The following is a 118018-nucleotide window of genomic DNA, read 5'->3' on the forward strand; positions in this document are numbered from 1 at the left end:
CACATTGCATACAAACAGCAACATCAGGTCTAAAAACATGAAGCCTGCACCAACGTGTATTAAAACTGCAGTTCTCCAAGATCCCACTTGAGGCTGGCTGCAGAAACACCAGGAACACACAAAGCCAACACAAATCTGATTTTTACAGCAAAAATAAACACGTTTAGAGTCTGGTTCAAAACAAAAATAAGTGGTTGTTTTTCTCTGAAGAGGTAATGGTTATCTGTTACTGATTTTTTTTAACTATGCTATTAGCTTTTATGGTTTAGTTTCTTCACAGGTCTGTGGCTCAGCCTATAGCTGTGCCCATACGTTAAGCTGTGTTATGTAGCTTTAAAATCAAAGTGATTATGCAACATTTCAGTTCCGTACTCGCCATACAGAAGTGAAGTGGTGTCGTCATTTCATCGTGGTGTCAGGAGGAAGCAAAAAAGTGCTGTTGTGGCTTAACCACAGTCTGTTAATTGCAGCGTTAATTCCAGACTTTGATTGCACCAAGAAAGTCCTGTTAACGCTGACAGCCCTACTTTCTGTATCATTTGATCCTAAATAAATGGTTTTAGAGTATTTAGAAACTGCAGAGAGATGGTACATGAAGTTATTGTTCGAATTATGTTATTCATATAACTCAATATTATAACACAGTGTAGTATTACAAATGATTTTTGTTGAATTAGAACCATTTATGATGTAAACAAGAAGTTTTTGTGGCTCATTTTGCTAAAGAAACATGCTGATATGCAGAAGTTAGCGTAACAAAGTGAGCCAAAGGTTTTATTCAGTTATTTATACTCCATTACCCGATCTGAGCTGTTCCAGTTTTATAATCAGAAGTTTTCAGCGTCGACTAAGTCTGAAGGTGTCTGAGTTTCTGTCTTTTAGTCACATCCTGTCTGAGTCTGAGGTCTGTTACACTCAGCAGAGTAGAGGAAGTTGTCAGAGTACAGAGGGACAGACCCCTTTTCACAAGGCTTAAACGTGACCTCCCATTAGTGACGTCATATCCGCATATAAGGCATCTGTGAAGAAATCTGCATGTGACTTCATCTAATCTGATGAGTCAGTTCACTTTTCTTTTTATCTCAGGTTACCTCAGGACACCTCAGGACAAAGAACAGGTCGAAACTAATTATACTCCTTACAGAGATCAAAAAGTAAGCAACTGGAACAAACTTACTTTGACAGGTAGAAACCTTGAGTAGACCCAGACTTAAAGTGGACAGCCGTCTGTCCTGACTGGATGGGCAGAAGAAGCAGAATAGAAGGAGACACTCTCAGAAAGAATGGAAGAAGACAAACAGAACAACACCACCAGATAAGTCAGATAATACTGAATTACAGTTACAATACAGCGTTGTAGTCCAAGCACCAAACCTCCAATTTTGAGTCCCCAGTGCTCAAGTCAAAGTCTAAGTCCCCAAAAGAAACAGCTGAATAAAACAGCATGAGGATGAAGATACAGACAGTAAAGTCAGCCATGACACCCAGTTAGGCCACATGATGCCAAACTTGTAAATAAATATCTTAAAAAAACAAATCAGTTTTAAAATAATTCATCCCCCTATTTAGATTGATCCGTATTTAGCACCAGGCTGTTAACATGTTTGTTTTCAGCTGTTAAGACAGGCATTTCAACATGAACATCAGTGGGAGCCAGCCTCAAGTGGACATTTGAAGATCTGCAGAGTTTTGCATCTCTGTCGTCTTCCTTTTTAGAATGAGGTATGATAATGATAATGTAAGTGTGGCAGACAAAATCCTCTGAGACAGTTGGAGCCAGTCAGCCCAAACATCAAAAACTGGTAACACGAATCTGACTGATATCTATGGTTTCAGTGCATGATGTAACTTTGCCACACACAAAAAGGAAACCCTCTCTCCGACCAAATTTGCATGCTCCACTGCTCAAAGGTGAAGGTCAGGGTTATGCTTTATTTGATGTCCTGTTTCTTTAAGATTGCACAAGACTCAGGAGAAGTCAAGAGTGGGTGGACGGTCCTGTGGTTGTGTCTGTGTCTTTGACAGGAAATTTAATCAAGATAGGGTAACATGAGCTGGCAACAGCGCACACAGCGAGTTTTGTTCATGAAAACTGATAAATGTGTAAGAAGGCACTGCAACCCTTCTCCCCATTCTTGGTTTGTGGCTGAATGTGTGTGTGTGTTTAGTACATGCGCTGTATTCCTGACCCCTGATCACACAAAGTATTTTAATCCAATCAGCTTCGTTTTCACATGACTGTCACACACTCACTGCTGCTATGGAAACCTGTAGAGAAGGGAGTGAGAGAGAGGGGAGGAAGGGGGGGCAGGAGTGAGACAGGGGCATGTCGTCCTATCTTTAATCACTGTGACATTTACAGACACATTATCACACACCAGGATTTTTGTTTTTGACTGTGTTACTCAAGTTTCTCTTCCTTGTTTTTGATTTCACAAAAAACCCTGTTCTTTCTGTGAAGTTACTGTAAGAGTCTTTAGATGGAACAGTTTCACAAGTGAGCTCAGGAAAAAGACAGTAAGCCTGCAAAGGAAAGAGCTACAAAACAGCAAACTCGACACAACATTTTTCACTTTTCAGTTTCTGGGTATGACTTGAACTGAGAGATGACGCTGATACAGCTGAAGGGTCAAAAATAACAGCACAATCACAAAGAGGGAAAAAAAAAAGCACAGCAGCATAAAGAGGATCATGAACTATTAAGTGTATCTTCCATGTTAGGATGATGGCAAATGGAACATCTGATCATTTTTCAACACAACTGAGGCCAAACTCAACAAGTACCCACTTCCTCCTGAGAGGTGAAAAGGTTAGCCTGTGCCCTGTGGTTTGTCTTCTGGCACGCTACCCTTTGCTGCTTCTCATTATTTCGCTGACGTTTCCTGTTTTACCTCAAGTTGAAGAATCACACTGCTGCTGTATTCATTTGTTGCATGAAATATGCATCAGAAAAACCTTTCCCCTTTCTTTCTTTCTTTTTCACATCTTCCTCAACCTGCAGGCTGCAGCCTATGTTTTCATGTCTTTTAAAGCAAACCTATGATTTAGAGTTCAGCTTGAAGGAGGGCATGCTCTGCAGCACAGATTACAAGCCGGAGGGGGTTTTGGTGCTTCAACTTTGTATCCTCTTTTTCTGGGTAACAAGTTAAGCACTCCATCTGGTGGTCAGAAGTTGGAAAATTCCCCCCCCAAAAAAGATGTGTCTGCACCAGTGGGATATGAATAATACTGTGTCAGTAAACCTTGCTATTGTTTACAGGTCTTCAAAGCATTAAATCTGAATAAGGTAAGATTCAGTCTCAACATTTTACAAAGCAACTTTCAATTGCATCTAAAATTTTTAAACATTTGGCTAGGGATGGGTACCTTTCACATTTGAAACGATATGGTACTAATACCTGGTACCTGACAATCAATACCAGTACTCTATGGTACTAATTTTTGGTACTTTTTTGTGTTTATGTGGTAAAAAATGTCAATTTGTCCAATAATAAAGAATCTTTTTTTTTTCAATTCAACATATGTATTCTTCAATATATAAACTTGCAATGCTGTGTTGATGTCCAGCATGGAAAATCACCTACTCTTCTACTCCCTCACAGTCACAAGGATGCAGTTAGGTACCTCAACATGGTACCTTTTGATTTTACGAGAATCGGTATTCGATACTTTTGACAGAATTCGGTCAGTACCTATACAAGTACCTTATTCGGTACCCATCCTTACTGGCAATCGGTATTAGTGCTCAACGGTACCAATTTCTGGTACTTTTTTGCGTTCATATGGTAAAAAATATCAATTTAACCAAAATTAGTAAAAATGAAATCTCAAATTTCATTAATTTTACATTTTAATTCTTCAATATATAACCTTGCAATTCTGTGTTCATGGCCAGCATGGAAAAAATCGCCTACTCTTCCAGTCCCTCACAGTTACAAGGATGTGTTTAGGTACCTAAACATGGTACCTTTTGATTTTATGAGAATCGGTACCCAGTACTTTTGACAAAATTCAGTCGGTACCAATAAAAGTACCTGATTAGGTACCCATCTCTACATTTGACAGAGAACTAAGAGAACTTCGAAAATAATGTGAGGTTTGAAATAAAAAAGTGTGAGATAAGAACTCAGATAATTTCTTAAATACGAACAACAGTTGACTGAAAACATAAAGTTAGGAATTCATTGTAATTCAAACAGCATGGAATAATATCTCTCCTTAACATATGAGTCTTGTTCCCCACAGTATTGGCTTGAAAAAGTCAGTACAATTATATGGAAACAAACCAATGATGAAAAACTCCACACGCTTAATTATAGTACTTTCACAAGATAATGTACTTTCCCCATGGTTATGATCAGTTCAACAGAAGGTCCTCTTACAGAAAGGAAGTGAATTTTGTGCAAATGATTTTATTCATAGATAGCATACAGGACAGAAATAAAGGCGTTCATTTCAACTGTACGAAGACATTTCTGCCTTCATCACACCTGTAACCCTCAGCCTGGATTAGATTACAAACGGATGTAAACTTTTTACAAACCAAAAGAACCCAAATGGAAATTTTATCTTAATAATCCCTGTTTCCAGAGAGGAGCAGATCCACACGGTCACGGTGAGTAAGGGTGAAACAGAGAGGTGGGTACACTTGGTCACTTGGTTAGGCCTGTTATTGCGGGTGAGAGTAATTGGTATGGGAGGTCTTACCTGTTATGCCTGCCCCCAGAAAATGAAAGCACCAATTTATCAGTATTTTTTTTAAACCTTCCCTCAGAAAAGGCCCAAATTTGGAGTTTAAACTGAGATCTGATATCTTTTACATAACATATATTGTCTCTCATATTGTTTCTTCCTTTGCTTTAATGTCCTCTAAAGTGCAAATGAAACTTGTGTTGAGACTTGACTCCTTGAAATTGTATGGGTCAAGTTTATGTATAAATCATGGGAGAGTAAATTACGATTGCCAATCCAAGGTATCCTGAAAAGTCAGTAAACCCTCCCCTTAGCAAACAAAATAAAAGTAAACTCCCCTTCCTGCCTGCCTTAAATCTCTATTTAAGGAAAACAACAAAAATAAAAATCAGCCTATTATTTGGCTGGACTTCTTTATCGCCTACAGGTTAATGTCAGAGTATGTTGTACCTGGAGACTGTATGATGTCCAGGCTCATTGAACCCTCCCTGCAGAATTCTTCAGATAGATTACAATGTTTATGAAAGCTTCATACTCATGTGAGGATAAATTAAATGTTGTCTTTGTCTCTTTTGTGTGTTGACAGTTGAAATCAGTCTGGTTACAGTACATTACAACTTTGAAATCTCAAAAACAGGACCTTCCTTTTTCTCTTATTTTTTCTGCACACTTCAAACCAATCATTTGCAATCAGCTTCAAAAACATCAGGCCCCCCCTCCACTCACACACAGACACACAGACACACAGACACACACAGACACACACAGACACACAGACACACACAGACACACAGACACACACAGACACACAGACACACACAGACACACAGACACAGACACACACACACACACACACACACACACACACACACACACACACACACACACACACACACACACACACACACACACACACACACACACACACACACCACACACACAATTAGAATTCTCATTCTCATTCACTCAGTCCCTCTTAATCTTCCCCCTGGGCAACCACATTTTTGTATAATTGTTGATAGTAACACTATGCATTATGACATCGTTTATATTCAGATCACACATCCATGGACAGATAAGGACAGAAAGGGCGGTCTGCAAAGTCTTATTCAGAGCAGGGATCCTGTTTTTAGTCAAAGGTGGGAGCTTTTCTTTAAGTCTGCAGACTTGTTTTTCCACTTCAACACATCCTCCTCATTTTTCTCCTCTTCTCTTCTCTCTGCTCTCAGAGCCACCAGAAACGGACGTAGACAATGAGCATGATGAAAAAGACACCCCCAGCTGCCAGCTTGGCATAGGTGGAGCGGGTATTGAGATACCTGGCGTCACTCTGGTACTTCCTGGAAAGGCTGGACAGGTTGCTGGCCTTGGAGTCAAGCGCTTGAGGGAGGAGAAACCAAAGGACAAAGAGCAGTATTGCATGAGAGAAAGGAAAAAGAGGAGAGGTAAAGAAAGGGACAAAACGAGTAAATCTGAGGAGCAGACTTCCTGACATCCATAATTCAGACACGAGGTGCATGACCTACCAGAGAGTGCCTCTCCTCTCTGCAGCACCTCCTCTATGTTGGCCACCATGATCCTCTGTACATCCTGGAGCTCTGTGTTGATGCTGCCCAGATTCCTCCGTGCTCGGCTGTCGATGTATGACTTCTTGGTTTTTTGGATAAAGGTGTCTGTGAAAGGAGTGAAACAAATTTAAGTGTCAGCTTTTAGACAGGATACAAAATGTCAGATTATTATTCCACAGCCCTTTTAGACTGTTGAATGTGCATTAATTTCATGGACACTTTCTCTTCTGTACAAGAATCAACCATTGCCATAATAAATAAAAATTGAAGCTCTAGGGAACTGCAAGTGTTACAGAATACATAAATTGATTGAGTAAAAAAATTCAAAATGTAAGCTCGTAGGAACTGAGCCAAGATGCTGGAAACAGTAATTCAGCTGTGTATCGATGAGTTTTTACCGACAGTGAGTGGGCTAAAGACAGAAGGAAATTTACAAGAGATCTGGGCCTTGTACTTGAGAAGCGCTTAATTATTTTTCGTAAAAACCTCTTATCAGACTCACTTTGAGCCACATTTAGATGACAAGTCCAGAAAAATGTCTTTGTAAAAGGTAAAAAGGCTTTAACTGTTTGAAGTGAGTTAAAAAAAACTGACAATGGAGTAAGAAAAATTTGCTGGGGAAGTTTCTTGATATAAAATCATGTCTTAATTCAAGAAGCCTAACCAGTTATGTCTTTACTCACTTTAATTAATTAAAGCCTCATTTTGTCTTTTAATATCTAGAACTATCAAAGCTTTTAGACTTGTCAGTTGAATTTGGCCCATATAAAGTCTAATAGTATGTTATTACAAGAAACAAGACAAACACTTGACTGGATATTAACTTTCGAGACTATGCTGGTTCAGGACACTCACATTTCCAAACTTAAAAAATTTAGATATTTTTATGGAAATTCATATTTTAAGAACACTGACTCAATTCATTTAATGTTTGATGTGTGAAAAAATGTGCAATAAAAGTGTTTAACCTCATTTAACCTCCAGGAGTGAAAATGTAACTGAAAGTAAAAAAGATAAGTAGATCCAAGACATCTGTCTTTGTACTGTTCTGTATTATTAAAACAAAGCAACTAATGGTCACTTGTGCACCTACAACTGAACAAAAACCTATGCATTACCTATTGAAATACATTAAGACTGCACTACAACTGACCAATACAGACTTCACTTCAGTGGTCTGACCAGGAAAGCAACATGCCTAAACCAGAAGCGGTTTCTGTTGTTCCTGTCAGTTTTCTTTTCTCACCAAATTCAATGAAGGAGTAAGGCCGGGACACTGTGGGGACCTTCTTCCCGTGCTGCTCATGAAACTCTGTCTGCAGGTCCTCCAGGTAAGCAAAGGCAAGCTTCTTTGGAAAGCTGGCTTCACACAGCACGAGGTAGCACACTCCTTTCTCTATAATGTAGCTGCAATGAGAACATCCAAATATGAGATATTAAGCTAAAGCTTGGTGGTTTAAGAGTTACAGTTAGGTAAACATCCTTGGCCTATTCATAAAAAACTATCAACATAAACTAAGTAATGTTTTCTGCAGTTATTAATTTGCATTATTTTAGCAACATAACTCCTGTGTCATACTCACTGAAATGACATTGAACCAGCCTCTAAGGTGCAGCGTGATGGACTCTGATCATTGAGCTTCCTGAAGAGCTGCTTTGCTTGACTCTGGTACTGTTGAAGATCCCGACCCAACTAAATGTACAAAACAGAAACAAAATCAAATGTGTTAAATTCAGGGAAAGAAAATTCACTCTTAGTAAAAAGGTTTTGACAGTAAATTTCAAGGTTTTTCCAACCATGAGGAACAAAAATGAGAAATGACAACCCACAAAACAAACACATGGTTACTGGACAGGATGAAAAAAGAGAAACCACCCACAGTCCAGATCACAGTCTCTTTTCTTGATGGTAATAATTTCTTGAACAGTAATATGTGCTAGTAATAAAAAGCTTTCATAAACAGACGCACACAGACTCAGCGGTGTGATGCTACTTCTAAGACTGCAGGTGATGTGTTTAAAAAGAACAACCAGACACTTGATGATTAATGACAGTGGTCATTTGGCTGACGGATGGGATGGGATCACTGATTAGATGCTGTTGATGGTTCTTCACAGCAACACTGGAGCATCACAGACACACATGTATGATGCTGAAGCGCAAAAAAAAGACACAACAAACCTTTTCACTTCCCTTTTAATGTAAGCAAATGAGAGAGTGAGGGAAAAATGTTAGACTCAGAACAACTTCACATGCTAAAATGCCATCGTTTGGAACATTTTTCACATGTTGAGGTTATGTTTGTGTCAAAGGCTATGGTAAACTACTTTAATCGGACTCGCTCAACAACAACACTGGAGCCCTAAATGGATATCTGAGACTGGAGATATATGTTTTTTAATGATTTCTAGTCATAGTTATCATTTTAGATCTCCACAATGCCATTTTTCGTGTGCTCTACCATTGCCTGTGAACTTTTGTAACATGCTGAACAATGCAAAGGGCTTTGTTCATGCTAGATTAAGATAAAATCTTATCTTGTCTTGATGTTAAGTCATAAGACATGATATTACAAAGAGTCCAGTCTAGACCTGCTTGTTTCCTCCTGAGATAACATCTGTTATGAATTGGTGCATCATAAATAAAGATTAGATGATTTTTACAGGATTCTCCCAAGGAAAAAACTTCTATTTGGAATATCCTCGATAAAGCTGTAAGTCACAAGTTTAACATTTGAATATCCAAAATAAAATAAAACATTCCACCTGTCCGGTTGATAATTTTGAGTAACCTTAACTTAAACTATCACAGGTTGATTTGTGATATCTGAAATGGTGTTAGATATTTTTAGCTGATAACCATGATGTTCATTATGGTTGGGAAGAATGACAGTGTTAATAGATCACAGTTTTGACAAGGAGAAATGCTATTCTGCTGTTATCTAAAATATAATCAGCAGCAGTGAGGCCTGTGATTTCAAGGTTTGGACTGCATGTCACAGAAGCCTAATAATTGTCGGGCTGTCGGGCCAAAAAATTGGGGGATGTCCTCACATAACAAAACATTTTTTTTAAATCTGCTAAAAGAAATGTGGCTAAAATTCATGTGGTGCAATACAGTACAGTCTGCCCTAAATTACTTCATTCCATTTTAAAATAAATAATTTAAAATGGTACTTGAGTCCTTTTTAGACCAAAACAAATGCAACCAGCTGACAGGATAGTATGACATCCATGTCTCCATCTGCCTTACAATGACTGTTTGCACCTAACTCACTTAGCCAGATGGAAAAATTGGTATTCAATTAAACACAAGAAAAAATGTCGTGTCAGCTTCTATCTTTTTTTAACATAGCAACAGTAAAATGAGATTTTTATTCCCAGAATCCTCAGTTTTGGGTTGTTTAGACATGTCAACCTAGCTCATTCTTCTAAAAACATGACAGTGCCTTCTGGTGGACAGACCAGATAGCAATGACACTCTGATTTATGTCCACCATATCTTTTGTTGCCTGATTTCAATTCTGGTTCTTGTTTATATTTATGACAATACCAAACATGACAGGTATGTGTCTATCCACTTTGGAGAGCTGCACTAGCCGATAGTTAGGCTTGTTTTAGGGGACGAAATGGTACCACGGCGATAAAACATAGAGGCGAAGCTATACAAGGCTCACATTAACTAAAACAACATCTGAGCCTAGTCATTGGTGAAACACATGAAGCCTGTTCTGCAACTTACAGGAATGATTCAGCGAAGTAAATAAATACGTTGTCTGATGTTTAGTTACTAGACAGGTCCATAGCAGCTAGTAAACTTATGCTAACGTGTCAGTCTCTTATATTTAACTTAGGGGCAGTGGCTGTAGAAGCCTGTGATGATAACAGAATGAGACAGCCAGAGACCACAGAGATAAAACACATCAAATCGTAACCTGTTCGTCCTCCTGCATCGAGGCGGCTAACGGCAGGCCGTCAGCCAGCCGAGCGATCATCGTCAGCAGCACCATCTCTCCGCAGTGTCCGGGTGTTTCTCTACAGGTAACCGGGACCAGTGTGTGTTTGTCAGGCTGGAAACTGACAACCACAGCCTGTATAGCAAAACTGACAACACCACAGGTCTGATACGCTGAGCTGGCCGGAAACGCTAGAGCTTTGGGTGTAACACCTAAAGGATTCCGTCATCCGCCTGTGCTGAAAGCAAAGTGTTCCGATTCTATTAGCGCTGACAATTTATTCTTTAACTCCCAATGCACATGTATTCATTGTGTAATTAAGCGTAAAGAATAAAAGTAACACGCATCTCTTATTTAAGACACTGAATAAATAAACCTTATGTGACGTATTTAATGTCCAGTGTCCTCTAATTATTTTTATGAAACAGTAAATAAAGCAAAATGACTTACAAATAAAAACCACATAGGATGTGTGTATTTCATTTGTATGTGCTCCTTAATAAACATGTTTTGTTTCATAACCTGATAAGGTATTTAAATGTGCACAGCAAAGAATTGTACCAAATTGTATTGCATCACATTATGTGACATAACCCTAAATCATACTGTGTAGTGTCTTATCACTAGTATCATGTTATCTGTTGCACTGTATCTTATATTTTTTATGGCATGGCATGGTCTCGCAATGAGTGGCACCATCACATCATACCATACTGTGTAGTATTGTAGAGTAAACATTGTTTCACATAGTATTAAGCATTAGATTGTTTGGTATTGGAAGAGCAACTCAAGATCAAGATAACTCAGACTATCTAGTCATTGTAGATGCAAAATGTATGCAGCAGGGGTCATCCTTGTTCCCTGATAGCAACTGCATCTCCGTCAATTTAGTTAATACAAAAACAGAGAAGTGATTTACTCCATTTTGATACAGTCTTATCATATTTCATTACAATAACTTTAACACCCCCCCCCCCCCCCCCCCCCAAAAAAAAAAAAAAAGAATAAAATAAAATAAAATAAAATAAAATAAAATAAAATAAAATAAAATAAAATAAAATAAATAAATAAATAAATAAATAATAAAATGAAAAAAAATATTCCATTAATGATTTGAGTTGGGAACCTATACCCGATAATCTAATAACCCCTTTTTAGTATGCTGGAAATGACCTGAGTCCAAAGAAAGACCAACATTAAAACGATTGACTAACAAAGCAACTTTTTTGACATCCTTCAAAAAGAAAATCTCAGCCAAGACATTGCTAAGAATTGATAAGTGTCCCCATAATGCAATGGGACAGAGCAAGGTGATCCAGATAGAGAATCTGCTCCATGGGAATTAGTGTGACTTGTGGGATACAGCATAAAGACTCTAATCCATGCCAAATAAAAATTAAAAATTAAATATGTAACTCAAACACACCCATAACTACAATGTGAGACTACACCCATTTGGGGTTGATCATACCATAGAAAGAGGTCTGGTGTGAAATAGTGCCAGTTTGATGCCAAATAAAAGCAGGAAGAAAGAATTTACACATAATGGAATGGTTCTCAAATCCCCACAGTCTATAAGCTTATGACGTCCCAGTGAGTCAGGTGGTGAGTCCACAGGGAGTCACTGTCGCGGGCTGCCAGACTGACACGGCCGACCCCTACTGAGTGACCCCTGATGTCTGCCACACAGCATGTCTGCTGCCTGCGTGACATTTATTGGAGACAAGATGTGGCATGAGCTGAGAAGAGTAAAATAAAAAAAATGTGTGTGTCTCTCATTGGACATAAAATGAAACAGGCCATCATTTCATAATCCTCTTTTTTAATACTTTCAGGACAGGGGGCATAGAGGAAATGTGTCCTGGGGGAATTAAATGAGGAAAATTACAGATCGGGATAGAGATGGTAAGAAAGAAAAACAGACCACTGAAAAGAAGAACTGAGCTGAAAAGAGGGGCTCCGTCACTATCAAGAATAGCCTGGATATAAAATATGTGTGTAAACTATGATAGGTTGCATACAAGTTGTCAGTTACACATCCTGTATGTTATCTAATAAAGATTACATGTAGTCCAGTACCCTCACGGAGACCATTAAATAACCAGCCTGTAATATGTTTTCCTTCTGTTTACCCCCAAGTCTCCATCTGCTGACATGGCACCAGTCCTGTCCTCATGCAGCCGCAGGTTCACATTAGCACGCCACAGGGTCAGGTTCAGTCAAAGTGACGCAGCTGAAACACTGCTGAATACGACTGAGTGACTTTGTTTGTATATATCTTAAATATTTACACACAGGAAATTCATTTTCCACTAGGACACAAGAGTTGTTTTTGTTTTGCAGCTGTAATCATGTAAGCCCCAGGGTTTAAACACATTTAATTTGAATGAATGCTTTCGTTCACACGCTTGCCTCAGTAGCTTTCCTCTTTTTTTCCCCCCGCATTTTCTTTCTTTGTGTTTCTGTGTCTGATGATGCTAACAGGAAGCGACACCCTCAAATGGCAAAGATTTACTTCTTGGCAAAACTCTTTTATTTCTTGGCTAAACAACAATAAGTATCACGTAAGAGGCCTTTACTTGAACCCATGGGCACGACCCAGATTCATCCAACACACACTCAAGCCCACACACTCATAGCCCTGGCAGAGTCTCTTTACAAGAACACACCACTGAAGGCGAAGGCTGCTGCACAACACGCACAGACTAAGGCTCATTTGTTTTGGCCCTAGATGCTCTGATAAAACACTCCTACATGTTATAATACATGACTTGGACAAGGTTAGGATGAATGAAATAGTGTGGAGTAACGTGGGCGAGTCAACTACAAATCCATGAAAAGATTCATCTATCTCAGTGGGTGGCAGGGCTTTGCACAAAGGCATTTTCTTTCATACACCTGTTTAAAATTTGTGTCTGCTTATTTCCCAGCCATCAATAGTACATATAAAGGTATTTTATGAAACTCTGTTGATAAAACCTGCATTGCCACGTATCTTAAAAATATCATTTTGGTTCAGGAATGACATCAACAAAATTAACAGAATTTATTTAAATTGATCAAATATCAAACTGTTTTAAGGTGGGATGAAGTAACAAGAAACTTTTTCTTGGTTTGGAGTAGATTACTGGTTGGTGGCATCACTTTTAATGACTAATGCAGTCTTAATATTATTCCACCTCTTCCTGACAAGCACCCTTTGGCTTTTATGGCACAACCAGATACCAGCTTCTAGCATCCTTCCTTGGGAATTTTAGCCTATTCCTTGTGGGTTAAGGTCTTCAGTTCACCAATATTCCTGAATTGCATGCAACTGATGCCTTTTTCAAACTTCACTGGAGATTAATTTTACCTCCAGAAATGCAGCTGATCCATGGAACTTAAAAGTTCTGATTTTGTTTCAGTGCTTCACAGAACAGAATCCCCAGATGTATGTGACCTATTATTTTTGTAGTTGTTTTTGAGCACACTGGAGTTGACTTTTCTTGTGCTTGTGGTCAGTAATAATGTACATCTTGGAGTGTGATCATGGAGACCTGCAGCATTTAGTGAAAACCTTACCGTGCAAACGAAAACCTTGGTACCTGCTGCCACTAAGTCCTGCTACAGGTCTTAAGAGGCCACTTGATGGTTTTTTACCAAATGCCTTCTCAGGTATTTCAAACTGTTGAAAGTCTGTCAATTTTACTTAGAAACTTGATTTGCAATGGTAGTTAAAATTTTTAAGTGCATTGCATTAGTTCCCCTTTTGACACTTGGGCCAAATTTGAACAGTTTGACATTTGACAGCAGTAAAAACATCCTTAAATGTTTAAATTTTAGCCTGAAATTTGTAGACTACAAAGTGACCCCGAAAACAACACAAGACCATTTTTTTTCAAATACAAAGCTACAAACTGTTACACAGGAGCATTTTTAGGAGTATCTATTTAATGGTAGTTTGGATGTACTTGTGAGTTTCAGGGAAACCTTTAACCTTCAACTGCACACGCTGAGTCTCTTTGTGTTTTTATTGGTCAGATGCAGGACTGACATAACTGAAGTGTAACTTTGACAATGTCACCAGAACTCCCTGTGTTTCCATGGTGACAACAGAGGGTGGAGTCCTTCACGCCCATGGCATGGAGTAGGATGAGCTGTTTCAGGTAAACTCAGACTCAGACATGGTTAGTGTACTTTTCTTGTCTTAGAGCACACCACCACTGACTGCAACACATCTGTCTACACTAGTCATGGTAAGTATGGGCTGCTGCTGTTCCCATACATGATGAGGAAGCAGATAGTGAGTTAGGAGGAACACCTAAGCAAATATATGTGAGATCAACTGTCACTGCCTTGAATGCACATACAGGCTAGCTGTGAACAGGTGTGGTGATGTCCTGTGTGTTAAGGTTGAATTGGTGGTATTCATGTGGATTTCTTGATTACTGTAAGGACAGTTTTAATATTTTTTAGATATGTAATAGATATGTACAGTTAAATAATAAAACTTCAGTGTCACAAAGGCCATCTTTTACTGCAATAAATTAAGTGTCATTTATCATGGCTGCTAATTTTTCACATCTTAGTTATTTTTAACTATTTATATTATTCATTTACTTAGCTGTTCATGACTTAGTTAATTATTAGTGGAGTGTAATCTGGAATATACAAGTATATGCCCTCTGGAACACCAAGAACAGATTCATATCCATGGTGTGAAGGCACAGAATGTGTAACAGTTCAGGAAGTTAGCATACACTTATGAAGAAATTTGTGAATATATGGATTTGAAAAATCAAACATTTTTTTAACTGATTATATTATACTCTCAAATTCTGTTCTCCCATTTGGCACTCTCTCTCTCTCTCTCTCTCTCTCTCTCTCTCTCTCTCTCTCTCTCTCTCACACACACACACAGGTACACATCACAGCCTGTTTCTGCAGGTCCTTGGGATAATCTGATTTAGTGATTTCCAAATGGCCTAGTGTTAGAAAAAAAGACAAACACTAATTAGTGTGAACCACTAAATGGATAAGCACATTTTATTGCTTAGAAATAATGAATAATGTCTCACAGACACATTTTTTGAACAAAATTTCCCTTTCAGTGGCATTTAAAAAGTGCATGCTGAACTAATTGCACTTAAAACAAGAATGCCTTGTTTGCAAATAATCCTATGTAACAGATCAGAGGTTTAATTACCCTCTTGTTTTTGAACTGTCAGACTTTTCTTAATGAAAAAGGGTTAGTATCACTGCCTTCTCTGTCTGTTTTTCTCCCTATAAAGAGGTTAGCTAGTGGTCAGTTTTTTATTAATAAGATTTTCAAAGAAAAGCATTTTTCATTCCTTAGTTGGCATCAGTAACATTTAACAAACTTGAAATACAAAACTAACGAGAAATTAACTATATGATCATTTTTTGAGTGTGATCACACAACAGCAGTGTATACATGGACCCAAATATTCTGCTTGCATTCAGAACGAATTTAACCTTTGTATACACCTCATTCTGAAAGAAAAGTGCCATTTAATCGGTTTCACAGGGGTGGAATATTCCTTTCCCCAAACAGATTGAGGTATCATGTATCCACTCAAATGGAAAGTTGTCAGGGTGTGTTCTTTCAGGGCATGCTCAGATATGACGCAACTAGAGACGTTCCTCAATTTGTTTACGTTTGTTTGGGCATGCCACATTGACTATTCTGTTTGATTATAGCGGCGCATGTAGACTAGAGATTGGAATATCCCTTTCCATGTATACTATTGTTTTTGGAAAAGTCATTCAGAAAAGTTCCATTCGGAAAGATGAAAGACTTCTCATGTAACCGTGACTATGACACGTGTCACAATGAGATTATGAAATTCAGCAGAATTTAATACTGCTAATTTGTATACCATTCATAATACTGGTTTTAGTTTCTTAAATTAGTATATCACATGTATCACATGTTAGCTAGGTTAGACATTACCCTTCAGAATAAAAGCTGTAACAAAATGATTAACACTGAAAAATTGGACTTTCTTTCAACACAGGGTCAAACTGTGAGTCATAAAAAATATGTCAAGTGAAAATTTTTCATAAAAATATCTCAGAGTGTCAAATCAAGAAACACTCTTGAGAGATAATTTCCCAGTAATATAAAAGTTAAACATATAAAATGACCTAACAATCTAGAGATTCTTTTTTAGAGATGCTTAGATTTAGAGATGATTTCACTCTATGTTGGATTAAGATTAAATCTATGAAGACTCAGGGAAAAGGCTGTGGAACTTCTGCGCAATTAACTGAGCATTTTCAGGAGGACACGGCATCACAGGGAGACGAGGAGGACCCAAAGCCAAGCCGGACAGCTCGGCCATCAGCTGCTTGTTCACTCCAAGATCAAAACCTGTCAACGACAATTCAACATGTTTACACAGAAATCTATCCCTGACATTGTTTCAGGTGGGCTTCAAAAATCCTGGTGCAACACCTCACTGCTATGTTCTGGTTATTGTACATGTTCATGTTTGGGCAGAAAATGATAAGAACACTGTATCACTCACCAAATTCCTTGGCATATCTGATGAGATCCTGCATCTTGTACTAGTTGGGAAAACCAGAGAAATATGTTTGTCACTAGACCTGACTAAAATATTAAAGATGGAAAAGTCTAAAAAACAATGATAATAAGAAACTGCACCTGTATCCCTCTGGCCTCTGCTAGGTTGCCATTTTCAAGTGCAGCTAAAAGCTTGTTCATATTGCTTCCAGCGTAGTTATATGTGCTGTGATAGAAAAGCAGATGTAATCAACTGTTAAGCACAGAGTTTAAAGAGAGACAGAAGATCCAAACTGACCTGCCAACTGCTCCCTGAGCTCCCATAGCCAGACCTGCAAGCAGTTGCTGCAGCAAAATGAAAGCAAAGTTCAAGGTTTTTTAAGGTGGAGGTTGGACTCTCAAAACATCTTTTTGCAAGTAGTCTGCTGACCAAAGAAGATGGAGAGAGAAAATGCTGACCTCGTCCACGCCGTATAAGAATGTCCATTGAGCCGGACTGTAGCTGACACAAAGGCCAAAGTCCATCAGGTTTGTGTCGGTGAACTTTACACCTCTGAAGGAAGGAATGAGACCCTCAATACCCTCCAGCACATCTCTTATTGGCACTGATGAAAACAAACAGACCAACTTGTATTACTCAATATGATTTGTTACAAGATATGCCTAAGAACTCTCTTACTGTCAATCATTTCTAAACACTAACCCTGTACACCGGTAGTTGATGGAGTGTGATAGTAATACAGGGGCAGAGATGGAGCAGCTGAAGCCACCTCTTGGAGAAACTTCCTTAATGCGTCTAAGAATGAAAAGAAAAGAAATTTACATTAATCAAGTGCACTAGTTCATAGCAACTGTACAACTAGGCTTGAAAAGCATGTTGCAATGGAGCATGTGAAAGTGTTATTTATTTTAAATGTGTGTGTAAACTATGATGTTATGACTAAGGTTGACAATGAATGCATTTCAAAGTCAAACCATCACATGCCTGCATGTTTGGGCTTCAAGAAGAAAGGAGCCATGACTGCGATTGCATCAGCCTCAATCTCTACAGCATGGCGAGCCTTAAGAGATAATAAAGAAAGAGAGAAAGGAAATGAAAACAGCTAAACGTGTCACATTGTATGATTTGTGTTTTAGCAAGTTCTGTTTGAATAGTCAATTTGACAAGTACTTGTGTGAAAAAAAAATTAACCATTTAGGTGTTATTCTTACTGCGACTTCTTGAAAATTAGCATTGAATTTCCAGAAAGAAGTGTTTATGATTTAATGACAGCAGCCTTTTGAAAGGGCCAAAATGCAACTTCAGTTGCCCCTAGTCCTCAATGGGATAGAATACATTTTTCAAAAACAGGTTTAACGGGTTTATTATTTATCATTTTGATGAAATAGAGGTCTCTGAAACTTGTGTATCAAATATGATGGGTTTGGAGTTACAGGGTTAAAATAAAAAACAAAGCCTGCCCCATTTCCCTCATTTTAAAAAGTCACAAGTCAGACTGTTGAAAGAAAGTGGGAGGACATTTTATTGGTAAACACTATTTGAGAAGCTATTTTGTCTACAGAGGGACTAAAAATGACATAAACACATGGTTTCACGTGGGAGCTTTAAAGCCATTCGTAAAAAGTAAAAAGACAGATTACAATGGGAAACATACACTTACTATCGACGAAATGAAGGCAGTGACTCACCAGTTCTTGGGAATCTCTAAGACTCATGCAGCCGACGTGCACGATCACATGGTTCATTCTGCAGGGACACGTGCACAAATTCATTTCACAACCGGAATGTATTTATGTCTCTTGCACCTACCTAAACATATTGACACATCTCTAGGTTAAAAAAATTCAGTGACATGACTCACTTGCCCTTTGCTTTCTTACACCACTCCTCTGCAAGTGTCTTCCTCTCTGCAACAGTGAGGGATAAGCTCTCTCCAGTGGTACCATTGACTGGAAGTGAGTGAAACTTTGTCTTATTGAAAGGTATGGATTCACATCACAAGCAAGACAAAAATACTTGACCTGAGAACATTTCATGCATCATGCAAAATAAGTTTAGGGATTAAAGCAAGGTGAAAGCTATGATAAAGCAGGGTATAAAAACACAGGTATATATAAAATAGACCTTCCAAAAACAATATGAGGCTAGTTAAAAGAGACCACAGTCCACCATCATGAAGGCTGATGAACCAATACAAACCAGTTTATGTAGGCTGTAAGGGCTGACTGGTGCATTGAGGGTGAGATGAAAATTAACTTGACACCATCACTACATTCAAAAGCACACATGTCCTCTGTTGCTTAAGAGCACAGACATTGTCAGCAGAAAAAAGCAGAATGAAACTTATAGTGGCACAAAATGGAGTGAGTCATCCAGTGTTAGAGAAATGAAGCTAAAAAATCATCACTTTTTTAAACCCAGGAAACACTGACAAGCCTTGATCAATAGGGAGAAAAGGGAAAACTTTAAATATTCTCCTAATCTGTTTTCAATCAAAGGACAGTTGAGCAAGAGTGACGAAGCAAAACAGGGCATGCGTCAGCTTTCATTGTAAATTAAGGCTACTGTAAGAAGTGTTTAACTGGTTATGAAACAGGCTGTTGTCAACCCTGATGCCCATTTATGACCTAAAATAACAAACAAGACCATCAGAAAAAACTATCACAATTTCTTCCTTTAACATTTTGTGCCTGTTAAAGTGCAGTTAGGGGGTAGATGTCAGATCTGACAGTATGCTGAAGAATATTAAAGTTTTTTACTTTTCCATAGGAAATAGTAATTGATATACTGTATGTTAGTGTGAGGATAAAACTCATTAGATGAGTTTTCATTTTTTTATTGTTATTAAAATACAGGAGCTCTTTGAGTTACAAACGAGTGCTGGTCCTACGACCCATCGTAACCTAAAAGTCAGATTTTTACCCTTAAAAACCCCCAAAATCTCTAAATAGCTATCCAAATACATGCATTATACTTCATATTCATGGGAAAAAAAGTACAGACAATCAAAATAGACATTTAAAATAAATTAAAATAAATATAAAACATAATAAAATACAGTATAATAAATCTAAATAAAAAATAACCTTGTCTATTTTCTTACATACATATATTTTTTGTTGTCGTAAAGTCGAAACAATGTAAGTTGAGAATCATGTACGTCAGGGACCTCCTGTACTTAGAATTAAACAGAAAATATCCATACAGAAGCTTTGATAAAGATTTCTATAAAAGCCTTTTGAAGACTTTCTGAGTGCAATTTTAAAAGTCTCACTTATACATGCCCAATTATAATACCCAATTTAAAATGAGATGATCAGCAGATGAAATATTATTTCTAAATGCTATTTCTCAGTTTCCCTTGCCTGGGTCAACCTGGACCACCTTAATTTACAGCACAGAAGTCCCTGTGATTACACCACAATGGCCATGTGTGTGGGTGTGAAGGGTTTTGCATTTGCCTTAGATATCAGGGTACAGGGATACCCTTTATTTCAAATAATCATTTTGTATGTTTATAAACAAAGGGAAATTTACACTCATCGACATCAGGTCTATTTTTATCATTTTTGAGAAATTTATGTTTACATATTAGAGCAGGGAAATCACACAACGTTAAAACCACTAAAAAATGACTGCATAAATTTCTATTTTCAAAGGGTTCTTTTTGAAAGACAGACAGGTTTGTTTACCTGCTTAACTACTCACCATCACGTGATGCTTCTGACGAAGACCCCAGAAGAGGGTTGAAACTAGTTAAGCAGGTAAACAAACCTCTCTTTCTTTCAAAAAGAACCCTTTGAAAATAGGATATAAACTAAGAAGACAGTATGAACCTTTTCAAGCTGCAAAAATTTCTGTTGCAAAACTGGGGAGGTGGGGGTGGATGAGGTGAAAGATGTGAGGAAGGATTCCACAGGAAAACTTACCAAATATACTGTTTACTCCTTGCTTCTGTGTCAGGTAGTCAATGTAGGGTCCGATCAGTGACAGGTTTATTTCACTGTTTTGAGAAAAAATTTGAGTATTATAGGCTTGGTCCTATGTGCCTAAAAATAGACTACCAATAATCCCAGGGAGTCACGGATTTCAGCTGTATCCTACCAAAACTAATGCTTTCTTCTCTAGTTTTTAATCCCCTTCCATTGGAACATAATGTGCCCCCAAATCAGGGCGTAAAAAAGAACAGGAAGTGTCTCCAAAGAATACTTACCCCTGTGTAGTGAACGGGGTGAATGTGGCTGCAACAAGTCCTGATGGCTTCTTATCATTTACAACAGCCATTTTTGACATAGGTAGGATACCTGACATTTGAAAAGAGGTATGTTAGGCAAAAATGAACAGGAATGAGACCGGGAGGCGACATGAAGAATGGGAAGTTAAATGGGAAGTCAGCAGACACATCACTGTCATTTGCCAGAAAAACAAGTTTACAACCTGATTCAACTGAGCCAACGTCAGAACAAGACGTAAAGTACATTAATACATTAAGCCATCTGACTGAGGACATGAATACTTACCCCTTAATAAATTTTGTTGAAATTTATTTACGAAGTTCTACCTCTCCTGTCAAAGCGAAGATCCTTCTGTGTGTGGGCATCAATAATCTTTAAGAACATTGCTTACACAGACATTGGTTGAGGGCTTGTTCGTGTATTGTCATGTGAAACCACGAAGCATCAACTGACACCGCAAAGCTTCATGGGATATGTAGTTACTTATTGAATAAACAGTGATTTAATCACACTAGCGTTGTATATTGATAACGTAAAAACCTACATACATGCCAGTGAGTCAACAACAGTTGTCATGATTCGAAGTTAAGATTGAGAGGTCATAATGTGATTAATACTCAACTTTGGACACGATGAGTTCAGAGCTGTAACTATTATGACACGCATACTTGGGGTTGACGTGAAAAGGACCTCATGTACCATGACTTATTGGTGTATTGCTAATGACAAGCTGTGTTGTAATATTATTATTATTATTATTATTATTATTATTATTATTATTATTATTATTATTATTATTTTTATTATTATTATGCGCATTTAATGAAAAAACTGGAGCCTGCAACTCTTAGTCCCACTTCTTTTCTGAAAGGTCACACTTGTTCTGTAGTCATTGTTATTTGAACAAAAAAAAAAAAAAAAAAAAAAAATGAGGGTAAATCATGATTTTTGGAAAACTAAACTAAACTCAAACGGGGACAGTTAGGATATGTTTTTCCCCTTTGAAAGGACTTTCAGGTGACAGCGTCGCCTGCTTTATAGAGCCTTTAGGTAATTTTACGACTAGTTATTCAGAAGCGCAGGCTGAATATGCTCGACAAGGGAGTTTGCTTTCACAAGATAATTTCACAAGTACTAAGAAAGAGGACTTTTTTTCAAGCAGCATAAAAAGAAAAAAAAATGTGTCGCCTGAAATAAAATATCAGGGCGAAAAAAAACAATGTTCCAGGAAGCGGATATGTTGACGTTTTCGACGCAACAGTATCCGGTTGTGAAGGCAGGCTAGTAGGACGATTCTTTAGCTTACGGCAAACTGTAGAAGTTACATCTCAAGGAAAAAAAAGATAATCCGGTTAAAGCTGGTGCCCAGCAATGGAGGTAGTTTTCGATTATTTGTCTTGTATTTTTGGTCTATCTGTCGTCTCCAGTCGGGCTAGTTAGCAGAGGTGGCTAACTGGCTAATTAAAGCTTGACAAGTGGTCGGCTGCTTCTTGGACTAGCTGACGAAACATAGCTGTCATGATGGGAAAATGATTAACCTATCAAAGGTTTGTAGTTAGTGAGGTAACGGGGGCTGGTGTAAACTTGGTTGGTGTTTTTCTTTCTGTTTCATGGGCTGTAACGTTTGATTGTGTGGACTAAGTAAACGATTTGAGGGTTTCAGGAGTGTAATTGTAAACACGATCAAGACAGGGGTTGTGCTCTCAGCCCAGTTTGCTGTACAGAAGGTCTCCGATATGACGTGTCTGTTTAACTCTGAAGCTAGAAGCACCCCGCACTGCCGTTTCTTGTTACTTACACGTCGTAAATTATAGCGATGTAAGTTACATATTAAGAAAGTATGATCCATAAATATAAGCAGAAAACCATGTAGTGTTGTTCCTCGAAACGCCACAGTGTCACACGTGTGTTTAGGTCCGGGTTACAGTTTGGAAAAGTAAACAGGTGTGACAGTCCAACCTGTTAACAGAGCTTGTAACCATACTGCACTACAGCTACTGCCGGGTACATCTCTGTAAGTTCCATATCAATATGTCGTTACTTGAATTAGCAACATTCCTTTGAGCTGTTTTATAGCCATTTTGGTGACTTGACATTTTGAAGCGCACAACGTAACTGCTCCCTGATTCATAGTCCTGAATGTGATGCTTTTTTTGAGACGCATGGATGAAAAGTAATTTGCGTGGAAACATCATCACTTCGGTCAGCAATTTTCTATAAAGAATTGTCAAAAGGTGCTTTAACATGAACTTTGAGAGTACAGCTTTTCTGAGGAGGTAAAGGATCTGGTTTCCTAGATATCTGTAATTTTGCGCTGTTTTTGTTGAGGGTAGTGGTGATGACTGAGTTTGCAAAGAGCCACACTGTAGTTGTATGCATATTTTTGAGATCCGGCCCAGCTCCCACAATGCCAGTTCTGCTGTCCTTATTGGTGCTGCTTGGATCATTGTGCAGCCCTGGTTGGGCCATGACACAAGAGGAAAAGAGCAAGCTGAGGTGAGTCAAGAAAACACATTTAAAAAGTTCCCTCCTGAAAAAACGTTCTGAAAGCTGACTTGTTTGTGTGTCTGTATAAAGGAACCAAGTGGTTGAGATGTTTGACCATGCATATCAGAACTATATGGTAAGTTATATATTCTCTTTGTACTTCACATGAATTTCAAGAGCAACATTAGCCTTAAAAACATATTAAATTCGGGAACGTTCAGCTGCTTGTTATTTGACTTGGATGATTTTGTTTGTAATTGCCTATTTTGTTATTTGGTGCATGTTTTTTACACCGTTCATGAAATTTTTTGCATGATTTTTATTCAAAAACCCTTTCCAAATTTCTAATAAGAGCTAAGGAAGAAAAAAACACTTAATGAAACATGGCATTGAAGTGTGATTTTATGTCCTACAGGACCATGCTTACCCAGCAGATGAGCTGATGCCTCTAACATGCAGAGGAAGAGTACGTGGACTGGAACCCAGTCGAGGGGATGTAGATGATGCTCTGGGAAAGTAAGAAGCACAATGTGTTTGTTCCTTAATACATGATGTAATAACAGGTCAGTGATGGCGGATGCTCACTGGTGTCACATACCTGGTTGAGCTTTTGGCAGAATTGTTGGGTGCATACTCTATAATAACTATAATTATGCTGGGTAACATTTAAACAATTATCCTTATCCCCATTCTGAAATAATGCTGTCTCCCTGAAAGGTTCTCTCTAACTCTCATCGACACCCTGGATACTCTGGTGGTGAGAATTTTTTCTCTTTGTTCACAATAATTTTTAAAGTTACGTTTAGTGTTTTACAAGCACTCTACAAGATAAGAAAAACTATTGTCTGACTATTATTGCACAAGTTTTCAATAGAGCTTAAGAAAAAATAAAAGGGTTATATTATATACCCTTGCATTATATAGATATTATTAAATAATAAAATAATATCTTAAACTGTATGCACTTCTGGTTTCGATTGCATGTTTTTTCCCAATTTGCCAGCTTCTGAACAAGACAACAGAGTTTGAGGCTGCAGTGAGGAGGGTGCTGACCGATGTGAGGCTTGACAATGACATTGTGGTGTCTGTGTTTGAGACCAACATTCGAGTTCTTGGGTGAGACTGGACTACACTATAATAAACCTAAATTTAGTAAACAATGCTTTACATTAAATTTTCTCTCTGGCAAACAGTTAACACAGCACTTGTTTGAATATATTTATTAAAGAAACCCATGAATTCTGCTGGACTCAGTTCTTAAAACATGCTTTTTTGTTGTCATGTCTGTTCAGAGGTCTGTTAGGAGGGCACTCCATGGCTTTGATGCTGAAGGAGGGAGGACAGAACATGCAGTGGTACCAAGATGAGCTCCTGCACATGGCCAAAGATCTGGGTCTCCGACTGCTGCCAGCCTTCAACACCAGCAGTGGCTTGCCTTATCCCAGGGTGAGATGTACAACAAGTTTATTAATTTTGCATCTACTCCACATCAGAGCATATGTTCATTTTGAAAAATTCTACAAAATAAAAACAACTCTTAAATGATCTCAGTATCAAACTCTTTAAATCTTATGTGATTTGTATATAATCACACACAAGCTCAGCAACTGTATGACAAATCTGCATCCTCTCAGATCATGACCACATAGTTTCATTATCCGCTTGACTGCTCGCAGCTGTCACATCTTTTGAACCCAGATATTTTCATGTCTGACTAGTTTTCATGCACTGTCTTTCGTGTTTTTATATATTTTATTTCGCTTGGCAGGTGAACTTGAAATACGGTGTCAGGGGCCCAGAGACGAGAACAGGCACGGAAACAGACACCTGCACTGCCTGTGCAGGAACCATCATCCTGGAGTTTGCTGCCTTAAGTCGCTTCACTGGAGACCCTGTGTTTGAGGTAACAGCATTTTCATCAGATATTGATTGATACTAACAGATATTTTTGAATCCAATACTCAAACAATGTCATCACATATAAAGATGAGAAAGCAATGCATTTATGAAAACCAGCGTATCTACTGCAAAATAGCTCTAAACAAGGATTTGAAACTTTTTTTTTCAGTGTCAGAACAAACTGTAATGCTCTTCAGCCTAGAGTACAAAACAAAGTTTAAGTTTTTTTTGTGCTTGCACAGCAAACATTCCATCACCACTGATAATAGCTTGTAAACACTGCGTACCTATTTGAACTGCCACGTAATCAGCATTTACTAGCCGCACCCTGCAGGAGTCATAATTTGTTCTCATTGTGTGATTTGTAGACCAAGCTACTAATTTGTTCTACTTGTTCTACTAGTTCCTCTAAACCATTCTGTTTTTTGAAAGCATATTCATGATAATGTTGGTGTCAAGGTCCAACCCTGCCTGTTTTTTGGAAACAGCTGAATCGTCAGGTTTCCTGCCTGACATCTGCACTTCTGCATTTCCAGGCTGAATAGGTGATCCACATGTATCAGGGATAACCTGAAGACATTTTAAAAGTGTGTGTGTGTGTGTGTGTGTGTGTGTGTGTGTGTGTGTGTGTGTGTGTGTGTGTGTGTGTGTGTGTGTGTGTGTGTGTGTGTGTGTGTGTGTGTGCGAGTGTGTGTGTGAGAGAGAGAGAGAGAGAGAAAGAGAGAGAGAGAGAAAGAGAGAGAGAGGGAAAGGTCTCATGGTGAGGTCTGCACTGCGATGAATATGTTTTATCTCAATTTTTTTTTGTTTGTTTTTGTAACCTTTTAGGTAGGGCTGAACAATTAATAGAATTTGAACCGACATCACAATGTAACAGTGTGCAATTTTCAAATTGCCGAGTCTGCAATTTAAAAAGATAAAGTTAAAAAAAAAAATCATGTACTCAGACTTGGAGGGGACATTGTAACTTGTGCTCCTTCTTCCTTAAAACCAGCAAAAGTCCAAATGCTGTTTTTCTGGAAAATTTTTTACACGTCTACAAGGCTTGAAGTTAAATCAATCAGTCAATATTCTTCTGTGATTGTGATAGTTAAATGAAGATATATTATTCGTATCAATTCATGCTTCAATCTATTTCATTTCATCTTAACATGCAGGCCTGGCCTTCATAGTATAGAATGGTAGAAAATGATTTATTAATTGTTTTTAGTAAATAATGCAAAAGACCCCCCCCCCCCCTGCAAAAAAAAAGCATGCTAAATCGCAATTGCAATATTGGTCCAGATAAATTGCAATTATATTATTTTCCAAAATCGTTCAGCCCTACTTTTAGATAGTAAATAAGACATGTCATTCTAGTCGAGTTATATAAAACTGCTATCTCTGCTTAGGGGAGCCTACAGCTGTAGTAGTTCTGTAGTGTTGAAATAACTATTGAAAATGAATTAAATGATGCTAATGGGTGCTTTATGCAAATTTAAAGTGTTAAAATTTTCAGGTATTGCAGCATGAGTCAGTTTTTCTTAAATCTTTATTAAAGAGGGGATACTCCTATACTTTAAACATAGATGTGATGATTATGTGATGAGGCCATCATGCAAGGATCTCTTGACTGGTTTATATCTTGTTGGTCTGCCCATACCACTGCCCCAGACAGACCTCCAGAGAGCTGGCCAATCAGAGGGAAGGAGGTTTGTGGAGCAGGGAGAGACGGCAGAGTAAACAAAGCATTTCAGAGAGAGACTGAAACAAGGCATTTCTAAAACACCTGTGTGGAAACAAAATGCAAATGGGAATGCTTGTGGAAGTTCAAGTATCTCACTGTAAAGGAAACAAAAATTTGCAAATTGTGATAAGGAGTTAATGCTGACCCTGCTTCTAATAAATGCAGTGGACACATCTTTGTCTTATAGTTTTGCACATGGGTTAAGCAATCATGCCTATAGGATATTGGTATTGTTTTAAAGAACAGCACATATTTTCAACCGTGTTTTAGTAAAGCAGCTCAGTTGATATTGACAGCAACAAAAAGTGGAATAAGGGTGTAAGCATTTATGAAAATCTTTTCATTTTTTTGTTCTGTGCTATAGTGTAGAGGCCTGGCATCGTTTCATATCCTGGCACTTCGTCTGCTGATAGAGCACAGTCACTCTCTATAATCTTTCTCATGCCCAACAGTTACTGCGTATCGATTTTTCACTGTCTCAATCAATAATGCACCCTTCCTCACACTCGCACACAGGCCCATGCCCGGAGAGCCCTGGACTTTCTGTGGGAGAAGCGACAAAGAAACAGCAATCTGGTGGGAACCACCATCAACATCCACTCTGGAGAGTGGGTACGCAGGGGTAAGACAGAAGGAAGGAGGAGAGGAAGATGATAGGTGGAAAGGACTGAAATGTCACCAAAAAAATGTGGATGTGATATGGGGGGGACGGACACCTGACTACTTACAGGATTTGATATGACAGAGAGAGTATGTGAAGAAATTAGAACATTGCCCTTTAAGTCACGTTTCTGTCCTAAATTGTGATGTATAATTGGGTTTTTCTCCAGACAGCGGAGTCGGAGCAGGAATTGACTCCTACTATGAATACCTGCTGAAGGCCTATGTCCTCTTGGGAGATGATCAGTTTCTGCAGCGGTTCAATATTGTGAGGACAATTACACTCAGTCACACAAACACACTCACCCACACACACATGACTGAGATGAGAGTAAACGGGGACCTCTCTATCTCAGTGGTGTAACACTTAGTTTCATTTTTATTCTCAGGGTTTTGTGTCATCTTGGTTCTGAGGTTAACATTCAAATGATCTCTGAATTAAGTTCCTACATGTAGCTACCTTTCTTTCTAACATGTTTGAAGCCTAAAGTTTTATGCTGCTATATTTTTACATTTTGTTTAGCACCATAAAATATGACTTTATCTTGAATTCTGCCACTTTGTTTGTGCATTTAGCACTATGCATCTATAATGAAATACATCAGTCAGCCTCCGTTGCTGCTGGACGTTCACATCCACAAACCTCTCCTCCCTGCTCGCACATGGATGGACTCTCTGCTTGCTTTCTTTCCTGGACTACAGGTCAGATGGAAACACATTTTTCCTTCTATGTTGGCTGATGGCTTTTCATACTTTTTTTACAAACTGTTCTCACATTTCATGTCTCAGGTGTTGAAGGGAGATATTCGGCCAGCCATTGAGACTCATGAGATGTTGTATCAAGTGACGAAGAAACACAACTTCCTTCCAGAGGTAATCTCATTCTCTCTAAGTATCCATCCTTCAAACCCATTTTAAACCCTGGAAATGACAGTTTTGTTGAACTGTGGAGTCAAATATTCTGTACTGCTTGTGTTGCCAGCCCAAAATGTTAAGAAGTGAACAATCTTGTGTTTCATGGGACACAGCTGCATTTCATCTTTGTATGCTGTTCTAATTACAATGCTTGGATGGTGTGCTGACCTGTTCGTCCTTCTCCATTTATCCTCAGGCCTTCACTACTGATTTCAGGGTACACTGGGCCCAACATCCCCTGAGGCCTGAGTTTGCAGAGAGCACCTATTTCCTTTACAAGGTAATTTCTCAAAGAAGCTTGACATAATGCAGACGCTCTCTTTCACTTCCACAGAAGAGTAAATGTCTGTACCATACAGCTGGCCTGCACCAATATTTGTAAAATGTTTAAAAGTTGAAGTTTGATATCTAATTCCCTCTATTTTGCCTAATTCTCAATGCACACCAGAAGTCCCCTGCAAATTTTAGAGACACTATCTCCATTTCTGCAGTAATGAAGCAGCCTCAAGCCAAACTGAGCACTAATGACAGTTCATCATTATCATAGCATAATACCATGCCTTCTGGTGTCTGGTAGAGATGGAAGAAGGAACATAGTGTGATTAAATGTTGTGATCACTTGCCTTTGAACTGAAACTTGGAGCTTTGTGACAGTATTTCATGAAAGCAGTCTCCTCAGGCCATGTACTGTTCTCTGTAATGACCACGTTTTGTCACCGTGCTCTTGTCCTTTCAGGCCACAGGAGACCCTTATTACCTTGAAGCAGGACGCACCATCATGGACAACCTCAACCGCTTTGCTCGTGTACCCTGTGGCTTTGCTGCTATGAAGGATGTACGCACAGGGAGCCATGAGGACAGGTTGGGATAAAAACATTTGGTTCTTGTATTGAATGTATTTTTATGCACCAGTTTGTTATTTAAAAGAGACAACACCGAAAACATTTTGCTCTTCTTTCTTCGGGGTAGATTCAGGAGTCTCTTTTGTAAAACAGCACTGCTACTACATCGATGTTATGCAGTGATTGCAGCTAAATATTACTTAGAAATGACTCCTTCAGATTAAAGAGCCCACTCGTTATATAAAGGCAGCAGAAGAATGCCACACAGACTTGACTAAAATCTTAATGGGTGCATATTAGTCTAAAAAAATGACTACAAACATCTATTTATATTGACAGGCACATAATGGGAATTTCCACACTTCAATATAAACAAGAAATAGGCTGAACATTTGTTACACTGGATACTTAGAGCTCTGGTCATTGGAAGGAATCTGGAAGGAAAAAAACAGTCTGACTTTTCATCACTCCAACAATAAGACCGCTAAATGGTCAGAAGAAGTGGTCAGTGCTGAATGAAGTGCAGAAACTATCATGCAGATAATTTCCACCTTTTTTGGGACAGCCCAATTATTGGGCCCCATTGCTTGTGTATAGTGTAAAACATTAATCCAATCATGGGTTTTGAGATTGAACATGATTTCTGGGGAAAGAAACAGTGTAAAGTGGGTATGGAATTGCCCATTTTAGTGTGCACAGAGAATATCAAAGAACTAGGGATGGGAATTGATAAGATTTTGTCAATACAGATGCCCTTACAGATTCTGCTTATCGATCTGGTTTTTTATCAATTCCCTCATCAATTCCTGTTAGGAATTTTCTTGGTACAAAAAGTAGCTTTACAGGTTTTCTGTGTCAACAACATTTAATTGAGTTTATACTGTAAGTGAGTAAAATGTAATTGGTCCCTGAGTCTGGATATTTCTGGGCATAATTATACAGAAACAGGTAAAAATTTCACACATTGTGACGTTGATATACTGTGTTGTAATATATTAATAATTCAAGTAGGCCATCTAGTGTCTCAAAGTGGTTATAGCAATGGTTTAAGTTGTTTGGAAGCTTTCCGTAGTTATGAAGTCAGCCATGAGCCTTTCAATTGCCTGTTAGCTTTTGGCATTTGAAATTCTCAGTATTTTTTACAAAGAGTTGATGTGATATGTTTCTGTGATGAAAGTTGAAATTCTATTCTGAAGCTTAAGTTATTCTGATGTATGCTAACTGCTAGCATATCAATGCAGTTTCCCATATACGTTAGCATGAGGCTTGCGCTATTTTGTTATTTTGGTAAATAAGGTGATTTATACCATTTCAAATGTACTGAATATGAATCTCCTGAGAGAGAGTAATGTACATTTCTTTATGAAGTCAGTTCTTTAGTAAAACTTCAGGCTGAAAATCCTGAATCAGAGTTTTCTTGGGAAACGTTATCGAACTGCTAAGCTAAGATAGCTGCAGCAAACTAGTCGATGTACAGCCCGGCGGCTCCGGCACAATGTAAAGAATTGATAAGGGAATCGTTATGCACAAAGGCTAACGATATCGATGGATTGAAACATTTCTAATCAATTCTCAACAGGAACTGGTTTGTGATTCCCATCCCTACAATGAACAATCTTTGGAAGTCTGTGCTGGACATGCCTGCTCAGAGCTCACTGTATGGTGTTTTGAGTCAACATATTTCCTAGATATATTGGCGCAAACTGAAAAGAAAATACACAAAAAAAACAGAAACAAACTGGATTGTAAGATAGCCCATATTTAGTCCTTCCTTTGATATTACAAACACTAACTCATAATCCCTGTCTGTTTTTTTCTTCTTCTTCTTTCTTCCTTTTATGTTTTCTGTAATATGCAAACACTAAATGGTCTTATGGATCCATTAACTCTGATGTGAGCTAGAGGCAGCACCAAAATGTGGTATAGGTTGCCACCCTTCTATCCACAAGAAACACCCTTTTCATAAGTTAATGAAGTCAAATCTGAGCAACATCACTGTGATGCTTTTAAATTGAAAAAAAAAAAAACTAGCTTGGCATTAAAATGTGACACATGCTTGAATTACGAGCCTTAATGATTTAAAATTCTCTTTCAAGCATAATTTACATCTTTTATTTACCACAAAAAGTAAACATCCTGTTTGACTTAAGTCAGGGGAACGTAGGATCATAAACACGCCACTGATAATTCATGAAAAAATCAACCAGCACTGATAGGATACAGTTGTTTGTCTTGTCATCTCTGTGTGCAGTCACTTACCTTACCTCTCTTCTGCTCTGTCAGGATGGATTCGTTCTTCCTTGCTGAGATGTTCAAATACCTCTTCCTGTTGTTTGCTGATGCTGAGGACCTACCTTTTGATGTGGAGGATTATGTCTTCACAACAGAGGCTCACCTGCTGCCCCTGTCCCTCTCCACAGCCCCTCACTCATCATCTGTTCCCTCGAATAGAACGGTAACACCTTGATATTATAACTGTACAAAAATCAAACAAACTGAAGACTATTTCCCTAATTATTCAGAAATAGGATCATTTTGTAATCTCTCTGTGATTCTTTAGTCAGAAGAAGAGCTCGATGATTCTAACTTTGATTGGACGTGCCCAAACACCCGCCTCCTGTTTCCTGACCCTGCCTTCCCTCGTAACCTGAGAGAGCCCATCCGTAGTGCTGTGGATAAGAGCTGCCCTAGACCTGCTCCTTACAGGTAACATCTTCTCCAGGTGTAATATATTTTTCTCAAACTATTCTACCATAATCTTAAATTTTATAATTTTACCCCTCTCAGGGAGCTTGGTATGGGTCGCCCTCCTCTTAGGGCTCAGGACTTCATGGCCAATAACCCTGAGCATCTGGAGCTACTGAGAAGGATGGGAGTCAGTCTTATCCACCTGAAAGATGGCAGGGTGCAGCTGGTACAGCATGCTACTCAGGTAAACAGCCAAGACAAAGATCAGCATAAAAACCACACACAAGGTCAAAACAATGACTCATCTAAATTGGAGGACAGTTCCAAAGTCCTGCTGTTCTTACTGTCCCAACTGTTTTCGATCCACTGTGTCTTATTCTTCCACTGTAACTCTTTCACACCCACACCTAGGCGGTGAGTGCAGTAGCAGCAGAAGACGGCGTACGTTTCATGCAGGAGATGATGGAGCTGTCCAGCCAGCAGCAGAAAGAGCAGTTGCCTCCCAGAGCCATTCAGATCATCTCATATCCGTTCTTTGGCAGGGTTGTGCTGACTGCTGGCCCAGCACAGTTTGGCACAGACCTGTCCAAAAGTTCCACAGGGGTGAGTGGGTTTAAAGCTGCCAGGTTTCACATCAGCACTTAACTGTCTTGTGATTGATTTCTTTTCCAAAGCCACTTATGTTTCTGTGATATTATAAGGAGGACATTTCCTCAGTCATTTTACTAATTCAAACAGAGGATGAGATGAGGAAAGGGGGCACACACTGAGCCTCAATACACCCTAGATCATTTCTGAAAAACTTATCCTCTAGGGATTGCTTTGCTACATTTGAACATACGGTGATGACTGCACATTAAACATGGGATTCCATAAGCAGTATTATTGCAGAAGGTCTGAGCAGGTTTAGTAGATGAATTCAGATGATTTCTCTAAATGAAGTACAAAGGAAATCTTATAAATCTGACTATTTAGCAAAACAATAATGAAAAAATGTTACTTTCACTTACATCAACTAGAAAAGCACTCAGAAAGCGCAGACCTCCACCAAGCATATTGTGATTGTCACCAACACTTTAGTCCTACTTTAATGTTATACTCCCTTTCAGCAGACTGTCTGCTACAATTTGGTGTTAGTTGCAGGTTGTACGATAATTTATTACCTGACAGAGTTGAAAATTATGATGACCCAGTACATTTTTCAAATTCCAGATCTTAGTATCCAGAATATTGCCAGGGTCTGGATCATACTTTTACATCTTTCTGAAATTATGGTGACCTTGTCTTGTATTATTTTGCAAAGCAATCTGACCATTTATTGTGGAGTTCTATACACATATGGTGAAAACGTCCCTATCTCACAATGATAAAGAATCTTTTAAAACCATGCTGGATCCAGACAGTGATCCAGATCCCCTCCAAAATTTAATCACTTCTTTTTTTATCACATTTTGAACATTTCCTAAAAATTTCATGAAGATCTGTTTGTTACTTTTTGAGTTATGTTGTTCACAGACAAACAAAAATAGTGACAGACAAACTCTCCCAAAAACACAACCTCCTTGGCCAAGGCAATAATGCATTGATCAATCCAGTACAGAGAAAAAAACTAGAGTCAATCAGTATCTACTAAAAGTAACAAACATTACATCAGAGTTAAAATATCTAAATGGTTCAGTTCATGTTGGTTTTATGGTCACATTAAGTTTAATATTGTCCAGATTTGCACACATCTGCTTCCTTTGTCTGCCAAAGGAAGGTCTGGGTGGAGTTATGGTCCAGGCAGGATTGACAGGGAGCTATTATGGATGCAGGGGGTGAAAACTTGGGATTTAACAATTTAATTTATCATCAATTTTTATTATTAAATCAGTGTTTCCTTTTTCCAACCTCCATTAAGGTACGAGGCTTTGTTACTGTGGCTGAACCGTACAGTGGCTGCTCTGAGATCACCAATGCTGAGTACATCCAGGGCCACATCGCTCTCCTTCAGAGGGGTCAGTGTATGTTTGCAGAGAAAGCCCGAAACATCCAGAAGGCTGGCGCCATCGGAGGCATAGTCATTGGTAAGTGAGAGCTGTTGACAACAAGAGATGGAAGATGACTTCCTGATAGCAAATAAATTAGATCATCATTAAAATATTAAGGAATAGGGTCCAATGCAATAGCAGAACTCAACTTGATTGTTTATATAAATTTGTTGTGCCTCTGATATTTTTAGATGAGATAAAGATTACTCACGATCTCTTTTTTCTTTTGCCTCCTCTCAGATGACAACGAAGGCAGCAGCAGCGACACAGCTCCCTTGTTTCAGATGGCTGGCGATGGCCGCAATACAGAAGATATAACCTTACCCATCCTCTTCCTCTTCCATAAAGAGGGAAACATCCTGTTGGAGGCACTTAAGGAGTACAGGGTAGTGGAGGTGCTGCTGAGCGACAAAGCCAGAGACAGAGGTGTGTGACATCCTTCCATCACACTCCTCTTAAATTGTTCAAACTCATCTTTTTTTCTACTCATGGCCTTCATTAGGACAGTCTTATCTGTTTCCCCTGCCTGAGCCTCATTATGTGCTCTGCTTCATAAAATAAGGATGAGCTGTAGGGATTCAGGCATTTTTTGCAGATCGTGACTCATTCCACAGCCACCCACCAGCTGTTTTTGTGATGGTGTATGGTGGAGGTTTACACCCATATCAATATTTTATCCTCACTGTTTTCCTCTTTATCCTCATTTACCAAATCCCTCTGTTCCCTGTGGTGGACTGTAACAGTGGCTTTCCTCTTCTGTCTCTTCTTGGTTTATCTTCTTTCTCCATCTCCCTCTCCCCTTTTGGATGAGCAGGAACCATATTCAAAGGTAAACCTTTACCTGGCAGCCTGATAGAGGACAGTAAGTATTCTATTTCTTCTTTCTCTGCATGTCATCCATATTTTTCAGCTTTTCTCTTGCTCATATTTCCGTTTTTCCTTACAATTGTGCTTTCATGTCTGCCTCCTCTTCCTTCTGCTTTTCCCTTTGGCACCTTCTCTTGCAGGATTGTATTTAATTTTGACAGGATGGCTTGGTGCAACCACAGTGCTGCTATTTGTCATTTTTTCATCAGTGCTTTAGAGCTGACAGCTCTTTGTGTGTGCTTTTGTCACTGGAACAAACCTAGAGCTACACTTATAAAGGTTGGATGGTAGGATGGCCAGTGTGAGGATATCCACCAAATATTATTTTTACTTTGTCTACTTTTATATGTTCCGCTTTCTTTCCACGTCTGCAGGCCTAATGCAAAGAAGCCTGAAATGAAACTATATGAAATCTGGGTCCAGTTAAAGACAGTTTACTAATTTCTTTAACTCATGGCTTGTAACTGGTGCCAAAATGACACAGTAATGACCAGAGAACCTGTGCTTGCCTCAACTTGAATTAAAAATCTGCACTGGTGCATTCACTAACACTTGGTTGTTCTTTCTTGCAGCCAATCACAGTGAATTCCTGTTGATTTTATAATGACACAGAATTTTCTTACACCTTCACACTGCAGTGAAGGAAGCGTCTACATTTTCAGAAACTAACATGTCTTTTTTAATCACATCCGTTCAACATTCACACTATTACTTTTTGCCAGAATTCTTTTCTCAGTTGACTCTCAGTTTGGTTGTGCAGTTATGTGAGAACTTTTTTTTTTCTGTGGGAAACATGACTCACCATCAGCATCATGCTGCTGTGGTTGACAGCCTCTGAAAGTGGGTCTATTTTTGACCAAGAAAGGCTTTCCAGAGGGCATGTTGTATAGATCACTGACTGAGGAGAAGGAAGAGGTGTGCGTGTGTGTATTGTGTGAGTCCTGCATATCTATTTCTATTTAGCCGTGCATCACACCCCCCTGCTTTCCTTTCAGGTATGGTTGTGCCGGAAGCGGGGGAAGAGCAATTCACTGAGAAAACGACTCCCACCTCATTTGAACCTATAAGCCAATCGCAAATGAGCACATTGGAGCTGGATGAACTGGCTCCAGAGGAGGTTTCTCCATTGCAGGAGGAAGTCAGTGCAGTAATTGAAGACACTAGTCCTGCAGAGGAAGGGACATCACCTGAAGAGGAAGTAAGTCAAACACAGGAGGAAGAGAAGGAGGTTGATGTGGTACAACCCAAGGAGGAGAGAGACTCTGAGGAGGGAGTGAAGCCTGAGGGCCACACAGACTCAAGCAGTCAGTCGGTGGATGAACTGCTGGCTGATTGGCGGGAAGACTTGGAGGCGTTCCAGCAGATGGAGAAAGATGAGCTCTGACAGTCGTCTGGCGCTTCCTGACCTGTGACTGCAGGTTTGATCCCACTGTGGGCGGGAAACCTAGAGGGGACACATCTTTACACCAGCCCGATGTGATGACAGCTAAGGAGGCTGTGGAGATGTCTTTCACGTGCCAAGAAAGCCCACATACTGTATCTCTGGACCATAAGGGAGTCCTTTTTAGCCTGGTAGACAACGGCTGAGACACCAGGGTTCTTACCTCACTTGCGCATACAGTTTCTGTTTATGTCATTACAGTGAAATGAATGAAGAGGACCAGATTGTGTGAAACAGCCTGTCAGTTTCTACTCTTATCTCACACTATTGTTCTCTCTATGCATCTGTGTCTCCTTTTACTCAAATCAATGCTGGTCCAACAAGTCATTCTAACTAATTAATTCATCGACCAATTAATTTTTCTCAAAAATGTGATGATTATTTGTGATGAGACATTAACTGTTGTCATGTTCTTGGTCCTAATCATATTGATGTATGTTACGGAGTGATTCATGTGGGGAATAAGCTGCAGGAGATTTTTATGGCTTTATGGAGGACAAACTCAACACCAAACTCTATCTCTGGAGGATTTTTGAAGTCATATGTAATATACATATGTATATGTTGAGATATAATGACTGACTATTACTATGAAGTGCTGCTGTGCTCAGGTTCTGGTTCACCCCCTGAAACTACAACCTCTGGACCACAACAGGGTGGAGAAGACACACCCTCAGCGACACTTTGAGATGGATCATACATCTGCAGGCAGCCACAGGAGGGCGCTGTGTGATTTGTCCATCATGCTGTTGCTGCAGACTGATTGAAAGGGGGAGAGATTAGCCTATAAGTTAAAGAGATAAATAAAAGTTGAGAGGGAACTCGGGAAGATTATTGTCATCCTTTGATTTTGTGTCATGCTGTTCAAACACTGTTCAGTGTTTGGTTAGATGTTTACAGCGTTATGTGAAAGATTGAGATGAATTTGGGGGTTAAACTTTCCCAGCATGATTGGTTCTAATAAGAGTTTTAGTTCAGAAAATCAAATGTCAAAACACATTTAAATAATTTTTTTTAAAAATACCCTCATCCAAAGTGTGTTGACTTTGAGGGGAGATATTAATGCATTTTATTTAATTCGGAGCAGAAAATCTTAGCAATAAGTCAAGATTTTTTTATAAGCATTTTTCCCAATAAACTTATTTGTCTGCAGATGCCCACATGGAACCACAGGAAATAAATTTAAAAAATTCTTAGTGCGCTACAAAGCATCACTGAAAAGCCAATTAAAGTAGGGATGGAAGAAGCCCACACATTTTTTTCAACTGAGTGGATATAGAAACACCGAGTCACAGTTAATTGTTGGACCTAATAGTTATTTTCAGAAAATAATACTGTTACACATTGGATTATGGTTTACATACTGACATGTTAGTCATATTTGAAAGCCAGCTGGTAAAGTACATTTTTATGTGCTAGTAGACTAGAATTCTAGCATTCTGATGTGGAAAACAACCTTTTAATATAGTGCATTTTTAACATAAAACAATCTTCGGAGTGGCATTATAAAGACACTTTGCTAATTTCAGTGTGTCATGGAGAATGTGAGGACTGAAGCTTGTTTTTTTGTGAAGACTCTTGTGTATTTCAAAACCCTATTTCAAACTGATGTCATTTCCCCATGTGCTTGTGTATTTGTGGAAATGTGTAGCTGGCATCTTTGTCAGATCTCATTATTCTTGGGGAAATTCTTGATGGAACAATGGTGAAATAAAAAAAAAAAAAAGTAAATAACACTAATAATCTATATAATATAGTGTACATTTAAACACTCCAGAAAATACTGGTAAAGCTCAAAATTTTGCATTTAAGGCTACTTGGGAGATTGTTGGGAATGAGGGTAATTCGTTATGTTAATTTTTTTGTAAAAAAGGTGAACGCTACAAGCTGTCCTTTCTGGATTTGCTTGTGGTCGCTCACTTTCCCCTTTGGAATCAAAATAAAGAGCAGCTCAGGTTCAGCAGAGATTGCTGAGTTGGTGGGGCACTCCTCGGCAAGATGGCTGCATTGCTGCGCGCTACAGTGGCATCCTGGTGAAATGACGCAAGCCACAGTTTACGCTGAGTCCTCGAGGCTCTGAGCTGCTCTACAGTCTCCTCGCGCAGATCCCGCCCGGAAGACCGACCGGCTATCCTCTAGTGGACCGAGCGGAACCGGTTCATCTGAGTAAGTAACAGCGTGAAATACTTGTTAATCGTCTCCCAGAGGTGTCATTTACTCGTCAGTGTGAACTATGCTCCCGTGTGTGGTTTCTTTCTCTCTTTTCTCCAATCTTTTGTTGTTGTTTCCTGAGAGTACTGTGATTAACCGGCGCTTTCCTTCCTCCTGCACACGGGGTTTCGCATCTGTCGATGTTTTGTTGTTGTTGCTTCTGGTTGTGGTGCTCGCTAAAACGCGAACACAGCCTTGGTTTCAGCATTTTTATTGTGGTTTCAAACGAGACGTGTACGTTTCCCTCGTTTGGAGCGTGTCAGTGTGCTCGCTGGGCTCGGACAGCGTTGGCTCACAGCGCGTTTCAAATTTTCCACACATCCTGGTTGGCTCGTGCCACCCTGTCCCGCTGCTCCCTCACTGCCTGTCCGCCCGCCGCTGGGGAGGCCGTTTGCTGTGGTTGGTGAGGGGGGGGCACTCAACCTAGGGAAGACTGGACCTGGGCTGAAGGAGGCTACAGGCCGTTAACCTCTGTGGAAATGAAACTATGTCCACACACGGAGCGTGTTTGCACGCCCTCTGCCTACTCGTCAGCCTGTAGCGAACAAAGCGCCAAGTGTCTCCTGGTAGCGCAGCTGGACACAGCTGTTAAACCGAACTGCAGCTCAATCCCCGGGACTGGATGGAGCTCTGTGGGCCGGCCTGGAGCTTTTCCTATGCCGTATATCCTCAGTGTGATAGGGGGAACCGTTGCCTTCTGCTGACCATCAGGGTTTTTGGCTCTCATTTGAAAACTCCTCAGTTTTGTTGCCTATGACAGCTGTTGGCCTCTGGAAGGAGCCAGAAAAGTCACATTGCATTTGATATGCAAACACATTAACATGCAGCTTATTTGCTTATACCTAGCCTCAGTCCATTCCAGAAGTATCCTTCTCCACACAGAATGCCACACATGAGAAAAGAGACTCAATGACTAACTTTCTGTTTCTGACAGCTGTGTTAAAATGTGCCATATGGTCATAGCTACTGTAGATTTCCCCTTTAAGAACACCAGAGCATTACATCCATTTGGGGTTGATGCAGCACCCTGGTGTGAAAGTAGGTTTTTGTGGCTGAGCATTACAGTCTCCAGCAGCTTACATCAGGGTTGTATAGGTTAGCATCAAGTAACAGCAATCCTGTAAGTGGATGTTGCAAGTCCCCCTTGATTTATGTGTCCATCTTCATCTATGTGTCTCCATCTGCCGCCCTCCCTACCTAGCTTATTAATGTGTGTATGTGTGTGTGAGAGATTTGTCATTAAGATTCGACAGCAAGACAGAGAAACACAAGTGTCTTCCTCCCTGTGAGCTGATGGACCGGCAGTTCAGGTGGTCACTTGGCACCTGTTTTGGGCCTCCATGCAACACCTGTGATGTCACTGCTTGAGGAGGTGGAGGGTTGCCATGGCTACCAGGATGTCTCCACCATCCATTCGTCTGTCTGTCTGTCTGTGCGTGTCTGTTGGAGGTGGTGCGAGGGAGTTCCCGCGACTGTCTCTAACATCCAGTTTGTGTTTGCTCTGTCTGTGTGATGTTCTCCGTGGCAGTGCTTAGTGCTGTCAGGTTTGATGAGGCAGTCTCAAATGCTGTGCAGAAAGCACTAAGCCAGCACAACATGATCTCCCGTGTTGTGTGTGTGTGTGTGTGTGTGTGTGTGTGTGTGTGTGTGTGTGTGTGTGTGTGTGTGTGTGTGTGTGTGTGTGTGTGTGTGTGTGTGTGTGTGTGTGCATAAATTTGATTGAGGAGCTTGCCGGCCAGTCATTTTGTCCACCTGAATTCACTGCAAGAATTCAAGCTGCAAGTATTTCAGCATAAAACCACAACATGATAGTTTTTCCCCCCTTTTTTAACATCTACTTTATTTCATTCACGCGTGGTTATATTTGTCCTCCTGCATTGCAGTGGACGTGCCAATCTGTCATTATGGGCTGTTTCTGACATGAGTGGTCTTCTGACTGCTCTTCCTTTGAGTCAGCAGGGCTTGGCGGTGCAGCCTGCATGCCTGCTCTGCGTATCTGTGTCTGTACCATGATAAAGCAGCATGTCTCTGTGTCCCTGACTGTGTTTACAGTGCAGTTTGTGTTCATAGTCCAGTTGGGATGGGACATGGAGACACGGTCCAGCACTGAGTTTTCTTGCCAGTTTTTTTTTTCCCCTCGAGTTCTTTTCTTATCTCATTTCTCACTTGTACACTGACTCTGAAGTGCTGTGTGAATCTCTGCACTGCTTTCCCATCAGACAGGATGCATCTGTTCCCCATCACCACCTGTGATGAAATACTGTCTGATGGGATCTCATCTGGCCCGTTCCTTGATAATGACAATGCTACTGTTGGATTCAAGTGAGATCTGAAAAGGGTGTAAAAACTTGAACTAAAGCCCATATATGAGTAAAAAAGGCTGCCTTAAGAGAGGACAGCAAAGATTCAGTGTTCTCCTTCAGATGTTTCCAAAAGCTCCCTGATCATGATGCGTCTGTGTGTGTAACTTCAAACATAGTCCTTTTTCACTTCTGCCAGGCCTGAAATCTTGACAAGTAAGGAATCAGTTCAATAAGTCTATTTCTGTTTTTTTTTCTTCTCACCAGTAGTTCGATTTTGAAGTCATTGATGCTCATTTCAAACTACAGCTGGGAGCAGACAGTGCAACCAGTTGTAGTGTTGGGCTTATTGATTTACAGCTGTTGACCAAACGGCCACGTTTTGAGTTGAAACTAAACTCCAGATGAATTTTGAAGGTTAGTCTGTAAAATGTGGGGAAGAGGTGAAAAAAGTTTTCTGTTTACTAATAGTTTACAGAATGAAGGCTTAAGTGTAGAGTTCCCTGGTGTAAGGATCTAGAAGCAGTAATAGGTTGTTATTTTTCAGAGATGCACTGAAATTATTAGGGATGTCCTGATGAGCCTTTTTTGCCACCGATCTCGATTATTTAATTTTAAGTATCGGCTGATACCGATGCATTTCCCATGTAAGTGAACTACATTACATGTTGTTATAGGAGGTTTTGGTCAAACTGAACGCCTCTTGAAAAGATCGCAGAGAATACATGCGGCTGTTGGACTGTCTTCACTTTCTAGTTTGACGTATTTCCACACTGCCGAAAGCTAACAGACTATACCATGTTTGTTTTCACCTTTTGAGCTGTTTCTCCCTGTAGAGTTATGGTAGGGTGCTGTAAAGCAGACGTTGCTGTAATGTGTCTGGATGTGCACATGTTCTGTAATAGACCCAAGTGTGGCTGCTGTTCTGCATCATTGTACCATACCGTATGTTATGATTCTCTCATCAAGTTCATGAGACCGAGAGCGCTTTGTTTTACTGACGCAGTAGAGTTCGGCAGCAGTTTTTGCATAATTATGGCTAATGTGAATGATCAGTTGAGAAGAGCAGCTAAAATTCCAGATCACAGATATTTGAACAACTGCCAAAAGTCATCCCGATCTGATACTGGGTATCAGGATCGGGACATCCATAATTGTGACTAGGGCTGCATGATTATCGCAATCGCAATCGCAATGTCAGCACATGCAATTCAGATTTTTCTCCATGATAACCAAGCAAGTCTGTAGACTCATCATGACACAACTTTTTTTATTAAATCACAAACACAATCACAATCACAATATTGTCCACCTAATCGCAAATCGCACCTTTTCCCCAAATCGTGCAGCACTAATTGTGACCAAATTATCGAAACACTTGGCTCATAACTGTTAATGATGCCAACATTTTGGGGATCATGTCTGTGTAGTTCTTTACATATTTTATACAAATGAGTCTGAATTAAAATGCTGTGATAGGAGGCGCAGATGGCCTAGCAGTCTAAGTCGTACCCCATGAGGTTTGCCTTCGAGTGGGTGGCCCCACTCGAAGGCAAACCTCATGGGGTTTGAATCCAGCCTGTGACCTGTTTCCCTGCATATCGTTCCCCACTCTTGCCCCCTTTCCATCTCTATACAGTGTCCTCTCATATCTCATTAAATGAATGAAAAGCCCCCAAAAGACCTTCAAAAAATCTGCTATGATAGTCCTCCCTTTAAAATGTGGATTACGTTTTGACAGATAGTGGTTTGACCAATATTTGTTCCTCAGGGCTGTTACAAAATTTAAGGGATCGGCATTTCAAGTAAAAGCATTGTTTAGTACTCCCTGGTAGCCATTTGACAATTTGAGAACTTTTGATGCCTGTAGAAGTCTGTATTGTTTGTATGATTTGCAGCACATGTGGTGTTATCCCGTTATTCCCAAGCACATAGAAAAACTACATTTCTTTGTTTTGTTTTGTTTTGTTTTTTAGTTTTAAAGACAAAACCATTGTCATATGAAGTAATCAATTTTTTTTGTTAATGACTGTTTGAATGTTCAAAAATCAATGCCCATCTCTAATTGATTTGTGACACTGATATACATTTACAATAAAATATGGAAAACTATCTATTCATAATATTAAATCTACATCACAAGACTATGTCAGAACACTTTTAACAAGTGTTTAATCAAAACCAAACTTTCAACTTGAGATACAGAAGTTAAACAGTCACTGTTCAGTTATGTCGCACTGTGACGTCAAGCCAATCAGATATGTTGTGTTTAAGAAGTAAGGTGAGGCAGGGTGGTGAGTGGAAGAGGGAAAAACACACCTGCAGAGCGAACTGCTTACTCAGTTTTCTCTTTTTTTACGATCAGTAATTTAAAGCATAAATTCAGATAATTGGCCAAGCTTGTCAACAGGTGACTTCTGTATCCCAGTTTAAAATCTCTCCTCTTAATAGTCATCTTTCACAGCTTTGAGTTGAAGCCACAGTCTTGGGTACTGACTTTAGCTCATGGTAGTTACTGTATTTGTAGATGGACCAAATGCAATTGATGACCACAAGAAAAATGTCATTAAATGCCAAAAACATTTTGTAACACAAAAAATAATTTGAAAGATACAGAAAAAATCACAATGTGCAAAAAATTCACAAAATGCAAAAAATACTGCATAAGACATTAAAGTATCCTACATAATGATCTTTTCATTGAGACATTTTTGTTGCAAGAAGTATTGTGAAAGACTTTGTCGTCCAAAAGTTTTAATTTTTTTTTTTGAAAAATCAAGTTTTTTTTGACATCATGAAATGTTAGCACAGTTAACTCCCCAGGCCTTTGTAATTTTAAAAAGTGATCAAGGCCGTCATCATATTTTTCAAATGGGTTTCTTGAATGCAGTGTGTGGTCTCCAGATTGCTTGTTATAGTTTTTTGACTTTCAGTCTCATTTTCCTGTCAATTACAACCAAAGGAACACTGTGTTCTGAAACTGGAGCGATGTTTTATCGTGATGACTAAAACTGTCGTCAGAAATAGTACCTGATTTATGTTCTGTCTTTAATTAATTGCTAATTTCCACTGAGACAAATTATGGGCAGGATATAGATAAAACTAACAACGTTTTATTTCTCTGACATGAGAAGAGTAATGGATGGATGGATGGATGGACGGAAGGAGGAAAAGATGGATGTAAAGTACTTTTAATTCTGGTGTATTTGTGACACGTGTATCTTGAAAAAAAGAGTTGAGTCATATAAACTAGCCAAGCTACTGTAGTAACATCAGCCTGTGAATAACAATAACCTGGCCTGGCATCATTACTCTCTCAGACAGCTGATTAAAACCTGTTGAAGAGTCTATTGAATTAAATGTTTCCTGGTTGTAGCCTGTGCGTCACTGAGCCAGATGATGGGTCCACGTAGAAAAGTGCTGCTTTACATCTGAAAGAGCAACACTGTGGGTGTTATATCACACCAGCCATGTCGAGCCATTAAACACAGGCTCACCTGCAGCTCCTCGGTGAAAGACCCAAAGCATCTCAGCGCCTTTCCTTCACACACTGACTGACATCTGATGCAGCTTTGCCAATTATCCCGCTGCCTGCCTGCCAATAACACACAGATTGATATTCATTTCCCTTTAGCTGTGATAATTTTTAATGAATATTAATGCTGCTATTCCTTTATTTTTCTGGTCGTGGGTTGGCTGTTTGCGGTTGAGATGGACTTGGATGAGGAGACATAAACATGCTTGACCTTGTGTTGGAGTAGATCTCTCTATCAGTCATACGATGCTGTCTGATAGTAAATGTGATGACCGAGCGCTTACTCACAAAGAGCTGCTACACGTGAACACATCAAAGCCACAATACTAAATGTGGATCACCTTTTATAGCTTTACTGCAGCTAGGAGTGTTGCTTTTATTATGACAAACTACAGCCACCACAGTAACTGTCAGGTTGAAAAATACGCCTCTAGAGTGGATCTGAACAAAATCACAATCTTGAATCAAAGGTGAGGCACCAAGGTTTGCAATCAGTGTGTTTTAAAAGTCAACCTTTGAAACGGAAGGGTGTGTTAATGACCCACCCGATGCTCTACTCATCTATTCCTTTTCCAGCTTTGTTGTGATTTCTCGTTGTCACGTCTGCGAACTCCCCATCCTTTTGATCGTGCTTTTCACCCACCAATCACCTCTGGCTCTGACCTGCTTTTACCTCAGACACACACTGGCAACAGCCGAACAGAGCGGTAGTTTTCAGTGCCAGTGGAGCCGGCAGGACTGCCACTTGCCTCTTTGCTCTTTGAGGGAAAATGTCTCGCTCTCCAGAAGCCAGTGCTACAGAAAGCCAGCTGGTAATGGGCCTCCAAGGAGGCGTTTTATCCTCTAGCTGAGGCTGTATTAGGTGGAACAATCCACTTTCGTATGGTTTTGGTTCTACCTGCACAGAGTCCTGGCCCAGTACAGCTCAGATTTCACCCACCCATGCCAGGCTAAGCTACTTACGTTCTGCTTTCTGTTTCTCAAGCATGATTTTTCAATTTCTGCTCCTTTCTTTCTGTGGGCCTAAAGTGAAAATCTAGACCTCAACCAAAGCTAACTGTAAGTGACGGCTCGCCTTCTATGCTTAAAGCTGCACTTTTTTCTCTGGCATACCTCAGCTATGTGCAATGTATCCCTCGTTGTCAGTCACACATCCAGGCTAAGGTCTTACTCTCACAGAAACAGAGGAGCTCCTGTGTCCAACCTTTAACCGCCCCCAAACTCACCATGTTCCTACAACCATCCCTCACTCTTAAGCCACTTGTCACCTTTTGTACACCAGAAAGAAAGACCTGAGAGCCCCTGTGCTCCCAAAACACTGTCAGAGTAGGAAAGGAGAGCTTTAAGGAGCAGGAGAAACCTTAGCTGTCCACTGTTGTGTATGTTGTGCAGCGTCCCAGGCTTGTCAGACTGATGGAGGGCTTAAACTGGAACAAGAGGAGAGGTGCAGCATTTGCTGCCTGGCTAGAGTAAATATTATGGTGCGTTGGCCCAGGAGTCATACTGACGCTCTGTCACCAAGTGAAGCAGAGACACTCTGCAGCACGCTGCGCTGATCCACCGCCAGACTTCAGGTACAACATTTAGACTTTTGCCTGTAAGCGCTAACATGTCAGGTTAACAAAGCTCTCATTGGAGGAACATGTACGGTGTGTTTGTTGTTGTACAAAGTTTGGCTGGTCATTAAAATGAGATGATTGATAGACTCAGTAGATCAGTAATAGATAGGGATGCACAATATTGGATTTTTGCTGATATGCCGATATATATATATATATATATATATATATATATATATATATATATATATATATATATATATATATATATATATATATATATACCTTTTGGCCGATACCGATAATCAAAAGTTTGTGACGGTCTTATTTGTTTAAGAAACACACATACAACAAGACAAAAAACATTTGATTTTACCATGAATAAGAAATGTGTTATTTTTTCAAACTCAAGACATTCAGTATTAAAATACAGAAAAATAATTTCTTTAGATCACATGAACTTTAAATGTACAATGCATTTTTAAACATAACCAAGTTGCATTTGATTATTTTAGAGCTACTGTAACAACCTGGTGACAGACACAGAGCTCTGCTGTGCAAATAAATGAAGTGCTACATTTTATTTAAGGAGCTTATTTTTCAGATGGAAAATAATAATTATCCTAACTGAATAGCACCTTATCGGCTGTGCCTATCTGCAGAAATTTTCATATCTGCCGATACCGATAAACGTGTTTTTAAGCTTTTAGCAGCCAATACTGATATTGTGCAGATAACACTCAAGAATTCATCTTTAATATTTTTATCAGAACACAACAGACCTTTTTGGAGGATTAAAAATTTTAATGTACTTCTACATTGCCCTTCTTCTAACACAAGAATTTAAAGTTATGTACAAATTTTCTAACCTTGCAGAGCAGATGGACCTGCCTGATTTAGTTTCTGAACTCCTGTAGGTCCATCTTGCCAGGCTCCATTGACCAACGATTTCACTCGGCTAAATTCTGACCGGCCCAATCAGGGAAGAGAGGCGGGAGCTGTGGGAGCAGACTTTCGTACTTGTCAGCGTTCCTTTGATTCTTAAGTTAACTTTACGAAAACAGCAGCAGTCATCTGGCGCCATTATCACAACTGTTTCTCGTGTTCCTGTAGTTGTTCGTCTATTTTTTCTCAGCAGCGGCGCACATAAGCTACGTCATACTGTGGCTTGATGTGGATTGGTCTGTGGTGAGTGTGTCAATCAGAACAGTCGTCCAATCACCAGCTGCTGATTTTTTTTAAGGTCCCGCCTCTGAAAACAAATCCAAAGAGCTGCTACCCAGACGGACTAGTGAAATATTTCTGTGGCGGATATATGAAACTGTTCGTCAGGTTACAAATTTTCAGGCATAAAACTGATCCATTCAAACTTATGTTTACACAGATTTTCAGGTGAGTGCTTTTGACATTTCCTCTAAGCTTATAAGTAAGAGACTGAAAGAAACACAGTGGATGTGTTGTTATCAGAATCTTTATGGCTTGTTGAAATCTTAATGGCTGTGTTCAGTGTTAATAAAAAAATTTAATTTCTCATCTTTAATAAAAAAGGTTTCCTGGAGTTTATCACATTTGTAAGAAAAAAAACTCCCATGATTGAGTCTTCTTCACTGATTTACACTCTGAATAATGTTGAGCGATTGCTTAATACTACCAGGGATACTAAACGGATATCTAAGTCTTTCATTATTTTTATGGTGCCACATGTGATTTAGTTATCCAACCCTCTTTAATGGTTTTCTTCAGTGTTTAATTTCACAGACAGGCCAATCCACCCCTACTCACTTCATAAAAAAGTTTAAATGAAATGAAAAATTAACCCTCATGACTACTTTGCTTGTTTTCTCGTCTTTTTTTAATGATGGTGGCTTCAGATCTGAGCAGACCAGCAAAGCTTGGCTCAGCCCTCAGTAGTGCAGTGTGATGAGGAGGAGGATGAATCTCTGCTCTGTCACAGGTCCGTCTTCTGAGTGTCTCCCTCTGGCTTTGACTGCTGCTGATGTCATCACTTCCCCTCCCAGGCTTTCAAATCTTTTTCTAACCAGGAAGCTGAATCACAGTCAGCCACTCCTGCTGCAGCAGCCCAGTGACAGGAACTGAGGAACAAACCAATCTGCTAGAGGATTACCTGCAACACCCCCTCCCAGAACTGTGCCGGGCCAGTTTTTCAAGCTCTGTGGTTCACTCACTCTGCCTCTGGCACAACCCTGTGTTTGAGAAACCTTTGCTCTAACTGCACACTGCTTGGCCTGTGCGTACTGTGTGTGTTTATACGAGCATGTACGCTCACATCCCCATGCACAGTCCTGTTGAGTTCCACCTTTGACAAACTGACTTGTAAATAAAGACTTATTCATTGGACTGGGAGTAAGTCATGTCCCACCTCTAGGTATGCAGGCATGGACAAGCCAGTGTGTTTGCCAAATGGTTCTCAATTTAAGGTCTTGGTCTGTTGCCATCCTGTAAGGATTTCTTTTTAGCCTCCCTGTGCATTTCACAGAGTTAGAGCTGTTTGAGTTGCAAAGGTTTCTGACTTAGTTATGGTGTATTTCAGGCTGCTTGCAGAGGAAAACATTAGAAGACGACCCCCTGCCAAATCTGCTGTAAGTCTAGCTTGAAATGACGCTTGAGCTGCAGACTGACATCACATTTATTTATATCTGAATCAGGCTACTACTCTGCTGTGCTTTGGCTAGTGCGCCTGAGATAAATGTTCAGCATTTGGAAAGAGCTGCAAGGATCCTGAGATGGTTGAGTGTGCCAGTTGGTATTAAGAACTCTTATCCCCTTCAGACGATGCAATGTTTATCAGATCATGTCGGCTCATCTTGTGTGTGTGTGTGTGTGTGTGTGTGCGTGCCAGCAGGAGCCAGAGATATTTGGCCGATATGAGGGTCTTAGCTGACTTTCCAGGCTAAGCTTGTCCCATTGACACACTTCCACTTCTACAGGAGTAGGGGAGCTAAGAGCTGCACACAGAGCAGCTGTCCTGTGGGTTAAATCAACACTGTACAACGCCCCACTGTGGGCTAACATGTGGCACCACTGAAAGGCTTATTGGGTAGAGCTCAGTACAAACTCTGGTAGATTCCTCTACCAAAAGTGTAATAATGGAGCAGAAACAGTGTCGAGCGTTGGAACCACGGATTACTCCTGAAGTCCCTTTATAGCAGCAGGTCAGAGGACTTTTAAACACATATCGGTGTGTGGGTCGGGAAAAGTTTAAATGATTTTAGAGCTGATTCTAAAAAAGATACACCAACTAATATTGCAGCAAAAGTAAAAGCTTCTTTTTTCTATTTTAAAGGTCTTAAAAGCTACTGAGAGATGTTTTTAACTGTTTGGAAAATCTCTGAAATGACTGACTCCTTTTCACAAACCACAAAAACAAACCCGCATTTTAAGAATATGATCCAGAGATGTCTTGATGCTACATCCTAGTGTCGGACACCATCCTGGGCACTGCATACTTCTGAGCCAGAGTGTGCTTCTTGCTCTATGTTTTGAACCCAAATGCTAGTTGGCCATGTGATTCCCATGCCAGTCAGTTCATCAGTTTCCAGTACCACCACATTTTCTGCTTGTTGATGCACAGGAAGCCGTGGCAACTTTAAACATGTTATCTAAATTTTTTATCCGAATCAGAACTACTAACTCCTTGATTCACCAAGTATTTTCCCAAAAAGAATAAAAGTAATTTGACTCCTTTTTGTCAGATGTGGTCTCTCTGTGCTTATCTAAACAAACAGTAAATATCAAATGTAAAAGAAAGTGAAAAACAAGTAAAAAAAGAAGCTGTAAAATATATATATATATATATATATATATATATATATATATATATATATATATATATATATATTAACATTGAAGTTATATAGTGCAGTTATAAAAGTCTTTTAGTACAATGTCAAATGGAGAAAAATGTACAATAGAAAAACAGACAAACAGGCTGTGTGTAGTTATGTACATCAAGGCATTTGCATTGTTGTCCTATGACAGTGATGATGTTCATCAGTGGGATGGCCTGTGGGAAGAAACGGTTCCTGTGTTTTGTTTGTTTACAACCTGATAAATGTCGAGCAGTAGTTGATCATACTGCAATTATTACACACCAGAAAAGGGAGCAAACATTGGAGGAAATGAAACAGCAACAAAGAAGCCACCCTGCAGCCAATCTCTGTGAGCCCAGGTGGAACAGGAGTCTGGTCCTGCCTGAGGTTTCTGCCTGTCAAAAGGAAGCTTGTCCATGCCACTGTAAAGGTCTCTCCTCATGGTGGGTTAAAATGTGAAGAGAATCCCCATCCTGTCTTTATGTCTTTAACAATGACAGGTTTAGACCAAGGTTATTATACAGTTCTGTGTTTTTCTTAAGTTTTTATTTTTATTTCATTCTGACCTTTTGTTTTGAGTTCCAGTTTAGTTTTATAGTGTCTAGTGTGTAGTTTTTTAAGTGTGTTTTGTGGTTTGTTTTTTAATTTTTATTTCCACTTAAGAAATATTCTGAAAACTTTATCACTTTCCTCTGCAGTGCACTTGCTCCAATCAGAGACAGAGACAAATCTCAAATAGGCCTCTGCTGCTTTCTCCCAGCGTTTGCTGCCACTAACGCTCTGCTAGCAGACAAAAGGTGGACCAATGCTTGCTTGTGCACATGGGCCTTTTGGTGTGAAACAGGCCGAGAACTGAAACATTTCATATCCCCCCAAAAGTTGTGATTTAACGTACAAGATAAATTGATGAAGACAAAAACTTAAGACGTTTTATCCTTAATTTTAGTTTGTTTTAGTTAGTTTGGGAAACTCACAATACAGTTTAAGTTAGTTAAAATTTCTTTTGTAAATCCCTTATTTTTATTTTTATTGCAGTTGACAAAAATGTTTTGTCACGTCTTGTTTTTTGTTATTTTGTTAGTTTTCGTTAACTATAATAGCCTTGTTCTAGACCTGCTCATGATTTTGGAAATCATCTTGGGCGGATGCTTATCATGGTTTAGTGCTGTTGATTGTTGATTGATTTATAAAGCTTGCGGTCTGCAGTGTGTTGATACTAATGGTTTACTACTATACAAACTACTTACTGGTGTTGCAAGACTTCAAAACAGTCAAATTTGATGACTGAGCAAGGTTTTTTAGGTGTAAGACAACACCACATGTTGGATAATGACTCGTATTTTCAAACCCAGTCTGACTTCCTGCTCTAACTGGTTGTATCAATTTGTGTAAGTACCTGTTGTTTCATTGAAGCCCTCCTCCCAGTCTCATTACAAGCCTTCCACTTCTTTATTTATAGGTGTATTTAGCTTTGACCTACTAGCCGTAGCTTATATGTATAAGCCAAGTAATAGCAGCTTGGCTTACAAATCCACACCGCCTAACATTATCCCTCCACAAAACAATGGCTCTGGGACTGCTTGGCCTATTTATAGCCAGCTCCTACTCACGTTTTGATGTTTCAATTCACTCAAATCAAAGCTCTTCAAACAGATGCTGCCCACACACTGGAGACTCTTTTCAAACTTCAAACCTATCAAAGCTGTTCACATTTCTCAATACACTCTCATCAGAGGCTTCAGGAGGGAAATCTTTCTGCTTTGCTGTTCTAATGCTCACTTCAGTTCTACCCTAAGAGCCCAGAGTTAAAGGAAACCACTGTCTGCTGTCTCTCAGAGGCTGTAGGTACTTTTACGCTGTCTTTTTCTGTCTGTAGCTCGCTTAGTCTTTTTCTTCTCTGCTCACTGCGCTGTGATACTCTGACAGGTAACATTCGGCCCTGCGGCAGTGTTTACGGGCACAACCCCCTCCTTACACACACACGCCTCAAAGAATCTTTACTGAAGCGACTCTGTCATGAGATTATGCTGGATGAGTTTATAATTTGAAACTTTACTTGTGGTGTCTCAGTGAGACGATGTGGCTGAGACTGTGTTAAGACTTTCCAGCTGTGCATGTCTTAGTGGGTGTGTGTGTGTGTGTCTTAGTGGGTGTGTGTGTGTATGGGTGTGTATGTGAGCTGTAATTGAGTTGCTCCAGAGCGGCGGTTGTAATAAGAAGTGTCCCAGGCTGCCTGGAACGAGCTGATAAGCTGTACGCTGCTCACTAGACCGGGACACACGCTGCAGGCCACAGGTGACACCAACACGCTGTTACACATCCAAAGCATATGTGTGTATGTGTGTGTGTGTGTGTGTGTGTGTATGTGTGAGCCTTGATTCTCTCTCCCTGGATAGAGCCTCCTCTCACCTGCAGTTCCCGTGAGAAATGTGTGTGTAAAATCATCTCAGGCTCCAGAGATTACAGTCGTTTTACCTGAAGAGCTGAGAGATTCAGATTCCCTCCTCCTCTTCTGCTGAGCACAAACACACCAACAGCATTTTTATCTCAGGAGCAGAAAATTAAAGCACTATCAACTCAATCATAAACACACCTCTTTGGTAACTAAGTAAATACATTAATTTGGTATGTTTTTAACACTCCTCTGCTGTCTTTCATTGTGGAGGAATGTTTTAATAGTGATAGTGTTATTATTGGGCAGTAACGTTTAAAAAATAGTTACAGCTTTACGCATTCGGAATTTCTGACCCGAGTCATGTTGATTCAAGACTTCTTTCTTTCTTTCTTTCTTTCTTTCTTTCTTTCTTTCTTTCTTTCTTTCTTTCTTTCTTTCTTTCTTTCTTTCTTTCCTCTCTTACTCATCACATCCTTTGATTTTATGGTTAAATATTTGATTTGTTTGTATTCTGTGCTTAAGATTAGCACAGAGAACATGTTCATCTTCTGACAGGACTGGTGTAAGAATATTATGGTGGCCAGGCCAACGTACAGTCAGAGGTGATTTTACCTAATCCCTGATGTACTGCGTTTCACTATAGAGGGGCCGTGAGGACTGTCTGGATATTTTTTTCTTGGGATAAAGACTCTGTTTCCCATGAGTACTAGCTAGGGATGGGTATTGATCAGGCCTGAACAATTAATCGAATTTAAACCAATGTGTGTTCACACTGTGTTTCTTTTTCATTTTTAAAAAAAGTTCATTCCACATGTTGACATATTTCAGTAGTTGAGCCACAGATTTGGTCTTATTTACATTTCTGCTCTTTATTTAGTGTGAGATTCATAGAAGAGAGGATTCGTATTTATTTTTCATATTATTGTTTGTACCAGGCCTCTTGTTCTGTCCAGCTTTGTTCCTTTCTCTGATTTAATTTAAGGTAATTAATGATAATTTTATAACATGTCTACAAGGCTTGAAGTTAAATCAGTCAATACTCTACTGTGATTTTAATAGTTAAAGATGTGTTTTTCATCTCAATTCATGCATCAGTTTATCTCATTTCATTATAACATGTAGGCCTGGCCCACAGGAAAAAGATGTTTGTAGGTTGACAGCATCCTTTGTTGTGTTGGTCATACTATAGAATGGTTTATTGCTTGTGTTCAGTGAAAAATGTACAATAAACATTTCCAACATATTGATACAATTTTATTGATATCACTGCCTTCATCAATTCTGCAAAATGCTACCAGGTGGTTCAACAAAATATTAGAGTGCGTGAACTAGAGCCCGACCGATATGGGATTTTTGGGGCCGATGCCGATACCGATACTGGGGGGGGCAAAAAAAGACGATATCCGATATATCGACCGATATCCAATATATTGGCTGATATATATAATAAATTCATTGATATTCACAGGATATATACTGTATATGAACAAAAATTATTATAATACCCATATGATTCAAGACAGAGACAGAACACTATTGAATTAAAACAAGGAAATTTAATTATAAAACTGTCAACATAAGAACTGTAGTATAAACCAATGATAAATAAAAACAAGCTGTAAACACAATAATAAATAAAAAAGTCAAACTGTGAACACCTTAAATAAATAAGTCAAACTTTAAACACAGTAAGTAAAAAAAAAAAAAAACTGTAAACACACAAAGAGCAACTTACACGACATTAAAATGTTATTCTATAGTCTTACATTAGATAATGGTGGACATGTGAATTAACAGTAGCATTTATCTCTGTTTATCTCACAAAAAAGCAACTTTTGGGACGTTTAAACGTCGATAGTCTTACATTACATAATGGTGGATGGAGGGGCAGGGCACTCAGGCAGCGTGCAGCGTGCAGCCCAACACACAGGAGCAGGAGCGACTGAATCTCTGTGGAGCAAAAATTTTCATTATCGGCTACATTTTGGCCGATGTTGATTAATCGGTGACATGCATCGGCCGGCCCAATTAATTGGCCCGGCCGATTAATGAGTCGGGCCCTAGTGTGAACCTTTTTTTTGGTGGTGTGTTTTTTTGGCCAGACAGTGTCACTCCTCAATTGGTGCATTAGCAGGAGGGGAGTACTGAAGGACCTCCCTTTCTCTCTCTTTCTCTTGCTTCCTGCAGCATGTAAGGATACAGAGCCAGTGGAAATCAGCATCGATCAGTGATGGCAGTTACATAAAAAAAAAATATAAACATAACAATGGTCTGAAATGATTCTTGGGCAGCCTGCCCAGGTCGTGTTTACATGTGAGAAACACTGTCACAAAAAGAATCCTGTCTTAGCTGGACACTTAAAATTTCTGAAGTCTGACAGGACGAAATGAAAAAAATCAAGGAGGCCGTAAACAAGCTGAAATTTGAGCTTAACAAATAAATAATAACTTCAGCCAGAACAGCATTGTATCTGAATTCACAGATATTTTCTTTTGTTTTGTCATTTTCCACTCCTTATTAGGAGTCTGAGCCTTAGCAAGTCTCTGCATAAACTTTGATTTCATCTTATTATAACTCATTAGTATTTTGGCCCCAGCTACAGGAAGGAGACTCTTGAGTCAGAGTATAAAATCACAGTAACATGCACTATTGTCAGATCCATACATTTAACTCATACAGCACCCACCACCCCTCTCTGCACCCTGTACACCCTGCCTGTACACCTGGTGCTTTGTGTGCTATCTGGAGAGATGGAGGCTGGTCAGCTCCAGCCTAAACATGGGCGTAAACACTGGCCTCCTGTCAACTTCAAACGCTCAGAGGATCACTGAAGGAGGGAGGAGGAGCAGGCGGTGCTCTTTTGAAGCTCTGTACTTGTCTGTCCTTCAGCCTCTCCATCCCACCTATTTTTCCATCCTTACTTGACCCTTGTCCCCCTGCCTCCTTCCTCCTTTCTCTGTCATTTCTGCTTTCAAAAAAAGACTCTCTCTTCATCTGAGACCCCTCCCCTCTCTGTTATGTAGCAGCTCCACAGGTCTCATTTTGTCGATTGATTACCATTGGCTGCCTCAGTGTGTGTTTGTGTGTGTTTGTGTGCATTTGTGTGTGTTTGTAACCGGCAGCAGTCTTTTGGGCTCTGTCAATGACAGCATATGGCATGTGTAAGTGACATGGAGACTATCTATAGTGTATTGTGCCAGATGGTGCTTGTGATTGACTGACAGTGACATTTAAGGCTTCACATTGGCTGTTTTTCTAGGGCGGAGGATTTTACTTTTATCTTTTCCAAATAAAAATGAATTGTTGTTATTTTCTGCCCCACATCTTCAAAGGGCAGCTGTGTGATTTAAAGACATGCTCATAAATCTGACTGAACATGAGTTCCTGTGTGTTTTGTTACTTAGCTTCCTGACAGGATAAAAACAACCGTGACAAATTCAGTCATTTTTACGTCAGCAGGTTGCTGCTTGTTCTCTACAACTTGTTCTCAAGGATTTTTTTAACCTTTCAGCGTTTTTTTTTTCCCAAAAAATATTTCCACAAATGTGAATTAGTCTTAAACATTCCTTTTCCTTTTGTTACCATTTCCCAGAGGTTTTAGCAAGACACTTGTCCTAAAAGTTGATTAACCCTTTACGACTTTTCAGAGCATATCTTAAATAAAAGATAAACTTTTGTTATACAAAAATAAACTGTATAGACTTCTGGCACAACTAACTGGAAAAAATGTCAAAATGTGCAATAAACCATAAAAAATGATCAATTTACACATATTTTTCTAAATACAAAAATGTCATGGCTGTTTCCTAAAAAATGTAAATGTAAAAAACATGATGATGTGTATTCAACATAGGAAGTGACATGGACAACAGCGGTCTGGATCCTAATGTTTTTGCTGTGTACGCTTTATACTGGATTTCTGTAAGTAGGAGGAAACAGGGCTCCTGACATGTTGAAGATGCAATTTTAAAGTGTGTCTCCCTAGATTTGATATGATTTTTGATGATCAATCTACCTCATCTGGTTTCAAATCTTCCACCAATTGACTCATAGCACTCGCACTGTGCTGGGCTCTAAAGGGTTAAACAGTCTGGCATCATCCCTTTTGGTAGTCAGTATCAGAGTAACTGTTTGGTTGAACAAATCTTCTTAATAAATCCATTATTGTGACCTGAAATATTGGTTATAAGTTGTTTCTCAGCTATAGCTCCTGTTGATGTTTCTGCCACACGGCTCTGTCTCTCCACCACCCAGGTGTAAACATAGAGAGATGGTTTCTTGTAGTGCTACTGGACTTGGAAATGAGGTGAATGTTAGCTGTGTCTGGATATAAGTGGCATCAGACCACTCTACTAGAGTAAAGATTTACTAGATTATACATAAACCAGTGTGAGGGCTAAAGGCTGGAGGTGCTAGCTTTAGCCGCACTCATCAACTAGTTTGATATGTGCTTGGCTGTGCTGTTTTCGTGGTAGAATTTGGATTTTTTCTTTCGAAGAATAGGAAACTACTCACTTCAGAAAAGCCCTAGTCATAACTACTGATCGGTGCAACTATAATGACCCATATCAGTTAGTACAACAAAATGTGGGAAGCTAGGCAAGGTAGCCACAATGCAAACATTCAGCCCATATGGTCTCAATTTTAATCCTGTAAAGCCTGACCCATCAAAAAGTAGCCAGCAAAATTCTAATTTTTTGGAGCTTTGATGTTTATTACACATTTAACAAAATCCACAAAAATATTGCCATATAGTTATGTTTATGAAATTTAATTTGTATCACATTGGACAGGTTTGGCAGTTTTAAATAAATATGCATTCTTTCAATGCAGAAGATTTTCATTTTATAAAATGAGTAACAATTTAAAGGTTATTATTTCCACACCTTTTTAAAAATGAGCAACAGTTTTCCTGAAAAGTGTGGATGATTTCATGAGAGCAGCCATATAGAAAAAAGGCCAAAAACACAACTTCAGCTGCCTGTAGTGTTATGATAATCCTCGAGGGGGTAGAATACATTTTTTAAAACTTGTTTTTAAAAACAGGTTTTTGAGGAAACTATTTTAAATGTTAAGATTGAAGTCTTTGAAACTTCTGAATTGAATATGATACATTTTGCATTATAGGGTTAACAAAGAAAACTTTTAGCCCGACATGACTGAGTACCAATTAGTTGTTTTTAAAATGCTCAATACTGAAGCCGTGATTGGCCAGACCGGGGCCAGGTTCACTGGACAAGATTTGTGTGCCAGAAAAAAAAAAGGAAAATAGCTTGCTCATTTGTTTGTTTCTCCGTCTAGCATCTTTAGCTCTTTGTATGTGTCCAGCAACTTCACAAATCAATTTACAGCACCAGCAGCCAGTGGTTAATTAAAGAGAGACACTGACAAACCCAGTGAACACTCTACCTGCACGCTGTCACACTGAAACTTTAAATGTTGTTAATCATTTAACTTCAGCTGCTTGGATGTCATTTGTTTCCTTGTGAGTGTGTTGAGATAAAAAACAGCTCAGAAGCAGTAAATAGTGGAGTCTTTGTTTCTAGTGGGCCAGTAATCGTCTGTGTCTGCTAGATGAGGACATAGCCAACTGTTTGCTGTATCAACTGCAGATTAAATATGTCAGCGTTCTGTTGACAGTTCATACTGAGGGCTGAGGTCACCCAAAATCCAATATTACTATCCAGGAGGTTCAGGAAATACAAATATTTAGATGCCAAATGTAAGTGTTGCTGTTCTGCTGTTCTTTTATTTTTTCTGTAAAATGTAATCCCTTGTAATTATTGTTCAAACCCAAAGAGAATCAGTTGTTTGATTTGTTTTGGCTGCTTCCAAATTAATCCTTTGGTTTTGACATTTAAGAACAAATGATGAGACTCTGTATACAATAATAATCCAAGAAATTAACTGACCATAACAGAAACACTGATTTCTTTTCAGCCCTGTTTGTAATCAGGTTTTGTTGTTTATAATCCTCTGGCCCACTGCTGCTGCTCCTGTTCTTCACACATATTCAATGACTGTTGTCAGAGGAGATGGACATCATAATCTGTAACATCTTCATTTAAGTGCTTGCCTTATGTTCTTCTGATGTAGAAATGACTCACTCAACCTACATTTGTGGCACATAACACCAGGTATAAGAAAACATGTAGTAAAGGTTTTCTGCCTCACGGGGAAAATAAATCAGTCCTTAGCATGGATAAATCTTTGTTTTCCATGTGTGGCTCTGTTTGCAAATGCAGCATTCAATAGATTTCAGATCTTGGAGTTGTAATGGAGGAGGAAGCATTGTTGAGCATTTTACATCGATTGACCCGGATTGTTTGGAGCGGTGAAGGAGAGGAGGTTATTTAGGGACATCTAAAGTACTCTGTTAAAACAATATTGATTGTTTAATGATGTTTGTCTCTGTCTTGTTCAGGTGAGAGTGCGATGAGGAGAGCTTTCAGAGTGTGAGGCCATGGGCTGCACCTCGGCCAAGCAGGTGTCGGCCGTGCCCAACGATGAGGAGGGACGCGGCAAGGCCTACAGCAATGGAGACCTGTTCAGCGGTCAGTGTGCACAATCTCACACACACATTACACATGCACAGATGCCAATAAAAGCATCACAGCTCCGTTTCACCCGGTTAACTGCTGCCTCCACAATATATCCACTTCATTACGGTTCATTGTCCTTTGACAGAGTGTGAAGTTCTCCATTTTGCTCCATAACTGTCAACACCGCAGTTTTATTGGAGTCACACGTGTTGACAGTTCATGAAAGAGAGGGGAAGTTAGTGAGAGTGCAGTGCTCACACTGCACTTACTCAAGCGTTGGGAACCCTTGATGTTCCTAATACCCTGCAACTAGTTTTTTAAACTAAGAGATAAGTGAGAGAAAGCGAAAGTTAAGAGAGAAAGCAGAAAAGAAAGTGAGACACAAGATGGTGATATGAGATTGTCCAGGTGTTGTTAATGAGCCTGTCAGCTAACTTCACACTTGGAGTTCAGTTTCATCATCAAACAATGTGTTGCACCAGCTAAATAGAAAAAAAGTCATTTGTGTGGCTAAGATGGAAATTTTTGAAAGTTTGACAAGATGATAAACCTTACGGCTGGGTGAAGAGATTGCAATTTCTGAGAGCCAAGCTGTGTCTCCAGTGGAATAGAGCAGAACAGTCTGAAAGAAAGTGGATTAGAGAGGGTTTGATAAAATACACTTTTTAGCAGCATCTTGGGAAAAATGAGATTTTTTGCTTTTGAAGCTTGACTTGTACATGGACAGTTTATCTTTTACAGAATTGATCACTCATTGGTCCCAAACCTCTATAGATGTCAAGTTCAATCAAAGTGTATTACATTTAAAACATCTGCAGTTCACTACAGCTGTAGCTTTAAAGACTGATATAATATGATTAATATGATAGTTTATCAGTCAACAGGTGACAGATTTTTGTTAAAGAACCCTGATAAATCAGTTTATTGATTAACAACGGCTTATCAGTCAACCACTACCCCGATGGTTTCAAAACCCTTAGAAATTTAACTGCCAAACATTTATTGACCGTTTTTCTTGTTTTTTTTAATCATTGTTTTGGACAAAAACAGCGTTAATAGGACTGCATGGCTCTATACAGAAGTATATTCTGTAGACATGCACCGTTTTCCTTAATTTTGGTGTATCAGTGATCGGTGATTGGCCAACCTTACATATGAAACTGATCTTATATAAGGGTCTGACAGCCAGCCTTTGTTGCTTTTTGCTCTGAGACCTAAATCTCGGGACCTCTTATTGGTTGTTTAAGTTAAAACATAATAACAATAATTTTATTGTTTCACAGGTATTTTTCAATGATTTTCAATAAAATAAGATTGGAACATTGAAGGCATATGCTGTCAGTTAAAAAAGAAAATTGTGATTGGTGCACCCATAAGGAATATGAGCACAGAGAGGGGATTAAATGCACCAGGTCAGGTTTAAACTCAGCAAAGGGAAAACAAAAATCTTAGACTGTTTGCAAATCTGGTATGAAAAGATCAGGCACAAGTAGACGAAACTCCATTTTTAAGAGTCAGGAGCCAGAGAGACGAGACTGCACTGGATTATTCACTGGGTCACAGGGAGAGACATTTAATCAACAATGATTGTAATAATTGATTAATCTCTCTAAAAGCTACAGTGTCTGGTTCCTCAGTCTTCCAGATTCAAAGAACTTCCTTTCATGGGAATTTAAAAGCCTGAGTACAACACAAAAATAACCAGGCAGTCACTGGTTAACAAACAGTGGACAAGTGCAGCTTAAAACAGTCACCAGAAAAAAATTGTTGGAATAAAAATAGCTTATAAATAAATACCAGGATCAAGCACCTATATCATCTCAAAAGTTTACGAGTCTGCTTCTCAAGGGGTCAGAGTCCGGGTCTTTACTCTATTGATTCACCTCTACTCCCTGTTTCACATAATTTCCACAATTTGAAGTTTAATTTTTTTTTCTGTGAATATGAAATGTTGAATTGAAAATGCCACTTCTGTCATTGAGAAGTAGTTGGTAGTTCAATCCCCAGCACGCACTGTTTGTTCCTCAAAGTGTCTGTTTCATAGAATCAGTCCATTAAAGAAATGCTCATGCACGTAATCAGTGAAGTACAGTTGACTGCAGCTCTAGCTTTATTCATTTCTCATCTGGTGTTGTGCAATGCAGGATGGAAATAAAGGCCAGAGGAAGAGCGAGATGATGGAGTGGTGGAGGGATTAACAGCGATTAAGAATTAGGAGCAACACTCTGCTCTGAGTGCGTGCAGGCGGGTGGAGGTGGCAGATGATGATCCACAGGGGGTCTCTCTTCCTCTCTGTCACCCCACTCTCCCAATAACTCAGTCTTCCTCACCCTCTCCCTGACTCGCTGCACTTTCTCGACTTGGCTGTTCTCTCTGCGACACGTTCATCTCGTCCAACCTCCTCCCATTTCCTGGATGTCTCTGTCTGCTCTCCCCTTTTCTTGTCTTTTTAGGGAGCGACAGAGCAGGCCAGGAGATGAGAGGGAGAGGAGTGGCGCTTCTTCCTCGAGAGAGAGGACAGGAATATGATGTGTTTTGACACTGCTGCTCCTTCCTCTCTCTTTCTCACTCCCTCCTCCACTTTTCTGCCTCTTCCCTTCCCCTTCTCAAGGCCTCGTTCTCCCCTTCCTCTTTCTCTCCGTCTCTCTATTTTGGGTCTCAGTGCCCCCTCCTTCCCTCCTCCTCCTCCTCCTCTTTCCTCCTCCCTCTCTTCCTGCTTTCATCTCCCAGTGTTTCTCCTCCCCAGCTCTTTCCTCTCTGGCACAACATTAGGTCACAACCTTTTGTCCTTTTACCCTCTCTTCTCTTGCTCTCCTTCTCTCTTCTCCTCCCTTTTCCTCCCATCCTATCCCTTGCTCTGGCTATCAGTGTGTTAAAGGGGAATCCAAAGTGGCAAAGACTAGTCCAGACTACAGTTTGAGAATGTACGCTAGAGCGTGTATGTGGAGAGAGAAGTCCAAAGTGACCTTGATAGAGTGGATTAGAGATATTAACATCCTCATGCCTTCTTCATCTTTATCCTTCCTCATCCCTCTTTCCTTTTTTACATTTACGTCTTTCTTTTCTTACCAACATTATCACACGCTGTGTAGTCATTCTTTACCACTGAACTCGCCACCTTTTCAGACTTGGGTCAAACTAACTCTCTGCATCCGGTGTACTTCTCATGATGCAGGCGGAAAAGATTACACAAGTAAGCCCCCAGTCGACTGAGTGTGTGTGTGTGTGTATGTTCGTGTGTGTGTGTTCATGTATGTCTGTGAGTCACAGATCAGCGTATGTAGTTAGACACTGATCCACTTCTTACAGGAAATTCTGCCAGTCAATCTGTCTGTGTGTGTTTGTATGTGTGCCCCAGATAGTCTTGCCTTAGCGCCCGCTTCATCAGACTCCAGCCACTAACAACCCCCTTGTGCCCCCCCATCCCGCCCGTCTCCCTCAGTCCCTCTCTCACAATAACCGGAAAAGTCTGAGCTCCATTACACAAACACTGAAGGACGACGAGGGAAAATAGCAACACTTTCCACAACATCATGCTATTGATGTCTACAATCATCACAGTCAGAGCAGATTGGAGTGGAGATTAGGACTTTGTGGTACTGTGTGTGTATATTATTGCATACTTACATGTATACACAACATGGTGGCGTGCAGATTTTACTGTTTGTTCAAGGATTTGTTCTGATTTTTTTGCTGGAGTAGCTGAGTGGTTCTAAGTCTTGTCCTTAACCAAAAACTGCTGTCTGAAATTTTTGGGGAAGAGAATTATTATCTTCTTACAATTCATGTCAAGGTTGTATCATACGTTTTTTACTCCCAGGAAGAAAACCAGATAACTCAACAATGGTTTAATAGTGCCAGACAGAACAGCTGAATGAATGAAGGAACTGAGCTTTCTTTATCTGCCTGAAAAGTCCTTGAGAATACTGTCTCACATAGAGATGAAAGAGAGGTGTCTGACATCCTTGAAAAGACATTTTATTCTCAACATCTCAAAGTGAACAACAAAATCTCAGTTAAGTTTGTTGAGCGAAAAAAGCCTCTCTCGTTCATAAACTGAAAACCTGCTGGTTCACTCCCCATGCTTTCAGGGCAGATGAAGCAAATGGTATTAGAGCAATTTTTCTTTAACATACTGCCGTACTCCTCAGGAACTTTTTCTCATTCATCATAAGAATGAGAGGTTGACCGATTGTTGGCCTTGGACAAGTATTTGGACTGAAATTCAGCTTCTGGTCAGTTCTCTGTGTCAGCATTTTACTAGACCTATGGTGTCTGAAATTAAAATGTCTGCTACTTTGGCTGAGCTGCCAGTGTGTCTGTCATTCTGGGTCTACTCTGACTCACTGAGTCTATAACATTTACTGACACAATTTATTTGAAGTCTTTTGTTGGAAATTTTGATATTCTTATGTGTAGATTTTGACAGAATGATTTTAAATTTTATTGTTTAACACATGTTGGTTATGAGTCTCATGAACTACTTATCAGCCCTGAAAAACTAATACCATTTGACCTTTTAGTAAAAAAAAAAAATTCTCATGCCACCCTCAGGCCATGTCTACACGTAGCCAGGTATTTGGGAAATTGCAAATATTTTTATACGTTTACGCCTGTCGTCCACACGAAACTGCAGATTTACATCACTAAAAACGATGGTTTTTTTTTAAAACTCTGGCCAAAGTGAAGATTTTGGAAAACTCCGGTTTCGTGGTTTTGTGTGGACGCTGGTAAACAGTTTTCGGTACTTAAATGTCACAGCTGAATGGCGGGGGCTCATTCTGATTGGCTGGCATGGGTTTTACGTCAGGAAAACACCGCCCATTATGGGTTTGGCGTGCTTGGAGCCGCACTCACCGGCAGTGTTACCCACTGCGTGTGGACGAAAGTATTTTATAAACCAACGGGGGGGATACTTGTTTTTGAAAATACACGGCTACGTGTGGACATGGCCTCAGTCTTTTTGTGCTCCAGTTGTGAGATACTTGGGCCATGTCCACACGTAGCCGAGTATTTTCAAAAATGTATTCCCCCCCTCGTTCTTTTTTAAATATACTTTCGTCCACACGCAGCAGGTAAATCCGCCGATGAGTGCTGCTCGGGGCATGCAAAACCCATAATGGGCAGTATTTTCCAGACGTAAAACCCATGTCAGCCAACCAGAATGAGCCCCCGCCATTCAGCTGTGACATTTAAGAACCGAAAACTCTGTTTACCAGCGTCTACACGAAACCATGAAACCAGAGTTTTCCAAAATCTTCACTTTGGCCAAAGTTTTCAGAAAACATTGTTTTCGGTGACATAAAACTGCGGTTTCGTGTGGACGACAGGCGTAAACGTATAAAAAATATATGCCTTTTCCTAAATACCCGGCTACGTGTGGACATGGCCTTGGACTCCTGCATCGAATTTCTCTGACTCCTCTGATAAAGCAAGTGCAACATCTTGGAATTGCCATCACAGCAGCACAGACGTTAATCTTCACATCATCTGTGGACAGAACTTATATTTAAACACACAGCCCCAGAGGGCCTCAGTCTTTGGTGTTAGATTTTAACTTGATATTTAACTCATTTCTGTCCCGCTCTTACTGCTCACACCATTTAAAATGTCATCATGAGACCCTAATGAACTTTGGTGTTAATTCGTCAGAGGCTCTGACTAACATGTGCCTGCTCAACTGAGGAAGCTATCACACCGTTATCCGCATCAAACCGATAGCAAAACTCAGTACTATTTGAACAGTACTGCAATTTGCTCAAAGGGGTCAGATATACGATGATTTCAGTGTGAGGTAAATATGTGGTGTGACATATTTATGGGCTGTAACATAGGTCAAGAAAGGAATTCTGATAAGTGACTTATTTTAGTATTATTTTATCATTGCCTGAAGTGTTGAATGGTTTATTGAGGCGCTCTAATGGCTGCATTCTTTGTTGAGTGTCCTCATTTTGCTTCTAGCAAAACGGTAACAGATCTGATTTTTCAAAAGCATCAACCTGTTCCAGCTTTTCATCATCTCACCACTGCCAGCTAAAAGTGTCAGTTCTTAATGTTATGCACAGTTTTTCTGTACTCGCTTCTCAGCTGGTGCTCCATTTGATTTGTGTGTGTATGTGTGTGTGTGTGTGTGTGTGATGTGTGTTCAGGTGTAAATGTCATGGCCAGGCTGGGGATGATGGCCTGGAGCCAGTGTGGCCATGAGGGAGAACACTCAGCAGGAAGGACAGAGTGACATAGCCACAGGACAGGCAGGCTGACGAGACTGGAGCACACAGATATACAGAAACACACACGGGCACACGCGCACACACACCCGAGGATGGTTGTTGAAATGAGTCACACCCATAAGAATGGCACACACTTGCAAAAATGACAAACTTGCTGATTCATTGACCAAGCCGAACAGAAACATAGTGTGCACATGAATACACACACAAACACACGCAGTGTCATGCACATGCACTGATTTTTGGTACCTTAAGGTCAGCGCAGAGCGTGGGTCTCTAATCAGGGATGGGAAAGATGTCCACATCACAAAATCATAGCTTCTCAAAATAGTCCTTGCCTATAATTGCTCTCTGTTTCTCTCCTTCTCTCTGTTTCTCTCTTTCTCTCCCCAGAAAGCCAGCCTGACGATGGCATGAAGAAACACTCATGTCATTTCTTGTGACAGTGCACACCACACAGACATTCACACATAAGCACACGCACACACATGAACACACCCTCCTCACAGCGTGACCACTTTTTGCCCCTGTTTAAAGTAAAGGAAAGCTTGTGATGTAATGTGATGTGAAGACTCCCAATGTGTGTAAGCTCGGTCACTTTGATCTATGTTTACCCGCCACATTAAGCCCAGAGACGATCCTGTAACAGGAGCAGAACATCCAGTTGACGCTTATCCAAATTACAAGATGACATTTTCTCCGCAATTGCTGCTTCAAAACACCCATTTAGATTTGTTCACGGAGCCCACGGCCACAGCTTATTTTACACCTTCCTAATCATCTGTATCCACCTTAATGTGCAGGTTATATAGCTTGAAATTTATGTGGATTACCCTGGAATATGCGGGCTCTTAATTCTGTTTCCTGCTACAATAACTGTATGTGCTGCATGTTTACAGCAGCTCAGTTTGGAAGGCCTGCGTAGTGTTATAAAACCGTTTGTGTGTGTCGGCGTGTTCAGACAGAAGCTGCTTTGCACCGACACGTTTACATTCCTGAGACAAACAGAACAGCAGAAAAGTAGTCAGCATTTGTTTCTCCTCTTCCCCTTAAATGAGCCGACTTTCCCTCTTTGACATGCTTTCCCATCAGCAGAGCGGCACAGTCCATGTTTGGCTTTACAACAGAGAGGCGCACATGTGAGAGGGAGAAACACAGGTGATTGCACACAGGCAGTGGCGAAACACATGCTCAAGCACACACACACACACAGAGTCCAGGTGGACTGTGAGAAACAGAGTAGAGGAAGGAGGGGGGCCTTCAGCTGGGTATAGTGGCACAGACAGACTCATGGATAAACAAACACACGGCTGATAGAGTGAGGGCAAAATACAAAGAGTGCAGCAGATAAGTAAAGAGGTGGGAGTTAGTGCCAGCGTGTGTATCAGTGCCTCAGCTGCTTTATCAGGTAAATGTCTAACATCCAGGTAGTCAGCAGAAACCCGCCGTTCTTGTATTGTTCTGCTCAAGGTTAGGTGGGGTTTGTTCTTACGTAAAGGTGCTGCATGGAGAGTTTTTAGACTGAGTATCAGTTACAGGGCAGTCACAATTATTGTGGTTATTATTATGTGGCAAAAGCACCTCAGGGGGTTGTTCTTCCTGTTTTGGTTCTTTCAGGTTCAGTATGTGCTTAATGCAGTTTGTTCAGAAACAACAAGGATGTGTCCTTAATCCCCTGTAGACTATGTTGATTTCTATCTTTTTAAGTCTGTGATTTGTTTGAACAGCTACTGCAAAATATTTTCAGTTTGTACTATATCATGCCATTTGGAAGTCCACACCAATAGGTTGATTTAGGGCCATTTACACGACAACGCAAAAGTTTTGTTGCGTTGTAGCCTCGCGTTTACACAGAAACGGCCTTTCAGCCCCCCTCAAACGCAAACGTTTGAAAACGGCCTCCAGAGTGGGATTTTTCTGAAACGCTGCCGACACCGTTGCGGTGTCAACAGTAAGCCTGCGTTTTTCAGTGGAAACGATGACATCACAGTCCGCCTCGCGCGAGCGCATACAACAGGACAACAGTACCGTTGTTACCATCGTCGCTAACTACCGTGTTGTACTTGTGCTGCTCAATCTGCTCTATCCACTGACTGTCTTTGTACAAAATTTGCAACTGTTACTCCACTTTTGCAATTAGTATTCCCCAATACACCAGATGATCAGCTCAACTCTACTTCAGTGGAGATCTCCCCGAAGCTGCTTTCGGCCAAGATAGTTATAGCACCACCTGCAGGCCTGGCATGCTTACTACAGCGGCGTTTCCGTGTAAATGCAGATTTTTTTTCACTGCGTTGCCAGATGAAACGTTGTCGTGTAAACGGGGCCTTAATGTTGTATCAGAGAAGAAGTGAGTGAGAAGGAGCTTTCAAAATGCTATAAAATAGGGAAGTAACTGGTAACTAGAAAGATGCTTACAATTATTTTTAACATTTATGACAAACAGACTTACTGTTCATTAGTTTTAAGTGTGGAGATTTGGGGTTTGAGATGTTGCGCTGAGAAAAAAAAATAATAAGGAGATGACACCTCAGACACATTTAATTTCCAAGTGACATTTCTCACAGTTTTTTTTTTCCTTTTTCTGCCTTTCTTGCAGGGATGGACACATAATTAAGCCCAGAAAACAATCAAAAAGTCTACTGATGGAAGACAAAACCTTAGTAAAAATGAATTTTCACATTGAATGTTCAGCTCAAAAGTTAAAAAAGTGTTTTTTAATGAGTCTGTGCACATCTCTAATGATATGACATGTCACATGTTATTGTTGGTTGATGCCCTGAAGAGACTGTGATGCCTTTGAAAATGGATTTGTTAAAACACTGTCTCTTGAAGTGGAGTTACGGTATAAGATTTTTGACCTTGATGCTTGGTCGTAGATCATGCAGGGATTTCTTGGCCGAAACCGAGTGACAAGGACACCAATTTAACATTTTCTGTAAAAGTTTTTGAAAGTTGACGGGCTCACTTTTTGCTTGCTTTGTAAAATATTCTTCTACAAAGAAGAGTGAAATATCCTTTTCAGTTTGAAGATGGTTTTGAAAAAATGTTGACAAAGGCTTTACAGTTGAATGGAATACAAATGAAATATCCTGGGTATTACAATGATCACTTGTTCGTACAATATAACCTTTGGTTTAATTTTCTCCAGCATACCTGACTCAAACTAGCAACCACAAATCCACATTTCGGTGCCTAGATTTAAGTTGTTTCCTAGTTTGTATTCATCCATTTGTTGCTCTTGTCTTTGGCTTCTGGTAGTCTGTAAAAAAGATAACTCCAACCTCTTGTTTAACTGTACAGTAAATCATACAGAGGCTCTTTCCAAGTTAAAAGTCTTTCTGATTTTTTGTAGCAGTCAGGCAGAACACTGATGCTGAAACTCAGGGGGTGTAAAGCACTCACTCCTAAACCCTGCACTGCCTCCATAACTCTGTAACTGTTTGCTTCTATTTAAACTGTGTGAGATTCTAACACTGAATAGTTCGGTGCAAAATGAGTAACTTAAGTCTCAGTCAGACATGCAGAATTTAACACTTTGGGCCCAATTTACACATGTAGCAGAGATTAAGGATGCATGCTGGAGGTGTTGCAGTTTTGCGGAAGCGTTAAGTTTTCTTGCCTCTGAGTTTAAAAAGTCTTAACTGTCTAATCTTTCCATGCAGCCCAGAAGCTGTTTAACTGATCTTTAATCCCCTCAAGCTTCCTCCTTCTTAATCGTCCCATTTTTCCTCACTCCAGTCTTTTCCTCCACTTAGAATACACATTCACATTCCCTCTAAATGTCTGTTTTTGTATTTTCTTCTTTTGAATGAGCGGTTGTTGCTATAATGGAAAGGAGGTGAGCAGTTTTCTTGCACTTAAACCTCAGCTGCCATGTCCACTTTGTAAAACGCTGTATCAGATTGAAGTAATCGGATTACCTTTGACAAGTTATGAATTATATCAGTGGTGCAGTCGTCATGTCTGGTTGACAAAACACTGAGAGTAAGTGAAACAGATTTGACAGTCCAATCATTTTAGCCTTTCTGATCATATTATGCAAGATGGATGAAAGAAATCTGGTCAGTGTTTGTTCTGTTGGAGGTTCCTGATGGATAAATGTTTGTTTCCTTCCTGTATCTCTCTCCCACCTTCGCTCATCTTTCTCTTTCTCTCTGAACTTCTCTCTCCACAGATGAATACAAGATGAAGGGAGTGGAGGAGGTGAAGTACATGAGAGGGGATGAAAACCGGGTGAATGCACGCAACCAGGAGAACCTGGTGAGGCACACACACACACACACACACACAGACACACACACACCAATTCTAGCTCCACTGACAGCCTGTCATCCACACAGAGCCTCAGACCTTTTCCTGACAGTTTATCAGCTCAAGCGAACAGGCTCGTGTTTATGTCCACTGACAGCTCCGGCAGCTCTCACACACACTTGTTGTGTATTTGCACACAATCAAAAACACACAAAGAGATGCCTCACTGGCAGGTAGAGACAACATGTTGGCGTGTGTGGAATGTGGGGGTCAGTTGTTTGGTTGGTTTGACTCCATCCTGCAAATCCTGTGATCTTAAATAGCAGAAACTGGGGTCAGATAACCTGTATTTGTATACCTTGCTACGCAGGAAACACTGAGTCTTATTCAAAGAGACGTGCTTTGTCTGTTTTAAAAAAGTAGTTTTTAAAATGAATTACTTGCAGAACAAGTTGGCTAAGTTATCTTTGGGTCCCTCATAACCAGAGAAGTGCATGTTTAAAAAAATCCATCACATTTGTATTGAATTAAACATGGTCACATGCCTTGTTGAAGCACTTGTGGTATTGGTATCTCAGTAGAAATGATTAAAGTAACTCACAGAGGCTGGGCTGTTGGTCTTGTAATGGACATACTTTTGTTTCGTTTTGTCATCACAATCAGTGACACCATCCTCTGTACTGTATTTACCCCTGTTTCTATAAAAAAGGCACCACAGCCACGCCTCAGTTGTCTGGTAACTTGTCCTACTTTGGTGCTACTCTGCTCTGGTCACCATGTCTCTTCCTCTTTCATCCCCCGAGCACAAAAGCAGTGGGTGACGGTTGGTCAACTCGCTTAACAGATAACTGTAAGTGTCCATTGTTGTAAAGGTTATCTGCATTTAACTAAAAAAGCCCAAAATACCACCGTCTTGTATAGATTTGGGCCGATACACTTTTTTTTTCTGATCCGATCCGATCTATTAAAATCTAATTGTGCCAATGCCTGATCCATACCAATACAGTAGGCAACATAGTAAAACATAAAACAAACGAAACATTCTCAATTCAAGCCATTTATTAAGTAGTGTTGCAGTAACCTGAGTGTGATATGTAATGGTATGGTATGTAGGGATGCACCGACCCAACTTTTCTGGTTCCGATACCGATACTGATGCCTGGGCTTTGGGTATCAGTCCATACCAATACTGATCTGATACTAATGTTAAATAATAACCTGCATGCCCTACTGTGGGATAAGACTGGTAATGTTTTGGGTAAGAAGCAAAAAAGAGTGGATGGAAAAACTGAAGTAAACATTTATTTAAACTATAGAATATTCAAATGTTTAGCACTATTTTGGTAAAAACAAAGCTTCAGAATGTACAGAAATTCTACTCAAATGTAAACTTTTGTACCCTGTAGACTGGTAATGCAGCAAAAAAAAGTGCATCAAAGGTAATGTTTCAAATCAAGTCGCCAAGAGCACCAGTGAAAAAAGGCATAGAGCTCGTTGCCTGGATCGGCACTATGGATCGGCCCCTTTCAACCGATACCGATCCAGCTTTGAGGGGCACCAATACACCGATACCAGATACCAGATACCAGGATCGGTATCGGTGCATCCCTAGTCTTGTATTCAGTTCAATGGAAACTGGAATTTCTGGACACTGTGAAATAAACTGGTGAAGCTAGAACTCAGTTATATAAGTGAGAGCCTGTCTCCCTTTTCTCTAAATCACTAAGTCAGCCTTGTTGGCGTCCTGAAAAAGGATTAAACAAAAACCACTGTAGCTATAAATCCTGATTAAAAACAAAGCAGTGTCACACTGCTGTTAATTTATAGTACTTCAGTACTGAAAGCAACTTTCTAAAAGAAACAAGTTGTTTACTTTAAGGATATGTCCCTCATACACTCTAAAGGAGGAAAACATAGCAAAGGAAAGTAAGATTTTACATGAGGAAATAAGATTTTCTTGCTACTATCGTGTTCTCCTTTTGGCTTTGGACCAGAAGATAAAAACTGGGTTGTTTTTCTCAGTTCAGTTTATATTTCTTGGGTTCAACCAACCGACTCCTCGCCTGTTTTACTGCCAAGGTCTTAACAATAGTTTCTGTCATAGAGGAGCCCGCGTGTACTGCGTAACTTGTTGAAATGTCTGTTGTTGCAAAATAGGAGGTATGGTATGTGTTATTTAAATAAATGAGTCTACTGGAAGACCTAAACCAAATTTTTACTGAGGGGTAACCAACCAGCACAGCCACAACATGCGGTCAGACCTGTATTTGTTTCCCAACACTTGTCTTCATCACTGTTGTTTCAAACACACACACACACTCACTCAGAGCGAGTGATTGCGAGTGACTCAGAATTTCAACAGTATTTCACTATAGTAGTGCACTGTACACAAAGCTTTAAACTATAGGAGAGGTGAGGTGGCCGGCTGTCATAAAAACTGAAACAACAGTTTTATCAGACCTGAGCAATGATTTCTGTGCTCAGTGTCTCATGGTTGTTGTGCAATCACTGCCAGCTGGGCGAGGACATAATTTGATAATGCAGATGTGACGTTTAGTTTCAGTGGAGGGGGCTGTTTGCTGATATGGGTTGTTTTTTTCTTCCTGCTTTATCAGCTAGTAATGAACATTGATGGTGGACGTGTGTGTGTTTGTGTATTTTAGGAGAAGAGTAATGTGCAGTATAAGAGCAAACCACAGAAAGAGGTTGCTGGAGCCAACATCAAGACAAAGTAAGTGACGAACAAAAATCACCAAACTGTATGTAACGTCCTGTAGACTGTATAGAGTTACAGAACACAAAACTGTTCAGTTAAAACTTGCCTGAATTGTATTCATTTTTATTTATTTATTTATTTAAAGTGGTACATAAACAATACCAAACATAAATGTTCACATTTGATGTGTAGTACCAGCATTAGCATAAAGCTACAGTTCCTTGGCAGGTCACAATTACTCCTCTAGTAGCAGGAAACTTGATTGAGTTCATTCAGATAAAACTTCAGTATACTCACATTGTTGTGTATGAAGTAAGTTATATTTTCTGTCTGAGTTATTCAGGGCCACATTTTTTGTAATCTCCGGATGTGTTTTCATATGAGTCTTTGTATTTGTATTTTTGATGGTTAGATGAGCTTCTGATGAAAGACGGGGTTAATACTTTATAAAGTAATACTTTAAATTCCTTCATGATCATAGATCATTTATACTGCAGGGAATACTTTGTATATGTGTGTGTCTGTGTGTCTGTGTCTCAGTGTGTCTGTGTAGGGGGTGTAATGGAAAATTCTCATGATGTATTTGTTGCCTCCCTTCTCCTCTTCATCCTCTGACTTCCTTTCTCTCCCTCCTCCTCCTCTTTTTTCAGTATTCACACGTCAGAGAGCCAACAGGAATTTTTCAGGATGCTGGATGAGAAGATAGAAAAGGTGTGTGTGCGTGTGTATGTATGTATGTAAAACAAATGTGTATGAATATGTTTTTCTTAAAAAATCATAATAACTGGATTAAAAGTTCTCTGTGTGCATTTTAAGAAACAGCTTGGTCTTAACATTTAAAGAGACAGGCTTTATAAAAACATCCATCAGCTCGCAGTGTCAGCTCTCAGCTCCACATATGTGTGAGGGGGAGGAAGAGGAGGCCATCGCTGCTGTGATGAGCAGCAACTCCTCTTACTCTGCCTCTTGAACTAACAGTGGTTGTTTCTGACTATAACCAAAGTTACAAAGTGAAATAACATTGAGTCATTGCAGATTCAGCTACATCTCATGTTTGAACCCTACCTTCAAACAAGTGTTTTGAGCAGTGGTGAGAGGAGTGTTCAGTTTTCAGAACTTGAATGTAATAATATCACAGTTCAGAAATAGTTAGGCATTGTCTAAACAGCCAACTGTTATCTTAAAAATGTGCTCAAAGCTGCTCTGTAATTTATAGCTCACCCATAGTTAGCATTTGTCTGTTCCTCTGTGGTCCAACCTCAAGACTTTAACCCAAGCTGTGGATAAATGCCTTAACACAGAGGCCCAGGAAGAATGATTTAAGGACTACACACAGTTATGAGTTATTATCACTCAGTCCCCACTTACAATATCTACGGAGTTCTTCTTTAAGCTCATTGTTTTTAAGCATTGCTCAACACTCAGGAACAGACAACAAGCTGGAGAATACTGTGAAGCATATTTAGACAGAAATAATCCTTCAGAGCTGGTGTAGAGTGCTAAAACAGAGTTAAAAATTTCCAATGTGAAGACTTACGACAGTGTGTCTTTTGAATATGTTGCAGCAGTTTACTAAAAAGCCTATCAACTGTACAAGGTGTCAATGTGTTTCCTTTAGCATTAGATTTCAAACACCCTTCAACTTCTGAAACCCCAAATTTCTCATCTTCTAAATCACCTTTTTGGTCCATTTTTCAAACTGGAGAAAAACTTTGATCTTTTATTTCACTGATTTAGGGAACAGTTTATCTTTTTGTGGTCTAATTCATAAAATTCTATGTCCCTTAAGCCCAGATGAGTCTATTGGAGACCTGTCATCAAATGATGTATCATGGAGTGAACTTTCATGTAAATTATAGAGTTTAATGTGAAGAGTTACACAAGATGAACAGATAGCAGTTAATTCCTGTAGGCAGCACTTTACTTTTATGGTTGCACCTCTTTGCAGATTGAGTGTGAAGGCCTCATATAAGAGAGGAGGAGAGAGTTAAACAATCTGTTTGGTGGCACTGGAGAGGAAAGAAAGGCATTTAAGCTATCTCCTCATTACGGTAGAAGAAACAAAACAACATAACTGCCCACCTGTCAGCACTTTACGGCCTCATCCAGTGTTTGCAATACCAGAACCAGCAAATAGAGGAGGGTTTGTGTAGCCATGACTGGAGTAACAGGTGTGTGGGGGGTTTGCTACATGCAGACATCTCATCGTCAATTCAAGCAGGTTATTACTGAGTACATTTAACTGGAACGAATCAGATTGGAAAAACAAAACCAAGGAGCTGGTTTGGCTTGGAAGTTAGGTTGAGCGTCCTGTGCATTTCTTATCACTCTCCCAGTTTCCTATCCTTTGAATAAAAGCATAACATGCCCTGATCTCCCCCTTCCCAAAAAATAATAAAATAATAAAAAATAAAAACAAAAACAACTTAAATACATAAACATTTTACAGCTATCTGACATTCTATCTCTTTCTCTCTCTCTGCAGGGGCAAGACTACTGTTCAGATGAGGAGGAGGAGGAAGATGGGACATAGCACAGAGGCCCCCAAGTTTTACCCCCACTGGGAGCCTCACAGAGTGTGTGAGTGTGTGTATGTGAGTTTGTGAGTGATTATATGTGTGCCAGAGGAGAAAGAGAGAGTGTTAAAACAGTGTTTTATCAATGGGAGCTAATGTGACAGGACACTGTGTGTGATGGTATGAGCATTTGTGATTTTGAACATATGGCAAAGATAGTATTTTAATAGAAAGCGAAAGAGCAGAAGAGAGAGAGAGAAAGTATGAATGAGAGAATTGGATAAAGGACTCTTTGATTGGAGTCTTTAGCCTTTCTTTTAAGCGTCCCAGCCCTCCAGGCTTTGGATTGGACAGTTGGAGGTGGCAGAGCGATATAAAGATGGACGGATGAGGAGATGGACGATGGACTGGCATTGAGCATCATAAATGTGGGGAAAAAGGACTAGCCAGAGTCACAGAGTTATTTCCTGAAGCAGGACATCCCTCCATTCTTCTCCCCATATCTGTCCCTCCATTTTCCATCCCTGAAATATCAACCCCTTCTACTGGGCAGAGAAATGCCCTCACACCAAGGCCCAGGAAGAGCACAAGTCTCTGTGTGATATGTGTTGGATTAAAAGACATGCGTGAAGAAGAAAGGAAGTCCCTCGGAGGAGGCAGAGGAGTTAACTTCATCACTAAGATCCACACTGAACTTTTTGGCCTGCCTACCTACAGCCATGGAGGAAGAAACGTGTGTGTGTGCGTGGAGAGGAAATTTGTGATATTTTAATAAGAGAGAGTATAGAGCAAGCTGGTGGTTTAGAAACTCTAAAACTCCTCCTGCCTTCTGAAGTCAAGGACCTTTATTTTTTAAACTCTGCGTTCAATCATTCAGTTGTTTGCTGATGTTCTTCAGTTTGTTTTTACTCTTGGCTTCCTTCTTAATGTATCTTCATCAATGTCATCATCTTCAAGACTGCAGCAGGCAGAATGATGCTGCGTGAGGTCAGAGCATCTGTGTCTCAACTCCATTCATCCTCCTTCAGAAACACACACACACACACACACCACCATTTAGATGTACATTTTAAAACACACTGTCATTTCAGCATTATCCTCAACATGTACATATACACAAACATACACGTCATAGTATCCCTCACATTTCACCAGCAGACTGTCATGTGCAGAGGTGTTCTGTAAGGCTCTACATCTGCTTCTGTCAAGTGTTCACTTACACACACACACACGCACACACACACACACACACATATGCACACATGCTCGGGCACTGAAGCAGCAGACAGAGCTGAACTCAAGAGGAGGATGTTTGGCTACCGTGAAGACACAGACGTGATCACATTTTTGTTGCCATCTTTGTTGGTTACTTCCTGTTGTATTATTTGGAATACTTTTTTTCTATTAAAAATAAAATCAAAGAAGCTCTTACCCTGTGTGTCTTAGTGTGTAATGAGTGTGTATGTGTGTTGTGGTATAAGCTGATAATGGAGCGGCAGCATAATAAAAACTGTGAAGGCAGTCTATTTTCATGTGGTCATGCTGCCTGAAGCTGTTGCAGTCAGGGTGGATTCACTCAGAACAGAGACTGTGTCCTGCCACCTGCTGGTACAGCTTTAGCATTGCAGTGAAGCAAAATAATATCCAGAAAAATTACAAAAACCACCTGTTACTGAACACCTGATTTAATGTCAAGTTTAACCGTGTATTCAGTAACATATTTAAATTCTCCTGTTTGCAAAGGTAACAATTTTTTGCTGTGTTTGATTCTTTCCTTTGTTTAACTTCCTGGGATGAAGCTTTTCTACTCTTTCTGTCACTTCTTTCAAATACTGGCAACACAATTATTTCGTATGGACAAAAAATGCAGTTGAACTTTTTAAGTGTCTTTCTTTAATCTATAAAGATTGTAACACATTTTTTCTTGGAAATAAAAGCCAAAACTGAAGATGTCAGACCAAAACACACACTCTCACACACAAAGGCACTTCTTCTGGCATTTGATGGCAGCACCTGCAGCCAAACAACTTGAAGCACTTTGTCACACTAAATGAGGTCTTGTGAAAATAAATGAGTTAAGACTGCGCTGTTCACTTTCAAAGTAAGCGATCATGTCTTGTTGCAATCAGCAAATAGTATTCACACCATAGTTCGCAAGTCCTTTCAGCTCTATGTAACACTTGAGCCTCTACAAGCTCATCCCACTGAGGTTGTTCAGCCAGCAGTTTCAATGTGTAATAATAGTCACTGATAAAAAAAAATAAATAAAAAAAATACAGAAATGTTTGGGTGATTGATACTAACTTGGTGTATTCACCCTTTGTGTGACTGCTATGTGCAGAGAAATCAATAGTTGTATCAACAAAAGTTAAAAATAGCTTTATTACTCTTCATGAGCTCGATATCTAATTTACAGACTTCCACAGTTTGAGGCAATGAGAGAAAAGATGTTGTAATTCATCATAATATTACAGACATAAATCATTTGTCTGGACCATTGTACATCAAGATACAGGGGCAATACTCATAGGTGTGCACCTCTATTGCACAAATGACTACATGATGATGAGTTTGTAGTCGATATAAAACCCCTGCAGGCTGAATCAATACCTCCACCAGACTCAGCCTAATGTGCACCCCATGGGACTGAATGCCATAGAAGCTCTCAGTGAGTGTCAGTGGTTAAGTTGATTACCACATTATGAAAGCAACACTCAGTGGCCTGGCTGTTGCTTTATAATGTGCTTCTCAAACACAAACACAAACTCCTTTTTACCTCGCATGACTCACTACCAGGGGCACATCAGGTTACAATCTGCAGCCGCTGTGAGCTGCAGCAGCATAAAAAGGGTCCCCATGGGCCAATGCTCGCAGTAAGGCTCTCCCACACAGAGAAATAAATGTGTGCTAAAGGCAGACAGAGAGAGGCAGTGAGTGAGTGAGGTGGGCGAGGTAAAAGTGAGAAAATTAAGGAAAGGGAAGCTGAAAAGTGAGAATGTGGGAGGGTGGGAGAGAATGAGGAAGAGACGGATGTTGCCCGTTAACCTCAGACAGGAATATGGGCAAGGAAATATTCTTTCCATCATGACGCAAGCACCAATAAAGATTCTCCTCCCCCCTGCTTTCTATGTGTGTTCAGCTGCTTCACTGTGTGTGAGAGAGTAGAATAGAGCCCAAAGTGTGAGTCCTTATTTAGGGAACAACATGTTCCTGGCTGCTATGATTTAAGCCTGTGCCTCTAATTATATCTGGGTCACTCTCATATTCATAACTGAAAATCATCCTACTTTTGAAAAAAATAAAATTAAATAGAAATTGTAGAAAAACAGTGTCTTTTTATTATCTAAAATATGAATATATCTTATAATTACTTGACTGGTGCGTACACACCTTGAGTTATCTCAACCAACCTGACCATTCCAGGTCAAGCTAACATTGCTTTACTGCACAGTATTTTTCAACTGCTTACTGATATTTAATTCCATTAAGTCCATGTTATTTTCTGGTGATAACAAGTTAATTTCCATTGTTTATAAAAATCTTAACTGAAAATCAGACAATAATTTACCCTTGGAGTTGCAAAAGCACAGATGGGCTTATTGGTGTGGGTAATGACAGCCTCCTGTTATATTTGTTAGATCATCAGAAAATAACCCTAATATCAGATGCATGTCTATTATGGCTCCTGTTAAACAAATTAAGTATGTGGTATCATTGATTGTAACCTATGGTACCCTTAAACCAAGAATAGATGCCATTTAGTCTCCGAGCTAGGCTAAAGAGCTAGTACATTAGGCTAGTTATCTTTAAGAAGCTAATTAACCTGTTTCATATTTGTCACCATTGGATTTAACTTTTATTATTTGTATTGTACGTAGGGTACACCTTGATTTAGATTTCTTAAAGTTTCGAAAGCTCTGTATGTTGTCTTACAAATGAAATTTGTTACTACAGCCATGCTAGCCTCCGCTGGCTTTAACTTAGCTTAACTTTCGCTTTGCGTTTGAAAGGATTTGCAATGACGTCTTGATTTGGGTAGTTACCCGGATGTGTGGCCACACTGGCGATACACGAACGTAAACATTGAATGGATGGAGATAGAAATGCACGGTAAAATGTGATTTTGAGATTTTTTTATCCGCCAACAAGTGTGGAAACACACACGAAGCACACTAAAACTTATAGAGAAGGACTAGTCAGCTATAAAAGAGAAGTATTTTGAAAAAATCACGCTTAATAAGCTGGAGAGACCCATACGAGGGGTTAGCATCTTTATCATCATCTACTCAAAGGTATGAAAACATAGCCGTTACTATATTTTACATGGGAGAGGGGGGCCACGAAATAAATGATGCTTTTTTGGGAGATGCACACTTTCTGGCACTTAAAAAAAATAAAAAAAATAAAATAAAAATAAAAAAGAATTTACCCATGTAGTTTAAACTACATGGGTAAATTCTCATAAGTAAAATTCAGTGTCTTTAAAATAATTATTTTAAGTAATGTCATTAATGTCATTCTTTTTTTAGATAATCAACCATCACCACCACCATCGCCGTCATCATCATCATCATGATCATGATCATGATCAACAACAACAACAACAACAACAACAACAACATGAAATGCGGGGTAAAGTCTTGATCTAGTATCTTATATGAAGCCAACAGTGAAGGTTGTGTGCTGTTGCACACATCTCGGTTACTTTGCTATTTCATGTAGATGAGCTTATTTTGAGCCAAAGGATAATCAACTTTTCTGATTGCAGACATAATGTTCTGTTATAACTATCCCAGACAGTCCTGACTATCACCATTGAGGCTTAAATCAGGAGTGATCAACTGTTTCAGACATCCAATCGAAGAGAGCATTAACACGTGTGTTATTCTGGGCTTCTGTAATTGTGTGAATGTGTAGTGATAGAGAAACTGCAGCAGTAAAATGTCCCTGCTGGTAGGTGGAGCCACTGAATCAACACGTCTGTGCTCATCCATCGATTAATTACACTCTTTTAGCAAGATTGTAATTTCATGAGTCCAAACGTCTTTGAAGTGCCAGGCTTACAAAACGAGGGGGGGAAAAATCGGTGTCTTTTCTTGTTAATGTGTGAGTGTTTGTACATGCAAACATTGCCCACATAGAGAGAATGAGTCAACGCAGAGAGGCAAAGGGATGGATCTGTGCCTGGATGCCCAGCAGGCCTCTGCTTGGTGTCTTAACTCTCTCCAGCAGCTCCTCACTGCATGATTCCTACATTGTAGTAAACCACCTCTAGCAGCTCTGAACACATACATTCAGAAACGTGGCAGCAGCAGCAGCAGCCTCTTTACCCTTCTGCACTCGCTCAGGGTGGTGAAGAATAATTTTACCTTCCATCTACTGCTCATATATTCCTGAGTGTCTTGAGTAAGCCCCACAGCCGCTCCCTGTCTTCTCGGCACCCATTTGTATGTAAAGCCTCTCCATGCAGATCCATACTGTGGATTACCTTGGCAAAGACACAACTCAAATGAGGCCAGTGCTTTAGGTGGTATGGATGCATTTGCATTCATGCTGCACATCTACTAGAAATGACCTACTTAAATGCAGAAGATGCTCGTTGTTCAGCTGTTTGGTAAATGCATCTTTTTGCATACATGAACAATCCCGTCTTAGGTCCACCTTAAAATCTGACTGCTGAGATAAATTGACAACTGTTTACAAATTGTCAACATCACTGAGGTTGTGTGGAGAGTAGGAAAGGTTGAGATGGATTCCCGGAGAGCCTGATTGTTTTATGGTCTTGCACTCGTGCTGTATTTTACTGCGGTCTGCCAAACTCACATTAGCTGAGCAGTCAGTCTGGGTCGATCACCACTGGTACAAAGGAGACCAGGGTAAGACTAAGATCACATGCATTAGACAGATTCAACAATCTCAATCATCTGGAGTTCTGTTTTTCCTCATACTATCAGGTCATGAGACAAGACAGTCTGTGAATGAGTGTAGCATCTTTGAAAGTGTGAATTAGTGAGTGATCGACAGTGATGGAACGAGAGCACCACCTGCTGGTGTGTACCTTTACTATCATGCTAACATAATATATGAATGGGTTTTCTCTGAGAGCTCTCTGCATGATGAAACACTGTTAGAGCTGTACATCACCCTGACAGCTGTGAAGGAGGCATGAAGTCTTAACCCAGCCACCCACTTTAACACATACACTCACATAAATCAGCTCTTTTGATGTACAAGACAGCAGGACATTCCTCTGTTGAAATAACTACTATCCAGTGAGTCATACAAAGAGATCCTCTGATAAAAGTGTGTATTTTGTTGGATTTCTTGTCTAGCTAAATAAATCTGTAGGTATCAGTAGTTCAGCCCTATGTATCTTTTGCCAATTACAAAAAAGCAAGCATATGTAACTGACTTTTGCTGGAGTTTTCCAAATATCTTTCTCACATTGAAATCCAGAAAATAAGGATATACCCTGCTATTTCAAGCTACAAGTTACACTGTCTCTGAAACCACAGTTTAACTGAGCAAAAGCTTGGCAAGAACCAAACCAAAATTACAAAGCAGATGTTTTGCTACGACAGAAGAGGGAGTACACGAGCAATTTGACTCATGAAAATGTATCATAGATGATCTGGTGTTGACGTCTGATGCTGGGCCACATGGGTGAGGCTGTTTTTTAAGAAATGGGCATAACGCGGAGTGAAGTGACTAACACCAAACATAAATCATATCTTTATGACTGTTTTCATGTCATTGTAGTTTAGTTTGAAAGCCAAGGGAGTCACTCTTATTTAAAACAGAATATGGCTCAAGATGGTGCTGTACACCCTGGCAGCTGTGGCCTGTCATCCACCTTGACCTCTGACCTTGATTGATACAGCTTCATGCGGGAACATAAACTGAAGTGCAAGTTTGATGGTTATTTAACCTCATTGTTTCAAATTTAGTGGCTTATTCTGACATTTGTTATAATTTGTATAAGAGTAGACAAGTGTTTGTATTTCATCAGTGTGAATCTGAGTGTACTTTGAGTGTTTTGAACGCATCCAAACTTCCTATGAGAAAACACTAGAGGGAGCTGAGGAACAGATTAAACCCCCTGATTTCACTCTCTGTCTCCGGCCAGCAAAAGAAAACACAGCAGTTGTCTCTTAAGTCACTAAAGAGGAAAAACAACCCCAGGTGGCACAGATCCTGACTTCAATAAACAAAGCTGAGTTGAGACTAGGGAAGAAGTGAGCTGGCTTTGCTTGTCTGTCTGCTGTGACACTGCTGTAATAACAGAACAAGGTTTCTACAGGGATGGCATTGTGTTGTACAGGAGGATGGTGAAATGTTGTAACTGCTTGTAATGACTGCATGGGGAAATTTAAGAATTAGGGGTTTAGCTTTGTTTGGATTAAATTAGGATTAAATGTTCTTGTTTATATCATGGTGTCATTTAGGTTTGGTGCAGGTCTGCGTCATGCATGGGTTGGACTTTTTTTTTCTGGTGCCTTGACTTATTGTTTTTACCGCCAGTAAAAGTTTTGTTGAAGACAGAAAAACTAGAAACAGATTTTTTTTTTAAATCAAAGATACTCATGTTATTTATTTATGCAAGTACACAACCCCTTTTTATTTTGCCCCACAACTTTATCATACCTTCCGTCACATCTGTCTTATGATCAGGTTAGGAAGTTAATAGAGATTTCCTCTGTATCCTTCATAAAAGCCTGTTTTCCAGATACAAAAGGGCTTTTTTGCTTTTATAAGATAAGACAGCAAGAAAGAGAAAAGAAAAGTGAGGAGTTGGAGAAAACCAGACGTTGCTGCGAAAAGGATTGTAAATATAAACTCTGACTGCTTCATACCAGTGAACATCTTAGGAGAGCTGCTTTAGATTCCCAGAAAAAAGTTTTGTTAAGCATCTACAAACTTTAGTTTTTAGCTATGTGATGTTATAGCCAGTCTCATATGGTTCATTTTTTTCAGCATTTTGCTCAAGTGGAAGAGGAATTTTGGTCGTTCTTAATGAATCACTGGATGTAAAAACCACCATAGATTTGTAGTTTATATCCTGGACAGTGTTGTGTGGTTCCTTTGTCTGGCTCTGTAAAAACTATATGTGACTACAAACATATTTGTCTCTGTTTCTAATCTCCATAGATTTCTGTTTGGGTGGAAACAACTTTTGTTTTATTGTACAGTTTTTTTTTTTTTTTTAACAATTTACAAAAATAATCCCTATGGATTTTTTTTCTCTCCAGGAAACACCTGGTTGAGATAAAAAAAAATGAATATTTTTCTTACCAGGAGTTTTGCACAGACAAAACATGTTTTTTTTTCTCATTTCTAAAGACAGAATATAGATGTTTGACATTTAGAAAACCAGTGTTTATTGGACTGACACTCATTTCTTCAGAACAAATCTGGGGGTGCTCTCCAACAAGATGCTGAAGTTGGCTTGAGCTCACAGTTTCTGATCAGCTATCATGATGAAAGTAAAGGTAGTGTTAACTTGCAGTGCAGCGCCTCTAATTCTGCATCCGTTGCACATCTTACTCTTCCAGAAGTGTGTTAGTCATGACTGGTAAGCCTTGGCAGTGTCTAAAATCCACTTACATCTTTGTTAAACCTCAATTCTATTTGAAAAAATAATAATAATATTAAAGAATAAGCTGAAGGTCTCAGTTTTTTCCACCTCTAGACCCCATTGGACCAGAAGCTAAGAAATCTCCCATTTTTCATTCTCAAAACCATAATAAAGATCTTGGAGTGCTGAAAATGCAGCTCAGACACTTCGAGGCTGACCTGGGTTGACTGAGATGCCTCAAGAATAATGAGAGGTGGAAAAGACAAAGTTTCCTTTAACTGTTCTTTCACCAATTGAATTAGAAGCTCCCAATCTAAAGATCACTTCGGCCTTGTGGAACAAGAATTCAAGCAGCCTTGTCCAACAGCTTTATCAAGAGTCAGCACCAAGAACGAGGTGCTGGTGTGAGGTATGTCTGTGAGGAAAGTCATGGGACACCGGGATGGAAAAGAGATGTTTCAGGAAAATTTTGAGTTTCTTTTCCTTTCTTTCGAGGTATTTTGAATAACGTGATTAAATGTAAATCTGCCTCAGATGTAGTGTTCACCCTACATACTGCAGCCTGCCTAATAGGCAAAAACCCACTTTAATTATTCTAAAACAGAAGTAAGATCTTAAGGCACAAAAGTAAAGTTTTGCACATTTTGTGTTTTAACTCCAGAGTTGTGGGAAAAACTGAGACAATAAATGAGAAAGTGTGGCAGCTCTGCTTAAGGCTGACGTCAGATTCAGGGACTTCATGGTCTCAGACTCTGCAGCATCCAAGGGAGTGTCAAAAGTGAAGGCGTGGAGAGGGAAAGAAACATCAGGATGAGAAAAGGATTAATTTACAAGCTGCAGACAGGCATCATGGGTAATGATTAAGACTGTGGTGTTTTATACAGTCTATGGTTGAGCTCCATCTAATTTAGAGTAAAGTTAACAAAATAACATCACAGTACACCGTTTGTTGTTGATGTTGTCTGTAGTACTGGCGGCATTCTGGAGGGGGGAGATCCCGGTGCATGCCTCCTTGCCAGCAGCAATCAGTAGGGGGTTGTAGGAGGGGTAAAAGAGGAGGAAGCTCTCCACCCACCCTATCCCCTCTCTTACCTTCCTGCCTCTCTGCCCCCTCCCATCAGGCTCACACACTCACTCACTAACACGAGCTCCTCTCTCGTTCAGTCTCAGGGCTACTACGGGATCAGGTCGGGGGGAAATCACGGCGCAAACCTGAAGCCAAGATGCGGGCGCTCGGTGCCGTGGGAGTCGGGGTGTTGTGGGCGCTCCTGGGTGCTCTGGTGCCCGGCGGCGCGTCGGAGCTGGTGACTGTGGTACAGGAGCCGGTCAAGCCTGAGTCTGTCCTGTTGAAGCCAAAGGTTATGATCGCCATTGTGGCACGCAACGCAGCGCACAGCCTGCCTCACCACCTGGGCTGCATAGAGAGGCTGGAGTACCCGAAGGAGCGCATAGCGATCTGGTAAGAGACGCACAGAGGGATGTAAGAGGTGGAGTTGGTCTGACTGCTTTTTACACACGAAACTTTTATGGTAGACAGCATTTGAAGTCAAATTGGCCAAATGTCCCTTTTAGTGCATTATGTTTTAATAGAGTATTAACTACAAAGTTTTGGGTGCACCGATGTGCACTGCAGCGTGTTGTGGGCTGAAGAAGAACAGCGTGTGTCCAAGTCAATCATAATAACAGGTCGTCGGGATCAGCACACAGACCTGTTGCTGCGTTTTTACGATGCACTAACCCTCGCGTGTCTGCCGGCGTCCAAATTGCACGTTGTGGGAGAAGATGAAAGAGCTTCTGTGCATGTTGGGTTAGGCTTAACCCTTAATCACAGTTCCCTCCATCTGATTCAGCACAAACCAGCGGAAACGAGGCTTTAAAACAGCGGGGCGGGCAGGTATGAAAGGTCTCAAACTTAGGTAGGGTCCTGGAGTGAGCTGAGCCTCATACTGAGATAATATGAAGCTATCAAAGAGGGAGCCTGCAGGTGGAGGGATGAAAGGAGACATTGAGTTGGTCTGACAGCAGGGCTGGGGGGTGTGAAAGTTCTGGGAAGTCATGCGTAAAATGTGTGTGTCTGTGTGTGTTCACATTAGGGGTTTCATAGAATCAGAAACTGAGAAATTTCGGACTGGAAGCAGGTTGCTTATCAGAGTCCAGATGATGAGTGGAGCAGTCACATGCTGCGCTGCTGGTGGATGCTGCTTGCAGTGTTTTGTTCTGGCTGGCATTCCTCTGTTTTGTTCCCACCCTTCCCTTTGCTGAGTATCTTGCTTGTGTTTGCAAAGGGCCACAACTGTTTCCATTTTAGAAACTCTCACCAGAACTCTCACAAATGTACGCTGGAGAAATTCAATCCAGAGAGAGGCCCTTCTTTCAGGAGTGCCTGAGCGAGTGACTGCGCTCACATGGCTTTATGAGTGGTTTAGCTAACAGAAGAAGGGCCCCATCAGTTATGAGTGGCATCTCTTCACCCCTACAGGCAGTGCAGCCAGGGAAGAAAACTCATGTGTTAATGTGTGGCAGACCAGTTCAGTGAGTCACACAAAGTAATGCGGACTGTGAAATGTATAGATGCACAATTAAGAACTATTTTGTGTTGGTTTAATAAAGGATACTCTGAAGGGACAGTTTCCCTTGTAAAAATAGAAGTTTGAATTCCAACTGACCAAAGAATCTAAGAAAGAAAACTTTGAAAACATAATAGAGTATGATTTAGTCTCCACATTTAACACTGCACCACATTGAACACAACATTAAACAAATTTAGCAAATCGTACAGCACGACTAGACTCTCGTCAGTGCTTGTCTACATCCAGGTAGAAGATGTAATGTGTTTGGCTGCATTTCAGCAAAAGACATAACTTTTTAGTAAAGGTAATTATAGAAAATACTATAAATTTGTAAAACCAACAAAAAATGCTGGTGCCATCTAGCAAGGATGATAGTGTCAGTCACATCTGTCACTGATTCAGTGCCAGATGAAGATAATGACTGCACCCTCTCAAAACAGCCTTTGTTTACGTTAGATTCAGAGTTACTTGTACAAAGGACACTTAAAAAGCAGGATTTTCTTTGTAAAGAAACACCATGTTGGAAAAAAGTCAGTTAAGGGATTAAACACACAGCTTGTTTTATCATGAAGTGTGTACAAGATGGACACAGTGATTAGTACAGTGGATTAGTTTTCATTCTGGTCTCCACAGCTTAGCCAAAATCTTACCTGACTATTTTTACTCAGGTTGTCATATTGCAACATGCTTTGTGTCTAATGAAACAGGAAAAGAGGTTAAAAAGTAGCAAAAACAAACAAACAAACAAACAAAAAAACAATGGAAATACTAAAAAGTTTGATAATGTGATAGTGATGATTATTTTATTTTGTTGGCCTTTTGTGGCAAAACTGGTTAAAGTAATTACATATCTTACACTTCATGGCAGTTTCAGTCTGTGTTTATCTTTGTTATTATTTTTTACCATCCATCATGTAAGCTTAAACACTCAATTAATGCTAAATTACAGTCAACCATCATTAAGGCTTTGATGCATGTTATTTACAGTGTGCTGCAGAGCTCTAAGGGAGAAAGTGTATAAAGAAAATCTGTTTACTTCAAGAGCTTTTAATCTTTCCATAACAAAAAGAAATCGGCTTTAACTGTGTAGCATTTTGTGTTTATTTGATGGGATAGAGTTGCTCAGGGTAAACAGAGAACAGGAGATGACGTCAGACGAGGGTCTCTATCTGGACTCCAGCCAAGGCCTCTATGGTTATATGATACCCCCACCCCAGTCCAAAAGCAGCCAGGTTGTTCCACTTTACAACAACTCCACAGCTCATCTGGATAGATCACGGACACACTGATGTAAAGAACTTGACGAAACAATCAGGACGATAATATCAACAGCACATGGCAGTCAAGCACTAGTGTTCTTGCTGGGACATAATGTTCTTCTCTCAAACTCCTCTGGAGAGACACAAATTGAGCTGAAAAGTGAACATTTCTCATTCTTCTTCTTCTTCTTCTTCTTCTTCTTCTTCTTCTTCTTCCTTTCTCTCCTATTCATTTCAAGCATAAAATCTATGGAACAGAGCAAGGAAGACTAGAGAAGAAGGATGTTGATGATTCAGTACAATAATATGGGTGTTTTCCCAGCAGCAGTAAAGGGACTATAGCTCCTCTTTCATCTCCACCCATGGGATCAGTGAGATCTGTGTTACGTGTGGGTCTGATAGAATGTGTGTGCGTGCATGTTTAATATATTGTAATGTAACAGTTTGAAGTAAGCCTTTTGGGTTGAACAGTCAGGGACACTTTGTTAAGAATGTATTTTCACCAAAGGGAGACCCAGGGAATGTAGATTTTAGAGGTACTCTGTGTTTTCCAAGCAGAAACCAAGTGCTAAGTTAAGTCCTTGTGAAAACATTTTCAGACTCAAAAGTTTCAGCTCCAGATGTACAGATGTGTGGAAATACAGGGACTTGTTGGTGGGCCTTACACTGATGAGCATCTCTGATTGATTGGTTGATCCTTGCAGCTTTATTGAAGAAATATTGCAGAACAGTGGTATGAAACTTCAGGCCAAGACTTTTGTGTGTGCTGCATTGTCTACACCCCAGTTAGCAATCTGAGCCGTGCCAAACTTGCACTATGTCTGCCAAATAAATGCTGCCATGTCTCACTTCATTACATCCCCGGAGTAGCGCCTGTTCAGAGGTTTCACTTGGTTGTGTGAATCTCTAAAAGAAACCTATTTTTATTTACTTACAATTTAGAGGTTTGAATTTAACTGAAGGTACAATGTGATGACAGGTACGAGAAAAAGTAGGCAAGCTATGCCAGGTCTGTCCTTGAGAGGAGGAAGTCAAGAACTCCTAAAGCTTGTTCATTAAGGCCAGATTGATCATTTCTGGTACTTTCCAGGAACCCTGGAATTTAAAGGTCCCATATTATGCAAAAATCACTTTGAGTCTTTTAGTGAAATTTGTGGGTCTTTGTCTTTCCTCCCAGTCCACAAAAATGTGATATTTAATGATAAAACCTGTACTTAGTAGTGATTGTGAATGTAAAATTCGGACCTAAAACGAGCTGTTTGGATTTTGGGGATTTGCTGACGTCAGCGATTCCCTTTTTTGACCAATCAGGAGCAAGTCTGACCTGATTGGTCCACCAGAGCAGATACCCCTGAACCCCCTCCCTGCCCACTCCTCTACCCCCTGCTTTAAAGAAATTTCTGTAAACAGCCACATATTTCCATGCTCAAGCTTCCCATCTCGGAAGAAGACAAGACTAAGTGTCTAGAGTTCATTTATCAAGGAAATGTGCCAGCTACACTCAGTAAAACTGTGCATGTGTGTGCTAGTCACTTCACGGCCGACTGCTTTTCCAACTTTGGACAGTACAACAGAGGGCTAGTGAATAGACTGGTCCAACCATCCACCAACAAACCTCTGACCCTGGAAATGTGAGTATTTCAAATGCTGTGTGCCGTGGAGCAGATGTAAGAGCTTTTCCTCAGTGTCCCCCCCTGTCTCTGTGTTAGCTTCAGGATGCTAACTTTAGCTGCGGTTAGCCTGTTGTTTTAGCCTGTAATGTTACGGTAAACGAGCTTCGCTATTTTCTAAACACTGTGCACTCAGAGCTCGTGGCGCCGCTCTCAGTGGAAAAAAACCCCAGAATTATAGAGCTGTGAGAGTTTAATGGATTTTAATAAATGAATGCACATAGATTCTGTAAACCAGTGTGAGCAGGTAAAGCATTTTGGATGTGAAAATATCAAACTCTCCAATTACCTCTTTACCCCAGTAGAAAATCAGACAAAAATGGCCTTTGACAACCCTTGGGTTCCTTTGAAAAAAGCTCCTGGGACTGGGCAGGGATGGTCAAACTGATTTTGCCAGTTGTGCTGACAAAACATTAAATTTTGACCAACAGACAAGTCCAAAGGTAAGAAAACACAGAGAAAACCATCAAAATCAAGCATTACTTATTAAATACAGCTAAACATAAAATCACAGGATTGTAAATTGTGTCCACGGCTACAGCTTAGACTTCATACATAACCAGAGTGCATAGTCCTAGACCATGAAATTATTTAAAAAACAATTACTGACTGGAAATTCTGAGTGCAAATGCATCTTTTTTGTCTCATTGAGGCAAATCAAAAAACAGACATCAAATGCACAAACATTTCACATACAGTGTTTTTCCATTGACCCCTTAAGTCCTGACAGGCCTTGGCCCATATGAGGATTCTGGAGTAGCAGAGATTCCAGTTTGAGCCTGTCCACTGGATAATCGGCATTTAATGTTCAGGTCACGTCCCCTCCACCCTGTAACTGCAGCCCTGACTCACACTGCCACTGTCAGTACAATCTGCCTTTAGAAGTTTTCTCTCTGCAAGTGAGCGCAAGCCTGACAGAGAAGTGGCAGAGCAGTGAAAAAGACTCTCACACTGCTGTTAAAGAATGAAAGAATGCAGGGTATTATAGAGAGAGGAGGCTGGTCTGGCAGAGAGAGGCTGGTCAGCGCTGTTGGGAAATTACCCAGAGGGCATTTAGCAGGTCGGTTAATCCACATTCCCACGGTAGCTTGCCTGTGTGTAATCTCCTGAAATAATAGAAAAACAGTAAAATGTGAGGCTGTAAAACACAATTAAGTTCACAAAGAATGGTAAAATTCTGACCACTGGCAGCTCTGACTTTCAAAGTTTTGCAGTGGGTCACAGGAGTAACTGCCATGAGTAAAGGAAATGTGTCATACCTGTCGCAACAGCACACAGACATCAGTTAAAGATATGTTTCTGTCCACTTCAGTCTTCAGGTGACAAGTGAGATTTACGCTGTGTGTAAAGGCCTTAGAGGGCAGTGTCACGCTGAGGTCAGTGTGAAGGCTGAGTGAGCAGGGTTACCCTGCAGCGAGATAGTGAAACTGGCCTGGTCAGCGAGGGTTTAGATTTTTTGTTCATGTGTTTAGGTCACTTTGGTCCAGGTGTTTTACTCAGCTCAAGACTGTGTTTTCTCTGTGTTAAGGAGCATTTTATTGTTGTCATCCATCTAGCATGCATGAAACAAAAAGTCCACGGCTAATTTATTGGCAGTTTCTCAAGGCATACATCTGTCCTCACCTGATTAACCACTCAATGAACAGACAAAAACACTTAAAATCTGGTCATATTTCAAGTTACAAAAAAGTATTTCATTCTTTTTCTGGGTACGCTCCAGCAACAGCTAACATTAGCATTAGCATTCAACCACTTGCTAGCTAATTTTTTCCTTAGTTTGACAGAAGCTGAAAGTCAGTGTTACTGGTTATTGGTGTTACAGAGTTTAAAAGAAAGTTGTTCAGAGGAAGAAACTTACCTCTTTGCTAATATAATTTCATGAAGGGCCATTAAATTCTAGTGTTCACTGTTGACAAAAAATGATTATCTGGTTATCAAATGTTTTTTTTTTAATATATAACCAGTTGTCCAAAACACATTCATTATGCTAGGTAAAAAATTAGAGATGGACCGATATGGATTTTTCCAGGGTGATACTGATTATTTGTAATCAAGGAGGCTGATAACCAATATTTGTAGCTGATATTAGTTTGCAGTAAAAGTGAAAATATTGGTGTCAAAATTTTGAACAATACAAACTTCAACACTTAAATTTATTCAAATACCTTTGAGCATGGCTTTATTAAACAGCTCCCAGGCTTAGCAGCATGTTTTATAAAGTTAAATGAAAACTTAAAAAAATAAAAGGCTAAAGTTTTCTACAGTAAATAAAGTTTTCCATTATTTTAATGTAACTGCAATAACTGTAATAACTGCACTGCTGATTGGCTGTTTCCCAAGCTCTGGCTCTGCTTGTAACCAATCAGATGGTACTGTGGGTGGGACAGTGCTCGGGACTGAGTAGTGACTGCAGACAGCGAAGCAGCTGCCTCAGAGCTGCAACAACGCAGTTTTAAATTTGTTTCTTATCAGCCGTTGGATTAAAAACAGGTCAATACCGATATACCTCAAAATGCCAAATATTGGCCCCGATAATCGGTCTGGCCGATAATCAGTCTATCCCTATAAAAGATATAGGGCATTAAGATAATGTTTGATAACGTCAGATTCTCTAAATTTAGTAAAGTCTGCTGTTGTTACCGTGAATTAGAATTAGCTATAACTCCCAAATTGGTTGCCGTCGTCAAGATGTGCTCTTACAAGATGGTCATTGGTTTCTTTTCATGTAGTGTTTGTGCTATGTTATGGTAAGCTAGGTTAGCATTGATGGCTGTGAAAAAGCAGATACGTGAAAAGCAGTTGTGTTCTTAAGTAACTCTGAAAGTAACTGGAGAGAAATGTTTAGATTTCTGCAGCCTTTACTGTTAGCTTGCTGTCTGTTGAGCTGTTGGTTCCTGTAACTTCAGAGGAACTCAGATTATTAGTCTCCCGTGTTGTCCCGTGTTGTTCACTCCCTGATGCTGCTTGTTGCTACCTGCTGCCTGCGAGCTGTGCTCAAGTGGTGAAGAGCTTCCCAGTTGCTGATCTGGGGGTCAACATGATGATTTGTGGACCGGTCTGTGAGATATATTGAAGCCTAAAGAGGGTGTTAGAGCACTGACATCACCAGCAGATTTCCCAGCAGGACTGCTTTTCTACTACCTCATAATATCAAGTCATGTATTTACCCAATCATAACAAAGTCTCTTTCATATTTCAAATTTATGGTATTGAACTTTAGGGATAGAGTGGGATCTGTGGTTTAAATATTTTACTGGTTTCTTTTGACATCCAACTAAATCTTGTTTTTTACAGCCATCGCTATCCTGATGCACCCCGGGGTATGATGTGACTACATATGTGAAGAATTTTCCACAGCTGCTGAAATACTCACATAAAGCAGAGTGGCTCAGTGACAGATTCAACATGTATTCTGTACCTCCTGTCACGCATGTAGATAAGTTATTGTGTAATAGTATCATGTGTCTACTGTATCAACATGGAGAGATTTATGAGAGATTATGAGGTGCTTCATACCATATGCAGATTAATTCAAGCAAGCATCAACAAAATAATCATGAAGCGACAAGGATTCTTCCTTTTTGTTTTTTTTTCTGTAAAAACAGAAATTCTGAATACAAGACTTGTTGACTAGATGGTTTATGCTGCCTTGTGCTATGCATTGCTGAAATTTGTCTTCCAAGTGCCAAGTTTTACTTTCTGAAACACCCCTTTAACCAGGGTATCTTATCCCTAAAATAACTCTTCATGTTTTGTTTGGTGACTTGTCTAAGGTGGAACCCTGGTTGAGGCAAATGCTGCTTTCATTTGACTTTACCCAACAGTCAACTTAAAGAAATGCAGCCTCTCAACTGAACTGATGATCAAGTTTGGACAAGTGACTTGGAAAAAAGTAATTAAGTGTTCATCCCTTGTTAGTCATAGGAAAGCCATTAGTATGCTTTCAACCACAAAGCAGCTTACTTCAACCATTTAGTCATCAACCGTTCTTTTATACAACTCCCAAAGACACCATGTGCGCCAGGCCTACTTTGTCTAACACATGTAGTCATAGATATAAGATTTCAAGTGAACCCATCCTTCAGGGAAGAGGTGTTTACTGAGCATGAACCAGGGCTGGGCAATTATGGCAAAAATCATGATTATGTAAAGCTTTGATCTCAATTTCAATCAATGCAGAAATATCCCCTTCTCAACTCAGGTTATTCTGTAAATATCTGTATAATTTTGAAACAAGTAACTGAAATGAACATGCACAGATAAACAGTTAAGGGTTAACGTGTGTTGAACTAATAGCTAATAAAACTTTCTTGAACAGAAAATTGAATTGAATTACCAGGGGGATAAGGGAACAAATAATTAACACAGCAGTTCTGCATTGGTTAGTAGCTCTAAATGTTGGTTTTGATTATTTTTCATGAACCTCCCAACTCTAGCATAAAGACAGCTCTGTTTGACACTTACTTTAAAAAAATGGCAAAGTTTTCAGCCAGGTCCTGTAATACTGAGAGGTAAGAGCCTTAAAGATAATGAGTGGGTAGATGGCTGATTTAAATGATTAGAAAAGGTAGGGAAAACTGTATTCTCACATTTTCTAGAAGACAGCAGACAAAATAAAGAGAGGGGAAAGAGAGGTGTTTGAAATTCTATGTCAGAAATGGAGTGTAGAGTGTACATTGCGCAACTAGCTCTTATTATACTTAAGTACAGTAACTGAGTGAAGATATGTATGTTCCACCAACAGGTGATGGTTAAATGCCTTCGATGTTGAGTATCATAGAAACCACATCTGTTAGTTCATCTTCAACAATGAAACACGTGAGCTGTGAGTGCAGGCATGCATTCAGGGAATCCCATCAACTGAAAATGGTACATGCTGCAGGTGTTAGCGTCTTGGACAGCTATGTGGACAGTCTGTTGAGGAAACTGATTTTCTGATCTGATTTCACTTACTGAGCAGATCTACTGTTCATTATCTACATTCTGACTGACATAATATTACAAACGTGCAAATGGAAAGAGTTAAGGAGGCTCTAATCTTTATCAGTGTTGTGATCATCATCCGTCGCAGTGGAGGTTTTCACATGCCAGGTGTGTTACCTCAGGCTTCATTCTTCTGTGGGAGCACATATCGTTCTTTGTTTGTACTGCACGGAGTTTGGAGAGAAGTTTCTCCAAGTGTATGGAATAAATTATCAGCAGGCTTTTGTGCGTTATCTCGTGCTGACAGCATGGGCATTTGTTAGTAATTATCAGCATATGCTTTCACTATGTGTCAGTATTTGTAATATCAGTTATGTCATTCTGTATTAAACAGAGCAGAGTGTGTTTGATTATCACCTTTGGTTATAGATTGTGTCTCCATTCTGAAATATCTGTGCATCATTTGTGTATGTTTGTTTACTATCACACACATGTTTGGGTGTGTTTTTGCTCTGCTGGCTCAGTCCCTTTTTTCCATTCACTTTTCTAACAACCTCACAAGCCCACAGTGAGACGGGACTTCAGTTGTCTCTGGCCTTCCAGTCAGTCTCACCTGAGAAGTTCGTATTAAATAGAATAGAATAGAATACAGTAGAATAGAACTTCATCGTCATTGTAACAAGTACAACGAAATTGAAGTCACAGCAGCAATCAAGAAAACAAAAGTAAGAAAGTGTATGAAAAGTGCAAAAAGGTCCATTATAAAATAGATGATGACAGCTTGTCCATCATTGTTCAGTTCAGCCAGCCTCCACCTCCACAGGGTCCAGGACTGAGCTTCTTCAGTCATGCTCCATCTCTGTCTCCTGGAACCTGTCTGCTCACAGCAGGTGAAGCTCTTCCAATGTGGCGTTGGTGTCTGATGTTAGCTCTGTTAGCCATGTCTGTGAATAGCATGATGCTACTCTGCCCTCTGGTATTCCCTCTGTTGCTGGGTTAGCACAGCTAGCTCGTCCATCTTATTGGAGATAGATCTTACATTCCCAATAACGATGGATGGAAGAACAGGTCCATGTCCTCACTTCTTAGCTCACACCTGAGAACCAGCACGTCGTCCTCACCTCCTCCTCCTCACCTTGTGGGAAGACATCAGGCCTTACACCAGTTAGCATTTACATGCTACAGGCTGCTAACAGCTGAGTTCATATGTAAACAATGCAGCCATGGTTACATGTAGAATCTCCAGAAAAACACAGGAGAAAAAGTAGTAAAAATATCACTGAGGCCACAAAAAGTTTGGTGTCCATGACCAACAAATGAGCCATACAAAGTAATGATCCTCTCCAAATACAAAGATTACAAAAAAGAGACAAAAAAAATTACAAGAAACAGACAAAGAAGAGAGAGCTGCTGCAAAAGGCAGCCATAGCCAACAGGGCGGCGCCTAGCAACAAAGTGTAGTGTGGTCACATGTGTAGTCAAGTGTAGTGTAGTCACATTCAATCTGTCAGAAACTAAAAAGGTTTTTAGCTTAGGCATTTGACATATTCTCAAGAAAACCGCAGGGTTAAACACCGAGAGGAAGATCTTTCATCTTCTTGTGGTATGAAAAAGTGACAAACTACTAATTTGGAAAAATTAACAGAACACTTGACATCAAAGCCCCAAACCCCTCTACAAATGTGACTTTTCTAAGTTGATTCAGATGGTTTTAAATACGTAAAAAATGAAGACAGGATCCATCTGACTGGGCTTCATTATCTCCCTGCTGTGAGAGAGTGAACCACAAGTGATGAAGCTTCCTTTTGAAGTATATTTTCCTTCATATCAAACAGACCTCATGTTGGAAACACGTTGCATGTGTTGCTCTAAAGTGTGAGGTGCTGGAATGGAAAATGTGAAAGTGCCAGAATATTTGTTTGATCAGTTTTTCTCTAGTGACTTTTAAAATCTTTGAAACATCCTAAAAAAGATGGTTTGCTTCAAGAAGCGGCATAAATCTGGGAATTGTCATTTTTAGTAAATGTTACTCAAATAGGAGTTAACAGAGCATGTCTTATGGACTACTTTAGGATGTGGATGGATACATATTTGGTGGTCTGGTTAGGATGTACTCCAGCAGGACAGAGTAGTTGCAATTAACAAAAAAAGTCCCATCTTTTTAAAGACGAAGGATCATGTCCTGTGGCTGATGATTGGGTTTTTACGTTTCTGGCATCAGGACACATGGCACTTGGCTGAAGGTAATTACCACATCATTTAGAAATGTGAAGGGTAACTCTAGATGTAGTGAGTCACTTTTTTATTACACTTCTTTAGTACCTGCAGGGTATCTGTGAAAATAAAGAATTTTAAGACTAATGATGATGTGCTTTTAGAAGAAAATTACTATGTGGCGCAATGTCTATTTTCCAAACAGAATGACATCAGATGCTAATCTGCAGGCCTGTCACTGAGTCCGTCAACTCTGCATAGTTAAAGATAAACTGATACAGCTGATGTTGACTGGCCAATAAGACTGTAATCTCTGCTCTGTGTGGAGGTAACAATGGGAAAAATTTCACAGCAGCCCCACATACCTATTTAATCAAAGGGCTTGAAACAAAGGGAATTGGTTTTCCGATCCCTCAGCCATCCTGGGATATTTCTCCCTTGGATTGGATGTGGCTGTTGGCTCTGGACTGTGAACTCCTCCTAAGGTACCCCATGTGTTCTTGCCCATTTCCAGCAGTATAATCGGAGCCTGGCAGCCCAGAAATGACAGAGTTGGCGCAGAGAATATAACGGTATCTTGGAATCATCCCTCTCATCTGGAGAGAAGGATAACTGAATATGGATGAGTTAAGCTGAAGTGCAGGACTGTTTTCATGAGTAGCAGAGCATGGTGCTCATGTTGTCATACTATGACATTTTCCTCCTGTATAGAAAAATGTAGAGAAAAATGTATCCTCATACACTTACAAGACACAAAAAACAAATCAGATCAGAGCAACAAAATTGAGAGAAAATGAAGGAAGAACACAGGAGATGTTAAATAATGACCAAAAGTCTGTATTTAACAGCACAATATTGCAGCTCAGAAAATGTCACTTTGAGTCTTGGATTTCCTTAAACCCCCTTCCTTCTGTTTCTCTGTCACTTTTTCCACCTGTTTCCCTGAGTTTCTGTTTTTCCCCTCACTTTTTTCAACCAGTATGTATGTTTCAAATAATGCTGCTTTGATTGCAAGACTAATGTTGGTTTGGATGCTTACATAGTCGAGATCATTCCCCATGGCCCTGAAAGAACTGAAAAACAGGAACGTATTGACAAAAGACGTAGAAAACAATAGCCTTATAGTGTTTAAGAGAATAAAGGTGTTAGGGTGTTTGTGCCAAACACAAACATGTTATTCCTCCAGAACAACAGGAGAAAGGCTGTGCATTGGAGACATATCAGGAATATCATCAGCACAGTGGGACTCAATTGTTTTTTTTTTTGTGTTGAAAGAGGGTGGTTCAGGGTGGTAAGACTTTGGAGAAGAAAAAAGAAACAATAAGATCTGAAAGTAAATATTGATTTATGTGGATAAAGTGATTGTTTTATGAAAAGAAAGTTAAAAAAAAAAAAGTAGAGAATTTATAAGATCAAAGTTTGATGTAAATCTGAGGTAAAAGTACATTCTTTGCATTTTCTCAAATTTCTATTTTTATATGCCACTTATTTTTTTTTCCTATTATAACACTTTTTTAATTAAACCCAATCCAGCCTCATTTGTCTAGCACATTTCAAAACAGTTACGAGACAATAAAACAAAATACAGTTAGAGGTCCCATATTATGCTCCTTGAGCTTGAGCATGGAACTATGTGACTGTTTACAGCCAAAAACAAAGCAGTGATGGCCCTTCAACTTTGGCATTCTCCTTCCCGCTGCTGGGGAGGGGAGTGGGTTCCGGTGTATCTGCTCTGGTGGACCAATCAGGTCAGACTTGCTCCTGATTGGTCAAAGGGAATCGCTGACGTCGGCAAATCCCCAAAATCCAAACAGCTCGTTTTAGGTCAGGATTTACATTCACAAGCACTACTAAGTATAGGTTTGGTCATTAAATATCACATTTTGTGGGCTGGGAGGAAAGCCAAAGACCCACAAATTTCACTAAAAGACTTAATAAAGTGATTTTTGCACAATATGGGACTTTTAAGAACACATAACTAAAACAATAAAACAACTTGTAGAACAATGTAAGGGAAGTAAAGGGTCAGTAAAAAGCAATATGATAAAAGTTGGTTTAAAAAGATAAAGGTGATCCTGAGTTTTCCTGCCTGACACCCTCTGGCAGGGAGTTCCAAAGCTTGGAGGCCCGAACAGCAAAGGCTCTGTCCCCTTTTGTGCCCAGCCTAGGTTTAGGCACCAGTAGTAGGACCCTGCTGGGGGATCTCAGGCAACAGCCAGGCTCATAGGGAGTAAGGAGGAATGAGAGTGGCTGTATACAAAAATATACCCAATAAATAATTTCTGAATCTGCAACTTTATGCCTGCAATTTTTTCTTTAATCTCATAAATGTATGACTTTATTCTTGTAAACTTTACCTCCTCAGTTCTGATATCTCTTTACTTTTCTCGAAGAAGACCTTCAAAATTTGTTGTGCTGTACATACTTATTACAAAAAAAACAAGAGAAGACGAAAGAAGACTTTTCATAGAAGAACCAAAAGCCTTTTTGGGTCATGTGCTTGCTGAACAGCATTTTTTCTGAAGGCCACTGTCTTAGTGTTCCCTCACAATACAATCAAAAGAAGAGAAGACTCTGCGGCATTTCCAGTTTTAGCCAACGCTCCTTAAAAGCCATTCCCTTCTGAATCATAAAAATATAACATGGTGCCACAGATTAAATTTGTATAAAACCTCTATGGAAAAAGTTTCCAATCAAAGAAAAGGTGCAGAGCTGGAGTCAAAACTTGACTTCTTATCCTGTCCCTCTACGACAGTCAACACATACTTTCTTTAATGTGTAACTGTAATGATTTCCCTTCCAAGTCTTGGATATGAATACTAAATATTACACTTCACTGCAATTCTGCTGGCCCCGGCTACCTTTGTTGACCCTGAGAGTCATGAGGAATTTCAGTCAGGAGGTCCAATCTCACCGACCCCTCCCTTCACTTTCTCTACAACGCCTCCCATCCCTTACATCTCTCACCCCATCTGACCCCTCCTCTTTCTCTTCTGCCCTGCTGGGCTGTCAGCAGGCTCACAGCCACGTCAGCCTATACTGCAAAGTAAACACACACAAGCATGGTTATTATGTTTTGAAGGTATCTTGAGCTCTGGTTGGAAAGAGGCATTCTTGAGTCTTAATTATATGCAGTACCTGGCCATTATTGGCAGGGATATTAGATAGTTTATTTGATCAACAGCCAGCTGACACTAGCCAACTGGAGCCACTCAAAGGTGTGTTTATCTAAGAGGGCCAGAGTTAAAACAAGCCTCTGTGTCTAAGGCCCAGATTGTCAGCCGTCGAAAGCTTCCCTGTTATCTGACACCCTCAGCCTTAAAGAGGGAGAGCTGGAGAGAGTGGGCTGATGACCAGGTTGGGTGATGAAGATGCAGGTGTTACCAGCAGACGGTTACATTTTTCTGCATGATTGCCGCAGTGATCGGTGTTATGGTATAAAAGGTGACCCTGTTAACTAGCAACTGGTCTGATGCATCTCTCTTAAAATGGCTTCAGAAACTTTTTGAAATGGTTTGATGAGTACATTTTAGCAGTTTAATTAAGAAAAACTAAGCTAGGATGCATTCCCAAGGACTCCATCCATGTTTGAACAGCTGCTTTAAACTCAACACATGCTGACACATCCAGCTGTAAATCACCAGTTTACAATCTCTCTTCAAACATCGTATCACAGGGAGCTGACAGAGATGGTTTCCCACTGTCAGGCTCAAGAAGATGATTGTTGAGGAGTAGTTTTGTTAAGTGAGTTACTGTGGATGGCAGGTAAAATAAAACCGATGCAGGTACTCTACCAATCGAAGATGTTAAGCAGACCCTGCCCACAAAAGTTCCTGGAATTATAGAAAGTTCTTCCTCCCAGCAGGGGGTTTGAGCTGGAGCCTATGCTGCCATCCATTTACATCCCAACTGGGAAGTGGAGAGTGGGAATGACGTCATCTCCGGGTTAAAATCGTTCCAGTTGCCAAGTCGGGAAAAACTTGCCATAACAGCAATATTTCTGTAAATAAAGATCAAACAATACTACTTATACGGCTGATTTATTGCAACAAACTTTGGTCAGAAATTCTAAAATCAACAAAATTTAACAGGAATTTAATTACTGTTTACACCTAAAGACAGAATTTCCTACTGGGAACCCAGGGGTGGAGTGGATCCTCCGACTTCAGGGAGCATTTTGAGTAGAAATTTCCCACTTGAACCCGTAAATTCCGACTTCCGAGTCCAAATTAAATGCACCATTAACCTTGGAAATAAATTTAGTTTTGGGTGTCTGCTGTCTAATTTCACATAGTTCCTTAAAAAGCAGCTGATTTTGGGGAAAGTTCCTGTTGTCAAAAAGCACCTGAATGGATAGTTCATGCATTTAAGTGTAACCTCTTGGTCCCTGTTTGTTCCCAGCAACTCTTTAAAACTTTAGAAGCATTTTAATTAGATCAATAAGGAACTCATTGACATGTTGATGTTTATCTGGAACTTTTTAAGCACAGTTGTGCCCCTTTTTCAAAGTCACATGGAGGCTGCTGCTGGCCTCCATTCACTACACAGTGCACCAACCTTCAAAGTAAAATTCCTCCTCTGTAAACAAATAAAATAGAGCCTTGTGTATGTGAAAGCTTAAACTAGCAATAACAAAGGAACATTATGTGAATTTTGACAAACTTTATACAGAACAAAACATTCTTCTTACAAAAGCATCATGACAACATGTCCACAGGTGGAACCTGCACGATACTTTCAGTGATGCTAAACAAGACTTTGCTGCTCATAAAGTCGATAAGTGTTTATTTTTTGTTCTTATTTATTTCCCCCCCAAAAAATGGACATTCAGGAAGTGATCGAGAGAGGGAGCGGTGGTGTGTGTAGGTGAGGCCTGCTGAAGCATATGTTGTCCAGATGCTGATCATAAAGACTCAAAGAGGGAGAGGAAGCCCAACCCAGACCCTGCAGACAGCAGAATAATGAGGCTTCAGCTCACTGTAAACTTCAAAACAGAACAGAGGAGGCAGAGACAGATACAAATCAATCGCCTTGTTCACTCATACCGTGTGCATTTGAGTTTTGGACTTTGACATCCTTTAAATGATGCTAGCTATGTGTAGATTCACATTTAGATTCACATTTAGATTCATATTCAATAAACTGCAGGTTTTAGAGACTTGGCGCTGTAGTCTTAGTACAGCCCAGTTAAGCTGTAATGGCCGATCTTGCCTGAAGGTTGAGGAAATTGAGAAGAAACACACTGCTGCCTCCATTTAGGACAAATGAGTCTGAGATAAACAGGGATAAAAGAGAGGAGGCTGCACTGAGATTCAGAGCACATTTTCAGCTTTGACGTTTGCATCAATGGGCTCCATTATTCCCTGACATCAAACAGAGCACTGAGATGTGATGTTTGTGATGAAAAGTCGCATGGGTACTATGAGTCCTGAGGGTGGATAGAGACGGGCAAGGCGGTGAGAGGAGTGTGCATGTAGTATGTGATTGTGAATAAGACCTTGGAAAATATGAATCACCCTGAATAAAGTTATTTTTCTCCTCTGATATATTAACACTTTCTGTGAAAATGTGATACATAAATAAAGAGTATTGTTGTTGTAATCATATAATCTTCACAACACAGACAAGTATGATTTTTCCTTACACTAGCTAAATGTACTATTTAAGTTTTCTTTTCCACTCTTTTTTAAGTTCTAAATATCCAACTGTTAGCGATCCATGATCTGGGCAGTGTTAGCTTATGCCCTACCAGGATCAGCCTGTAAAAATAAGAAAATGAAAGTTGCTCATGAGATTTATTTCCTTCTGATTTTGAGAGTGAAGGAAAAACTGCGGTAAGCTTTATGATTGGATGTTTGTGAGGCAAAGTTCACCCAACTCTTTAAAACTTTAGAGGCATTTTAATGAGATCAATAAGGAATCCATTGACATGTCGATGTTTATCTGGAACTTTTTAAGCACAGTTGTGCCCCTTTTTTAGTGTAAGTTAAGCAATAACTCTCTCTTTCACCCTCTGTGATTCAGAAATTCTCCGGGGCATGCTGTCCTAACATTTCTTACATGTTTTCATGACTGCGTATTCAAAAAAGGCTTTATATGAAAAACAATACACTTCATGTTTCTTCATAACATGGTGCATTGTTCTTTTTTTCCACAGCTCAGAGGCTCTCCTCATTTTAAATCTCTGCCTGGAGCTCAGTCTGTCATTGGGAGATAGCATGTAGGAACACATTTATTCCCCCTGGTGATGTGCAGTTAAGCGCTTTAAAAAGCATGTAAACGTGTGCACATCTGCTCATTACCAGCCAGTCAGGTGTTTCAAGCTTACAATAAAAAAAACCAGCAGGTTGTTATCGGGTTCCTTTATCACTCTCTTTGGCATTTATACACTCATATAGTGTTTGCACTTCTTCTTACACATGCCAAAACCTTTACACACACCTGAACAGCTATGTTTACACTTGTAAACCTGTCCTTGTGCAACAGACTCATCACCCGACATGCTGCTGTTAAAGCAACATTCCCAAGACTGAAAAATAAACAGCCTTTATGTTTCTGCATGTGCTGGCACGCACTCACCTACATGTTATTAAAATTATTGACCACATGCTCTCCTTCAGGCTTGTCTGCAGCTGCTGGTTCAGTCTGATGAGCAATTTTCTGTCTGAATGAGGATTATTAAAATTCCAAACACAAGACACCTCTGGCTTTTTTCAGCTCATCATCACCTTTATCTTCGCCTCTCGTCCTCTGTGTGTTAACTCCAGGCTGGGTTTATTTATGTGGGAGTGTGTGTCATTTTTGTTGTTGTGTTTTTGTGGAGTGACATAAGAATCGGAGGGTGTCTGTGTGAAAACAGATGTTTCTGTACTGCTGTTTGTTCTCAATGTGTTAAATGAAGAGTTTTAACACTGTTATCTTTTATGATGAGAGTGTATTTAGTAAAAAGACAGTACTTAAGTGTGTGTGTGTGTGTGTGTGTGTGTGTGTGTGTGTGTGTGTGTGTGTGTGTGTGTGTGTGTGTGTGTGTGTGTGTGTGTGTGTGTGTGTGTGTGTGTGTTTCTATCTGTGTCCAGCCAGTCTAAAATTGGGTGTTATTTTGGAGAGAGTGCAGCAAGGAATATTACAGCAAGCAGTGGAAAACTCCATCTCACCAACTTTGTGTGAATGCTGTATGCGTGTGTGTGTGTGTGTGTGTGTGTGTATGTGTGTGTTTGTACACACTCATTTTAACACAGGCCTCACATTCTGTTGACTTTTCCTGCGTAAACTGAATTTTAAATACAAAGACAGATAAAACTTGTTTTTCTAAAACTTGGATGTGCAGCAGTGATGCGTGCCGGTCCAGGACTTTAATGTTGCATATTTCATTTCACACACACACCACTTTATCCACAAACACACAGTAGTAACAGTGTGTTCTCTGAGTCAGCTCTGGGAGCTGAGGTGGAAATCTCTTGCAGAGTGAAAAACCATGAGGATGACAAACAAGAGTCTGCAGCTTTCCTGACTTTTACGCTGACATCATTTGCTTACAGGTACACGTGCACGTATATGTGTGTATGCCGTATGTGTGTGTATGTGCTTTGCTGCTCTGTCTGGACAATTTGTCTTTGCCTAGTTGTTGACACACGGTGCATCACGACTCCCATCAAAAAAGTAAACTTGGTCAGCCAAACCTGGAGGCCACTCTTTAGTCTACCTGTCTCAGACGTTTTTTACCCAGAGTGCCTCACAGTAAAGCCTGTCTTTATTGTGACTTAATATTTACCCTCCCTGCTCCAGCAGTGCAGTTAACCATGCAGTAAGGAGGCCTTGAAAGGCTGTTGTGACGTGAGACAGTGGTTGGACAAACCTGGAGGTCTGTACATATTCTTTCATGACATGCTGTCAGTTTTGCTTCAGCGTCAAACCTCTTTGCATTTACCCCAGCTAATGACAGTTTGGCTCAGCTTCTCATCCTCTTGTTTTTTCCAGAGGGTCTCATGCCTGAAAACAGTCCTGACATGCCAAAAAGCAGCTGTTTACAAGTGTTTAGCAGATGCTCTACAACAGGAAGTGAAGTTCTTTCGAGAGTTGATGGTGTTGTGTTTTGTCACATGTTTGATGCTCTGTTTCTCAATTTTAAATGGCATCCTGCACTGTCTGTGTTTGTGCTTCAGGGCAGCAACAGACCATAACATAGACAACACCACGGCCATGTTGAGAGAGTGGCTGAAGAGAGCTCAGCGTATGTACCACTATGTGGAGTGGAGACCCATGGAGGAGCCAAGGTGAGTCACAGTTTCCATCATTTATTAGCAGCGAGTCAGAGTCCTTCAGACTTAATTGTAAAGTTGCTCCTGTTCTCCTCACAATTAGGGGTGAAAAATTAACCAAATTGAAACCAACATAGCAATATGATACAAAGCAATGTTCAAATTGCAAAGGCTGCAATTAAAAAGAAAAAAAAAGTTTAATCTACACAGACCTGGAGGAAATGCAGTCGCTTGTATTTGTTCTTCAAAACATGCAAAAGTCAGTCTCCTGTTTTTTTTCTGGCAAAAACCTGTGAGCTACAGCAAAAGATCCTCTTCCATAATACCCCTTGTTTATTTTGTTCTGTATAGTTTGTTACTCTTACTGGGAACTGGAGGTCAGTAAAATTTCACAGTGTTCCTTTTTCTTTCTCAATCAAAAATTGCTGGAAAAAGAAGTTTATATGTTGACAGTATCCTTTGTCATGTTGGTTGTACTATAGAATGACGAAGTTTTTCTGTATAGTGAATAATGCAGAAGATAAATGTCCCTCCCAAACAAATCTGCATGCTAAATCGCAATTGCAAAATTTGTCCAAAAATTTGCAATGAGATTATTTTCCAAAATGGTTTAGCCATACTCACAATTAAGCAAAGGGATAAACAGTTTGCCAACTTTGTCTTTCTTAGATCTTACACAGATGAATGGGGTCCAAAACACTGGCCTCCTTCAAGGTTCAACCATGTGATGAAGCTACGACAAGCAGCACTGAAGGCTGCCCGGGAACGGTGGGCTGACTACATACTGGTAAGACATCCAGCATACAGTAACCTTTGATTTGTGACACAAATTTGCACACACACAGATACTGCTCATGGCCTTGCTGTACTGAATAAACTAAGCTACAAGAAACAGGATAAGCTAACGTCAGCACACTGCTAGCTTCTTTCTGTTGCTGCTCAAGAGAGTCACAGACACTGAGCGTTTAATATGAAACTACTTATTATAATATTGTTTGAATTGTCTTATCTTCAAAAAGAAAAAAAACTGTTATTTTAATTTTTCTAATGCTTTAATGTTAGCTTTAAATAATACATCAACCATCTTCCCTGGCTGTGTGTAGCTTTTTTTGCTATTCTTACGGTCGTTTTAAGCAGTAGGTGTAGAAATTATATTAGCTTTGATGAAAAACAGCAATTAACACTGTATGTAAAGAAAACAGCAAGGGGCAATAAAGATAACTTTGCATTTTCATTGATTAGGCGATATCTCCTCCCTCTTTAGTTTGTGGACAGTGACAATCTGTTGACCAACCCACAAGTGCTCAACCTGATGATGGCTGAAAACCTGACCCTTGTTGCTCCCATGTTAGAGTCTCGCTCACTTTACTCCAACTTCTGGTGTGGCATCACCCCTCAGGTACAGTCTCCACCTCAACTGAAACTGAAACATCCACACACCCACTTTTCCCATCTGAACCTCTGAATCCTCTTATTCAGGGTTACTATAAGCGAACCCCGGACTACCAGCCCATCAGGGAGTGGAAACGTCTTGGCTGTTTCCCTGTTCCCATGGTGCACAGTACCTTCTTGGTGGACCTGCGTCGGGAGTCCACGAGGGACCTGGCCTTCTACCCTCCTCATCCAGACTACAGCTGGGCATTTGATGACATCATGGTGTTTGCTTTCTCAGCCCGTCAAGCAGGTCAGTCAGTGAAAGGAGCACTAACAACAAATTACGACATTTTAAGCTGAGCTGCTAATGGCTCGGGAACTGAGGAATGTTAGAGATGCAGTCATTCATTTGCACACAGCCTGGTTTTAATCTTCATGATGGTACTGCTTTGTATCACTTGGGGCTTTTTTTATTGGTTTATTGGTTTATGCACATGTTACAGATTAAAACAGATGAATACAGGCAGTGCTTAAGAGATCCATGTGTTTTTGTGCCTTTGAATCTGTTTATTTATGAAAATACAGGAATATCAGTGTTTCAGATTTTTGTGTTTGAAGTGGTTGATGATCCAGAGAAATGATCACAATCATCGACTTCCAGGTCGTAGACAAGTGTGCACGCCAACCAAAAAGTAAACACAGAAAAACCCAAACAAACAGTAACATATATACAAATACAAGGAAACTTCTGGAAGCCAATGGAAATTCATGCAGGAATTTAACTTTTCCCATTTGTGTAAAATGTTGAATACAAAGTCCAAATGTTGCTCAGTATGACTCACTCTAGAAAATGCTGATATGTCTTTGCTTGTCCTTATGTGACCAGTTATTGTATATATCCAGTTAGATGATGATTGGTGGATAGAGGGGAAAATACAGGTTAAAAATTGTTTGTAAACCTGTATTCATTGTTTACAAAATAGCACAAATTAAAGTTCAGTTAGGAGGTTCCTAAAAAAATGTATGAAAACTATGGGGTCATATTGAAAAAAAATCCCAAAAAGTTAGACATGCCCGAATTTGCAGCAAAATCAATTTTGAGAACTGCACAGACAGAGTGTAGACAGAGCCTCACGGTTATTGTCTGAGCAGTATTTGGTGTTACAACATCTAATATTTCAAGGATATTTTTGCTGGATTGAAACACAGAGGTCCAAAGTAGCAACAGTAGGACTGTGGACTCTGGAGTTTTAGGAGTCACAAACTGGCTGAGATGCAGAGCACAAGTTCCTGCAGCTTGGCACTTGATTACAGAGGGCTGGAGGCATAGAAATCTGGACACAATAAGAGACTAGATGCAAATTGAAGTTTAGAAAAAAGCCTTCAAGAAGCAGCTGGAGCAGAATTGTGGAAGACTGAGGCTGTTTTCCAAGCCTCCTACTACAAACTACATGTGAATGTAGTATGTAGTAGGCACTGCATAGTACATACAGTTTTTGCTTGTAGTATGTAGTATGACTGTTCTGTTGGGTCTGTTTTGTGGTATACTACTCTGGTTTATGGTTTCAGAGGCAGAGCTACAGATAATGGTTTTTTTTTACCTTTATCACAAACGTACGAAACACTCTATGGCCAGGTCTCAGCATTTTGGTTATTTTATTGATCATATCACACAGAATCATCATACTTGATTTCTGATCTCACACCATAAGTTATATTGTTTACTGAAAATAAATCTGAAAGGGATCTTTATTTTTACAGCTAATGGAAAAACTACTTCTTTATAATCCACATATGGTTTAAAAAGTGAATTAGTGTTTTGTATGGGCTAATGAATTTGTAGAAATTATCACCTCTTTTACAAGTGGAAGTGACAAGATTTACTGGTATTTCTTTCGCATCACTTCACTTCTATCTTCCAGACCGTCTAATGTTGAGTTGTTGTATTGTAGTTATAATTCTGTCCCATTCCAGTAGATGGCGGTAATTCAAACAGCGTTAGCGCTGCACATTGTGGGAAACAGTGTGCAAGGTAGACCGGTCCGTTGCTTACTGAGAATTTTTCCTGGATCAGTAGGACTTCCGGGGATTTTTAGTATACTGCAAATTTTGCACGTTTTCGCATACTACCTACTACATACTGAATTTCAGCCTAAATAGTAGGCACTGCTAGTGTAGTATGGGGTTTAGTAAACTGCCTGAGTTAGGCTTTTATTCTGTAGAGTATGTTGGTAGCTTGACTGCAGATGAGCAAAATTGCACCACAGAAAATCAACTCTTGTGCATGTCAAACAAAGAATAGAGTCCCTGCGATGGTTTGATTTGGAAGTTTATTTGAAATGTGTGGATCAAGAGGTTAAATTTACAGAATTCAATGTGAGTGTGTGTTTGTGTGTGTTCCAGGTGTGCAGATGTATGTGTGTAACAGAGAACACTACGGTTTCCTGCCTGTTCCTCTCAAAGCACAGCAGAGTGTGGAGGATGAGAACGAGAGTTTTATACACACCATCACGGAGGCTCTGAGTGAGTACACACACACACACACACACACACACACACACACACACACACACACACACACACACACACACACACACACACACACATATTTAACTTGTGTCACTGCTTCTCCCCATGCATCCTCATGATTGCACCCTGCCAACCCTCTCCTCGCTTGCTTTCTCTCTTTTAAAGTGACACAGTCCACAGGAAGTGCTGTTTTCTTTTTATGACCACATCCATCGTACAAATCTACCACTGTTATAATGGCTTCCTCAGCCAGTACTTTCCAGTAAATTATTTTTTACCTATTGTAAGTTTTCGGTTGAGAATTAGCCATGCTGAGGAAAATAAGTGAGGATCTGAATTGTACAGTGGAGACACTTTCACTTATTTGAAGTCATGAAGTCAGCCATGAACCTTTCAGCTGTCTGTTAGCTTTTGACATTTGGAATTCTCAGTATTTTTTACAAAGAGTTGATGTGATATGTTTCTGTGATGAAAGTTGAAATTCTATTCTAAAGCTGATGTTATACTGATGTATGCTAACTGCTAGCATATCAATGCAGTTTCCCATATATGTTAGCTCCAAGCTTGCGCTATTTTGTTATTTTGGTAAATAAGGTGATTTATACCATTTTGAATATAGTGAATATGAATCTCCTGAGAGAGAGTAACGTACATTTCTTTATGAAGTCAGTTCTTCAGTAAAACTTCAAGCTGAAAATCCTGAATCAGAGTTTTCTTGGGAAATGTTATCTAACTGTTAAGCTAAGATAGCTGCAGCAGACTAGTGGACGTAAGGCCCGGCGGCTACGGCACAATGTAAAGAACTGTTAAGGGAATCGTTAAGCACAAAGGCTAACAATATCGATGAGTTGAAACATTTCTTATCGATTCTCAACTGGAACTGGTTTTCGATTCCCATCCCTATGTAACGAACAGTTAAATGTCATCCGCATATAACATTAATTTATGTGAAACTTAAGTTCGGCCTGTGTCTAATTTTGTTGCTGTTGTTTTAACCTTTCCCTTCACTTTTTTCCCCTGCCAACAGTTGACCACAACATTGAGCCCTCTGAACACCTATACTATCCGTCATCACCACAGGACACACTTGGATTTGATAAAGTAAGTTTTGAGAGAACTTGAAGATCTCTTTCTGTTCCCCTTTATATTTACTATTTACCACTGAAGAAGTCCTACATCCTGCCTTCAGCTGTTTCTTTAAAACAAATGAATCAGAAGAAAAAAAAACACATCCAGATATAACTGAGGTTTGTCTTTGATGAAACTGTCTCTACTTAGATTCTGCTGATAAACTTAAAGCGCCGTCTGGACAGAAGAACCAGGATGTTGAAAACAATGGCTGCCTTGGGTATACACGCCACGCTGACTGATGCAGTGGACGGCAAGTAGGTCACAAACATGTAGCCCAGTACACACTTTGTGAACAAAACCTGATGGCTGCTTTAATCTTGGAAAACCAATGTCTTCATGCTCCTCTTTAAGGCCCAGACTCTGAAAGCTTCAGTGAAACAGTTTCTTCTGTGTCCCATCTGTCACATCTTTTTCTAACATCCTGTCTAAACAGATGCTAGATGTTTGCAGAAATGTTCTTGACTTTCTTACATTCCCTTCTTGGTACTTACTTTAATCCACTTCTGAAAACCTTCTAATCCCTCTTTGAGCCTTTGTTTGTCTGGTAAAATGTGTCACTTGTTGCAACTTGCTGAGATTTACAGTCAAGCTGTTTCCTGAGACGACAGAATGACAAATGTAGTTCTAACAAGCACCCGTCCTTCCCCATGCACTCCTAAGTATCTGTTCTCCCCCTTTATATTAGGGCGCTGAATACGTCCCAGCTGCAGGCACTGGGTATAGAAATGATGCCTGACTACAAGGACCCGTATTCTGGTCGAGTCCTGACACGGGGGGAGATCGGTTGCTTCCTCAGCCATCACTCCATATGGACACAGGTGAGAAGCAGAGAAGAAGATGAACTTTGTGGTGGACACGCTGTGATCATACAGATTCAACCTGCTGGAGTAACAGGTGTGATGGCACAATTTAAAAAGGGCCATTTGAGAGTAGTCCTGTAACGTTTGAACTTTTTGAGGATGTTTCAGATAAAGGATGTGTAAGGGTTGTCCCCTACAGGTTATTGAAGCAGTGTTATGAAGTGCAACACTGGCTATGGCCATACTGGAAATGCCGACTCAGCTTAACTTTAATCAGTCTAGAAACAGGCAAAAAGATGACGCCACTGTACACTCACTTGTGCCCCTTATCCAAATTTATGTAACTCTTAGAAGCCGTTTACACAACAACAGTTTAAGGATGAATTGCAAAAGTATTGTTGCGTTTGGCAGCTCGTTTACATGGAAACAGCGTTTTAGCCAACCTAAAATGCAAACTTTTGAAAACAGCCTCCAGAGTGAAATTTTTCTGAAACACTGCAGCCACTGTTGCCGTGTAAACATTAGCTTTCAACAAGTTTTAATTGGAAACCCTGATGTCACACTTCGTTTCGCGCATGTGCATATAACAGTCCAAAAGTACAGCAGTTGTAGCAGTATGGTTGCGGACTTCCATGTTGTGCTTGTGATGCTGAATCTGATGACTGTCTCTCAACAAAATGCGCATCTGTTGCTCCACTTCTGCACTTCTGCATTTGCCAATACACCGGATGATCTCTACTTTGGTGGAAATCTACCAAAAGCCACTACTGGACAAGACACTTATAGTGCCAACTACAGGCTTACTATGCTTACTACGGAGTTTTCAGACCCTTAACGTTTTTGTATAAACCGAGGGGTGACATCAGGTTTAAACAAATAAAGCCTTTGCAGAAGTGCTAAAAGTTGCTGTTCATCAAGAATCCGCTTGAGGCTGGATGCAGAAAGATGGGGAGTCACGTACACACCCTGCCATAAAAACAGACTTTTACAGCATTAAAAAGCACATTTACAGCCTGGTTCGAAAAACTGCTTGGGTCTGAAACACTGTTTTTGCAATCTGTGAATTTTTTTCTAACTCAGCAGTTCAGAAGTTATTAGGATCGTTTGAATGTCCAATCAGAGACACAGCTCAGCTCATGTGACTGACAGGCGCCCTGTAGCTTTTTGAATAGAAGCTCAGAGCCAGCATCATAACCAATGTGGCTGCATCCGCAGATTGGTTTCATTTCACAGTGTCAGGAACAGATGGGTGACATCGCGGAGACTTTATCAATGTTTTCTACAGTTTACGGTGTAATCGCAGATTTTTTTCACTGCATTTTTGTGTTTTAGGATAAAACGTTGTTTAAACAGGGCCTTAGCCTTTGAGTAAGCATGATTGTTAATATGTTAAGTTATGCAAATCAGAGTCCAGACAGAATGAGTAGAACTCAAGTCTCATCTTTTGCCTTGGTTGAAGGACATGATCTTGCTCCATTTTTCCCTATCAGAGAGGATTGAGGCCCAGTAGCATCTAAGACTTCTCTCACATCTGAGCCCAGTAACTGTCATTATTTCCTGTCATTATTTCCCAATTTCCAAGACCAGCCAAAGATTGAAACTAAAGTTCTTGCCACAGTGTCAACAGGCAGAGCTGAAATGTTGCAGGCTGCTTTCTGCAAATTTGTTTGATAAAATGTGTGATCAGGTTGTCTCTAACCTTTGAGATGTGTTTTTTGACTCAACAGATTTCACTCTATTAACACAGCTTGGTAATAAGTCAGAGAGTCAGACACTAAATTATGTCAGCGAATGGGTTAAAGTGTATGAGCACAGCATGAACAAGGAAAGTGAAGTACACAGAGTAACACTGTTTTTTGTATCAGGCTGTATATGCTTTTACACATCATCTCATTTTTTGTATTAAAAAGTAAAAGCATAACGCTATTTTTCTTCTACACACAAATTCTCAGTGTTAGCATGGTTAAATGCTTCACAGCTGGTGAACCCACAGCTGTCTTTCATGTGCTTTAACTTTGTGTTGTGTTTTGTCTGTCAGATGTTGGAGCAGGGCCTCCGGAGAGTTCTTGTTTTAGAGGACGATGTGAGGTTTGAGCCCAGGTTTAAACGACGACTCCAGGCCATAATGGATGACGTAGACCAGGCCCAGCTGGACTGGGACCTCATGTAAGAACATCTGGACGCACATTCACAGATTATAATCCAAATGCATGTGATAAATCTTCACTCAATCAACACACTTGATCTGCTCTTCTTCAGCTACGTTGGGCGTAAACGCATGCAGGTGCAGCAGCCGGAGCAGTCTGTGGAAGGTGTAAACAACCTGGTGAAGGCCGACTACTCCTACTGGACGCTGGGCTATGCACTATCACAGCAGGGAGCCAGAAAGCTGCTGGCTGCAGATCCCTTCACAAGGATGCTGCCTGTGGATGAGTTTTTGCCTGTCATGTTCAACAAACACCCCAAGTGAGTCTTTATTTTGGATCCTTTCATTTGAAAAAACGTGTACTTGTACATTAAGACACAGATATGCTGCAGAGAAATTCTATTTGAATCGTGCTATACAGAAAATCACAAGGCTGCAGAAAGAAATAATTATTTGCTGAAAGACCCTTTTAGATGCTCTGGTTTCTGAGCCGGCGGGTAAATATTGACTGAAGACCACAAATAAATGATTACAGGTGCACTCTTACATAAGAATGAATATATCAGTGAATTCAAATATAGAATAGACATAAAGTTGAAATAGTGCAAGTTATTTTTAGTCAGTGTAATTTAGGCATGCATAAAGCCCATGCATGCACAAAAACAGACCCGAGGACTATAAACCAATTCAAAAAGGACTTTCTGTATGGTAATTATCTATACATAGACTGGAACATGCATGTACGGATCCAGTTTTGACTGTGGGGCAAGGTTCTAGTTTTTTTCTCGGGTGGTAAGCCACAGCTTATGTCCATTTTTACTCAACACTTTGTTCCCTGTGTAACCTCCTTCCTTTTTATACCCCTCTTTCCACCTGATTGTCCCTCGTCCTTGCCTTTTTTTCTAGCATCACCCCCTTCCTTCTTCCTTTCCCTGCGTGCTCACTCACAGGACATGGATTGTTCTTGGGGTTCAGTGGGTACAGTGCACACAATGCCTCCTTTTCTGTTTCTTTTCTCCTTTGGGATTCTTGCCATACCCTGTTCTCCCTTTCTCCCTTTCCCTCTCCTTCCAACCCTCCACCCCACTCCACCACCACCACCACCTTATTTAAGCATCTCTATCCTCTAGGTGAGCCCCCACCCACTTTTCCATGTTCTCCATCCTCATTTATTTTACTTGTTGCATTTTTTATATTTCCCCTCTCCTCAACAGGACTTTACTTTCTTACACATCTACTCCCCCCTGTGTCACCCACTTCTCCTCCCCCTTCCTTCTCTCTCTTTGAGGAATGTGGGCCAGAGCAGCTCTTCCTGCTGGTTGGAGAGGGGGACAGGATTCCCATTGATAGAGGCCTGAGCAGGGGGGGTTGGGTAGGGATGGACACTGTGTGAGTGTATGGGTTACTATATAAATACATGGGGATGTGTGTCTGGTTTAGTGTATATAGATTACTAGTGAATAAACTGTGTGTATTCAACTTTTAGAAAAAGGAGTTTGTATTAAATTGAAAGAAATAAGAAAAACGGAGAGAAGTTTAAAACTGGCAAGTAAAACAGGTTGAATAACATAAATTAACTGCAGGTCAGTTTGTGTTGTGTGAATACTATGAGTTTTAGGAGGAGCGAGTCTGTCTGTTTTCTCTTTTGTAAGTCTCATTTCAGAAAGAGCTCTGTTTTTTCTATTATTTTTAGTATACTTTTTGTCGAAAATGGAAAGGTAACAACAGAAACTGACACAGAATGCTTCATTGCACAGAAAATGTGCTTGAGGATGTGTGTGTCGCAGCAGGTCAGCTCTAATAAAGGTATAGAGGTTTCAAACAGGCGCTTGATGGCAGGCAGTTGACCTCTGTGGTGACCTCTGTCCGCAGGAGTGTGACTCCTCTTAGCTGACGTGTCAGATCTACAACGTCCTCATCCCTCTCTCTGACTCCGTTCAGACTGACAGCTCATTTTCTGTATTAGGTGTTTATTTTTTTTTAGCTGGACCTCATATGACTGTTGTTTACATGACAGCTTTGATGAAGATATGCTTTTAAGGGGGGAATTTAAGAAATAATCTTTATAATATCTGAAGTTGGTAGTATGCTGTGTTTAAACTGTGTTTTGAGGTGCCTGCACTTTATACAAGTCTCTCAGTTACCATAATTGTCATCTTCAGACTTGGTCAGCTTGGCTCCTTTATTGTGAAACCAGAGAGAGAACCTCCACAGAAACTCACCTATCAGCTGCTCAGACACAGTCAGCTCCATCCCCTAATTTAAAGAAAGAAAAGTGAGACAAACCACCAACCACCAAACAACCCAGAGATCCTACAGTCATTTGTCATTAAACAGAAATAAAGTGTTTTTTATTCAAACACATTTGTTTTTCAGCTGTATTCACTAAATTTCAGCTTGAACTTGTTTAACAAATCAAACAGATGGCACCTATTAGAAAATAAGAGCAAAATAATGAAACGTTTTGATAGAAAAAAAACTTCTTCATATATAGACTTGGCTCAGTTACAATCTGACTCAGCTTTATTTCAGCTGACCTAAAGACTTTGATCTTGTAAAAGTGAAGAAACACTCTTCAGTCATGACTGGATGTGCTGAGGTGCACATTGTCCTCCATCATTCTACATCCTGTAGATTTGCTGTCGAGTTAACTTTAGTTCCTGCGTGTTCAGAAACATTTCCAAATATTTCCAGTTTAGAGGATCTGATGCATTGGACCCAAAATAGAAAAAAAATAGTCATGTCAACAGCACTGAGTGACTGATGTGTTGTTTTTTCTTCCTTCCTCTTTGCTTATCAACCTTTAAAACAGGCGGACTGACCATTGCCAATTTGTGCTTCCATCCTGTTTTTGTATGTAAAGACTTTTATTTTACAGGAGCTAGAGAAAAGAGAAATTTACTCGCTACTCTAGGGTTGTCAGATTGTGATCCTAGATAATGATATTGTTGGGTTTTTTTGTGAAAGATTTTCTTTCAACCCAAAATGTTTTATAAAAGAGAGATAAGCTCTTTCCTTGGTCTTCTAATGGATTTAGGAGGTCTGTAAAGCATGATATCCTTTGCTAGTCCCAAAGCATAATTAGTTTACTCATTCCCTAAATTTACTGTGACCATGTCTGAAATGTGGGGATTAGTTCGGCCTTTTCACTCTTTCAATTTTACAAGAGCTACCTTTGGTCTCTTGATTTATTATAGCCAGTTTTCAAACCTCTCATGACTGAAAGGATTAACTAGAGAATTAACAAAGAATCAAATCATCCTGTGCTCCAGTAGTCACCCTTGTATTAATCCCTCGTTGCTCTTGTTTCCTCCCTCTCAGCACCCAGTACATGTCTCAGTTTGAGCCCCGGGACCTGCAGGCCTTCTCTGTGGAGCCTCTGCTCATCTACCCCACCCATTACACTGGAGAACCAGGCTACATCAGTGACACAGAGACCTCCACCATCTGGGACGATGAAGCTGTCGCCACAGACTGGGACCGACAACACGCACGCAAGACAGCACAACAAGGCAGAATCGGTTCTGTGGCACAGAACAGCGTCACTGGAGACTCACCACCTCCTGCAGCTCGAGCCTCACGAGATGAACTGTGATGGACACACCTTTAGGTGGCATACACCTGAGACTGAGAGAGACTCCTGTTTACTGTGCAGTGCACACACAGTGAAGTTAAGGTGTACACACACTTGAAAAGACTTCTGAACTACAAGCTGACATACTGTACATTCATTAATGGACAAAAGTCGATGTTGATAAAGGGACTCTGAGCAGAGGAAGAGGAGGAGAACCTGGGATGAGGGCCAGTAGGCCTTGAACAAAAGCTTTATTTATTCCCCATGTGCCTCCACTGGGCATGTGGAGACACTTATGGCCTGATGAAGCTGAAGCAACACATGGACCAGAGCTAACATTATTTGCAGTTTGTGTGAAACAGATTAAAAAAAACCTCCTCACAAATCTGTTCTTTTATTGTTAAAGAAGATTATTGTTATTTAAAAAGAAAACATGTTTTGTTAATTGGACAGCCGAGAAATAAAGACATTTTTAAGCTGTTTGAAACAACTTTTAAGTGTGCGTGGGAAACTAAGCTGTGTGCTGTTTTTGTGTGCATGTGTGCAGTTTATTGATGGTATACAAAGATGAATAGTGGGTCTCTGTCTCCTCCCATTGAACAAAAGTGCAGCCAAAAAAAAACAAACTGTGATTGAAACTTTCAAGATGTCAACATCTAGTGCAGTATGGATCTATTTCAAACATGTCACCCTTCAGTCAGACCGCACATATAACCTAAATCTCACTGACTGTCATTGTCCACAGCAATTATGTACTATGCGCTTCACAAACAGAACAAAATTGACAGCAAAAGCTCAAACTTATTTTAACCAATTAAGACAGAAGACGGTTAATTATTTGGGGAGTAAAACAAAGGTAAAATCACGATGGAAAAAAAAGTTAAAATACCTCAAATTAAAAACATACATAGATCATTATTGTAAACAAATGATAAAAACATTGCACAAGGCTGTGATTCAAGTTCATAGCCTTATTAAAAAGACTGGTCTCTGTCCAGCACCAGTTAGAGATCTTGTCATGATTTGAAACTGAATCAGATTCTCAGATTTTGCTTATTCATAGAGTTCAACTTCTCTTCTGTTACCGTTTGCCTCATTTTGTTTTTCACGCTTTCGCTTTTTACTCTGCCAAACTTGAATAAATACAGCAGGAGCCGTATTTGTCAAAAGAGCTGTTGCTTATGGCACTGGAGACAAATTTTATCCAAGCAATTACCTCATTGAGACACATGGTTGAAGAAAAAACAGCTCTCAAACTTTAATTTGTGGGGTGAGAAATAACTTTCACCAAAGATGTATTATGACTTCGGTGAACTTGTTTTTTGATTTCATTTTCAGGGAATGCCACGTTAAATCCATCTTTTTTGTATAGCCTACTCAAAGAAGGAAGGGTCTGCAGGATTTCCCAAAAAATAAAAAAAAAACAAAAATTCAACTTTTAAAGGAATAATCTTGCTCAGTTGTGTCCTACGGATTTCTATAGGCTACATGTATACCAGTCTACCTCAAAACCCTTACCCGACTTTATGTTCATGTTTTGGTTGTGTTTGGACGTTTCTGGGCGGAGAGTAAGGGTAGTCACATCAGCCAATCACAGCGCCCAGTGCGAAGGTGACTTTGCGTGTTGATATTAGCGAGTGGAAGCTAATCTGAGTAGCTAGCTACAATAGTGGACGGGGAGGAAAGACACAACCAAACGAGATGCCAAACAGATAAAGTTTTATCCTAAACAAGGGTGAAACTTGGCTGGACTTTCGCTCACTTTCGGGGACTTGGAGAGCAGCTCGGGACAAAGAGTGAGCAGGTAACACAGTGATTAGCTTGTGCTAAGTGAATGTGTTCACGTGCTGGTACTAACGGCTGAAATGCAGTGCGTCACTATAACGTCATGGCAAACAGATCAAACAGGTTTCCATACATTGACAATGGGACATGTTTTTTTTGCGAGAAAAAAAGGTGTTTCCATTGCACTTAAGCAAAAAAACAAAAAACAACAACTTCACCATCGAAACTTCTGAAAAACCACCTCATGAGTGCCTAAAAAGTTTTTATCCAAATTTGAGAGGTTTTTCAAAACGTTGGGGTTTCCATTAGCATTTTTAATTGTGATATTTAGGTTTTCTGTAATCTTAGGTGTAATGGAAGCACAGCTACTGTCACAGGAGGCTGCAACGTGTACAACGTCAGTCATTCTTGCATCACATGTAGCCTGTAGCATATTCATTAATGTATGCTTGTTTGTATTCCTCAGACCTCGACTCTGAGTCCACATGTGTGTTATATATTTTGGAAAGACTGGATTAATGAATTATTCATGTCTCTAGTACAGGCTGTTCTTGGTTTAGCTGTGGTGCAGGGCTGAACCAAAGAAACA

General features: G+C 40.0%; 5 protein-coding genes across 6 annotated transcripts; 3 read left to right on the forward strand and 2 right to left on the reverse strand.

Annotated features, from left to right (window-relative positions):
- Window positions 1–4222: 4222 nt before the first annotated feature.
- On the reverse strand, window positions 4223–10447 carry sec22bb (SEC22 homolog B, vesicle trafficking protein b). The gene is made up of 5 exons (XM_074667355.1): window positions 10196–10447; window positions 7844–7953; window positions 7507–7667; window positions 6219–6365; window positions 4223–6072 (listed from the first exon to the last, which is right to left on the reverse strand). Exons 1-5 carry the CDS (start codon window positions 10268–10270, stop codon window positions 5918–5920), a joined length of 648 nt encoding a protein of 215 aa, XP_074523456.1. The 5' UTR covers window positions 10271–10447; the 3' UTR covers window positions 4223–5917.
- A 4829-nt stretch (window positions 10448–15276) lies between these two features.
- On the reverse strand, window positions 15277–21418 carry npl (N-acetylneuraminate pyruvate lyase (dihydrodipicolinate synthase)). The gene is made up of 12 exons (XM_074668304.1): window positions 21264–21418; window positions 20957–21047; window positions 20673–20746; window positions 18605–18692; window positions 18432–18489; window positions 17728–17803; window positions 17446–17538; window positions 17202–17347; window positions 17041–17087; window positions 16884–16968; window positions 16747–16786; window positions 15277–16589 (listed from the first exon to the last, which is right to left on the reverse strand). The coding sequence occupies exons 2-12, from the start codon at window positions 21034–21036 to the stop codon at window positions 16441–16443; spliced, it is 936 nt and encodes a 311-aa protein (XP_074524405.1). The 5' UTR covers window positions 21037–21047; window positions 21264–21418; the 3' UTR covers window positions 15277–16440.
- An 805-nt stretch (window positions 21419–22223) lies between these two features.
- On the forward strand, window positions 22224–37379 carry edem3 (ER degradation enhancer, mannosidase alpha-like 3). 2 transcript variants are annotated; one of them, XM_074668244.1, is made up of 21 exons: window positions 22224–23474; window positions 23556–23601; window positions 23881–23981; window positions 24183–24222; window positions 24469–24581; window positions 24758–24911; window positions 25234–25368; window positions 27607–27712; window positions 27921–28018; window positions 28327–28452; window positions 28540–28623; window positions 28862–28945; window positions 29402–29526; window positions 31791–31962; window positions 32068–32213; window positions 32295–32439; window positions 32607–32798; window positions 34096–34261; window positions 34466–34651; window positions 35040–35087; window positions 36088–37379. In XM_074668244.1, exons 1-21 carry the CDS (start codon window positions 23317–23319, stop codon window positions 36474–36476), a joined length of 2814 nt encoding a protein of 937 aa, XP_074524345.1. In that variant the 5' UTR covers window positions 22224–23316; the 3' UTR covers window positions 36477–37379. The 2 variants fall into 2 exon arrangements, with proteins under 2 accessions (XP_074524345.1, XP_074524346.1); XM_074668245.1 differs by lacking the exon at window positions 35040–35087.
- A 1139-nt stretch (window positions 37380–38518) lies between these two features.
- On the forward strand, window positions 38519–75742 carry LOC141789614 (uncharacterized protein C1orf21 homolog). Its single transcript, XM_074669113.1, has 6 exons — window positions 38519–38699; window positions 58788–58917; window positions 69313–69398; window positions 72053–72120; window positions 72756–72816; window positions 74591–75742. The coding sequence occupies exons 2-6, from the start codon at window positions 58827–58829 to the stop codon at window positions 74636–74638; spliced, it is 354 nt and encodes a 117-aa protein (XP_074525214.1). The 5' UTR covers window positions 38519–38699; window positions 58788–58826; the 3' UTR covers window positions 74639–75742.
- An 8577-nt stretch (window positions 75743–84319) lies between these two features.
- Window positions 84320–116227, forward strand: colgalt2b (collagen beta(1-O)galactosyltransferase 2b). Its single transcript, XM_074668192.1, has 12 exons — window positions 84320–84655; window positions 103995–104105; window positions 104760–104877; window positions 105355–105489; window positions 105570–105774; window positions 107868–107987; window positions 109021–109094; window positions 109272–109378; window positions 109810–109942; window positions 111963–112090; window positions 112184–112390; window positions 115392–116227. Exons 1-12 carry the CDS (start codon window positions 84420–84422, stop codon window positions 115663–115665), a joined length of 1848 nt encoding a protein of 615 aa, XP_074524293.1. The 5' UTR covers window positions 84320–84419; the 3' UTR covers window positions 115666–116227.
- Window positions 116228–118018: the final 1791 nt, after the last annotated feature.

Source organism: Halichoeres trimaculatus, unplaced genomic scaffold, assembly GCF_033239565.1.
Source record: "Halichoeres trimaculatus isolate MK-OKI-2021-1 unplaced genomic scaffold, fHalTri1.1 fHalTri1_scaffold_4, whole genome shotgun sequence".
Classification (NCBI taxonomy): Eukaryota; Metazoa; Chordata; class Actinopteri; order Labriformes; family Labridae; genus Halichoeres; species Halichoeres trimaculatus.

Coding starts and splice junctions, on each gene's coding strand:
- npl (XM_074668304.1), bottom strand. CDS start 21,036: ATGTCAAAAATGGCTGTTGTAAATGATAAGAAGCCATCAGGACTTGTT. Junction 18,693..20,672: donor AGGAGTAAACAGTATATTTG/GTAAGTTTTCCT, acceptor ACTCACTTCCAG/TCAATGGTACCACTGGAGAG. Junction 17,539..17,727: donor CTTGAAGCCCAAACATGCAG/GCATGTGATGGT, acceptor TTTCATTCTTAG/ACGCATTAAGGAAGTTTCTC.
- LOC141789614 (XM_074669113.1), top strand. CDS start 58,827: ATGGGCTGCACCTCGGCCAAGCAGGTGTCGGCCGTGCCCAACGATGAG. Junction 69,399..72,052: donor CACGCAACCAGGAGAACCTG/GTGAGGCACACA, acceptor TGTGTATTTTAG/GAGAAGAGTAATGTGCAGTA. Junction 72,817..74,590: donor TGGATGAGAAGATAGAAAAG/GTGTGTGTGCGT, acceptor CTCTCTCTGCAG/GGGCAAGACTACTGTTCAGA.
- edem3 (XM_074668244.1), top strand. CDS start 23,317: ATGACTGAGTTTGCAAAGAGCCACACTGTAGTTGTATGCATATTTTTG. Junction 24,912..25,233: donor GTGGCTTGCCTTATCCCAGG/GTGAGATGTACA, acceptor TTCGCTTGGCAG/GTGAACTTGAAATACGGTGT. Junction 32,440..32,606: donor TGGTACAGCATGCTACTCAG/GTAAACAGCCAA, acceptor ACCCACACCTAG/GCGGTGAGTGCAGTAGCAGC.
- colgalt2b (XM_074668192.1), top strand. CDS start 84,420: ATGCGGGCGCTCGGTGCCGTGGGAGTCGGGGTGTTGTGGGCGCTCCTG. Junction 84,656..103,994: donor AAGGAGCGCATAGCGATCTG/GTAAGAGACGCA, acceptor TTTGTGCTTCAG/GGCAGCAACAGACCATAACA. Junction 104,878..105,354: donor GGTGGGCTGACTACATACTG/GTAAGACATCCA, acceptor CTCCCTCTTTAG/TTTGTGGACAGTGACAATCT.
- sec22bb (XM_074667355.1), bottom strand. CDS start 10,270: ATGGTGCTGCTGACGATGATCGCTCGGCTGGCTGACGGCCTGCCGTTA. Junction 7,954..10,195: donor CGATGCAGGAGGACGAACAG/GTTACGATTTGA, acceptor TTGTACATTTAG/TTGGGTCGGGATCTTCAACA. Junction 7,668..7,843: donor GCTGGTTCAATGTCATTTCA/GTGAGTATGACA, acceptor TTCTCATTGCAG/CTACATTATAGAGAAAGGAG.